The sequence below is a fragment of the Lemur catta genome, chromosome 7 (genome assembly GCF_020740605.2).
Source record: "Lemur catta isolate mLemCat1 chromosome 7, mLemCat1.pri, whole genome shotgun sequence".
Lineage (NCBI taxonomy): Eukaryota > Metazoa > Chordata > Mammalia > Primates > Lemuridae > Lemur > Lemur catta.
This window is the reverse complement of record NC_059134.1, coordinates 11,243,613-11,385,002: the sequence shown is the minus strand read 5'-3', so window position 1 is coordinate 11,385,002 and position 141,390 is coordinate 11,243,613. Positions and strand designations below refer to the sequence as shown.

General features: G+C 47.9%; 3 protein-coding genes across 7 annotated transcripts; 2 read left to right on the top strand and 1 right to left on the bottom strand.

The window, feature by feature from the left end:
* The first annotated feature begins 25,232 nt into the window (after window positions 1-25,232).
* Window positions 25,233-54,084, top strand: GLB1L3 (galactosidase beta 1 like 3). 3 transcript variants are annotated; one of them, XM_045556549.1, is made up of 19 exons: window positions 25,233-25,981; window positions 26,159-26,371; window positions 29,566-29,634; window positions 30,225-30,320; window positions 31,642-31,750; window positions 35,096-35,188; window positions 37,661-37,742; window positions 38,682-38,746; window positions 42,572-42,656; window positions 44,405-44,542; window positions 45,082-45,162; window positions 45,859-45,965; window positions 46,791-46,931; window positions 47,269-47,340; window positions 47,861-47,939; window positions 48,394-48,481; window positions 48,802-48,913; window positions 53,504-53,620; window positions 53,739-54,084. In XM_045556549.1, exons 1-19 carry the CDS (start codon window positions 25,518-25,520, stop codon window positions 53,790-53,792), a joined length of 2,265 nt encoding a protein of 754 aa, XP_045412505.1. In that variant the 5' UTR covers window positions 25,233-25,517; the 3' UTR covers window positions 53,793-54,084. The 3 variants fall into 3 exon arrangements, with proteins under 3 accessions (XP_045412505.1, XP_045412506.1, XP_045412507.1); XM_045556550.1 differs by lacking the exons at window positions 53,504-53,620; window positions 53,739-54,084 and adding an exon at window positions 52,166-52,295; XM_045556551.1 differs by lacking the exon at window positions 26,159-26,371 and having other exon boundaries at window positions 25,234-25,981.
* A 9,485-nt stretch (window positions 54,085-63,569) lies between these two features.
* Window positions 63,570-110,353, top strand: GLB1L2 (galactosidase beta 1 like 2). 3 transcript variants are annotated; one of them, XM_045555618.1, is made up of 19 exons: window positions 63,570-63,810; window positions 74,393-74,590; window positions 75,971-76,039; window positions 76,645-76,740; window positions 78,381-78,489; window positions 86,412-86,504; window positions 89,834-89,915; window positions 94,272-94,342; window positions 97,345-97,429; window positions 98,593-98,730; window positions 99,292-99,372; window positions 99,789-99,895; window positions 100,421-100,561; window positions 100,829-100,900; window positions 101,172-101,250; window positions 102,928-103,015; window positions 103,277-103,388; window positions 103,791-103,907; window positions 104,183-105,289. In XM_045555618.1, exons 1-19 carry the CDS (start codon window positions 63,725-63,727, stop codon window positions 104,267-104,269), a joined length of 1,911 nt encoding a protein of 636 aa, XP_045411574.1. In that variant the 5' UTR covers window positions 63,570-63,724; the 3' UTR covers window positions 104,270-105,289. The 3 variants fall into 3 exon arrangements, with proteins under 3 accessions (XP_045411574.1, XP_045411573.1, XP_045411575.1); XM_045555617.1 differs by lacking the exons at window positions 102,928-103,015; window positions 103,277-103,388; window positions 103,791-103,907; window positions 104,183-105,289 and adding an exon at window positions 101,892-102,919; XM_045555619.1 differs by lacking the exons at window positions 102,928-103,015; window positions 103,277-103,388; window positions 103,791-103,907; window positions 104,183-105,289 and adding an exon at window positions 110,270-110,353 and having other exon boundaries at window positions 63,658-63,810.
* B3GAT1 (beta-1,3-glucuronyltransferase 1) lies at window positions 107,355-136,026 on the bottom strand. The gene is made up of 7 exons (XM_045555620.1): window positions 135,580-136,026; window positions 116,596-116,690; window positions 116,298-116,444; window positions 112,469-112,977; window positions 111,474-111,770; window positions 110,849-110,949; window positions 107,355-109,613 (listed from the first exon to the last, which is right to left on the bottom strand). Exons 2-6 carry the CDS (start codon window positions 116,597-116,599, stop codon window positions 110,863-110,865), a joined length of 1,044 nt encoding a protein of 347 aa, XP_045411576.1. The 5' UTR covers window positions 116,600-116,690; window positions 135,580-136,026; the 3' UTR covers window positions 107,355-109,613; window positions 110,849-110,862.
* Between the last annotated feature and the right edge of the window lie 5,364 nt (window positions 136,027-141,390).

Here is a 141,390-nt window from a genome sequence, read left to right as displayed (position 1 = left end):
TCTGTTCCATTGGTCTGTGTCCCTGTTCTTGTGCCAATACTACACTGTTTTAATAACCACAGCCTTGTAATATAGTTTGAAGTCTGGTAAATTAATACGTCCCATTTTGTTCTTATTGCCTAAAATTGCTTTTGCTAAACGGGGTCTTCTCTGGTTCCATACAAAGCGTAAAATTATTTTTTCTATATCTGTGAAAAATGATGTTGGTAATTTAATAGGGATTGCGTTGAATCTGTAGATCACTTTGGGTAGTATAGACATTTTAACAATGTTGATTCTTCCGATCCACAAGCATGGTATGGTTTTCCACCTGTTTACGTGCTCTGCGATTTCCTTCCTCAGTGTTTCATAGTTCTTCCTGTAGAGATCTTTTACCTCCTTAGTTAAATATATTCCTAGGTATTTTGTTTTCTTTGTTGCTATTGTGAAGGGTATTGAGTCCTTAATTTGTTTCTCTGTTTGACTGTTATTGGCATATATGAATGCCTTTGATTTGTGTGTATTGATTTTGTATCTTGAGACTTTACTGAATTCACTGATCAATTCCAGAAGTCTCTTGGTTGAATCCTTGGGGTTTTCTGGATATAATATCATATTATCAACAAAAAGTGAGAATTTGATCTCTTCTGTCCCTATTTGGACACGCTTGATTCTGTTGTCTTACCTGATTGCTCTCGCAAGGACTTCTAGCACTATGTTGAAAAGTAATGGGGACAGTGGGCAACCTTGTCTGGTTCCAGTTCTAAGTGGGAATTCTTTCCATTTTTCCCCATTCAGTATGATGTTGGCTGTGGCTGTGGGTTTGTCATATATGGATTGTATCATTTTTAGATAGGCCTCATCTATGCCTATTTTGTTAAGTGTTCTTATCATAAAAGGGTGTTGAATTTTGTCAAATGCTTTTTCTGCATCTATTGAGAGGATAATATGGTCTTTGTTTTTGCTTCTATTTATGAACAAACCTGTTTTCTCTAGTTAAAAGCAATCCTTTTGAAGATTTTTGCCAGATCTTATTTGTTGCTGCTTCCTCATTGTCTCGCAAGAAGAATAGGCTATGAAAAAAATGACAAAATACGACTAAATTTAACCATGAGTTAAAGTAATGCATTTAGACAGTGGAGGATCTGGGGTTAGAATTCTGGTCTTGGGATTCATGGGGAAGTACTTTTTCTTCTCTTTGCAAATATCCTTTCTGCAGTTACCTGCTCTCTGCTGACCATTTGATGTGATTTCTCCTCTGTCACCTATAAGTTTATTCAGTTCTTTACTTGTTCTCATGTAGTATTTTAGTTTTTAAGGGAACTTCTTTTCTTTCCTTTTAGTCAACCCAAATTACTCTCAGAGCAAGTTGCTTGCTGGGTTTGTTTTCTATAGTTGTTTCATCAGGGAGCTTTGACAGAATCTCTGTAATTGTTCAGTAATTAAATAAAGCAGCCACAGTTATCTAGCAGCAGCAACACAGAATCTTCTATTTCTCTATAATTTCTCTAATTAATTCTCTCCAGAGTCTGATTTCTGTATCGTCAGTACTGCTGTATGGGTTGAAGGGGTGTCTGTGAAGAAAATAGCAGGGAATTTAAGTCTCTTTTTCAGCTTTCTCTGGATATATTTAAACCAGGGTGGGAGGAGTTAAGGGCTGGCTGGGAGAAGTCTCACCCTTCCCCACCTCTGCCTTTCTGTGGGCCAGGAACCTGTGCCTGGCTCTCTTTGTCACAATCCCATGGACATTTCCTCCTCCTCCCTCCCTCCCCATCTTACCCCTACTTGGTTCCAGTGTTTTGCTGGTTTGTGACCTGTTGGTCTGTTGGCCTGTCTCCCTCATCTGGTCCCACCTCCATCATCTTCCCTCCTGGCTGAATCATATGCCTTTTTTTTTTTTTTTTTTTTTTAGCCAAAAGGGACTTTCTGGACCCTAATCCTGGTACTGATCCACTTGAAAGGCCCTTAGAAGACTGCTCTTTTTCATTATAGTGCCTTAGGTTCTACTGTTCAGATCCTTCCCTTAACTGATTTGTCTCACATTTGGACAGTATCTCATTTTGCCATAGATTCTCCAAGACCCATTCTCAGATTGGTTTAACAGGAAACTCCTTAACTGAGGAGAGCTATCAGATGTATGATCTTATCTCTGGATATCCCCTTCTAGTGTTCAAGGAATCCTTACAAAGTACACACCCCTGTCTTCAGTGACAGCATCTGTTTCTAAAACTCCTTCTCACTGTGGCCATGAACTTTTTGATGGGTTTCCTTGGGCTACAAGCCCTCTGATAAAACAGTTCTCATCCCCACTTGTGGGAGAGCCTCGCAGGTGCAAATTGGCTCTCACTGAGTTAAGTTTGAATTTTAGAGTGCACTAACTTCAGATCACAGAATTAGTACAGAGACCTTTGAGCTTATAGTTCTTCATTTAATAGATATTAATTTCAGCCTCCATAGTAAGATTAGAGTGTGCATTATACTCAAGACCAAAGCATCAATGTGGGAAGATTGTTCAAAACCAAGAATACCTTTGACAACTCAATTCAAATAATATGCCTGCTAAATCATGCACATTCTTTCTTAGCCTAGGATAGTTGGCATAGTTTGACTAAACTAGTTTCACAAAGATCAATAACTTGCTTTCTTTTTATCTCAAGGGATGAGATAAAAAGTCCTGTCCTCTCTGCGTTTTTTGGCCAAAACTCTTTTCTCAAGACTCCGAGGCCGCCCTCATCTGAGCCATGTGTTTCGCATCTTGGGTTGCTCTTGCATGAGGAGAACTCAGCCCTCTTCCTACAGCTCCCTAAATCATTTGCATAGCCAACAAGCACACACCAAGGGCCCTTGATACGTCAGGTAGGGTTAGGATCCAGTAGTGAGCTAGATATTCACATCATTCCCTGCTCTCACAGAGCATAGACTTGGGGGAATTGAATATCATAACGTCCAAATACTTTGGCTCAGTCTTGTTCAAGAAGAGCAGTTGGAATCAAGCTCACAACTCACAATGGCATTTTAGAGAAAAGATGGTGGTTGACCTAGGTGCCCTCAGAATGCAAAGCGCTGTACTAGTGTTTCCCTTTGTTATAAAGATAAAGGAGACAGTGCTGGGGAAGGTTACGGTCAGTTCTCATATGGGCACATACAGAGCATTAGCCATGTGAAGTGGTGGGACTGCTTCAGTTAATTATGCCATTAGCTATATCTGGTCACCATAAAACACCTAAGTGTCACTGTGCACGTCAGCTCTATGAAGTTAATTGTGTCCTAATCCATGAATGGGTGATTCACTTGTTAGTCATAAAGAAACAGGTCCTTTGTTTTGACTTTCTGCTCATGACGTTGATCACGAAGAAATAATTTTGTGATTTTAACAAATTAATTTCTCAATGCCATGAGGGGCTTGTTTATCTACCAATTATAGTGAGGAACAGACCAAAACAATAAAACAAGAAGTGAGCAGAAAGTAAAGCAATTAAACACCTGGTAAGAGCCATAAAGGAGGTAAACAGGAGATGGGTTATGAAAGAAAATGTAGTCAGCCTCCATTTCTCTCAGTTCCGCATCTGTGGATTCGACCAACCTCAGATCGAAAATATTTGGAAAATAAAAAGGATGGTTGTGCCTGCACAGACCCATACAGACTTATTTTTCTTGTCATTATTCCCTAAACAATAGCGTATAACAAGTATTTACATAGTATTTACATCGAATTAGGAATTATAAGTAATCTAGATTTGACTTCAAGTATACAGGAGGATGTATGCAGGTTATATGCAAATAGTATGTCATTTTGTATAAAGGACTTGCGCATCTGTGGATTTGGGTATCCATGGGGGTCCTGGAACCAATCGCCCATGGATACCAAGGGAGGACCGTAATCAAATGGGTCACGGTCCTATTTAGATTTAGCTTAGTCAGAGAAGGCCACCCTGAGGAAGTGACATTGAATGTGTTACTTAAAGGATGAAAGGAGTCAGCTGTACAAGGGGGATGATCATTTCAACACTAGAAGCAGCACGTGCGATGCCTCTGGGACAGGAGGGACGTGCGTAGCTTCAGGAAGGGAACAGAGGCCAGAGAGGCTGGGGGGTGATGCCCACCTCTGCAGCGTCTCCTAGATGGCCCAACCTTATGTGCCACGGGAGACACTTCGAGTTTCTTTTCAGTGGTGTGGGCAGTCACTCACTGGGGACTTACATGACGTGGTCTTTGTTTTAAGACAACCACTCCTGCTCCTCTGTGGAGGAATGATGGGAAAGGAGTGGGAAAGGAGAGAAGAGTTAGGGGTCATTGCAGAGGCTGGACAGGAAGATGGTGGAAGAACTAGACAGATTGAAAATTTATTTGGGAGGTAGAATTGACACAGTTTGCTGATGTTAGCCTTTGCTGTGTAACAAATTGCCCTCAAAATTTCATGACATAAGATAATACACATTTATTACCTTACAGTTTCTGTGAGTCAGGAATCTGGACACAGCTTGGCTGGGTCCTTTGTGGCAGGGCCTCTCAGGAGGCTATAACCAAGATGTCAGGGTCACGTCTTATCTCAGTGTTCACCTGGGGAAGGATCCACTTCTGAGTTCACTCTGTGGTTTGTGGTGGACTCAGTTCCTCCCCGCATGTTGGTCCGAGGCCGCCCTCAGTCCTTGCCAGGTAGCCGTCTCCAGCAGAGCAAGCGTGAGAGGAGCCAGAGAATAACAATGAAATGGAAGCCAGTGTCTTGCACAGCCTCATCTTAGATGTGACATCTCATCATTTCTACTGTGTGCTGTTCATCAGAAGCAAGTGTTAGGCCCAGTCCACATTCCAGAAGAAGGGATTATACGAGGATGTGAGCCAGGAGGTGGCCGAGAGGGGCCATGTCAGAGGATGCCACCTGGGCTGCATATTGGAGGGCGAGAAGGGAGGAGTAAAGGAAGAACTTCAGAGCAACTGGGCAATCGGTGGCATGAGAACTGAAATATAAAAGAATGGGAGAGAGAAATGTGTGCAGGGGAACTTCCCATGGGATGTCCAAGTCAATATTTTTAGTGACAGACATCTGTTCACGTGGAGTAAGAGGGCTTTCCCGGCTCTTTCCTGGTTGACACGCCATCAGGCAGTTGGATGTATCACTGATTAGGAATAAAAGGAAGACACCTTGTCAAAACCCAGCACTCTCGCTCTCAGGGCTTTTCCTGTGTAAAGAATGACAGTGAGGTAGGCACTTGTTTCTTAGAGATTGACTTTCTCTCTTTATCTTTTTAGGAAACCTCCCCTCCTGGAAAATCGTATTTTAAGTAGCAAAAACTTGGTCTGGTTGTTCTTTTCCATCAGGTTGGGCCCTTGCCAGTGCTCTTACAATAGTGGATACTGCCGCTCAGGGTTAGGAGCACAGGCTTCCAAGCCAAATATCCTAGTTTCAAATCCCTGATCTGTCACCAACTGGTTGTGAGATTTGCGTAATTTACTTAACAGCTATGTGCCTCAGTTTCTTCATCTATAAATTAGGGTAACTGCCTCATAAGAGTTGTTATTCTGTTTAAATGAGTTAATTCACACAAGGCACTTGGGACAGTGCTTGGTGCAGAATAATCACTGAGGAATGTTAGTCATTATGTTATATTTATGTACTCACTCAACAAATATTTATTGAACAACTACTCTAGCATAGTACTAGGGACTGTGCGTGCGTGAGCGTGTGTGTGTGTGTGTGTGTGTGTGTGTGTGTGTGTGTGTATTAATTCCTGCAGTCTTGGAACTTACATTAGTAATGAAGGGGAAACAGAAAACAAACAAACACGTAAAATAATGTGGAATGTTTCAAAATAGTCAATTAGAGGCTAGTTTATCTGTGCAGCATGCCAGTGTCTTAAAATGTAGGTTTTATTATTATCCAGGTATGGTGAGGCCAACAGATCAGGAGATGCTGCCATCGAAAGGACAGTTTGTTCCTCCCAGCTCCCAAGAGGAAGGGGCATTCCATGCCATGCAGGGCCACACGGGGAGCCCCAGGGCAGAGGGAGCTGGAGGAAAATGTGGGCGAGAAACTTTATTGTGGTTCCCGTGGGAAGGAACGAGTGCAGCAGGGTAAACAGGTTTGGGACTGGCTACTTTGAATAATTTCATGGGCTCTGGCATGTACGGGCTTTCCCGGGTTGTTTGGTACCTGGCCCTGGAGTGATCGGGGCAGGGGAATAGTGGCCCTGAGGGTGAGATCCCGATAGAGGAGGTGGGGTGGTAGGTGGGCTCCGTACTGGTTGGCGTGAATATGGAAGATGCTGACAGGGCAGCCGTTTAATCTCTAGGAACTGGCTGGCCCTGGGAGGGGCAGTCTCCCATGATCAGTAAGGCCCCAGATATCAAAGCATTACAACACAAAGGCATCCTTAATGCAGCCAGTTTTTGGAGTTTTGGATCCATTATTGGGGTTATTTTCAGAAGTTCTCATACCCACAGACCCCCCAAATTAAAAATATTTGTTAAAGATATTCACAAATGTTAATCCTCATTTTCTGTGTTGCTCTGCGTTATAATGAGAAGCTATGCCGAGCTGCCTGTCCTGCAGCCATGGCACCTCGCTTGGTCTGTCTTGCGCTCCAGTTTGCTACTTCACTGTTTTGCATGCCCTGCTTCTTGTACCATGATATGGGGTCATTGATGCCTTTTGGCTTCAAAGAACGTTTGGGTTTGCATTTTTTGCTCTCATTTCCTTATTGATTTGGGGTGATTTCTAAGAGGATGAGAGGGAAATCACAATCTTTACCCCATCATTTAAACAAGGGAAGCCTCCCTAATTGCTTGTTTCTTTTGGCATGTAGATTCAATTAAACATTTGGCAAATTCTTGGGAAAGACAAGGGGAAACCTCTTTCTGAACAATTTCACTCGTAAAAAATGAGCTGCTTTTTATTATTACCAGAAAGCAACATATAGATACCAAAATTTACTTTTTAACTGTAGTAAGTTTTATTTGTTAAATGAATTCTGCATTGGAGGAACTCAGATTCTGGAAGGGGGCAGGATAAAAGGCTGGTTTGAAACATACTATCTGCCTCTAGAAGGTTCACAGGGGAGTTATAGCTACAACGTTAGATTGTGATATATTCCTATTAGAGGGAGAAAATATTTCCAGCTGGAGGGATTTGAAAAGAAAGGATTCAGAAGGAGGTATAGATTTGAGTTAAATCTTTACAAAAAGGTGCAATGTCTGAAGTGAAAGAAGATAATCCCAACCAGGCAAGGGCGGGAGGAGAGGCCCAGAGTGTGCAGGGGGTGGAGGGCTGCTTATTTTTAAGCTTATGGTGGTCTGGGTGAGCATGGGGAAGAAAACTAAATCAGGTTGGAAAGGTAAGTTGAGTGTGAATTTAGAAGGCTATACATGCTAGACTAAGAAGTTTGAATATTATTTGGTAAGCAAAATATACAATTATTTTTTGCATCAGGAGATATGCAGAGAATAAAACATTTGAAAGAGAATTTGAAGAATGATAGGAAGAGGCATGAATGATAGATATCATTCATATCTATAAGACACCCAATCAGATGATGCTAGTCTAGGTGTATAGTAAACTGATCTTGAAGTTGACCTGGGGCAAGAAGGGGTGGCTGTGAGGGAGGAGGAGGAGGCCGGCGCTCAGCATGTCCTGCAGTGGGGTTGCCTCTTGCGACTTGCATGTGGAGAGGTCCTTCCATGATCTTACACAGGAGTAAGGGCTCTCTGAATTCATATTCACCTCGTGCATTTTCCACCCACTTAAGTTCACTTGACCAAACTGTAGCATTATTATATTTCTCATGAACACCCTCAATTTTGTTTTCAGAGAAAGTTCCCTAACAGAATCAACAGCTGGGAAAGAATTTGTTGCCTGTGGCAGAAGGTCAGAACACTTTGAGCTATTTTCTGGCATTATTCAGTTAGATATATCAAAATAATACACATGAAACAATACACATAAAAAAAAATAAAATGCTAGTCAACAAACTTTTATTAAAGAACATCTTCTGTGTGCCAGGAGCCATTCTAGGTCCTGAGAACACATAGATGACCCGAAGACAATCCTTACCCTTTGAGGGGCTCAGTGTTCTAGGAGGGTGGAAACACACCACCCCAATACAGAATGGCGATACAAAGACAGATGTGCACAGGGGTTTGGGCATCACAAGGAGCCTTTCGGTAACCAACCACATAATGAGCTGGATTTTTAAAAACTGCTGTAATTATCAACTTTTCAAATTATTCTATTTTAGTGTTACTAGACTGAGGAAAGAAAAGTCAGATTGCTTTAATAATAAGAAAAACAGGAGAATTTTCAAACCTTCTAATCATCTAATACACTTTTCCACGTCAACAGAATTTATTTTATAGACCTGGTGGTTTAGAAGCATTTTACTTTCCCTTGTGCTAGTCACATGGTTATACTTTCATTTTAAATGTATTTGCATGCCTTTCCTTAAGCACTTTCCCCTGGGTCATCTCACTTGGTTTGAACAAGAGCAGTACTTTGCACGTGACTGCCAGTGCAGGTCCATAGGTACCTGCTGAGCAGAGTCCAGCCAAGCCGTATTAAGTCGTGAGCCCCTGTGCAATGAGACTGAATCTATCACAGGGCATTCAGTCCCAGCTCCGTCACCAGCCTGCTGTGTGGCAGTGCACAAGTCACTGAAACTCTCTGCGTCCTGACTTCCTTATTGATAAAGGAGGGATAATGATGGTACCTGCTTTATGGGGCTATTAAGAGTTAAGAGACAATAAATGCTAACACTTAGAACAGTACCTAGCACACGAGTGCTCGGTAAATGTTAGCTATTAATAACAGAGGAAAGGGCTGGGCACGGTGGCTCACGCCTGTAATCCTAGCACTCTGGGAGCCCGAGGCAGGTGGATTGCTTGAGCTCAGGAATTTGAGACCAGCCTGAGCAAGAGCGAGACCCTGTCTCTACTAAAAACAGAAAGAAATTATCTGGCCAACTAAAATATACATATAGAAAAAAATTAGCCGGGCATGGTGGCACATGCCTGTAGCCCAGCTACTCGGAAGGCTGAGGCAGGAGGATCACTTAAGCCCAGGAGTTTGAGGCTGCTGTGAGCTAGGCTGACGCCACGGCACTCACTCTAGCCCGGGCAACAAAGCGAGACTCTGTCTCCAAAAAAAAAAAAAATACAGAGGAAAAAACCCAATGACAACAAATGACTTTGGGACAAAGCTTTTAATATTCTTACAGACGATCCCCATCCAACTCTTAGCTCAGTGGATCAGCTTATCTGCAAGGACAGCAGTCTGCTTAATGGATGCCCCACAGGGAGACAGTAATTCTCCCTTCTCTCTTACACCGGTTCAAGGGTTGGCACTTTTCCATCATCACACCTGCACTGGCACAGAAAGAAATCTTTCCACCTCAACTTGATCACACTGATTAACTTCAATTCAGAGGAGAAAATGCTCTTGATAACACATTTTAACCTTAGATTCTCACCTAGAGTTTTGCATGATTTTTCATGTCCTTAATTAATGAATACATCTAGCAGATTGAATACCAAAAAAAAAAAAAAAGACACTTTTGAGTGATACCAAAGCAGAGCTAGGTGGCTGAGCTGGGCTCCTGCCACTGAGCACGTCATTTAGAGATTCATGCCTCTGAGTGGTGTCATGCTGAGGGACAGCGTGGGAGCTGTCTGCTTCATTTCCCTTTGCGGGAAGCTGCCCTGTGTGATATGCCGCGTATCCATTTCTGTTGTATCTGAATCTGTTGGAGGCAATTATTAATTTACTTAAAGTTTGAATGTCTATAAGGAGAAAATTTAAAACTAGGGATTAGAAGATTTCTAACAGTAAGGTATCTGTCATGTACCTATCCCTCCATCTGTCTCAATCTGTCAAATATATTTCATCATTAAAGTAATTACTGGGAGACCATTGAGTCCATTTTATAGCTCAAATGAGCATTTTCTATTTTCTTTAATAAATATTTTATGATTTAATTAAACCAGTAGTTTTCTATAACAAGGATAGGTTACAATTAAAGTGGCTGCATTTTATTTAATAATAAACCTTTCTAGGTTTAGTAAATCTAGGACGATATAATTAGACAACATAATTTGCATACTTTAATATTAAAATATTTCTGCCTCAACTGGCTATTTGTTCACAGTTCTGTGATCACTGGACTACTAATAATTGATCATCTTTCCCTTTAATTTTTCACTGAAAATATCAAATTTTAACCCAGAATTTTTTGCTTTCCCAAGGTTACTAATTATACAATTGCCACGTACATTTCCTTAAGAAGTTCAACCTAAGAAAAAATAAAAAATTGGTTTTTTTGGCTCATACACTAATTCCTGTAGGGTCATTCACTAAGGCAACAGAATATCTTGCTCTCTTTTTCTGGAAGCTGCTGTTCTTACAACAGAGTAATTTAGGAGTAGGAATTGTGCCTAAAACATCAAAGTGCTGGCAAGGAAAGTTTGCACAGTCAGTTCTGGAAGCCCTTTCACATCCTCTGCCAGCTTTGGGAGGTTAACTCTTTGCTGCATCATCAGTTATTTGGATGGCAACTGAAGGGGATAATATTGATTTTTTTTTTTTTTTTAACAAAGTGTATCAGGATCTGGGATTTCAGCTCCAGTGGCTGGTCTTTCCTGTATTTGGGATGTTGCATGTTGGGCGTTTGTTTTGTAGACTTCTTCGACCTCAAGACATAAACTGACAGCTTTGTCTGATCAAAAATTTTACTTTACCTTGCATGTTTTCAAAATGTCTATAGGTTTAGTGGACATGAAAATCTGGGAAACTTTCAAACTCTTTTCAGGGCTCATTTGTAGAGGTTCTCAAATACACCATCAGCAGGTGGGAGCCAAAGATGGCAAAAGAACACAGGATCAGTCCTTTTTAAAATGAACCAACAACTCAGTCTCTGATTCTTCCACCTTTGTTAAAATTCCTGCATCAGACTCCATAGAAAATCATGATTCCTGTTACATAATTTATTTCCATGAGGCACATCAGCATTGCTGGTAACTGTAGACCCAGCTATCAAGTGAATAACTATGGTACTAAATATTCAGGGTATGTAGAAACCAATCTTTTTAAGAAATCCAACACTGTTTATTAGAAATACAGTATAATTCACAAATGTAATTTAAAATTTTCTAGTAATGACATTTAAAAAACATTTTAAATTAATTAATAAATAATTAACTTGGTGGCTTAAACCTGCTGGATATTTATTTCTTCTTAACGTAGTACAGTCCAGAAATTTTTTTTTTTTTTTTTTTTTTGAGACAGAGTCTCACTCTGTTGCCCGGGCTAGAGTGAGTGCCGTGGCGTCAGCCTAGCTCACAGCAACCTCAAACTCCTGGGCTCAAGCGATCCTTCTGCCTCAGCCTCCCGAGTAGCTGGGACTACAGACATGCGCCACCATGCCCGGCTAATTTTTTGTATATATATTTTTAGTTGGCCAGATAATTTCTTTCTACTTTTAGTAGAGACGAGGTCTCACTCTTGCTCAGGCTGGTCTCGAACTCCTGACCTCGAGCGATCCACCCGCTTCGGCCTCCCAGAGTGCTAGGATTACAGGCGTGAGCCACCGCGCCCGGCCTAGTCCAGAAATTGACATCCAGGGTTTGTAACTCAGTCATCAGGGACTCAGGCTTCTTCTATGTTTTTGCTCCATAATTTTTTTGGATAGATTCTATCCTTAGAGTCACTTCTTGGCCCAAAATGGCTGCAAGAACTCTAGACATCACATCTAAGTTCTAGGTAGTACAGGGCTCCTCACCAGCCAACTCAGCCGCCTTTAAGTAGCCTCCCGGAAAGTCCCACATAACACTTATGCTTTGGTGTAGTGGGACATACTCAGCTTCAAAGGAGAAATTCAGGAACAGCCAAATGGAAGAAATGCATAGGGCAAGGGTGGGGAACAATTTCATGCTGGAAGGTGGCTGCATGCAAATTTAGCTGTAATCAAATAGGGGCACATTCAAGAAATTTCAATTAGGTATACTTAAAAATGTACATTATTTTGTAAAAATCTAACTATGTACTTAATAATTTCAAAAAATGAAAACTATTCTTTAATTTTAAAGTTAACTAAGCTTTTAATGACTTTGTTATATCTGCTTTTTGTTGAAAAGCATTTGCATATTTGTTTGCAGCATGGAGGTCTGCAGTCTCCATGGATCCCCTTGATGGGTATCAGTCATTTGTGGCCTTAAGGGCATCTTGATTTGGGTTAGGTAGGAGAATGTAGATTCTCAGCAATAAGTGGTTGAAAAGTAAGAAAGCATTTTTGGGGCATGTTGCCAAAGGTATGGCTGTTCATTCTACTGCATTTTTCCGTATTTCAATTGGATCTTTCTTAGCATCAAACAATGACTTTAAAATGCCATCTACTGAGAGCTCAATCAATTCCATCTGTAATTCTTTAGGTGCCTTGGTGATATCAACCTGGTGAGGCTGAAATGCTAATTTGAGTGTGATGTCATGATTCTTAAAGTCAGTGAACCTTTCGTTGTATTCTCCAATTAATAGTTCTATAACAGCTGTGTATTCTTCAAATGATTCGCCTGTATCATCCCGCTCTTCAGTGATCTTTGCTAACTGAGGGAAATGTTCACCCAAAATTTCCTTTTGAAGAAGTGTTTTGAAAAAAGATGGCATTTTTCAAAATGCTTGGATTTTTTTTTGGTCATGTATCATATATAGACTTAGTTTTATCTTTCAAAGAAATATTTGTTTTGATTTGACATGATATCACACAGAAATGCTGCATTCCTATAGAAATTTTCTTTCAATAACTCACATTGCTGATTCTGTTCTTCATAAAATTTAACTATTGTTCTTGCAGAGATAAAATTTTGGCTAACACCTTTCTGTGCAATAACCAATGCACTCTAGAATAATACAGCAAATCCACACTGAATACCTCATATTATGAAACTGACAATGCTGTGTTGCATTTGCATGAATATGGTTAACAATGCTTATAACTTGTTGCAAAGTGTCACTTAAAATAGTAGCTTTAACTCAGAGATCTTGCTAATGTGAGATACGATGAAAAGAAATGAGAGCTCTGGATCTGTTAATACTTTTTTTGTCTGTGCAATAAACCCTTCATGTTTTCCTGTCACAGAAGGTGTACCGTCTGTACATACACTCACTAAATTTACCAAATTCAGTCCAACTTCACAACATTCATCTTGAAAGTTGTTGAAGATACCTGTTCCCCGTATTCTGTTCACAAGAGTGCCCAAAGCGAGTAACTCTTCATAGCAAAGAAAATCTTCTATTATTACCTAAATCAAGTATAAAACCAGTGCTGAGTCAGTAGTATCCATTGATTCATCCAAAATGATTGAATAATATGTATTTTCCTTTTGAAGTATTACATGAAGTTGTTCTGTTAAGTTGAAGGCTAATTCATGCTGCTGATCAGTTATGGTTCTCCTTGAAAGAGGTAGTTATTCGTACTTTGACACATTATTGGGGTCTAAGCATCTTACAACTTCAGCAATGCATTCTTTCACAATTTCTACATCACTGTATGGCTTTCCTTTTTTCACAAGTATATAAGCTACTTTATAAGTTGTTCAGGGCTTTTGGTGTGCCCATTACCAGAATAGTGTTCATTGTATCCATGAACACCATCCCCCCTCCTACACTCCCCCTTTCTTGGTTTCTCATGTCCTAAATTATATCACTTTATGCCCATGTGTACCCACTGTTTAGCTTCCACTTATTAATGAGAACATATGGTGTTTGGTTTTCCATTCCTAAAATACTTCACTTAGAATAATGGTCTCCACTTTCATCTAAGTTGCTGCAAATGACATTATTTCATTACATTTTATGGCTGAGTAGTACCCCATGGTATATATATACCACATTTTCTTTTGCATTCATGAACTGATAGGCCCTTAGATTGATTCCACATCTTTGTAATTGTGAATTTTGCTGTGATAAACTTTTCCATGCAGGTGTCTTTTTGATAGAATGACTTTATTTTCTTTGGGTAGATACCCAGAAGCAGGATTACTTGATTGAATAGTGGGTCTCCATTTATTCCTTTGAAGAATCTCCACGCTGTTTTCCGTAGAAGTTGTACTAATTTGCAGTCCAACCAACAGTGTATAAGCATTCCTTTCTCCCTGCATCCATGCCAGTGTCTATTGTTCTTTTACTTTTCAGTAAAGGCCATTCTGATAGGGGTAAGGTGGTATCTCATTGTAGTTTAAATTTGCATTTCCCTGAAGATTAGTGATCTTGAGCATTTTTCATATGTATGGTGGTCATTTGTCTATCTTCTTTTGAAAAACTTCTGTTCATGTCTTTTGCCCACTTTTTTGATGGGATAGTTTGTTTTTATCTTGATTATTTGTTTGAGTTCTTTGTAGATTCTGGATATTAGACCTTTGTCAGATGTGTAGTTTGCAAATATTTTCTCCCATTCTGTAGGTTGTTTATTCATTCTATTGATTATTTCCTTTCCTGTGCAGAAGCTTTTTAATTTAAGTAAGCCCTATTTATTTATTTATTTATTTATTTTTGTTGCTGTATTGGCCTTTGGGCTCTTAGTCATAAATTCTTTGCCTAGGCTGATGTCTAGAAAAGTTTTTTTCTATGTTTTCTTCTAGAATTTTCAGGGTTTCATGTTTTACATTTAAGTCTTTCAGCCATATTGAATTAATTTTTGCATGTGGTCCTGTTTCATTCTTCTGCATGTGGCCTTCTAATTTTCCCAGCACCATTTATTGAATAGAGCTTCCTTTCCCCAGTATATATTGTTTTCTGCTTTGTTGAAGATCAATTGGTTGTAGGTAGATGATTTTATTTCTGGATTCTCTATTCTGTTCCACTGGTCTATGTCTCTACTTTTATACCAGTACCATGCTGTTTTGATTATGATAGCCTTGTAGTATAATTTGAAGTAAGGTAATGTGAGGCCTCCAGATTTGTTCTTTATGCTTAATATTGCTTTGGCTATTTGGGCTCTTTTTTGGTTCCAAATGAAGCTTAGGATTATTTTTTCTGTATCTGTGAAAAATGACATTGCCATTTTGATGGGGATTGCACTGAATCTGTAAATCACTTTGGGCAGTATGGATATTTTAACAAGGCTGATTTTACCAGTCCATGAGCAAGGAATGTTTTTCCATTTGTTTGTGTCAGCTGCGATTTCTTTCATCAGTGTTTTGTAGTTGTCTTTGTAGAGATCTTTCACCTCCTTGATTAACACATTGACTGCCACACAAAAAAAATCAGAAACTTTTCCTTGGGGCCACAGTGTTTTATTACAAAAATAGAATAAAAACTTGGAGTGGAATTTAAAGGTCAACATAAATAGAAAAATGAAATTTATTGGCTTCTATTCATTTAATCCATGTTTTTAGAATTAAACTGTCAATATTAATTGTAACGATAAGAACATCAACAAGTAAGATTTTACATATGCTTCGTGTGGCCCCAGGATCAAAACTAGAGTGGGTTAAATACAACTTTCACGGCAGTTAGTGTGTTAAGTATATTCCTAGGTATTTTATTTTATTTTTTTGTAGCTATTGTGAATACTATTGCTTCCTTTACTTGACTCTCAGGTTGACTATTATTAGTATATAGAAATGCTACTGATTTGTGTACATTGTAACATTTGTATGGCATTCATGATGGTTAAGGCTATCTGTCGTCTTGACTGGATTAAGGGATACCAAGATAGCTACTAAAGCATTATTTCTGAGTATGTCTGTGATGGTATTTCTGGAAGAGACTGCATTTGTATCAGTGGCCTGAGTGAGGAAGATCTGCTCTCATCCAGTGTGGGCAGACACCATCAGTTGAAGGTTCAACAGAACAAAAAGACAGAGAAAAGGCAAATTCTCTCCCTCTCTCTTCTGGGGCTGGGACATTCTCCTGCCCTTGGACATCAGAACTCCAGGTTTTCTGGTCTTTGGACTTGGTCTGAGCCATGCTACCAACTTCCCTGGTTCTCCAGCTTGCAGACAGCATATTATGGGATTTCTCAGCCTCCTTAATCACATGAGCCAGTACCCACAGTAAATCCCCTCTCATCCATCCATCCATCCATCCTACTGGTTCTGTCTCTCTGGAGGACCCTGACTAGTACAGCAGTTTACTATATGCATGTTCTTAATCACTGCCATACCAAGGACCATTTCAGCCATCTCCGAAGTTGTATTACAATAAACAATCTTTAATGATCATCGTTGGATATGGATGTTTTTTCACCTTTTTGTGATTAACATTTTAAAGTAAATTTCTAAAATATGATGAATCAGCAGGTGCATGAGAATGACAATTTACTAATATCCTCATAAAACTGTTTTTGTCAGTGCACCAAAGCCTTTCCACATAGGCTGGGCATGATGGCTCATGCTTGTAATCACAGCACTTTCAGAGACAGAGGCAGGAGGATTACTTGAGGCCAGAAGTTCATGACCAGCCTGGGTAATGTAGTGAGACCCCCATCTCTACAAAAACCAAAACCAAAAAACTTTTCTATATAAATGATATTCCATTTATATTTAGTTCATTATTGTTGATGCTAAACCTTTATTCACATATTTTGAACACTTGTATTTCCTTTCTGTGAATTTATTATTTACACATCTTTCAATTTTTGTTTTTTTCCCCTGTACTATTTCTACTGTTTCATTTTTTACATGTTAATCTTTGGAAAGTGTGAACTTTATGATGTTGTAAGGAACAAGGTAAGGATCAAGTCTTGCCATTATTTCTTGAATAATTCATCTTTTCACCACATTTTTCATAATGGGGAAAGTAAATTTTAATTTTTAAGAACCTGGATTTTGTGGTTAGATACACCAGGGTTTGAGTCCCAAGTTCAGCCCCTTCCAGGCTGTGTGACTTAGGATAAGTTACCTACCCTTTCTATCTTTCATTTTATTCTTGAAAAGTGGGGATAATATTAATAGCCACCTCATATAGTTGTGACGTTAAAATAAGAAAATTTATATGGAGTGCTCATCAAAATGTCTACTATTAAATGATGAATAAGTGGTAGTTATTATTAACAGCTATTATTAACATTAATGTCTTATTATTATTATTTTCGGTATATGTTAAATTCTCAAGTATAGTCAGGTCTTTAATGTTGTGATTAAAAGCATGGGCTCTGGAATCAGACTACCTGCGTTCAAAAATCTGTCTCCGGTGTGAACCTGGGCAAGGGCCAGGGAAGTGTAGAACAGGAGAGACAGTATCTGAGCAGCAACCCCCCAGAAACCCTGGGAGACCCATCAGATTGCTGGGCTTGGACGAGGGTCAAGACCTGGATAGCTGCACTTCTCGGAGTGTCCCCACCTAATGCTTCTACGGCCATCACAGCAGACAGAAAGCAGGTGCCGGAACACATTCGCACTCAGCTACAATTCCTTTTCTTCTGGGTGTGGAATTTACTGATTTGCTTTCTGTTACTATAGTTTTGCATTTTCTAGAACTTATATACATGGACTTATCAGTATGGGCTCTTTTGGGTCTGGGTTCTTTTCATTTAGCATAATGCTTTGAGAACTATCCATGACGTTGTGTGTGTTGATAATTTCTTTATTTTTATTGCTACATAGTATTCCATTATATAGAACTACCACAATTTTTTTAACCCGTTCACTGGCTGATAGGTGTTTGGTTTGTTTCCAGTTTTTGGCTATTATTTGTAAAACTGCTATGAATATTTGAGTACAAATCTTTATCACTGGTTTTATGCAATTTGATCCTTATGTGATTTTTCCTTATGATTATACTGTTTAGGGATTATTAAACACCTTGGATCTGAGGTAAACATCTTTACATCCAATTTGAAAAATTTGGGCTGTTATTTCTTCAAATATTTTTTCTGCCCTGCTTCCATTTGGGACTCAAATTACACAAATGCAGGACCCCTTGATGTTGTCCCAAAGGACGCTAGTGCTCTGTTCATCGTTTTTCTCTCTGTCCTTCATTTTGGAAAATTATCCATTGTATTTTTTGTTTAAGATATTGTATTTTTGGTCACTGGAAGTTCCATTTGAATATTTTCAAAATCTTCAATTTTTTTTTTCTTTATTGTGCTCATGTTTTCCTCAACTTTCTTGACCATGTAGAACTTAACTATAATAGCTATTTTAACATCTTTTTCTTCTAGATCTTTCATTTTTGTCACAACCCATATGTTTCTATTGATTGAGTTTTCTCCTTGCTACGCATCACTTTCCTGCTTCTTGCTTTACTGGTTGTTTTTGCTTGAATGGTACACATTGTGAATTGAATGTTGTTTGCTAGATTTGTTGTAATTTTTCAAATAACTTTGAGTGTTGTTCTGACATGCTGCTAAGTAACTTGTAATTAGCATGATCCTTTCAAGGATTATTTATAAGCTTTGTTGGGGTGAGAATAGATGAACACCCTTACTAGGACTCTGTTGGACTCCCCTAGCATGGGAATGTGAACTATTCCCAGCCCTGTGCAAGCCCTGATATTTTTCTGCCTACTCCTTTTTAATGGTCTTTCCCTGGCTTTGGTAGTTTCTTCACATGCATGCACAGTTCAAACTCAGCCAAAGACTCAAGGAGACCTCTCTGTAGATCTCTGGAACCATTTGTGCAGATTTCTCTTCTTTGGTACTTTGTTCCACAAAGTAGCTGCCTTGGTCCTTCTTTACTATGTTCTCTGTCTCCTCAACCTAGCAAGAATTCTGGGCTCTATTTGGATTCCCCTCCCTCTACTGCCCCTGAAAACTGCTTGCAGGCAGGAAGCTCATGCAATTACAGGGCTTGTTTTGTTGGCTTCCCTTCTCTCAGGGATCACAGTCCTGTGCTGCCTGCTATCCAATGTTGGAAAATTATTGTTTCAAATATTCTTATCTGGTCTGGTTTTCTAACTATTTAAGGCAAGAGGGTACCTCTTTTCCATGACAAAGGGTAAAATCAATACCATTACCCTTCATTGTATTGAAAGTTTTTACTTGATGGTCACTAGAAGCATAGCGGGTAAACTATACCCTAGACCTAGTATTTTCTCACTAACAAAAAGACATTGGGCGTATATTTTTATTACAGATTATTTCCATTTCTCACTTTTTTATTTTTTTATTTCAGCATATTATGGGGGTACAAATGTTTAGGTTACATATATTGCCTTTGCCCCACCCAGGTCAGAGCTTCAAGTGTGTCCATCTCCCAGACAGTGCACACTGCACCCATTAGGTGTGAATATGCCCATCTCCTCCTCCCCTTTCCATCTGCCCGACACCTGATGAATGTTATTACTATATGTGCACTTAAGTGTTGATTAATTTGATGGTAAGTACATGTGGTGCTTGTTTTTCCATTCTTGTGATACTTCACTTAGTAGAATGGGTTCCAGCTCTATCCAGGATAATACAAGAGGTGCTAGACCACCGCTGTTTTGTGTGGCTCCTTGGTATACATATACCACATTTTATTAATCCACTCATGTATTGATGGGCATTTAAGTTGTTTCCACATCTTTGCAATTGTGAATTGTGCTTCTGTAAATATTCCAGTGCAGATGTCTTTTTTATAGAATGTCTTTTGTTCTTTTGGGTAGATGCCCAGTAATGGGATTGCCAGATCAAATGGTAGTTCTACTTGCAGCTCTTTGAGGTACCTCCATATTACTTTCCACAGAAGCTGTAATAGTTTGCAGTCCCACCAACAGTGTATGAGTGTCCTTATTTCTCCACATCCATGCCAACATTTATTGTTTTGGGACTTTTTGATAAAGGCCATTCTCACTGGAGATAAGTGATATCTCATTGTGGTTTTGGTTTGCATTTCCCTGATGATTAGAGATGTTGAGCATTTTTTCATGTTTCTTGGCCATTAGTCTATCTTCTTTTGAAAAGTTTCTGTTCATGTCTTTTTCCCTAACCCTAACCCAACCCTAACCCTAACCCTAACCTGCAGAAGCTTTTTAATTTGATCAGTTCCCTTTATTTATTTTTGTTGTTGCTGTGATTGTCTTTGGGTCTTCTTCATAAATTCTTTGCCTAGGCCAATGCCTATAAGAGTTTTTCCAACATTTTCTTCTAGAATTCTTATAGTTTCATGCCTTAGGTTCAAGTTTATCATCCACTGTGAGTTGACTTTTGTGAGAGGTGAAAGGTGAGGATCCTGTTTCAGTCTTCTACATGTCACTATACAATTTTCTCAGCACCATTTATCTGAATAAGGATCCTTTTCCCCAGTGTTATGTTTTTGTCTGCTTTGTCAAAGATTAGATGGCTATATGAGGATGGTTGTATATCTGGGTTCTCAGTTCTGTTCCATTGTTCTATGTCTCTGTTCTTGTGCCAGTGCCATGCTGTTTTAATTACTATAGCCTTGTAGTATAGCTTGAAGTCTGGTAAATTGATGTCTCCCAATTTGGTCTTTTTGTTTAAGATTGCTTTTGCTATATGGGGTCTTCTCTGGTTCCATACAAAGCGTAGAATTATTTTTTCTAGACCTGTGAAAAATGATGTGGTATTTTAATAGGGATTGGATTGAATCTGTAGATCACTTTGGGTAGTATAGACATTTTAACAATGTTGATTCTGCTGACCCATGAGCATGGTATGGTTTTTCACCTGTTTACGTCCTCTGTTATTTCCTTCCTCAGTGTTTCATAGTTCTCCTGGTAGAGAGAGGTCTTTTACCTCCTTAGTTAAATATATTCCTAGGTATTTTATTTTCTTTGTTGTATTATGAAGGGTATTGAGTCTTTGATTTGGTTCTCAGTTTGACTGTTGTTGGCATATGGGAATGCTACTGATTCCTGTACGTTGATTTTGTAACCTGAAACTTTGCTGAATTTGTTTGTCAATTCCAGTAGTCTCATGGCAGAATCTTTGGGGTTTTCTAGATATAAGATCATATCATCAGCAAAGAGTGATAGTTTGACCTCTTCTGCCCACATTTGGATGCCCTTGATTTCCTTCTCTTGCCTGATTGCTCCAGCTTTCCAGCATTATGTTGAATAGTAGCAGTGATAGAGGGCAACCTTGTCTGGTTCCAGTTCTTCGTGGGAATGATTTCAGTTTTTCCCCATTCAGTATGATGTTGGCTGTGGGATTGCTATTTATGGCTTGTATCATTTTTAGGTTAAGTCCTGTCTATACCTATTTTGTTAAGAGTTCTTATCATAAAAGGGTGCTGAATTTTGTCAAATGCTTTTTCTGTGCTTATTGAGAGGATCATATGGTCTTTGTTTTTGCTTCTGTTTATGTGGTGAATCACATTTATAGATTTGCATATGTCGAACCATCCCTGTATCTCTGGGATGAAGGAAATTCTCAAGAAAATCCTAGCAAACCAAATTCAGGTGCTTATCAAAAAAATAATCCACCATTTCTCACTTCTTAAGATCACATAAGATTTTATTCCTTTAATCCAATAACTTTTCCTCCTAAGTACATTCAGAAGATGCTAAAAATCTACTTTTTCCCTCCTGCAACCAAACATCCAAATTTCTAGAGTTTTGAGACATCACCAGATGTTATAACTTTTTATAAAAGTTATAATTTTAAAAATTTTATTATCCTTGCTCATATCTTAGTGCAATTACTTTTTAATTTCTATATGCACGACAGTTCTTCCAAAATTGAAAGTGTGGCAGATTGCGTGCACATTTCTTTTAGGTTTCAATTTGATTACTAATACTACAAATAAAATACTGAGTTGTTATTAAGAATATGGATACTACTTCCCCTTGCAGTGACACCAAGACAGGTGTCACTTGCTGTTGCTGCTTGCCACAACAGCAAGTGGCCTGCTTGTATAAGCCTCTATCCTTGCAGACCTGAGACTCTCCTCCTCTCCCAGTGACACTGGGGTGAGCAGGGACCCAGTCACAGCATGCAACTCAGAGGGGGAAGAGGAAAGAATATGTGAACCTGAGGAAAGAATAATAGAATTCACCAAATCTGAAAATGCAGAGTAAATAGACTAAACAAACAAAAATGTAGATGTTCAGGAATCTATGGGAAAATAAAAGATCCAACATTTACATCATTGGAGTCACAGAAAGACAAGAGAAAGAAAATGGCTTGCAAGTGTATTTAAAAAAATAATGGCTATCCACTTCTAGGAGTATGCCCAAGAGAATTGCAAGAATGTGTTCCCACAAAAATTTGTACACAAATGTTCACAGCAGCATTATTTATGATAGGCAAAAAGTGGAAACAACCCAAATGTCTGAGGAATGGATAAACAGCATTCCATACAGTGGAATGTTACTCAGCCATAAAAAGGACTGAAGTGCTAATACATGCTACAGTATGAATGAACCTTGAAAATATTGTGTTCAGTAAAAGAAGCCAGTCACAAAAGATCACATATTATATGATTCCATTTTAATGAAATGTCCCACATCTACACATCTACAGAACCAGAAAATAGATTCATGGTTACCAGAGGCTGGAGGGAGGGAGAAACGGGGATTGATCACTAATGGCTATGGGGATTCTTCTTGGAGTGATGAAAATTCCCTGGACCTAATGATGACGGTTGCACAACCTTGAGAATACACCAAAAGCCACTGAATTGTATACTTTAAAATGGAAACTTTTTATGGTTGTGAATTATATCCCAGTTTTAAAAAATGGATTAAAAATCCCTAAATTTGACAAAATGCCCAAACCTTAAATCCAAGAAATTAAACCCAAACAGGATAAACTAAAAAAATACACAGTAAGATACATCATATTTAAATTGAAAACTAGAAATAAAGAAAAAATCTTGAAAGCAGCCAGAGAGAAATAATGCATTACCTTTAGGGGAACCCCACTTGGCATTAAAGCCAATTATGAGACATGGAAGATAACTCTATGAAGACCAGAAGGAAGAGGCACAGTATTTTTGAAGTGCTTAAAGAAAAGAACTGCCAACTGAAAATTGTATATCGGGTGAAAGTATCTTTCAGGAATAAAACTAGGATAGTTATGTTACAGAAAATAAGGAAAAAGATCATTCAAACACTTGACGAAATACAACACCCATTCATAATAAAAACTATCAGAAAATTAGGAATAGAATGGAACTACTTCAACTTGATAGAGATATGTACATGGAACCTATAGCTAACATCATACTTAATGGTGAAAAACTGAATGTTTTCCACCTGACAATGGGAACAAGGTAAGGATATTAGCTCTTGCCACCCTTGCCACAGACATTTTAGCCATTGTAATAAGACATGACAAAGAAATAAACAGCTGTACAGACTGGAAAGGTAGAAATAAAACTGTTCATATTTGCAGATGACATGATTGTCTATATAGAAAACACCAAATAATCTACAATCTCTTAGGATTAACAGGTGAGTTTTCCAAGGTAACAGGGTACAAGATCAACATGAGAAACATAGGCACATTTTGATATGCTAACAGCAAACATGTCAAAACTAAAATACAGTACCATTTAAAATTGCTCAAAAGAAAATGAAATGCTAAAGTATAAACCTAACAAAACATGCATGGGATCTGCGTGTTGAAAAATCACAAAATTCTGATGAAAAAAGTGAAAGAAGACCAACCTAATTAAACGCAAAGATATACCATGTTCATGGGTTGGAAGACTTAACACAGTTAGGATACCAATTCTCCTCAGTTTGATCATAGGTCTAATGCAATTCCTATCAAAATTCCAGCATAGCTTCTTACAGAAATAGATAAGCTTATTCTAAATTCTGGATATCAGCCCTAGAATAATTTAATCTTGACAAAAAAAAAATAAAGTTATGTGACTGTAAAACCCAGCTGTAAAAAGTCATAATAGTCCATTGCTTACAACCTAAGAATGAGGAAAAGAGGGAAAAATCTACAAAATTTTCAGGGAGCTGAGGTTTCAAAGAGGAAAGTATACCTGTAATGAATGAGATGAGATAGAAAAAACCCACAATATTCTCTGAGAACTAGTACATATTTCTGATTTCAACCTGATGTCATAGGCTTTGTTCTTTCAAACGGGAGAGGAGATGCAGAGGCTTCAAACGGAGATCAGATTTCTCTCTCAAGTCTCTTCACAGGAACTTCAAATTTAGCACTTCTGGAACTGAGTTCCTCACTCTTCTCTATTGAAACCTTTAATGACTTCCTGTGCTTCTGATCTCAATGAATGACAACACCAAGTGCCTCGAGCCTGGAATGTGGTGGTCATCCCAGACTCCTCTCTGTGTCACTCACCTCACGCAATGATCAGGAGCTACCAATTTACACATATCTTCCTGAATCCATCTCCTCCTCTTGCTCAGTGTCACCACCATGAGAACAACTCCAGCCTTCATCCCCGGGTCACCAGGTCTGTTGGGATGACTTGTCTGTTTCCCATCTGGCTGCCACCTTGCAGGCAAGTAATCTCCATCAAGCTACAGTCTGAGTTTCTGCTTGGAATCTTAATAATGCCCCCCATTGTTCTCTAGAAAGAGGCCGAGCTTCTTGGTACCCCCGGACCTGCCCCTTGCTGGTCTCCCGCTGCTTTATGACCCAAGAATTCCAAACCATAGTTCCTGCGCCTGGTATGTGGATACCTCCTGCTACTCCCGCTGATGGGGGCAGCGTTCCCGCTTCTCTTCGCTCTGACAATTCTCACTCATTTACCAAGACGGTCTGGGAAAACTGTAATTCTCTGGGTACCCTGTGTGCCTCGCCTGGACTTCCATCGCACCCCGTGGAATCTTTATTTTAGCATTTACGTCGTATTTAATTGTGCGTGTTTAGTTTGAAGCCCTGTGTGGACCCACGCGGGCCCGCGGTGACGGGGCTGAACCAGCGGTACGTGGCGGCTGAGTTCGCCCGCTCCCTTCCTCCCACTCCTCTCGCCTTTTGGTGCCAGCTGGCTGTCGACACACAGTTTAGGAAACCCAAGGTCGCGGCGATAACCCAACGATCCTCCCGCTTTACTTCCAAGGGCTGAAAAGCATCTGCGCCAAGACTGGCGGTCGGGGCACCCCGAGGCGGGTGCGGAGCTCTGCGGTCCCCGCCACCCAGAGCCGGACGGCGTCTCCTCGGCTCTGCCCGGGCTCCCGACCCCGGTCCCGGGCGCGGTGGCTGCCGGCAGCGGCTGGCAGGGTGACAGGCTCCCGGACCCGGAGCGCAGACCTGAGCCCCGCCCCGCGGTCGCGGAGTCCCGGCCAGAGCGCAGCGTCGGGGCGTGGAGAGGGGCGCGAGCGGCGCGGGACCTCGGCTCCCGGCCTCGCCAGGATGGGCTCCCCGGCCTTGCTCAGGTGACACCCGCCTTCCAGGCGCCGCGGTCCTCACGCCCCTCCTGGGCTCCCCGTCACAGGGCGCGCCCTAGGCGTACCTGGGAGGACCCTAGGCTTTCCCCTGGGTTCTATCGGTCAGCCAGACATCAACAGGTATTTATTGTCTCCAGGGCCTGGGGACATTACATGCATTGGGACACCCTCCTGGGCCCACAAATCTGCTGAGGCTCTTCTCATCAACAAGCCTCTCCCCCAGGCTCTTTCTCCTGAAGATGCCTTCGTTCCCCCGCCCTGCTGAGGGTCTGGCCATTGAACCAGGCGGAAGAAATCCGGGTTGTGGATGCAGACAAGGCGCCCCAGATGGACGCTGCGTCCTTCCGGAGCCTGGTGGTTGCAGCGCTCCCACCTGTCACTGGGCCTCTTCTCCTTCTTCTCCTTTCTGGGGACCCCTTCCCCTGGTGCTCAGCCCTGTCCTGCTGCTATCTGTCCCCAGCCTCCAGTTCTGACTGAGGAGGATTGCAGGACAGCCCTGGCGGTGGCCTTAGGCTGGTCTAGAAGGAGACCCACCTGTGACGTGGGCTCCTCTGTGGCTCTCGGCTCTGGAAGACATTCCTGGCCCTTGAGGCCTGCTGAGGCCAATGCCTTCCCCTTCTCACTGCCTCCCCTTTCTCCTTTCAGCCAGTGTCTCTCCTGGAAGAGAATCGTCGGCATCTTTTTCCTGCCATTTGTTTTATCTGGTTTTGCTCCGCGGCTTAAACATAAACAGGACGTTGTACCTGGAAGATCACATCAGCTCCAGTCCAGGTTTGCTTGAGTGGGGAAGGGAGGAGCTTTCTCTTTTTCCTTGGGGAAAATAATATAGCAAGTGTACACAGAACATGTCCTGCTAACAAGAACTTCTTTTTCTGCTAAGGTTTCAGCTGTCTCTCCACTCTCTCTCTCTCTCTCTCTCTCTTCCCCCCTCTCTCCCTCTCTCTCCAGGTTTGATTGGTCTCATTTGACCCCTCTGGAACTGAAGGAAAGATCTGTGGGACTTCAAACTAAAAGCACAAGTGGGGGCAGGCCACACTTCACCCTGGAGGGGCACAAGTTCCTGATCTTTGGGGGCTCCATCCACTATTTCCGGGTGCCCAGGGAGTACTGGGGGGACCGCTTGCTGAAGCTGAAGGCCTGTGGCTTCAACACTGTCACCACGTGAGTGCTGGTTCCTCACCCTCCATGACCTTGGTACCCTACAGGGGCTCCTACCATCGGCTTCTTGGCTCAGAACCTGAGCTCTGGTGTGGGGGCCCAGCATGAGGACTTATCTTCTAAATAGTTGTTTTTAGCACATGCCTTTTATGCTTAAGTGTCCAGCTGTCACTTATGCCTCATACTTAGTTTGCTCTCTCATCAAAGCCTTGGATAGGGGTTAGGGGGAGAAGTATAAAGGCAGTAGGCGATTTCCTCTGGAGTCTCCCTGTCCAATGGGGAGCACTGGGGGCCCTTAAGGGCACTCAGTTCAATGGCATAAACCCAAGTCATACTTAGTGATAAATGCATACTTACAGAGGCATGCATGTTTTAAAACAATCCTTATTTATGTATATGGAGGTGAACATGTAGAGGGATAATAGCAGTATCAAAAAATGAACTTATAATGAAATACCAATATCACTAAAATGAAGTTTAGTGGCATAAAGAAAGTGAACACTGTGGGTTGATGAGTAAGACCATAGGGATTTAGTGTCAGGTAGATCTGGCCTTCAGTCCTGGCTTTGCCTCTAACCATCACATCAAGGCCCTGGGGTCCTCATCCGTAAATGGGCAGAATGAGAATTGCCTCAAGCCGGGCACGGTGGCACATGCCTGTAGTCCCAGCTACTTGAGAGACTAAAGCAGGAGGATCCCTTGAGACTAGGAGTTTGAGATCAGCCTGGACAACATAGCGAGACCCTGTCTCTTAAAAAAAAAAATAGCCTCATAAGGTTGTGTTGATTAAAGGAAATAAAACCTTTATCTTATTTATATGAAAAATGCCTGTCACAATACCTGGCACACATATGTACTCAATGATGGTGGCAAAAAGAAACACAAATCCAGTTTAGTCTATCAGAAGAATTGAAATAAAAACGCGCATGAATTTAACACGATTATGTATACAAGGTAATGTGTATTTAGGATGTACTTTCAAAGTGTAGGCACTTTCTAAGCCTTTTCACAAAGCCCTCAATCCTCACGGCGGTCCTGTGAGATGGATAGCATAATTCGCACTGTGCGGGGGAGAAACTGGGCAGAGGGGTAACCGCCTGCTCCGGAGGACGTGGGATGTCTGACTGCAACACAGTGCAGGTAGCAGCTGCGGAGCCCACACCCTGCACTGTGGTAGTTGCCTTCCTGGTGTGACCTCTGCCAGGCATGGCATGCAGACATGGGCCCAGAGATGACTGATGTCACACATGAACAAAGGCCCCAGTCAAGTAAAAATCATGCCCTAAGCCAAAATCATATTTGAATCAGGAACAGTGGAGTTCCCTTCCTAACAGATCTATTCCAGAAAAATCTTGAAATTTGAAAAACTGGGAGTCATATACACTTGAAAGTTATGTATCATATTGTATACTTGGGCCATTTTTCCTTTTTTCTTAATCTTATCTATTTTTTAAACCTTGTCAAATAACTAAATTGTAGCTTTGTTAATCTCTATCTTTTGGTTTATATTCCAAAATTTCTGAGTTATGTATAATTTCCTTTCTTCTACTTTATTTAATTTAGTACCTTCTCATCCTCATCCTCTTCCTCTTCCCTCTTCTTCTTCTTGTTTCCTGAGTTGAACATTTAGCTTGTGTTCTTTCCAGTCTTCGGTGTTTTCTAACGTATTCATTCAGAGCTATGACTGTTCCTGTAAGTATTGCTTTGGTTACATATCCCACAGCTTTTGCTATACGGTGCTTTAAATATCATTTAGTTTCAAATATTTACTAAGTTTTGTTGTAGTTTCCTCTTTGACCCATAAACTATTTGGGAATATGCTTTCTAATTTATTTACTTATTTATTTTAGTTTTTGCAACTTTTAACTGTCATTTTCTCATTTAGTTTCATTTGTCTTGGGATCATGGACTACTTGATACAGATTTTGGGAATTTGTTGAGATTTACTTTGTGACATAATACATATAAGTATTTTATAAGTGTTCCATGCATTTTTAAAAATAATATAAATGCTCCATCTGTTGGCTGCTGGGTTCTCTATGTATTTATTAGATCCAGCCTTCCTAATTGTGCTGTTCAAATTCATATCCTTGCAAGATTTTTTGCTGCTTATTATCTTTGTTTCTTATATCAGTATTTTCAGTACTCTCACTATGACTGTGAAATTGGTTTATCCCTTTTCTTTCTAACTCAGTCAGCTTCTCCTTGAAGCTATGCTGTTAAGAGCATAGGAGGTAATGGTTAGTATATCTTCTTGAAGCATCATTGCTTTTATTTTTTACTCGATGCCACTCCTATTACCTATTTGCAAGTTTTGCTGTAAAATCCATTTGCCTGTTATTAGTATTGCTGGAATCATTTTGATTCATCTAATCTTTTCCCATCTTTTTTCCCAACTTTTTCCAGCCATTTTCCTTAAAGTTAGTTGTAAGTAACATTTAGCAAATTTTTTTTTGTTCTATTCTCTCAATGTATAGCAGTAAACTTTGCTGTGCATATTTAGTCTTCAGCAAAATGATTATTCATTCCTCCCCACAACAAAAGATCTTAAAATACAATGCATTCTGCTATAATGCAATGCATATATTGTCAAAAATCTCTGCACTGCACAAAATTGTGTAATAAAACCATGATGTTAGGGGTAGAACACTCAAAAATCTCATCAGTGACACGCAAAAAAGATAGTCACCTCATAAGAATAGCATCTAATAAAAATTTTACACATGTCTTTTTGACTTTCTGGACTCATACCCTGTGGGGGAGGCCCTGGCAGGGGCCCTCCTTGCTACATGCTAAAGGTAGTGCCCTTCTCTATTGTCACCATTGTCTATTATTTTGATTAATTCATAGCAATAATTTATTGGGCAGATATAGTCTTTTTTAATTGTTTTTCCTTTTCTTTACATTTTTAATGAGTGTTACAAAAAAGAAGGTGGTGAATGGGAGAATTTATATATAAATACAAGAAATCTAGACTCATAGCAAGGTTGGTAGTTTGGACCACAATTGGGTAATAGGGCAAGGAACTATTGAAGATGACCATCATTAGCATAATGGAAGTTTGATTTCCATTGGAAAGTCCAATTTATTCCAAAACAGAGCTACCCCAGGTTTTGGCTTGGGTTTGGGCCCGACCTAGCAATTTGGAAGAAAGAAATAAGAAGATGGTTATCACACTTCCCTCTTCCCTCTTCCAGCTATGTTCCGTGGAACCTGCACGAGCCGGAGAGAGGCAGATTTGACTTCTCCGGGAACCTGGACCTGGAGTACGTGGCGTTGCTGCCTCTGCGACCTGGCGCGGGGCGGGGGCAGAGAGGTGGCTGCTCGGGTGGATTAGGACCTACAGAGAACCAGAGAGGGACCTGCGTCTGGAGCTTGTTCTCAGGACGCTGTGAGAGGCCCTGTGCCCAGGACCCAGATGCTTCCCAGCTGTGACCTGTCACCCCGCGGGGCTGGGCCTGCAGCCTCTGGGCCCCACTCTCCACGGCAGCCCAGAGGGGCCGAAGACCCTGGGTGCTGCCCGACTCCCTAGGAGGGTCCAGCACCTGTGCTAGGACAGGGGCTGCGTCTCTGGGGGAGCAGGGCCATTGGGGTCAGGTTCACTGTTAAGCCCCCCGGTGTCCCGTCTGACGCCTTCCTCCTGGGGCCCCAGATGGGGCTGTGCGGATGGTCTGAGGCTGGGAGCAGCTCTGGCCTCAGCCTGGTGGGGGATTCCTGCTGTGCGGGGTGGGCGGAGCCTTGGCTTCCCGCAGGCTGTCTGCCTGGTTGAGAGGGGGGCGAGGAGAGGAGCTGGGCTCCCCCCACCAGCCTGTGCCCTGGGCCTTCATGGCAGGTGCTGACTCGTTTACCTCCCCAGGGCCTTTGTCCTGCTGGCCGCGGAGCTCGGGCTGTGGGTGATCCTGCGTCCAGGCCCCTACATCTGCAGCGAGATCGACCTCGGGGGCTTGCCCAGGTGTGTGGGGCTCCGAGTCCAGTTGGGATTGTAGTGAAGTATTTTGCTTTACAAAAAGTGAAATTTCAATCTAATAATGGTGACCTTTGTTTACAAAAATAACCTTTATTTATTGAGCCCGTGTTGTGTGTCTTGCACTACCCTATGCATTTTACCTTCGTTGTCTCATGTGACACCTTCAGTAATGTGGTGAGGTGTGGGTATCACTGTTGTCCCCATTTCACAGATGGGGAACTCAAGGCGTTGGGCCTGGTGCTTTGGGCCTATGGCCAAGAGCGAGTGCGAGGGCAGAAGCAGCCACAGATGTTCGTACTCCTTTCCCCACAGAGGAGGGGCTGTGGCCAGCTCTGTTGTTCCCATGCTCTGGGAACAAAGGAGATGGAAGCTCCAGCGCGTGCAAGGGAAGGTTCTGACACTCCTGATCTTTCTCTTATTTTGTTGAGGGAAGGCCACCGTCTCCACGTACTGAGACCCTCAGCTCCCCTCCCTTCCTCTCGCTCTTCTTCGCTCATTTCTTCCTCTGTGTTGCTGGCCCTCAGCCCAGACTACTGAGGTTCAGGCTGAGAATCCAGGAGTCTTCTCCCACTATCCCTGCATGCTGACAGGCCTCCCCGGCCAGAGCTGTGGCTCTGTACCCAAAGGAGCACTTTTACCCCCAGAGTCAGGAGAAGACTTTGCTTTTCTCCATGCTGGGCTCCTTCTCCCATCCAGCTTGGAAGCAGAAAAAGCCTGAGCTTAGGAGAAGTGGGCGTTTCAGGGAAGCGATTGCTCCCTGTGCAGGAGGAGATCTGGCCGGGCGCCTCGCCAGTGACCTGTGCGGGGGCAGGAGGTGTCACGGGCTTTTAGGCTCATGTCCTGCACCTGAAGTCTTAGGTCTTAGTGGAAATGTGACCCTGTGCCTAAGGAACAGATGCTGTCCTCAAGAAAAGTGTTTCTAATAAACTCGAAAAGAATGGAGGAGAGTATTCAATAAACAGCAAAAGAAAAAGCTCATTCAGATACAGGTGTGAGAGCCTTGACGGCTCAGTCCCTCGGTCTGCGGGACGGGCTGAAGGCCCTGCTGAGGCTGTGATGTGCATGGAGGTGGGGACGGGTGTTTCCCTCTTAACCTCAGGAGTCTGTGAGAGTCTGAAAAGCTCACACATCTTGAGCATGCATCTTTCCGGAGCCTTGAGTGCCCCAGGACCAAGGGCGTGGGACCTGTGGACAGACGTGAGCTGAGTGGAGGCAGCTCTGGGTAGGGCTGGTCACGGGCTCCGGCCACCTCCTCCTCCTCCTGCCTTCCTGTCGCAGACACTGAGCCTGCCTCTGTCACCCCCAGCTGGCTCCTGCGAGACCCCCAGCTGAAACTGAGGACAACCAGCAAGGGCTTCACTGAAGCAGTTGATGAGTATTTTGATCATCTGATTCCCAAAGTGACTCCTCTCCAGGTACAGCCACATTTCCTTTTCCTTCTTGCTCATGTGCGTTTTAGGGAAATGGTTTGTTCTGGCTCCATCACCGAATAGGCCATGTGCAGTCTCTATGAGAAATGAAGCTGACTTCCTCATAACTGAATTCTCTACCCTCATCTTAAGGACAGAAGCTCTTTCTTGTCCTGTTTTTGTACTTTTTCCCCAGGGCTTCTGGAAAGACTCTTATCCCACAAGACAGGGACTGCATGAATGGGTGTCAAGGTTGTGACATGCACTTGATATTCACAAAGCTCTGCTTGCTTATTTCAGCTCTTAACTTGGCAAAAAAAAAAAAAAAGGCTCAAAAAGTACAACAGAGTTTATGGTCAAATAAAAGTCTCCCCTCCCACCCTCTCCCAAAGCTATTTAGTTGCCTTTTCAGGAGACAACCAATTTTCACCAGATTTTTGTGTATCTTTCCAGAGATTTTCTATACATGTAGAAGCAAATAATATAAACACACATATGTGTATATATTGTTTTTTGTATAAAAATATACAGTTTCCATGGGGCATTTTTCTTTTGTAATCTGAAAATATATTTTTGAAACCTGCCATTCTTTTTAATGGCTGCATAGTATTCCATAGTATGGATATATCATAATTTATTTAATTAGTGCCCTAGTCATGGACATTTGGGTTTTCCAAGTTTATGGAAATAACTTGGAAAGTTATTAAATAACCTGGCTCACATGTCATTTTGTGTCTGTGTGAATGTACTTACTACTGCCTGTATTCCAGTTTCATTTAGTCCCAAGAATGGGAAGAACACAGATGCCCTGCATTTCCTTCCTCATGGAGTTCCCAGACCTATGCACTAGATAAAAAATTCCTTCATTTTCATAATGGCAACATATAGCACACCAGGCAGGTCTGCGACTAAAAAAATGAACATTATACCCTGAAGTCTACAAGACAGCAATTGTTTGATCATTGTGATATTCTTTTGTTTAATTTAAAAAATATGAATCTCTCTTCTAAACAAGAGGATGCACACTGTTACTATTTAAGTAAAAATAAATCTTAGTTTAAAAACACATTGCTTAATGTAGCTTGAGATGGGATAAGAACCTGGATTATTAGGTAGTATAAGCTTATTGTTTTAGACTCTTCTGTTTGGGGGGAAATACGACAGGCATACAGAGCCAGCTCTGTATAACTAACCCTGAATTGTGAACTGCGAGTTATTCCTGTTAGGATAATTATAAAGAGAAGAATCGGGGTTTAGAAAGGAAAGTGAAGGATGGTTTAGGAACAATATTCCTGAAATATGGCTTTAGAAAGATGGGCACTGCAGAGATGAAGAGAACCCCGTCTTTGGGATTAAACTCTGGGTCTGTTAGGTGGACTCAAGGTACATCTTTTGTACCAAGGGCTTAAGCCACATGTTTCTGGTTGCATTTCTGCAATCTAGATGGGACATAGTGGCAGGAGTGAGCCTTAAAACTAGAAAGACTTTAAATATTTGGATGGAAAGTCAAGCACAAGTACAAATGTCACTTAGCAGTCATACGTATGCAACAAGCAAGGCAAATGTATAAACATCCCATTGAAATCATGAGGGTGATAGATCCTAGAAAATTTTTAAGATGCAAGGAATTATATGTAAGTGAAATGTATAGAGCTCATTATTGATAAATTATTAGTACTTTAAGGTCTTATTTAATTGATGTCTTCATTGTTTTAATTATGTAAAAATAATTTTTAAGTGCATTTACTGGTTTACTTGGGTCTTTTATTCTTCTAATCCTGTTTATTTAACGAAGTCAACTGTGAATTCTCCTACAACGAGGTTTTTAGGAATGTCACCCTTTAGGTTGGAGAGAGGATACTGTTCAATAGTGAAAACAATTGTTCTCCATTCATTAGTTGAGAATATTTACGTCCATACAGTAAGTCATTATTGAGCGCTGGGCACTGTGCCGTTATTACCGAGTATTTCAGGCACTGTGCCATGGCGAAGCTTCCTGTCCTGAGAAGGACAGGCGTGGTGTTCGCCCGTGGAGCTTGCAGTCCAACATGGCGACAAACAGCACTGCAGTGAGATCATGATGGCTACCATGCAGGAGGTGCAGGAGCCCCCTAGCGGGCAGTAACAAGCTCTTGCTGAAAAAGGGAGGTTCAGGGAATGTTTTCCAGAGAAAGTGACTTTTAGACAGTGACTTGAAGAGTGGGCAGGCGTCAGCTAGGCAGGGGAAGTGCTCATGAGTCCCCAGCATGGGTGAAGCAAAGATGGCGGGAGACAGAATGAGGAGTTTGAAGAACTGCGGGAAGTTCCGCGTGCCTGGGCAGAGAGCGTGAGGTGGGAGAGAGGCAGAAGGCGGATCTGCAAATGAAAACCTGCCAGTCACGCTCCTTCTCCTTCGTGCCCACTCGGGAGCCAGTGTCCCTTTGCCCCAAAACGAATGCCACACTCCGAGGTTGGCATTACTCTGTGGGCAGTAGGAACCACGGGATTGCGTTATGTTGGGACAGTGAAGACCAGACCTTTGCTTTCGAGAGCTCACTCTGCCTTCCGTGTGGAGAGGCTCTAAGAAGAAAGAAACACACTTGAGTGTGGAAGGACGTTGGAAGATTAAATTAGGCTCTGAAAAGTGCTTTAATTTTAGCACAGCTAGGTCAGTGTTGATGGTTTATGTGGTGTGAGGGGCTGGAAGCTGTACTAAGGTGGCTTGAGGGGTGAGTTAAAAGTGAGAAAGCAGAGCATGTGAGCATAGATGACCGGTAACTTCCAGAAAGTGTGGCTCCTAGAGAGGAGAGAGCAGGAGGACTTTGGAGCCCTCTCCCCCATGTCCCTCCGATGTGAAGGTCCCAAATACGTTCCCATGACAATGGAAGTCAGTCAGTTTGGAAGGAAAGGTGGATGGCACCAGTGGAAGAGGGACTGTGCCAAGAGCTGAGCTCCTGAACAGGTGGTGGAGGGCAATGGGACGGGCACACAAGCCACTTACCCTAGGCATTACCCTAGGATGGGGGGGAGGGGGGCGTCTCTTTGATTCCTCAGGTTTGAAAGTGGATAGGATGGGCCTGGAAGCAGGTGAGTTTGTAGGTTTGAGAGATCAAATTTAAGTAGCTAATCAGTATGAGAAATAAAGGGGAAGCTGTGACAGCCACTTGTCTGCAACGTCCTAGGGAGGTAGGACTCCTGCAGCAAAGTGTCTGAGAGGACTTTGACCCCAGGGCGGGGAGGAGAGAGCAGAAGACCGTAAGGAGCCTTGCACCAGAGCACACCACACCAGCTGTGTGTCTCTAGCAGCAACCCAGTGACTGCAGGCTTATGGCCCCAGGGGCGTCTCTCTTGTCTGCTCTGCTTGTCTCTCAGTACTGCCGGGGAGGCCCTGTCATCGCAGTGCAGGTGGAGAATGAATACGGTTCGTTTAATAAGGATAGAAACTACATGCCCTATCTTCACAAGGTAAGAAACGCTTGGTTCATCTCCACGTTTACATGTCTCCATCCTTAATCTCTTTTCCAGCACACGTTTCTGATTCCCTGCTGCGAGGGTGACTGTGCTGGGCACTGTGCATTCTGAGAACATGCAGCTGACCCTTGAACAATGTGGCTTAGGGGTGCCAAGCCCTGGCACAGTCGAAAATCTCAGTATAACTTTTGACTCACCCAGAACTTAACTAATAGCCTACTGTTGGTTGGAAACCTTACTGGTAACGTAAACAGTCAATTAACCCATATTTTGTATGTTATAGTACGTACTCTGTTCTTACAATAAAGCAAGCTAGAGAGAAGAAAATGTTATTAAGAAAATCATAAGGAAGAGAAAATATTTTTACTATTTATTAAGTGGAAGTGGATCATCAGAAAGGTCTTCATCTTCATCATCTTCACATTGAATAGGCTGAGAGGAGGAGGAAGAGGGGGGTTGGGCTTGCTGTCTCGGAGGGAAGCAGGAGAGTTACACTTGATGTAACTTTCATTGAAAAAATCTTCGCATGAGTGCAGTTCAAATCCATGCAGAAGATCAAGTTCAATTTCTCTGTGAATTTACAGTATTGTCAGGACAATAAAGATGTACTTTAACAACTTTATTATGATACAAACATGGTATTAAAGATTATTCCTTTCTATTTGCTATTTTTATGATCCACAATTCTCATGAAAGCTGGGGGTTGGTGAATCCATACTTATAGTAAATAACCCTTTAAGAACTTAATGACGATAGCTAGCAGCTTGCAGCTTTCTGGCCTGTAGTATTAACATCCTCTCTTCTGCTCCCTTTGCTTCTTCACAGAAGGACATCTCAGGCCAGGGAATAACTGCAGTCCTGCCTGCTGTCCTTTCTGGGCTCAGCCCCTCCAGGTCCCTGACTTCCCACATTCAGGAAGTTGATAAGGGCCCAGTCTCAGTGGGGTCCCCTCCTCAGGGCATTAAGCAGGTTGCTGGGGCCACATGGTCTGGCCTGACCCTCCCAACTCTGCCCTTGCTGACCTAGCTCTGTTCACAAAGAGGCCTCTGGCTGAATGGCGTGGAGGGGAGAGGTCACCAGCTGGGCAAAGAAGGGGTCAGGAGGGCAGGGCTGGGCTCCACCCACGTGCTGGCTCCTGCCCTGCAGCTGTGGCTTCTGGAGTTGAACAAGGTCTGTGAGTAATTCCCCTCCTGATCTTTACTCCGGGGCTGGCATGACGTCCCCAAATCAGTCTGATTCAGTTAGCATTATTTTTTCTTTATTTTAAAATGTACCACTCAGCTCTACCCCCAGGCCCAGATCTGGCTTGATGAACAGAGGAGACACACAGACGGGGTCCCCTGATCCCCGGCCTAGGAAATATAATTTTTCCAACTAGACCTCCTCTCCTGCCCACAGCCAGTTCCCGTGACAGTGTCTAGGTGGGACCCAAGCTTTGCAAAGTTGATCTCTGCTCTTTCTCAGACCCGCAGCCTCAGCCTCACCCCTCCCAGCACAAAGTCTTTCCCAACTTGTCTTTCTCTCCCTTTCTGTGGTGTACATCCTCCTCAGGGTGTTTCCTGATAAACTCAGCTCTTTTTTCCCTGAAGGCTTTGACCATCAGCTGATTTTAAGGTCATTCCCCCCAAAAAAACACCAGGCTGAGACAGACATGGTGACTTTTCCCAATCACTGAGATGCAGATGGTCAGGCTCCAAATTCAAGCCCGTCTCCAGCTCACACCTGCCACCTGAACCCTGCTGTGATTATTTCCCAGTTTCCTTATGCACTCATCCCTTGGTGTTCACTGGACCCCCGCAGATACCAAAATCTTTAGGTGTTCAAGTCCCTAACTTAAATGGTGTAGCATTTGCACATAACCTACGCACATCCTCCCCATACTTAACATTATCTCCAGATTACTTATAATACCTGACATAATGTAAATGTTATGTAAATAGTTGTTATACTGTACTGTTTAAGGAATAGTGATAAGAAAAAAAAGTTTGTACATGTTTAATACAGATGCAATGTCATTTTATTTATTTATTTATTTATAGAGACAGGATCTCACTCTGTCACCTGGGCTGGAGTGCAGTGATATGATTATAGCTCATTATAGCCTTGAACTCCTGGGCTCAAGTGATCCTCCTGCCTCAGCCTCCTGAGCAGCTGGAATTACAGGCACACACCACCACGCCCAGCTATTTTTAAAATTTTTTGTAGAGATGGGATCTTATTGTGTTGCCAGGCTAGTCTCAAACTTCTGGCCACAAGTGATCCTCCTGCCTTGGCCTCCCAAAGTGCTGGGATTACAGGCGTGAGCCACCACACCCGGCCTTAAGATGCAATCTAAAACAAAATATTTTTGACCGGCAGTTGGTTGAATCCATGGATGCAGAACCTACAGATACATAGGGCCAACTGTATTTCCTTCTTCCCCTGGGACCTGGGAAGTGGGTTCATTCCGTTCAGTTTTTTCAACAGACCCTGCTGCAAAGAGGGATTGTGGAGCTGCTCTTGACCTCGGACAGTGAGACAGATGTGCTGAAAGGCCACATCAAAGGAGGTACAAAGTTAGTTATTTCAAAGGGGAATGGAGGCTCTTAGCCAGCTGGTTTAAATCCTGAACAAGCTTCAGAGAGAACCGAGTGTACCTCTGACACCTCTCTTTCCCATGTCCATTGGCATGGATCCCAGAGATTTGATATTACAGTAGATGAGGACTCAAGGTCAAAGCTCAGAGTTCACTTGCCAACTCTATCGCTCGTCCTTGCTCCTGTTGTCTAAAACAGCAGTAACGGAGTGAGCTCTCCCCAGTACGCCTTTTTATCTTTCATAATTTTCTGTAGCTGGGGCATGTGTTGGTGCTGGGTATGGCTTAGGATCAGGGCTACCTCCACCAACATGGAGAGCCACATGGGAACCAGAAGATGGCAGAGTCCCATTCTTGGGATCCTACAGCTTCCGGCTCAGTGTAGACCCTTAGCAGACCCTAGGGAATAAAGTAGCAGGGCAATTCAGGACAGAATCATAAGATAACAGAAGTGAGGCAAATGACCAAGGTGTGAGCAGGCTGATGGGTGCAGAGGAGGATCTGTCAGGTGATCTTTAGCTGGAGACCAGCTGCTGCCCCAGACTGCTGTGCTTTCCTTTGCAGCGGCTCTTCCCCACATTATTATGGTGCCCTGGAAAGGAGGCTGAGCTGGGGGCCCGGCAACCTGTGTTCACCTCCTAGGTCCGATCAAGTCAGATGGTCTTGGCCTGCTTCACTTCTCTGCACAAAGTGTGGTTAACTTTAACTGCCCTTCTCAGTACAAATCATTGTCCTTGCAAGTGTCCAGTGATGTGGTGAAGGCTATGGCGGCACTTTGCACGTTGCAAGGTGGGATGCACGCAGTATCTTGTCATCCTCACCATGCAGCACGCCTTCCCTCCTACGTGCAGGGTGGGCCTCCATCCCCTCCCTGATGACACTTGTCACAGTGCCTCTCCCTTCTCTCTACAGTGTTGGCCACTGTCAATTTGAAAAGACTTCACAAGGATGCTTTCAATCAGCTTTCTAAAGTCCAGGTAAGACACCCCAGAGATGAAGAGTTTTGTCTGTCCTCCTGCCATGACCCCCCTTGTCTATGCAACTGGTGTTCACTGGAAACAAAAGGTTTGACAAGAAGTCTGCAACTTTTCACCCTGGGGCTCCAGCATGTTCCAAAGCCATTCAAGAGTATGCTGACTTTTGGCGTGGGGAATGAGGAGGAACCCTGCTTGTGTCACCCCCGTCCGTGGGTCACATCATGGAGAGGCCTGTGGGAAGGGTGAGGGGGTTATGTGACCTAAAACCTCACTATGGAATCAGAAGAAGTGATATTATTTTCCTCTGTGAGGACAGAGCTCAGAAATGGGCTGTGTGTATTGCTGACAGAGAACTCACTCGTGGTTTTGGTGGGGTTAGCCTTTTCCAGCCACGCTGTGTTGAGTTATGGGAACAACTGAGTATTACACGTGCATTTACTCCACAAATGTGCATTGAGCAGCCCCCCTTTCCTTTCCTTTCAGTGGGTGACCTCCTGTGACAGTTACAAAGATGGACACTCTGTAGTCCATACCTGCAGGAGGTACATAGTTCCTTTTCCCACAGAATAGCAGTGTGCTCTTTAAGCCCAAATGCAATCACAGTCTCTGCTTAACACCCTTCCTTTGTGTCCAGGGCCCAGGATGGCATCCAAAGCCCTGACACGGCCTGCTAGGACTGGTGTGACACCCCTACTTCCATTCCTGGCCCCACCCATGCTGCTCCTCCCCTTGGCATGAGGCCTTCCCTGAAGTCTGCATCTTGCAGGGCTCCCACCGGGCCAAAGATGCCCACAGCACCAGTGCTCTCTCCTCAGTCTTACTTGCCCTCAAGTTACATATTAAGAACTAATTAATCTTATTCCTTTTCTCATCAATTTCTACACAATTTCCTACCAGGTAAAAGGAAGGGGCTCTGCCAGAGTGGAGCCGTGGATATCCCTGGTTTTCAATGCCTGTATTAAGTCGTCTTCTTTTTCTTCTTCCTTCTTTTTCTTCTTCTTTATTTAAGAGATGGGGTTTCCAAATGTTTATAGCAGCACAATTGACAATTGCAAAGATGTAAAAACAACCCAAGTGTGCATCAGTACATGAGTGGATTAACAAAATGTGGTGTATGTATACTTCCAAACTTATTTTATGCGGCCAACATTATTCTAATTCCAAAATCAAACAAAAACATTTCAAGAAAAGAAAACCAAGGACCAATATCCTTCATGAACATGGAAGCAAAAATTTTTAACAAAATATGAACAAATTGATATATAAAATGATAATACATCACAATTAAGTGAGATGAAAGAATGGGTCATTAATTTTGGAGAATTCTCAGCCATCACTTTTTCAAAGGTTTTCTCTGTGTGCTCTCTCCTTCTGCAATTCCAATTACATGTACAGTAGACCATTTAATGTGGTCTCACAACTCTTGGATTCTATTTTCTTCCCCATTCTTTTTACACTTTGTTTTTCAGTTTGGTTAGTTTCTACTGACTTATTTTTAAGTTCACTGATTCAATTCCTCATCCCTGTTGAGTTACTGATGAGCCCATTGAAGGAATTCTTCATTTCTGTTACTGTGCTTTTCATTTCTAGTAATTCCATTTGATTATTTCTCATAGTTTTCATCTCCCAGCTAAAATTGCCCATATGATATTGCATGTTGTCTACCTTTTCCATTATAGCCTTAAATATATTAATCACAGTTATTTTAAATTCCTGTCTGATAGTTACAACATCTGTGTCATATCTGAGTCTGTTTCTGATGATTACTTTATGTTTTCCAAGTGTGATTTTTTTCTTGCCTCTTTGTATGGCTCATCTGAATATCTTTTTTTTTTTACTGAAAACTGATCATCTTGTATAGGACACAGATACTGTCTTGGAGATCAGCCTGACTTTCCTTCTGCGAGGCCTTTGATGTGGGATTTTGTGTTTGTCTAGTCAGGAGTTGGGTGGGATTTGAGGTTTGTTGTTACTGAGTTATCCTCCGTGCATCACAGACTTTACATTTCTCTAGTGATACCGTGTTTCTGGGTAGGTGCTGGTTTGGCAGAGTTTATTTCCTCTATGTCTGTACTCCCCTCTGGGTCTTGCCTTTGCAACGTGCCCCATAGAGGATCTGTCTCTTCCAGCTCTCTCAGACATATTCTGTGTTACTTTTACTCCCCTTGGTTAGCCTGATGGTGAGAGAGGAAGGTGTTCCTCCTGGTGTTCAGATGAAAGCTCATTCTCAGGCAGGTGCTGTTGCTGGGTCTGAGGAGAGTGGCCTTTGCAGGAGCTCCTGTTCCTCTTCTAGCAGCAATTCTAATCCTGGCCTGTGCTCTTGCTCTCCTCCCAAGGGTAGTGCTTTTTCCCCTGTTCCCTTTCCTCAGATGCAGTGGGATCCTACCAGCGCCCTAAGGACACAGATTTTATGCTCTTCTCTGCAGATTACGGGTTTTGTTCCTTAGGGGAGATAAGACTGTGAGAAGATTTGGCAGTGGCCGCTGTTCCCTTTCCTCAGTGAGTACCAGGAAGAAAGCGGCATTACTTTGCTAGGGCTGCCTTGACAGAGGACCACAGGCCCGTTGCTTAAACAGCAGAAATGTTCTTTCTCACAATTCTGAGGAGAGACATCTGAGGCCAAGGAGCTGGCAGGGTTGGTTAGATGTTAGATGGCTGTCTGCTCCTCCCGGTGTCCTCACGTGCTCTTTCCTCTGTGTGTGTCTGTGTCCAACATGGTTTCTTGTCCTCAGTGAGATGGCTGGTCCAAATAGCATGCAGCATCATTATTGGAAATTATAAGTCTTCTATTATATCTTTAAATATGTTTAAAACATGTTTGTATTTTCTTTGCAGACGTGAGTTAAGAGTAATGTAAAATGTCTTCTGTCTTCCTTTTACATCTTTCTTGTCCATTTCTCTCTAATCCTTTCTTCTTTATGTTAATTTTTATTTGTGTTCACTTTTTATTACCTTTCTTTTCTATTTCTCACATTGTTTATTTTCCTTTTAGCTGCTTCTAGTCTTTTTTTTTTTATTTCAGCCTATTATGGGGGTACAAAAGCTCAGGTTATATATATTGCCCATGTCCCACCCATCCCCCTGAGTCAGAGCCTCAAGCGTGTCCATTCTCCAGACAGTGCGCCTGGCACTCACCATGTAGTCATACCTCCATCCCCTCCCCCCCCACCGAGTCAGCACCTTCAAACATGACCATTCCCCATACGGTGCGCAACGCACTCATCATGTAGGCATTGTTCACTTTCTCTGTGTCTTTACAACCTGGCAGAGTTTTTTTTTCAAGAAGGCAAATAAAATAGAAACTATTATTAGTCTTGACTTAATATTTCCTATTTTATTTGCCTTCTTGAAAAAAACTCTGCCAGGTTGTAAAGACACAGAGAAAGTGAACAATATATTTGACAGACAGTAAGACTCAGTGCTGATAGCTGGACTCAGGTCTGGATTTCAGCTGTGATCTGTCCTTGCCAGCAGTGTCTTCTCAGTCTCCGTTTCTGCATAAGGAATTGCAGCCAGGTCCTTGTGTGTCCAAAACTGGTTCTTTCAACACCGGCCTCAGCTAAGACAAGATTGCACCTGCTGGTGTTGCTTTCCAGGTGTAGCAGGGAGGCACACAAAGCTACTAGTCTGGAGACCACAGGTGTTCAGGAGTGGAGAAGCCAGAGCCATGGATGATGGCGAAGGTGTAGTGGGCTGGGGGAGGCATATAGAATTTTGGATAAAAAACATGAGTTTCTCAAGTTCTCATATGTTGTATTTAGTTTTTCTGATTTTTCTTTTTTGTTTTTTTTGTCAGACTTAGTATTTGATTTGGTTTGTTTCTAGAGGGACAAGCCACTTCTGATCATGGAATACTGGGTTGGCTGGTTCGACAAGTGGGGAGATACACACAATGTTAAAGATGCGAACAGTAAGTGTTCTGCAGTGAGTCGTGGATCATTCTCACAGTTCTCTGCTAATTAATTCGCTCATTCAGGCCCAAAGCTCAACTCCTGTTAGGTACAAGTACTCAGCAGGACTTGAGGACATGCTGAAGCATAAAAATTATGTGGTTCCACCTGCCCCTGACCAGCTTATAATTTAGTGGAGTTGACAGATCATTGAAAAGAAAAATAATCAATATATAGTCCCACGTTTGGCACCTTGCAAACAAGGTGCAATGATAGGAAAGACAAGGGACAGACCTGCCCAGGAAAGGTAAGGTGGCACAGAAGTTTCTCTGAAAAGATGACTTCTTTGAAGAAGGTGGTGCAAAAGTCTTAATCATATCTGGAAAACACAAAGTCCCTTTCCATGGAGTTGTCAACTATGTGGGAATCATGATCAGGAGACAACAGGTTGAGAGCAGGGATCCTGGAGCCGAAGAGGTCAGTGTTTTCATCCCTGCTCTGCAACACTAGGTGTGTGACCAGAGACAGGCTGCTGTCACTGCTGAGTCTCAGTGTCCTCATCTAAGAGACGGGCTGATCCTGAAACCTACCTCTTAGAGTGGTTAAGAGGATTAAATGCAGCCACTTAGAACAATGCCTGGCAGTTGTTGTTTACTTAATAAAACTGTGTTGCTACTAGATATATTTTGCTGTAGCTATTATGAAAACAAGCTCACTTGTATATGAAGGAAAACCATTGAAAAATACTTGGTGACTGAAAAAATAGAAAAAAAAAAGAAAACACTACTACCACCACAAATACCACCATCACCAAAATACCACTACACCACCAGCAGCAGCAATACAACTACAGTAACATCACCAGCAACACCAATAACACCACAAAATAACACCACCAATAACTACAATAACACTACCACCAACTATAGTAACACCACCAGCAACACCAATAACACCACCACAAAATAACACCACCAACACCAATAACAATAACACCACCACCAACTACAATAATACTACCACCACCACTGCCGCCACCACCAAACAACAGTTTTCTGATCTCTTGTATGTCAGGCACTATGCCATATTTCTTACATATATTATCTCATCAATGAATTTTCTCATCAGTCCCATGATATAGTAGGAATTAATACCTTCATTTAACAGGTAAGGAAGCAGAGGTTCTGAGAAAGACAATAGGCTGCCCAAGTTCGTACAAAGAGTAAAGAGTGTGGCCAGAATCGAATCTCGTGTCTAACTGACTTTGAACCTTCTTGCTTCTTATTGTGGTCTGTGGAAAGATGATTGTGTGTGTTAAAACAAGGTGGCCAAAAGAAAGCTTCTGTGGCTAAAGATTGAAAACAGCCATTTGACTATTGCAGTGGTTCTAGCCAGTGTCCCGAGAGGCATTGCACTAAAATGTAGTAATGAGGGTATACTAATTATTTTCACAATTTCAGAAACTTTAACGAAAATCAGATATTTAAGTGACATAAGAGTTCTTAGGCTTTAAGCAAAATGATATATAACAAAATCAATGTTTTTCCTCATTAATGTTATAATGAAACATAGAAGGAACATCGTCATACAAGGACCTGCTATATGTCGTTTTGCTTAGAGTCAGTTTCCAAGAACCTGTGGCTGATGCTACGTGAGGACTCACTGTAATTGATTGTGGGCTGGGGAGCTGGAAGTAATATTTCACCAGAGACTTCCGCCTCTCCCTAATTTCTAATTTTCTCTATGTTCTCTTCTTCCCCTTCTACAGATGTTGAACACACTGTGTCTGAATTCATCAAATATGAGATCTCCTTCAATGTTTATATGTTCCATGGTGGAACCAACTTCGGGTTCATGAATGGGGCCTCGTATGTCAGGAAGCACATAGGTGTTGTCACTAGCTATGGCAAGTGTCTGCTGGTGTGGCTGCTGGGGATTCATAGGGGAGGGTCTGGACGCATGTCCTGGCATTGTCCTGGCCTCTGCTGAGCACTGAGGACTTCTGGATTTATTTTCCTTTCTTCTGTGATGTTCATACTGCCCCGGCAGGCGTTCATGGCAGCAGATGGCTTCCCAGGCCTTAGAGCTCCACATCATGCTCACATCCACTGACCCCTTGATTGAACCTTCTGAGAGGGACAGGAAACACATGGTGGCTGCTGTCAGGCATGGGCAGGCAGGGCTGGGCAATCCAGACAGAGGAGAGAAAGAGGATCCACTAGAAAGGGAATGGAGGGAGGAGCCCAGTGCCCACAGAAAGGGCTGTGGGGAATGTTCCTAAATGGGCCTGACATATGCACAACCCAGCCTGGGATGGAATGGAGGTGGGGACATGTGTCTCCTTCCATCTCACTGCCAGTGGCCCTGGCCCACCTTGTGCCAGCGGTGCTGAAACAGGGCTGCTTTGGGGGACCAGGTGGCCCCTGATAGGCTGGTGTCTTGCAGACTATGACGCTGTGCTGACAGAGGCTGGGGATTACACAGAAAAGTACTTCAAGCTTCGAAAACTCCTCGGAAGTGTCTCAGGTACTCAGAAAGTACTTAAAGAGAGGGCTAGCCCTCCTTGTGGGGCATCTGTGTGCTGTGAAGAGTGAGGAAGGCAAAGATGTCCCCTATGGCAGCAGCTTAATGAAGCTCTTGAGGACAATGGCAACCTTAGGTTCAAATTCTGGGTTTCCCACTTCAAATATGTGTGGTTTTCTTTTTTTAAGTGTCTCTAAGCCCTTTAAGCTTCAGTTTCTTCACTGAAACATGAAGGTAAAGATCCTGGTCTCCTGTGATGATTGTGAAGACTAAGTAAATCGCTATCTGTAAAGCTCTTAGTATGGCATAGTAAGCCCAAACAGAAAAGCAAAATGATCCTGTTTAGTTGTATTTATTTAAATGAAGTTAGTTAAGCAACTACTAAGAGCTAGAAACTAGTGAGCACTGGCAATGCCTAAAGGTGTACGGCAAAATCCTTGCTCCCTAAGAGCTCTGAACTACAAGGCCATCAACCCTCAGAGGGCTCTGTGTCTATCAGGTGTGTGTGGCTACAAAAGCGTTCTAACTTAGTTATTGCATGTTTAGCATCACCCTTGCAGAAGCACACCCATGTCCCAAAGTAGGACCCATTTCTCTTGTTGGCTCTGGGATGCAAGAGGTAGGGATGGGGATGGGAGGCTGAGGGAAGGCAGTGGTCATTTCAGGCACTTCTCACCCTGTGACCCATTTTCATTGCAGTAATTCCCCTGCCCAGCTTACCGAAACTTACTCCCAAGGCTGTGTATCCTCCTGTGACACCGTCACTCTACTTGCCACTGTGGGATGTCCTGCAGTACTTAAATGAGGTGAGTACTGCTTGAGAAGAGGAATAGGAGTGGCCACTGAAGAGATGGGACAGAGATTCCTTCAAGGAACTTTTCACTGGGAAGTGTGATAATTAATCCTCTGCATTTTGTCCAAATTTAGAACCACCAGCTCCTTCCAGGTGGACTGTGAGGGGGTTTGAACTTGAAGAATCAATGTGTGTAGGAAAGGGTAGTGGGATATTAGAGGATCCTGTCCCCAGCTCAGATGGAGCCATCTGGTGAAAGCTGTTTGGAACTGCATGAGCCACGTGGGACCCACATGGGGCCCACGTGGGAAAAGCTGCCGGGCTAGGAACCCATGAGACCGAGCGCCTCTCTTCCCTTCACCATCAACTAGGACACGTCACTGAACCTCTGTGGGTCTCTGCTCCCCCTTTAAAATGAGACTGTCTGTCCTATTTTGAAGGAAATGTGAAAGCTGTTTGAAACTGGTACTCTTGATTTGGTTTCACTTCTGCTATCACTATTTTAAATATAAAATAATGACTGGCCCATTGTAGATGCTAAAAATGTTTGCTTAGTGCATGATTCACCACTCAACTTCAGCTATTTTAGAACACACTTCACTCACTCTGATAATCAATTCTTAATGATTATAGCCATTGCTCCCCCCATCCCCTGAGCTGCTGGCGGTGGAGATCTGAACCACGAGAGCATCCTCACATAGCATCTGTTTTATTATGTCCCCTTCAAAGAACCGGGGGGACCATTAGGCAGGACCACACAAAGTGACAAGGATCTTAGGACGAAGGATCCTGACTTCTCACCACTTTGGCTTCTGTTCCTGCCATGTCTTTCTCGTAGCCAGTCAAGTTGAATCAGCCAGTCAACATGGAGAATCTTCCTATAAACAATGGAAGTGGCCAGTCCTATGGGTTTATCCTTTACGAGACCCCTCTCTGCTCCGGAGGTCACCTCCATGCTCTTGTTCACGACACGGCACAGGTAGGTGTCAGCAGGCTGTCTGGGGTGACGTGCAAAACGTTTAGCCTAACTGCTGTTGGGGAAGGCAGTTCGTCACCAGCCCATGTTCGTATTTGACAGTATTCTGAAGCACTTATTACGTGGGAGGCATTGGGAATAAAAAGTCAGGTCAAACAGATGCTCTTTCTGCTTTATCCCAACTTACACTCTGCTGGGGCCCCCTAGCCAGCTTCTAGCCGTCTGTGAGCACCGTGGCTAGTCCCTGCCTTCGTACTGACCTCCTCTGCCCCAGCCACAGCCTCTTGTCTCCCTTTCTTAAGGTGGGCCCAGCAGTCTGACGCCTGCTTTTCTTTTGCAGGTATTTTTGAATGAGACAATTGTAGGAATTTTGAATGAAGATATTCGGGCTCTGCAAATTCCTCAATTCAGGGTATGTAATTCAAGAGTCCAGGTGACGCCCTGAACCTTCCGCTCAAATGCAAACACAGCCCGTCCTGAGACAGACCACCTCCTTTCTCCACCACAGCCCTCTGCTGCTGCTCCTCACTTAGGGCTGCGACAGGGAGAGTGCAGGGCTGCAGGCGTGACTGCGTCTCCCAGGCCCTGGTGCGCGGGGAGCCACAGCCCATGCACGCTCTAGTGGGAGTGCAATTCCCTGCTAAGACCTGAGTCAGTTGTCGGCCCCTGTTTGGGTTTCTGATTAAAGACACAACTGAGTTTCTCTGCCTTTCCTGATGGGATCAGCAGAGGAGAAAGGGAAGACTTTCTCCTCTGAGTGTGGACTAGGAACGCAAAGGGGTCCTTGTGAGACAGGGAGGCCTGCTGGGCTTGGGAGCCTCCTTTTCTCCCATTTGCTCATCCTTCTGTCTGGGACTCAGAGAAAACATGGGTTCTAGAGCAAGAGCCCCGCATGGTCATGTAGTCTCTGTGAACTGGTCTGTCCTGAGCAGGGCTGTCAACTTCTGAGGATCCTGGTGGAGAATCAAGGACGACTCAATTTTTCCTGGAAAATACAAAATGAGCAGAAAGGTGGGCTCGGGGCCTGAAAAGTGGGCTGTAACTCCTCTTCAGTGACTTGGGATCTAAGACTGTGGCTATGTTGGGGTTGGGAGGAAAAATGGGCCCCTCAGCAGTGGGAGTACCTGGGTTCTAGGACCAAAGATGCAAATGCCTTCCCCGTCCATATCCTGCCTTCTCTGGTTCTCCAGGGCAGGAAAGCAGAACAGCTGTGTTGGGTGCTGGCTTTTCCCGGAGCAGGGCCCAGACTCCTTTTGGGAATTTCAGGGAAGTTCCAATGCTAAGGGGGGAACTTTCTTGGTAGTATGGGAACACAGCAAGAAACCTTCAGCCATGGCAGCTCAGAAGAATGTGTGCCGTCCTGGCTGAGCCCTTGCTGTAGGCACACGCGTGTCTGCACTTTGCCCTGGACGCTGGAGAACATCCCACCCTTGTTCAGATTCTCTTTCCTGCCTCCCATCTGCAGGATTAACTGGGTCTGTCACCATCAATAACACTCCTCTGGAAAACTTCACTGTCTATTCTCTGGAGATGAAAATGAGCTTCTTCGAGAGGTATGCTCGCACCTGCCCCCACGGACACGCTGAGCGTCAGGGAACTCTGAGATTTGAAACCCTTCACTTTGCAGATGAACAGCCCAAGATTCAGAGAACTGCAATGATTTACTCAAGGTTATCAGGTGCTTTGGAGTCAGGACTAGAGCCCTGCCTAGAACAAGTCTCCTGATTTCAATGTAATGTTAATACTCCCAGTCTAATATAATACAATTCCCTGAAACAGAGTCCTAGGTCCGGCTAGGGAAACCGGGCGTCGGCACTGGGACTGGAGCTGGGAGGGGTTTTCCTTCTCCCTCATGGCTTGGCCCTTCTTCCAGGCTCCGCTCTGCCACCTGGAGGCCTGTCCCAGGTAGCCACCTGGGCCCTGCCTTCTACCGCGGTACCTTGAGGGCCGGCTCTTCTCCCAAGGACACCTTCCTGAGGCTGCTGGTAAGTGAGGCGCCCTCTGCCGCTCTCGTGTTCCAAACACCTATTTTATTTTTAAAGAGTCTGGAAGCAAAGCCATAGTGTTCCTGGCAGGAATACTTCCCTTTCTTCCTTTCCTCTTCTTCCTCACCTCCAACCAAGACTTCCAACATTTCTCAGTCTTCCTAACTTATTATTGTCTAGAAAACAGCACATCAAAACACAATCAAAAAATTCAATCACAAGATGTAGAGAGCAGAAGGTAAAAGTTCTCCTTCAGATCCACCCCATTCCAATTCCTCTGCTTCTCAGGGCTAACTGCTGCCAGCAGTTTGTGTGCATTCATATATAACTTTACCTAAACGCACACAGTCAGTTTTTTTTTACACTAATGGGATTATACAATAAATTATATCCTGCAACTTGCTTTTCTTTTGGGGGGGGTGGCAGGTTAGTTTTTACCTAGACCATTTTTATGCATAAACACACAAAAATGACATAAATGCACAAAATATGAATGTACAAATCAACAAACTATCACTAAGTGAACATCATCTAATTATCATTGAGATTAAAAAGTATTGTTAGCACCCATCACAGTTACTGACTCCCTTCTCCCCAAAGGTAGCTGCTATCTTGACTTCTAACACTTTGGGCCAGTGTTTCCTATTTTGACTTTATATAATTGAGTCATATGGCATGTATTCTTTTTTAATATGGCTTCTTTAATTCAACATTGTTTGTGAGATTCAGCCATTTGTTGATGTTGCAGTGATTTGTTCATTTTCACTGTTGTATATATGTATTCATCTTTAATAAATATTCCATAAGTTATTTAATGATGGGCATTTGGATTACTTCCAGTGTTTGTCTATGATAAATAATTAAGTGAAGGTTTCTTTTGTGTTTATGTTCATGACTGAGATATCTTTGTCAGGTTTTGGTACCAAGGTTTAGGGCCTTCACAAATGACTTGGGAAATGAAGTTTGTGCAAAACTAGTGTTTCTTAAACATTTGATCAGTTTCATTAGCGAAGGCTTCTAGAGTTGGCATTTTCTTTGTGGGAAAGTTTATAAGTGTGGATTCAATTCTTTCAAGATTAAAGTATTATTCAGATTTTCTGGTTCTTTTAAAGTTAGTTTTGATAAAATATATTTTCTAGGAATATTCCCATTTCATATAAATTTTCAAATAGCTTTAAATTTTCTGTTTTTGATGTCTAGATCATCTACAGTAGCATTTTCTTTTTAATTTCTGGTATAGGTTATTGGTGTATTCTCTTTTTTTTCCTTGATAAATCTCACCAGAACATTATCGATTTTATTAATCTTTCAAAAGCAGTGCTTGGCTGTGACTCTTACTATATTATGTATCTCTTTTCTGTTTTTTAAATTTCTGTCATTATCTTAATTATTTTGTTTATTTTTTGGTTTAAGAGTAATTTGTTTAACTTTGGGTTTTTTTTTTTTGGTGCCAAAATCCGGGAATGAACCTGCTTGATTTTTAATAATTTCTTGAACTAGATACTTAGATAATTGATTTTTAGTCTTTATTCTTTTTTAATATATGAATTTTGGCCATTAATTATCATTTAAGCATGGATTTGGTTGAATTCTGTAACTTGTTACAAGATTTTTTATTGAGGTGAAATTCACATAACATTAACGCTTTTAAAGTGAACAATTCAGTGGCACTTAGTACATTTACAGTGTTGTGTAACCACTACCTCTAGCTCCAAAACATTTTCATCACCCCAAAAGGAAAGGCTATACCCATTAAGCAGTCACTTCCCCATTTTCCCCCTCCTCTCACCACCTGGCAACACCAATCTTCTCATTATCTTTATATTTGCCTATTTGGATATGAGCCTTATGACATAGAATAAAAATAAATTTAATATGTTTCATTTTTATAATTTAGGAATTGCATTCTTCCAAGCAAGAATTCAGAATGTGCATTATCATAAGCCATGTTTCATATCAGTGCATTAGTAATTTTGATACTATATTTTATATTATGCAGGTAGTGTTTCATATGGAAGTATAAAAAAAGTTATAGTAAGAAAAATGATGTTTACATTGAAAGAGATGAATCATTTTAGGGTCTTGTTAATTGGATAGTTGTTGCCTTTGGGTTACCATGTTAGCCCAACAGTTTTATCATAGGTACAAATTCTATTTAAAAAAAATATTTAATAAGAAACAGCTGATACTAAACATAAGCACTTCACACGTAGCTGTGTGTGAGTATAGTTAGCAAGTTGACTTCAGTATTGGCAATTTAGAACATCTGATTTGGTAAGGAACTGGCAGGCAAATTAAACTCAATCAAGAAGGAGAAGGCCTGTAAGTTATCCTGCAGATTATGGCCAATCTTCTTAAGACTGCTGGAATTACAGAATACCCGTTCTTGCTCTTTTACTTCTGAACTTTAAGTTTGAACTTCACTTTCCCATCATATGGCTGTGGGGATTGTCGAAGATCATGTGATCTACAAGGATTTGCACATGATGACAACTGCCATGTTCTTGGGGACATTAAGGAGCTTCCCTGGGACCAGAAGGTTTCTATGGTGGGGCTGTGCTTCTTTCCTGTAGTAAGGGAAGTGGTGTAGACTGAAGGTGCCATTTGGCAGTAGTACTCAGCCTGCAGGGGCTGGATGTCCTCATGCTGTTGTCAAGAAAGGTGCAGTCTACTCTGAGGGCTGTGCTCTTGTTGGGGAGCAACTTGATGATTTTTTTACCAATGAGTTTATACTTTTGTATGCTTCTCTGGTGCTGTTTAAGGTCCTTTCTTTTCAAGTTGAAGGACTCTCATTAGCATTTTTTGTATGTCAGGTCTAAGGTGATGAGCTGTCTCAGTTTTCACTTGGCTAGAAAAGTATTTATGTCTCCTTCATTTTCAAAAAAAATTTCAAAGTATGATGGGAGTACAAATGTTTTTGGTTACATGGATTGTTTTTGTAAGAATGCTGAAGTCAGAGTTAAAAGTGTGCCCGTCACCTAGATAGTGTTCATTGTATCTATTAGGTAGGTTTTCACCCCTCCCCTCTGCCCCCTCCCCCTGCTTGATTTCCTTTGAGATTTACTTCCCTCTGTGCACATGTGTGCTCATCAGATAGTTCCAGTTTAATAGTGAGTACATGTGGTGTTTTTTCCCCATTCTTTAGATACTTCACTTAGGATAATGTCTTCATTTTTGAAGGACAGTTTTGCTGGGTATGGTATTCTTGGTTGACAGTTTTTTTTTTTTTTTTTTTTTTTTTTTTTCTTTTAGCATTTTGAACATATCAGTCCACTCCCTTCTGGTCTGCAAAGTTTCTGCTGAAAATTCTTCTGATAGTCTTATACCCCACAAATATTTTTGTATTTTATTTTCATCATCACTGAATTCAAATATTTTCTAACTCTCCTTGTGGTTTCTTTTTTGACCTGTGTATTTCTTAGAAGTATTTTTCTTAATTTCCCAGTATTTGAATATTTTATAGTTATCTTTCTGCTATCAATTTCTTGTTTAATTACATTGTAGTCTGAGAATTGTAAAATATGTGAGGACTTGTTTAGTTCAACATGGGATCAAACTTGTAAATATTCTGATGTACATGTGAAAGAATATGTGTATACTATAGATGTTAGATCAATATTCTATATATGTCAATTAGTTCAATTTTGTTGATTGTCTTGTTTCAAATATTTTATATCTTTATTGATTTTTGTTTGCTTTGTCTATCAGTTATTGAAAGGTTATATGGAAATTTCCCACTACAGTTGTGAATTTGTTTATGTTTCCTTATTATTCTGTCAATTTTGCTTACATATTTTGCATTTGTATTTTTAGCTTCCCTGTATATGACATGTACATTCATGGTAAATTAAGGATTTTATTATCATGATATGTTCCTTTTCATCTCTAATAATTCTTTTTACCTTAAAGTCTTATTTTGCTGACATTAACAGAGCTATAATAACTTTCTTTTGGTTAGAGTTTACATGTTTCATCTTTTTCCACTGTTATTATTTTATTTTTTTCAATGTCTTCATGTCTTTGATGATTCTCTTATACATAGCACATAACTGTTTTATTTAAAATCCAATTTAGCAATCTTTGTCTTTTAATTTAGAGCATTTCAGAGATGCTAATTTTATGTTTTACATTTTGCTTTAACCCTGCATAAGCAGAGGCCTCTAGTGGACAAACTGCCTGGTTGTCTCCTTGTTTCTCCATTTTCTTTTCCTAGCTCTTGGTCCTATAATTCTTCATTATATTGCAAGCATATTTTTAAAAATTGAGTATCTTTGATAGCTCTTGTCAACAGTAGTGTTCATCTCTATTACCTTGTATTTATTTCTGGAAGTAGAAGACCTGCTTTTTAAAAAATGTAACATTATATATCACAGGACAGGAACAACAGTAGTATTACTATTAAAGGGTTGGTTCCATTCATGTTTTTCTCTTTCATTCCTAGACAGCAGGATAGAAGTTCTAGAACATATCCCATTCTAAACTCACTTCCATGTTGAGTGCCATAATCATGTCAGTCTTGCTCTCACTCCCCAAGTGCCTTAGATTTTACCTTGCCAGTGTTCCTATGTCTTAAGTCACCATCCCTTCCAGAACTGGAATTATGGCTTTGTGTTCATCAATGGACGAAACCTTGGGCGATATTGGAATATTGGGCCTCAGGAATCACTTTACCTTCCTGGCACCTGGCTTCATCCAGAAGACAATGAGGTGTGTAATTCCAACTTCTACCTTGAAATCTCATAAAATTTCAAAGATCAAAATGCAAATTGCATTTTGTACTGAATAGGCTTCACCTTCTTACTTTTAGCCTCTCTTTTCTTCCCAGATCATCCTGTTTGAGAAGATGAAGAGTGGCTCAGACATCCAATCTATAGACTAGCCCAAGCTGCAAAACTGTCTTCTAACACATTTCCTGGATTGTTGCAGTTCATTTATAAGTTGATTTTGAGGAAGAAGATTTATGTGAAGACCATCAAACACAGTATTGCTTAGAATAGCAAAAATGTGAAAATCTAAACAATCAACAGATGAATTGTTACATATGTTGTAGTATTTCTACATGATGCCTATTGTTAGGTTTTAAAAAGTCTTCAAAATATTTAATGACTTATTTATCTAGTTAAATGCTTAATCCTTAGCAGGTTCTTATTCTCTAATTAAATGTACCTTTAGCCAGATATGAATAAAATAAAAATAAACTTTACTTATGCTTCCCATAATCAATTGAAAGGAAGGGAGAGGTCCCTAACCTGGGGAAGAGTAAGGATACTGCTCTTGCCATGCCAGAGAGTATTGCATATGCTGACTGGCAAACTTATGATATCTCTCTCTCTCTGTGCATGTGTGTGTGCATAGGAGCATGGGAGAGCAAAGGGCAATGAACAATGTCTTTAGGCATGTCCCTGCAGCTGTGTATGTGTCTTCAAGGTGAACAGGGGAGTCCAATCATAGAAGGAACCTCAATTTGGTTGTTTGCTTCTGGCATATTTGACAACAAAGCCTGGCATGGAGTCCTCTGTGTCTTCTTACAGTCCTTGGCTATCTGGGTATAGTCAAGGCTACCACTGATTAGTGAACAGGTGGAAACCAATCACATTCTTATAAACAAAACATAGCACTTGGCCTAAATTCACACCAGTGCAATATAACAAAACCTTCTCACCTTATTAAATATAGTACCTAGGGGGTTCAAGTAATTTAGCAAAAAATATGGTGTCCAAAGGGAAGAAGAGCCTTCCTGTTTGGAATGAAGACAAAGGCGTCAGATTATCTTCTCTCCCACTAATCTGAATGGCTGTCTCACTGAAGAAGAGTTCTGTCATGCGCCTCCACAATTCCTACATAAAACTTTATTCACTGGGACTCCAGGCTCAGACTTATGAACTCTGTGGAAACTGTAGAATAAGGGAGGAAAACAGAACTAATAATCATAAAGACCATGAGTTTATATTTCAGATGTAACATATACAACACCTAAACTTACAACAACCATGCAACATATCCATTTTACAGGAGGGAAAACCAAGGTTCGAAGAGGTGTTTGAATACATGTCTCTCTGATTCGCACCTCCTCTTTCACTATTTTGCCTGAGCTCCACACCTATGTATTCTTTTCCAAATATGAATGCCAGAATGCTATCCAGAAGATATAATGCTTTCAGTGTACTTAGAGAAAAAAGCTTGCAGCTTAGAATTCTTTACCCAGCAAAACTGTCTTTCAAGAAAAGTGAACATAAGAAACCAAAATACAGAAATTTTATTAATAGATAAACAAAGCCAAGAAAGTTTATCATGAAAAGATCCACACCAAAGGATGTTCTGAAGCAGCCTTTCTCAATGTTCCATAAGAGAATTAAACCCTGCAGAAAGTGTTTTCAGTAATTAGTTTCTTATTGTATCATTTGGATGTATATTAGAGAAGATAACTCATTACATACCATGGCTGCTTTAGGGCATTAGAGCTTCACGCTCTCAGGGAACCCCAGTTGAGAAGAGATATTCTAAAGAACATACTGAAAGCAGAAAGAAAATGATTGCGAATGGAAAGTCTAACATTCAAGAAAGAATGTGGAGCCAAGGAAGGATGCTGACAAATATGAGAGTGAATATAACCAAATGTTAACTCAATACAAGTAATCCCAATGTCTAATTTGAGCTAACATCAGCATAGAACTCTAAGACAGGGCAAAAATATCATCCCAGCTGAGAGGAATGTGATGGCAAAAAAGTGATCTAAAGTTTCTATAATTCTCAGATATTAACTTTAGACTTTTTTGAATATGCATATTAATAAACTTAGCTGAATTGTTAAAAAATACATCCAGCTCTTAACTTTCAAAAAAATTAAGGGGATAAATAGAATGAGAAAAAACAATAAGAACTCTAAACAATAAAAAGCAAAAAAGAAGATGAAGTGAAAAAATTGGTACAAGTAGAAGCACATACTAAAATAGTAGAATACATACATATATATCAGCAACCAAAGTAAATTTTATAAATGAATTAAACCCTCTAATTGAAAGGCAGGAGTTGTCAGACATGATTTTAAAAAAACTAAATATTTGAGTTTTATAAGAGATACACCTCTAACATAAAGATGCAAATTGATTGAAAGTCCAAGGATAAAAAAATATACCATGCAAATTCTAACCAAAGAAGTTGGAGTAACCATATTAACCTCATGCAAACAGATGTAAAGATAAAAGGCGTTACTAGGTATGGAGGGTTACTAATAGTGATGAAAATTCAATTCATGAAAAAGATATAATCATTTTAGACTTGTCTGTTCCTAAAAATTTATAAAGCAAATATTTCCAGATCTACATATGAAAATAGATAAATAGAAGCACTTTGTACTGGAGGAAATTTTGTTCTACTTTTTAAAATTGAGATATGATTTGTACACCATAAAATCTTTTCATTCAAAGTAATTCAGTAGCTTTTAGGATAGTATGTCACAAGGTTGTGCAACCATCACCAGAACATTTTCACTACTCCAAAAAGAAACGCTTCACTCATTAGCAGTCAGTCCTCATTCCTGCTTTCCCCCAGCCCCTGGCAACCACAAATGCACTTTTTTCTCTATGGATTTGCCTATTCTGAACATTTTATGTACATGAGATCATACAATATGTGGTGGCCCTTTGTATCTGGCTTCTTTCACTTAGCATGTTTTTAAGCTTCATCAGTGTTGTAGCATGTATCAATACTTCATTTCTTTTTATGGCTGAATAATATTCCACTGTACAGATATACAATTATTGTTATCCATTCATCAGTTGATGGATATTTGAGTTGGATTTTACTTTTTGGCTATTATGAATAATGCTACTATGAACATTCGTGCACAGGTTTTTGTGTAGACATATGTTTTAAATTCTCTTGGTTATATACCTAGAAGAGGAATTGCTGGATCATGTGGCAATTCTATGTTTAATTTTTTGATGAACGATCAAACTGTCTCCAATGTGGCTGCACTGATTTACATTCTCACCAACAAGGTATGAGGGCTCCAAGTTCTCCACATCCTCACTAACATTTGTTTTTAATCTCTTTTTTGATTTTAGCCACCCTAGTGGGTGTGAAATGCTATCTCACTGTGGTTTTGATTTGCATTTTCCTAACCGTTTGTTCTCTTAAACAGTGAATCTAAAAAACGTAGCAACGGAGTAATGTAACTGGATTTTAAGATAACAAAAATCATCTTTGAAATTTCATGTGCATCTCCACTTTCATTTCCAGGAAAGATGGCAGTGACTTTCAGCAGGTGTCATGGAAGGGTAATTTTTCTTCTCAAGGCATATCAATGTATTTACTTCTTCAGCAAGTTCTAGCAAATAAACCATTAGTTGTTCGTAAGGCTTCCTATGTTGCTGTTATTTTCTGCAAAATATTGTATTAAGACTTTCTTTTGCTAAAGCTTTTTTTTTTTTTTTTTTAGAAAAAAGGGTTAGTTGCTATTCAACCTTTCTAAACATCTTGCATAAAGCAAAGAGACAAGAGAGTTTTAAAATACCTTGTATGTCATTTGGTTGAAGAGTCCTTACCTTAATACTGTGCTGAAATTTCTTTCTAAACACAGAGCTGGGGGTGGTGAATGAAGCATTTGTAATTCCTAAGCCATTTACGGCCTTAGCCATGTTTGTTCTTTCTTTGCCAGTGACAATTGCATTGCACCTTTATTTCCTAATTTTTCATTTTATAAGTATCTCTTAGTTTTCTGTGCTTGATACAGAAATCACGGCAAAAAATAAAGAACATTGTTAAATTCATCATTTAATCTATCATATTGTCACTTAAAGAAAACTTTGATTTGTTTCTGCATGCCCAAATATCTGATATACAAGATAGGGATATTCAATAATATCACTAACTGGTACACAGTAAAATATAATTTAGGGAAAAAGATTTTAGTATGTTTTGTGGAAGGAACTTTGCTCCTGGGATTCATAACTTGGGCAGATTTCTAAAATTCTTCAGCAGCCCCAAACTACTGAAAATGGCGTGATTTAGCAATTATTCTGAGAAACTTCTTATAATATTTAGCCTCGATAGACTCAAGGCTATAAGAAATTGTCTTCTTAAAGTATTATTATTGATAAGGAAGACTCCCATCTATTACTTGGCACAGCAGCCGCCTGAGACCCCCACCCCCCACGGAGGACCCACATTAGCATATCACTGACCTAACACCTGGTACATTAACATATCACTAACCTAACATTTGGCACATCAGCATAACACTAATCCTATTGCCTAGTGCAGACACTAAACTTATTACCTGGCGGGCATTGTCACCTGAGACCCCCCCTCCGCTTAGATCACCCCAACTTAATAAAAATGGGAAAAATTAGGTAGACGGGGATCAGAATTTGGTGGCGAGACCCCTCTGAGCCCGCTGGTGAATAAACGTTGATTCTCCGACTCTCCGTGTGCCGCTTGGTTTGTCCTCGGGACCACTCGCTGTAACACCTGCCTTAACATTGTAAGTCTATCCTTTGAAGTTTGATTAGTGAGAACAAAATGTGCCTAATTTTTGTCTAACACTATCATTTTTCTTCATGTTATCTATTCTATCTGAATAAAAAATAATTTACCATAGATGTAGCTGCCCATAATTTGGGTAATTTTCCTCCTCATGAAATTTTGAGGTGGCAAGAATTCCCAAAGAAGCCTTTTTCTTCAAAGACTCATGGCCTGAATGAAATCAAATAATAAAATTAAATTTGGTTTGTAAAATGTATGTTGTTTAACATCATAAATGGCATTCATCAAACAGTCCTAAAATTATAAAAATTGTGATATAACATAATCTTTATATGCCTTTTTATATATTTAAATTTATGTTAATATTTAAATATTGTATAATATGTATTTTATATATAAAAATTATATATTTTATATACATATGTTGGCTTAAAAAGGATATCATATTCATCCTAAAGTTATAAAACTAATGTACTCTATTAATATTCATATGAACTATTCAATCTATTTCCCAGTGTGCTTAAATATTTGAAAATTCTTAATTGTTTTTGGACATTAAATTAATAGTTTTCATAATAATCATTAATCATTGCTTTATTTTACTTTAACCTATTGATAAAATTTTAATGTTTCGCTTCATGTCACACCTCAAATGTATACCTGCGTTTGAAAGTGAATACAGTTGTCCCTCCGTATCCATGGGGGATTGATTTCAGTACCTCTTGAGGACACCAAAATCCACAGATGCACAAGTCCCTTACATAAAATGGCGTAGTATTTGCGTATAACCTATGCACATCCTCCTGGATGCATCGAATCATCTCTAGATTACTTATAATGCCCAATACAATGTGAATGCTATGTAAGTAGTTGTTATGCTGTACTGTTTAGAGAATGACAAGGAAAAAAAAGTCTGCATAAGATGCGATTTTCTTTCAGAAAATATTTTTGATCCGAGGTTGGCTGTATCCACAGATGCAGAACCCATGGGCACGGAGGGCTGACTGTATTCAGATACTAACAACAAATTCCAACAACATGCCTAGTGCTCATTTCTGGTAGTGTTACACTGTGGGTTTGAAATTAACCTCAGTGATCACTCTATTGCTGAGATCGCAGATGCCTAAACTATCTCACTTGGTCACCAGGTCCCCTCCACTTCACCTACTCAAGGGTTTCACGCCAGAAATTCTCCACGGTCTATTTCACCTCACTAGTTTTTACTCTTTACCGATCAAGATCACTATCAGCATACAAGCATGCTGTGGTTCCTCCAGTCTAAACAGAAATGAGAACGCAATGCTGCTCTGGACTCAGTTCCCTCTTCTGCCCCCAGATACCATCCCATTTATTAGTTCCCCTTTCTAGCACAGATCCTTGACTGAGTTATCTCTGTTCCCTGCCTTAGCTTCCTCTTCACCCTTCCTTCCTCAACCCATTCCAGTGGGCTTCCCAAACCCCATGACCCCAATTCCACCCAGACTACTCGTGTCCAGTTCACCTATGTCTGCCGCATACTAAGTCTGTTGGTCAAATCTCAGCCTTTCTTTAACTTGGCCTGGCAGCAGCATTTAACACAGTCGATCCCTGCTTCCTTCCCAGTAGCTTTTGTCTCCTAGCATTCGGTATACCGCATTATTGTCTTGAGTTTTCTTCCTCCCTCTGTGCAGCTCCTCCTCCTTTCTCGGCGTCATGTGCTCCAGGGCTTATCCTTGGTCCTCTTCTCTGTCCACACTCTGTTCATTGACGATCTCATCAAACTCTGTCAACTCCTAAATTTGTATCTCCATCCCAGGCCTTTTTCCTAACTGTCAGGCTTGTACATTCAACAGCCTACGTGGAATCCCCACTGGGACGTCTCCTGGACACCTCTAACTCAGCAAGCCCAGGCTGAGCTCCTGACGCCCCTGTAAACTCATTTCCCCTGCAGCCTGCCCCATCTCAGGCCACAGCGAGGTGTTGGAGTCATTCCTGAGCCTTCTTTATTTCTCCCACCCCACAAGCAATCCATGAATTGCAACAATCCTCTTGCCTCTGCTTTCCAAATATTTCCAGAAATCCAACACTTCTCACCACCCCCATCACTGTCCCCTTGTCTGATCCAGCATCACCTCTCACACAGACACTGCAGTCGCCTCCTCACTGGCCTCCTCTCATCCACTCGTGCCTACTCCTGAAGATTCTCAGCACAGCAGCCAGAGTGATGCTTCTAAGGCATAATCAATGTCATGTCCATAGCCTGTGGTGGCTCCCATTTCATTCAGTCAAATCCCTACTCTTGCAGGGCTATGTGACCAAGCCCCTCTGTTTCTCTGACCTCATCTCCTGCAATCCTGCCCTTCACCTCCCACGCTGACCTCCTTGCCTTTCCTTGAACACAGGGTCATGCTTCTTGCTAAGGGCCTTTGTACTAGCTGTTCTCTGTTCTCTCTGCTTGGGCAGTGCTTCCTCCAGCTAGCAGCTTGCGTGGCTAACTTCCACCTCTTTCAGATCTTATCTCAGTCAACATCTTCCCAGTGAGAGCTCCTCTCTGCACACCCCTCTACATACTCCTAACCCTCCTTCCTTTATCTACTTTTTATTTTTGCAATGGAGTTTATTACCTTTGAACATACTCTACTTATTCATTGTGTTAATTTTTGTTGTCTTTCTTCCCCAGCTAGAATATAAGTTTCAAAGGGAAGCGATCTTTTGTTTGGTACACTGATTGCCCTCATTTTTTCTCAGGAATTCCCCCATACTCTTAATTTTTTTGCTCAAGATCCCCGATAACTGGACTTTGCTCCTCCTGAGTGGAAGGTGGGTGGGAAGGGTTGGCCAGAGGGGTCTGTCTGTAAGGAGGAGGTGAGGAGCAGGGAGTGTACTATTATAGTGAATGTACTATCGTAGCAGACACACTGTGCGTCTTACCCTCATAACTTTAAGAGAGATTTTGCCAAATGTTCAGATTTGTCAAAATTCAGATTATAGCATTTAAAGCATTAGCACAGTGCCCTCAAAAATAAGTTATGTGAATGACTGCATCACTGATCTATAAACATAGTACCTATTAAAAATAAAAAGTGTAATGCCAAATGAGATTAGTTTGATAGGACTATTTTTCTTGCATGACTCCATGGTACTGATCTGGAACGACTGCAGCTTTTAGTCCCCTGTGTGCATCTTTGTGTATGCCATTGACTACGTGGAACAAATGAATTCTCAAGGAAGGGACTGTGCTTTCTGGGTCAGTTGGAGCTCCACCTTAGAGTGGTGGTTCAGGATAACAACAAGACTTCATTTTTGTTTTTTTAAAGCATTTCTTTTATTTTCTAAACCCTTGACACCAGAAAGATGGCCTGGGAAGATGATCATTCTTGTGTGTCAGGGGTTCATTACCAGGGCAAGCAGCTTGCCAGAGCACTTTGTTTACATCATTCTCATGCCAGTTCATTGCAACTGCATCTTCTGTTTGGGATTTGAGTATTTTCATTATCTGCTTTGGGTTAAGATCACTAAATATCTTGGAAAGGAGAAACGGAAGGAGTATCTTGCTAATATTTTAAAAAACAAAAGTCAGCCTCTTAGCAAAACACATCTGGGGTTAGTGCATCTTTGTACCACTCTGTGGTATCATTAAGCTCAGATAAAGTAAAAATTTTCTTAAATCTTGGGTAGGGTGTGTCCATAGTTCTGGAATTTCCAGAAGGCTAAGGGGTTTTTTAGCACTAAAATATGTATACTTTTCTCACAGAAATAAAAACAAGGGACATAAGGGAGGGCTAAGGAGTTTGGGATTTTTATAGCCCATGCTTTTACTAACATCTGAGAAGAAACAGAGATGTTGTTAATGGTTTACACAACTGGAGAATAAGCTGATACTGAAGAGATTCTGCTACTGCTCAGCAGCAGAAATAAGGGGTGAATGTGGGGTGTGTCTTTGGGATCGTCCTCTACAGGCAAAAGGGCTACACTGTGACACTTTCTCCATACATCTTAGGGGCTAGCTTTTATCCCAATTAAATCAGAGTTTTTTCATCAGAGACTTAACAACCATCAAGCAATCATATATGCCTTAGAAAAATGGAGAGAAAGATATGATTTTGGCCAGCGTGTTCAAGAGAGCTACTGCTCCCCCAGCATGCCTGGGAATGCTTAAGGCACTGCTATCAGAACTGTACTGCGCAAAACCTCAACTTATGCTTTCTAATTCTGGCAGGTTGTTTTTTTTTTTCTCATGTTTATTTGTTTTTGCCTCTTCGTGGTTTAACTTTTGCTACTTGACTAAATATTTGCTTAATTCTCAGTGAGGGACACTTCACATTAAACTCTGTGAGTCTTTGTTCCAACAACTAAAATTTCATTTTGTTCCTGTCAGCTTTAAAAATTCAAAACTATGTACCCATATAAGAAATGGATTTCAAACATGCGATGAGGGGAACAGTCTAGAAACTCTGAATTTCTGAAAAAACATTTGCGTTCCTAGAGTTTCCTTCAGTAAAATCTGAGTTTTGTCACCGAGAGGAGTTGGTTTTGTGACTGCTACAGAGTTTCAGTTTCACCCAAATATTGCATAATGTCCTTTGGGACACAATTCTGTGTAAGAATAAGATTTGTATTTGTCCTTTACTAAAATACGAGGGTTTTATCTGTACCTTTTTAAAATAAAAAATTGAAAGTGCTTGGAGTCAGGGCCAGAATAGGCCTGTGGAAACCAAAGACAGAAAATATTCTGATTTCCCCTCCACCCCCATTTAGACATAAACCACACTAAAATATGTACAAAGAAAATTCTCCAAAATCCTGGCTTTTTACATGATGAGTTACCTCAAATTTTTTTTTCTTCAAAACTTGAATTCTTTTAAAACATTTTGTTGCTTGCCCCGCTTTGCAGGTGCCTTTTCTACATGCTTCCTGATGTGGCGCTGTCGGGGGTAACTTTACCCCGGCGTCCAAGGAGCATGCAAGGACTGGGCAACACATGCCCAGTATTTGTGCACCTGCAGGATCACGTGCAGGAAAACAGCTTCCGAAACGTAGAGCTCAGAGCCTCTGCGACCCGGCGTGAGACCGGCCGCATCCACCGGGCCAACCCCCCAGCCACCCGGGCCCCGTGAGGCCCGCCCCGCCCCTACCCTGAGGCCCCGCCCTGTCCCGTGAGGCCCCGCCCCTGCCCGCGAGAGACCTAGAAGCGGGGGCGGGGCCGCGAGCCACAGCCAATGAGAGCTGGCGGGCCGGTTGCCTGGGCGACCGGGGCGCGACCCCGCCCCCCGCGCCGAGGCGCCGGAGCGCCGCTGAGTGCCGGCTGGAGTGGGAACCCGGGTCCCCGCGCACCGCGAACGCGCGATGACCACGTGTAGCCTGGGGCGGAGGCCGGGCCGCACACTCGGACTCCTGCTGCTGGTCATCTTGAGCTTCCTGGTGCTCCGCAGGTGAGAGAGCGCTTCGCCGGCACCTGCCGGACTGCGCGCACCCCGGCCCTCCACTCCTCGGGTTTTCGCCTCCGCGAGCCGCGAATCCTGAGTTCCCGCGGGAAGAGCTCCAGCCTCTTCCTCCTTGGAGCTCCCCACGCCCGTGTGCCCCCGCGCCTCCAGGCGCTTTGCTCTGCCCGGAGACCCAGGCCGCCGGGTGACACCAGGCGCTGCCCTCAGAGACTCCGGACGTCCGTGCCCTGACCTCCCCTCTCCTGCGCGCCTGTGGTGCCCGCTCTGCTGCTCCTGGACGCTGCCTCACTCTGGGCGGGTGGGCAGAACCGGCCTTCACACCCCTCTCAAACGCCCCCGTCGCTGCCCTGGCCCCAGCTCTCCGCGGGGAGCCCCCTTCTGCTCTTCTCCTAGGCCCCCCCATTTCCTCCCAAGCCTGCTGGGAGGCTCCTTATTCCGGAGGCCAGCGCTCCCGCCTCAGGGCGATGGTGGTTTAGCTCGCCCCACACGGTCATAAGAACACTTGCCCCACAGGCCTCCAGGGTCCTCCGCCACGTTTGCACAGTTCTAAAACTGGTATGTTGCGTCTCTCCACTTTCCCACCATTCACCGGTTACCAGCTCACTCCTCCCCCAGTTACAAAATGCTGGTCATGGCAAGTGGTTGGGTTCAGTGGTAGAAGGATTTACCCACAGCCTGTGTAAAAGTTTTCTGGGTGCCCTAGCCTAGAATTTTTCTAAACTGTATCTATTTATAGGGTCCTGCAGCCCTGCTCATATCTTGCAGGCCAATGCCTGGCACTTTCCATGTTCAAAACCTCCAGTGGAAGCAGACCAGCAGTATGGGATGGTTGGCGCTGGCAGTTGTTGAGGAGCTGAAGGCAGAGCCACTGGAGCAGGTGGCAGGCACACTGCTGCCCAGCTTTGTCATTTGCTTCTTCTCTGTCCCTCTTAGTTTCCCCAAACTTCCCCTGGGAGATAGGGAAGTTTTTGATGGAGATAAAGATCTGAACATTTTTTCCTGCCACAAGAACACATTGGAAACGCTTTACATTTATATGTTTTTTTTTTTTTTTTAAAAATAGGTTTATACTTGCATTTTTTTCTAAGGTAGTGAAGATGTCATAATATTGTTTGGAGAAGGAAATGGTTCTCTTTTCATTTTGAGGCCCAGAAAACCTAAGAGGCATTTCCCCAGTTGTACCCAAGACTTTTCCCATCCTGTCTATGATCCCTAACCCATTCCTCTTTGAAGATTGGTCCCTGCTCTTGTAGGATGTTCAGCTTTCCTCCCTGTGCAAGGCTGATGCAAACCCCAGAAGAATTACCCAAAGCCTTCTGCACACAGCAGGTGTCAAGGAGCCTGAGCTCCAGAGGGAAGGGCTGGATGTGTGCAGGCAGCGTGCTCTTGTCTGTTGTTGATCAGGGATATAGCAGTCTGCAGGGGACCCAGACAGGTCACTGCAAGGGGCAGCACCGAGGGGCTTGAGGTGGGCCAGGTGGCACACCCAAATAGTCCCCAGGAAAAGGTGTGGGAAGGAGACTGGGTGTTTGCTGTTGTCTGGCAGGACAGAGATGAGGTGTCAGCAGCTGACCTAGCTCTGAAGAAGCCCGAGCTTCTCTCAGGTGAGTTAACTGTGCCCCCACCCAGGGGGAGTGGCTACAGCAGGGTGACGTGGAAATGGCAGCAGAGAATCAGAGCTGGACCCATGCCCATGGAAATAGTTTGACATGCTTGGGAAAGTCATTGTTTTTTCTGTCACCCCTTCTTTCTCAGCAGGTAGGACAAAGGCCAGAGAAGCTCTGAACCAAGTTTAGGACCATCTCTTAGGATCCTGTGGAATATGTGTCTTTTTGGTATCTTTTTTATTTTATCACCCTCAGGGTCGCTTTTTGCTCAATTCCTTCTATCCAACTTGGGGTGGACACCAATGATTAGGTGTTACACTAATATCTCGGGAGGCCAGAGGAGAACTTAGTCTTTGTCTCTGCCTCTTCTTGCCTTGCTCCAGCTGTGACTGGGTCATTAACTGAGTGGGAGGTGGGGGCCTCTCCCAGCTGTTGTTGGGGAATGTTGATGTGGCCAGTGGAATATAGGTCACATGGAAACTGGCTACTCAGCTCACAGCATTGTGGAGCCACGCTGTCAGGATCAGTCCTTTCCTCTACCCCAGAAGGCAGGTATTTGGACTGCAGTGGGTATGGGGTAGGGGGTAGGGGGTGTTTGGCTATAGCTTTCCTTTTTCCCATAATTGTTTCCTCAGGCAGGTTTGTGGGCCATCATAGCTGTTGGATTTCATCATATCTAAGAACTAGGAGGACAAGGTTGACTTTTGGGGAGGATTTCAACCTTAGGTGTTTTTTTTGTTTTTTGTTTTTTTTTTAGCTTGAACATGGTCTTTCTTAAAAATTACCTTTATTGAAGTATAATTGTCATGCAACAAACTGCACATACTCAACATGTACAGTTTGATAAGCTTTGACATATGTAGCCACCTGTGGTACTGCCATCACAAGACAGCGAAAATGTCCATCAGCCCTAGAAATTTCTCCTGTCATCTCTCCTTCTGAGCCTCCCTGCTCCCTAGCCTCAAGCAACCACTGACCTGTTGCTTCCTGCCACCATATACTGGTTTGCATTTTATAGACGTTTATGGAAATAATGTGCTAGAGTGTGTGCTCTTTTCTGTTTGGCTTCTTTCACTCAGCATGTTATTTTGAGATCTACGATGTGTGTATCAATGTGAATTGTGCCTTTGAGCTAGTTGCCTTTCATTTTCTTTCCTCTTCTCACTCTGTGAGCACAAGAATGCCTGCTTGATGCTATCAAAAGGCATGGTTCTCATAAGTGTTTTTCCTTAATGCAAATGCATCACTGAGCAAAAATTCAATCAGGTCTATATCTCTCATACCTGAAATTTTAGCTGGCAAAAGTTGGGAGAGAGGAAAGCCAGAATGATGCTCCTAAAAGATAAGTCCATCTCTTTTCTCAGCTCTTTCTCACTCACTGTGTGTGCCCTGCCATTATCTGGATTCCAGACCTCAAACTCTTCCTGTAAGAAAGAGAAGGAAGAGAAGTTATCCAACCCCTTCTCCTGAGTAAAGGTGGATAATAGCAATGTAGGTCATGTTCTTTAATCCAAATCATGGCCAGTCCTGTCTTCCAAGGGTGTGAGGACAAATCGCGCCTCTCTGCCTGTGCTTCTGGGAGGTAATTGCTTTTATGAGCTTTGCTTATTCTAGGAGGCCTGCTTGAGGCCTGCATCATATTCCCTGGAATGTTCAAACTCTTTAAAGGGTATCCCTTTCATCTGTTACAGTGAAGTTTTCAGCATCTGGGAAGTGTCTCTTATAGCAGGTAATCACCTGTCTAATACAGGTGGTGAGGCAAGGCTACCTGGGCAGTGGCTTGTAGTCAGGAAGAGGTGGGATGTCTGAGCCACCCTGTGCTAATAAGATAGAGTTGGCACCGGGATTCTTAGAGTATTATTCTAGCCAACAAGCAAAGAAGACCAGAGTTGTCTTGGAGCATTAACAGTATTGATGTGGTTGTGAGTTAAAGGATTAGGATAACCAGAATTGAGGACAAAGAGCCATGGGAGCAGAAATATCAGAAACTTGGCCAAAGGGTTCTTGCCACCTTCAGTCAAGAAACTGGCAAGTGAGATAGAAGCACTTAGTCTTTGATGAAATGACATAGAGTTCCATTAGGTCACGTCTCATGGTCTTCTGTAGAAGAATTCAGGAGATGTTGGAGCTTGGGGAGAAAGAGGTTTTAGAACGTTGGGTACCTGGAAAGGACGCTGGAGCCCAGTGCTGCCCTCTTCCCTTCCTCCCTGCCATCGTCTGGCAGAGGCAGGGTTCTTTTGGTGTGGGGATATTTGCTGCTTCCTCTCCACTAAGTTTTAACTTTTGCTTAAATCTATTGCTTTGGATATTCAAGACCATACCGAAAAAGGATTCTCATTGTGTGGGACTATTCCTGGCAAGGGGGGCTTTCTAGAGGTTCATGGTAATGAAACAGGTATTTCTTGACAGGTGTCCGCCTGTTAGAGACTCTTGGTTGATACTCACTGGTTCTGCACTCTGACACTCAGTGACACAGTTAGTGGGGTTGTTCCTTTCAAGAACAAATTGTGTTTTTATTTAAAAATTTATTTTGTTGGGAGAGGGTGGGGGGATGGGTATATTCACACCTAATGGGTGCGGTGTGTACTGTCTGGGGGATTGACACGCTTAAGCTCTGACTTGGGTGGGGCAAAAGCAATACATGTAACCTAAACATTTGTAACTCCGTAAATTGCTGAAATAAAAAGAAAATAAATAAATAGATAAAAAATACAAAAATTTGTGTGTAGGTATATATATGAGCATGATGAAATATTCAGAGTATAAAGGAGAATATAGTGAAAAAAACTCCTACTTCTGGCTCTGTGCACCCCGACCCCAAGAGGTGATTACTGATAATGGTTTCTTTTGAGGTATTCTGTACATATACAGGAAGATAGCTATTCATTTTACCCATTTGCCCATCAGATACATAATTTATTTAAACAGTCCTCTATTGACAGGCATTGATTGTTTGCCATCTTTTAGCTACTGTAAACAAAGTTGCAATGAATAGCTGTTGGATATATCTCTGTAGATAGAATTGCCGACCATAAGAGATACTCATTTTAAATCTTGATAGACGTTTCTAAAATAGCACATTCTATTTCTGTTGGATCAGTGTAAAGGAGATTCTGAGCTCTCCTCTATAGGGGCAGTATAGATTCTTTGCATCTTGTAAGAACTAGCTTATCGCTTGTGTATCTTTGTAGCTAAGTTCCATGGGATGGGTAGATTTAAAAAAATATTTAACATAATTATGGTGTTCTCTGTTTCATGAGATCATTTCATTTAGGCTCTACAAGCACATCCAAGACCAGAGGCTTGTTACCAAGAGTAGAGCCCTTTTGAGCTATCTAACAAAGTTTTCACTTCTCTCTAGGTTGAGATATAGTAATTTTGCTACTTATGATGCTATCAGTGGAAAAGTTTCCCAAAGTAGTATAAAAGTACAGCATCGCATAACATCAGGACACTTTTTGTTATTGTTACTGTTGTAATGTGGTTGATTACTAATGAGGGCTTTCGTTGTTTCACTATTGGCTCTCAAGGTTTTTGTCTAGTAAACTCTCTTCAGGTACTCACTTCCTGCAATATTTAGACAATGTGTCCCTGGATCAGAGCCTGGGTGCTAGGCCAGGGTTCCTGGCTTACCTGGGAGCAGTTTTGGAGGGAAGGGCAGAGGTGCTACAACTGCAGGAGGGCTGTGGACCTCTTGCTGGGGGCCTCGCATCTCTGCAAAATGTGTGAGCTTGCTTTGAGAGTGGAAGCCGCAAGCTGTTTGGGCATATTTAATGCCTCTCACAGTGAAACAGGAGCCCACAGCATTGGGCCCAGATCCAGGAAGCTGGGCCAAACACAGGGACTGAGTTCCATTTCCCTGGGACCGAAGTTCCTGGGGCTCAAGGATTGGTCCAAGAGGCAATATTTTGGAGCAGAGTGTTAAGGGCACCAGCTTGGGCCCAAAAGTTCCTTCCTTAGGCCCTCAAAGTCCCTTGTTGAGGGCAGAAATAACAGGGCTACTGGCTGGTGGGACTGAAATATCTTCGAACAGACAGTTTAGGGGACCAGGATGTCCAAGGACGTTGGAATCTTGAGAAGGCAAATAGAATTTTGCATTTTAGACTCGAGTGAGGAAATTTCTATGTATGATGGTGTCTTGTGGGCAGTTTAACATGTCTGTCATCTAAATAATGGTCTCTGGCATGTCCACTTGGATGAATGTAGAGGTGAGTGTTTTCTTTGTCAGCATCTTAATATGATGCCCTGGACGTGGATTCAGTTGAAGCTCTGCTTAGGGAGGCCCTAATAGGGTCACAGTGTACCTGGAAATTGAATTTGTGAGCTGTCATGTAAGATAAGCAAGTACATGTTACATATAGTGCCACAATAACCAACCCTCGGGGCCAGCAAGGACTTACGTTCTGGGAACTGAACAGCTGTCATTGCAGCTCCTACCTCAGGTCCCTGCTGGCCCATACCCTTGGCCAGCCTCAGAGTGCCTGAGTGTTGCCTGGTCTCAGCTGGGGGTCATCGTACTCCAGATGTTCACAGTGCTGTCCCTGCTGTGCCTGGGTGTGTGGATCCTGGCCCAGCCGCATCTGGTCATAGTCTGCATGGTAGAACAGACTACTGAAGGAGGGGACTGTGCGCCATTGAGGCCTCCCAGCCCCACCGATCACTGATCGGTGTTTGCAGGATCTGCAGGTGAGGCAAGTGTGCCTGCTGGAGTGGCAGGAGGCATTTCAAGACCATGCTGATTAGCACACCTCACTCAAGGAGATCCTTCCAGGAAGTGACTGGGTGTGGCTCTCCTCCCACCCATCTGCCCTGCAGGACCCTCTCTGAAACTTGACAATCAATCTGTGGGCCCGTTCTGAGTGGAAGAGGTGGTGACCTTGCACCTCGCATCTGCCCTTTTCCATCCACACATATCCACTAGCACTTTTTATCATACCCGGGGGCATCCTGCCCACTGGAGCCTGCCCTGTACTCTCTGTCCTCACCCTCCACCTCAGTGATCAAAAATAAAGTACCATAGGAGGCGTCATCCTCTGCCCTTCTTCCTCACCAGGCACAGCTGGATGAGAATTCCTCACCACAAATGCAGTGGAAGTCAAGACCTGTGTCCTCTGCTTAATGTTTCCATCACAACCCACTTTTTTGTGTCTGTAGCTTGCACAGCCTGCAGCATGAACAGTGTGTGCCGTTTCCACTTGCCAAAAGGAAATTGGTGGGCACAGGTGTAGAGGGCTTGTTATACTGTGTGAAGCCCATCAGAAGTCCTGACACACATGCCTTCTTGCAGGAACGTCACCGCAGAGCGTGACTGTGGCTGCCCTCCTCACCGGGTGGAGGAGCAGAACAAGTCAGGTCAGTGGCCTGGGCCTGCTGTCCAGTGTATTGGAGGCCTGAGAAGTCACCCTAAAGTGAAGCCAAGATACAAAGGCAACAGAAATGCCAGAAGATGTTAATATAAGCCCCAGCTGGAAAGAAGGCAGGTGTCCCTGGTTTCATTGAAGAAAGATTCACCATGAATGAACTCACTAGGGAAAGTGACAGCAACACTGGATTTCCTTAGGATTGGGTTAGCTTCTTGGTATCAAGCCGAATTTAGGAGTAAAATCTCTCTGACCTTTAAACCAACCAAATGTAACCACACAGTTGATACTTCTTTTATTTTATTATCACTGAGTTGCTCAGGAAATTATGGGGGTATTCTTAATATTATGATCATTAGTATTAATGATCACTATTAGTGTTAATAACCATTTGCACGGTGCTTTGTTGTTTATGAAGCTCTCACTTGTATCATCTCATTTTCTCACAGTGAATTCCTTGGAGAAACCCAACATTTATCATCCTCATTTTCTTAGTGAATTTATCCCTTTTATTAAGGGATTGACAACTTGTCTAGTAGCCTACCAGAAAATTTCCAGGAAGGAAACAGTTGAATTCTCCAGAATTTGGAATTTGATAACAGCTAGATTTTTTCATTTGCAATGTTTACTCCATGCCTCTTGTTTAACGCTGAGAAGAAATATGTTTTCAAAAATCCAGAAAATGGTAGGATATAAAGACACTATCAAAGAGAAGCTCTACCCAGGGTGAGGCAGTATGTACATATATCAAAGGAGAAGATATAGATTGGTGTTTCTCACGCTTCAACCTTGGGCTCTGGTTAAAATGCAGATTTTGATTCAGTAGGTCTCAAGTAAGGCCCGAGTTTCTACATTTCTAATAAGCTGCAGATGAAGATGCTCTGCTGTTTGCAGACCACACCTGGAGGAGCCTACAGGGAGGTCTCGTGATGATTAGTCATCGACAAGGGGACAGATTAAGGGTGCCTGTTACTAGCAGGGACTGTATTGGAATGAGGGTCCCCGAGAGGCACCTGCACCCCGGCCTGCAGCTCTGCACTGAGCAGGCTGGGGAGGGGAGGCTTTCACACCCCTGAACAGAAATTGGGATCAGTGATGTGTGCTTTGGTAATTAGAGATTGTGCTGATGAAGTTCTGGCCATAAAACAAGAATTGCTGCCTGGTGGAGTGATTGCTAAATTGTATTAACACTGTCTTTAAAAACAATGTGATTGTGTGTGTGTGTGTGTGTGTGTGTGTGTGTGTGTGTTTTCACCACCAAACTGTCAAAATGACCCTATCTTTAAGAAAAGAATCTGTCCATCTGGTTTTTACTCATACTAGCCTAGAGTGAGCCCAGCAAGTACCTTGGAGGAAGCTCAGGAGCGGTGGGCAGGGAGGGCTGGGCAGGAGGCAGAGCGTTCTTTGGAGCAGGTGTGGTCAAAACCAAAGGAGGCACAAACTCTCCTGTGTCTGAGCTGTGGGGAACTTCAGACAAAGCCAGAACAGTCAGGAGCTTTTAGCTAAAGGAAAGAGCCTGGTGAGAAGGCAGGAGGTATCAAAGGAAGGCCCAGACTGTGGCCCAGAGGGGACCCTGAGCCCTCATCTTGGCAGCCCAGGGCTTCACCTGTGAGAGTGGGGAGAGTGGGGGTGAATGTTTCGGTTTTGCAGGCTGCACAGTCTCTAGCACAACCTGAGTCAATGCATGGCTGCAGCAGCGTGCCAATAAAACTGTGAACTGAAATGTGAAGTTCACATAATTTTTTGTGTCCCCAAATATTATTCTTTTGGGTTTTTTTTCCAACTGCTTAAAAATGTGTAAACCATTTTCGGCTTGCAGGCTGCACAAAGACAGAAGGCAGACTGGATTTGGCCGGCAGCTGGAGTTGGCCACCCCCAGCGGAGGGGCTGGGTTGGTCTGATAGGATTCCAGTGTACGGATTCTTTCATCGTAAATTTTTAGAAATTGTAATAAGATGGGTTGGCACAAAATTTAGCACATAAAATATATATTAAAATGGGGAAAATGGAAGGGTTGGGATTATTCCATATTTGAGACGTAAAACCCACTGAGGCTATTCTCTCTAATATGCAAAAGCATGCTAAAATAAATTTATTTTGAATAATGGTAAGACTCTTGCACTGTACGTCATGGAGTGTCTCGTTTGTACCTGGCCCTCACAGCAGCCTTTCTGAGCAGTTGGGACAGGCTTTGGCCCTCCTGTCCTCAGAGCTGGTGTCACTACCCCCAGGTGACAGTGCTACCAAGAGCGGGCCAGGACTCACATCCAGATCTTCCTCTTCCAGATTTTGTTTTTGTTTTACTCCCCCACATAGCTTGTCCTTTCGAAAAACGGTGTCCTAAAATGTTATTTGCAAGTCACACATGGAACATGGACCTTTTTACTTTAGAGAAAAACAGCATGCTGATGAGGATCCGCAGATGGCCATTCCGTCTGTAAAGCAGCAGAACTGTAGTCCCGTAGACTCAGTGTGGGCTCTGAAGCCTGGGGGCTGTGAGGAGCAAGGAGTAGGTGAAAAATAATTTTGTTTGCCCGTGAGTGGCCCTAGACAAAAGTCCCAAGTGGTCAGTGACGTCTGTGCCACCTGCCCTGTTGGATTCCTGCTCCCCCATCTCGGGCCATCTGGGCCCTCAAATGTGCCCCAGTCCCTCCTGTAAAGCTCGGCTTAGGGAGCTTTTGCCCTCTAGTGCAGGAGCTGTAGTGAGGACTGGGTGAGGAAAAAGCCACCAGCTAACATCTGCTTTTGCCCCAGACTCACTCACTCTCTTGTTCTGTCTCCAACTTTCCTAAACTTCCTGGCTGGAAATTGCCACCTCCCCAACTTCTTCACGGCCTTCAGGAGTCTAGGCAGACAAGAGGGAGGGATTCTGTGGGCACTGAGTTGCTGGGATCAATGTGAGGGGCTCCCGTCAGCCACTGCAAGATGCCAAGAGGTACTTTGTCACGGGCTGAAACTTTCCAGCAGCCTTCCCGGATGGCACTGTGCCATGCCGGGTTATCTCTTGGCAGATGCTTGATCTTCAGAAAATAGTTAAGACCTGGAAGTCTGGTTGATGAATAAATGATGATGTTGTTTAACCCAGATGCCTCTTTCCAGGTATCTGCACCTCGAGTCGGGCAGCTGTGACCGTGAGGGGGCTCGGAGGTACTGTGTGCAGTAGTTGCTGCTTTTGTGTTTAGAGCAATGGCCCGGAAGAGCTGGCCATGGTAGCTTGTGTGCAGCGCCTGCTCCTGGGTCACAACGAGACAGCAGCCTCTCAGCTCCCCGAGAACACCCTCCTGCCCAGTGCGACTGCCTCATCCTCTCTCCTCTTAGCACACCAGTCTTCATGTTGAGTGCTGTGTTTGCTTTGTCCCTGGCTGCGGCATCGGCTTGTCCTTCCCCTGCAGCTGGGCCCAGCCGAGTGAATGGTGCTGAAGGAAGACCCTTTCCAAGGTTGGGCCGAGTCGGAGGGTGGGCACGTCTCCTGGCTACCCTGGAAGCAGGGCTTCCTTAGAAAGAATTGCTGAGGGCCTGTGCAGGAAGCCGATCTCCTCTCTGTGCCCCAGCCCCTGCTGCCGGGGAGCTCCGAGGCTCCAGGAATGCCTTGTCTCTTTTCAGGTGGGACTGGAGTACCCTGATCCCTCCGTGGCTGCCACAGCGGGAGTACGGGCTGCAGGCAAAAGGCCAGAACTTTATGCTGGAGGACTCCACCTTCTGGATCTTCGGGGGCTCCATCCACTATTTCCGGGTGCCCAAGGAATACTGGAGGGACCGCCTGCTGAAGATGAGAGCCTGTGGCCTGAACACCCTCACCACGTGCGTGCCCTGCCCCACCCCTGGCCAGCAAGCCTGGTTACCAAGTAGGGCACCTGGTGTGTGCGTGTGGAAAGATTTAAGAGGAGGAGGCAGCCCCAGCCCTCTGCTTAGTGCTGAAGGGTCAGGGTGCCCCTTCCTCCTCACCCCCACAAGCTCCCAAGTGATAGGCATGAAGGGATGTGCATATGAGGTCTAGAGGAACCAAAGAAGCAAGGTATGAAGGAATATAGTGAAGGAGGTGAGTGTAGATGTAGGAGGTGATTCAATGATAGTGAACAATTTTTTTTTTCACAAGCAATCTCCATACCCCCAGTTTATACAGCAAGTGAGTGTGGTCTTCTTCAGAATAGCTGCCTGAGCAGCTCTCCATGGGTAACTCTCAGCACTCTTCTTGTGGAATAACCCTGACAAAGCTATGGTTATCGTCCCAGCACCTCGCGTGACGACTGGCACGTGGCAGGCACTCCGTGAAATGTTGAGTGTGTGAATCATTTACAAAATATTCTCAGGTGTGAATAATCATGGTATTTTCGTGGATTTTCCTTTTTTTTCTAAATTGCCGACAGATACTTGATTCTCAGTCTGTAAATTAAAAATGGGTGACCAGGCTGGAATGGTTCCATTCTCAGGCAAAAATATGTGATTATAAATCAAGGACATGGATTTTCTTGGGTGGTTTGTGAACTGATTTTGAAGACAGTTCCTAGAAGAGTGACTGGAATGTTCTGAGCCATGACTCAGAAAGGACTCCTGAAGGCCGTAGGAACAGTGCAGGGTGTCCATTGCAGGGGGCCTTGGGAAGCAGGGCAGTCTGGGTTTGCTGAGACAGAACTCCAGCGTCCGAATTGGAAGCTGGACTGCCTCCCCCGCCTCACCTGGGCTATTTCTTGCTGTTGGAGGGGCTTTAGCAGAAGCCAGCAGTGGGGGGGGGGTCTGGGAGAAGAGCAGCTGTTGTCCCTCCAGCCTCTGGAGTTGGGCCTCTTCAAGAGTCTACTTCATCTCCTTACCTTCTTAGAGTTAGAACCTTCATTCTGTTGCAAATTGTTGAATTCTGGCTGCTTCAGTAAGTGACAGGACTGATAACTAAGGTTTCCTCTTCCAATAAAGTTACTTCTTCTTCTCTGATGAGGAGTGGGGATGGCAGGCTGACCTGGGGTCACAGAGCTGACCCCGAACCTTGTTGACCTTCTCCCCTTCTGCTAAGAGACATTAGTCCTGCCGGGCTGGCCTGGATTCTGTTCAGTCGGTTCTTGGTTCCAGTCCTAAAGTCATAAGAAACACACCTGCAGCCATCGTACTTTTAAGAATAAAGAAGGTAATCTGGGAGGTGAAGTGGAAAGAATGACAAGCTCCTGCCTGTAATTATCTCTTTTGTTACAGCTACGTCCCGTGGAACCTGCACGAGCCGGAGAGAGGCAGATTTGACTTCTCCGGGAACCTGGACCTGGAGTACGTGGCGTTGCTGCCTCTGCGACCTGGCCCGGGGAGGGGGCAGAGAGGTGGCTGCTCAGGGTGGATTAGGACCTACAGAGAACCAGAGAGGGACCTGCATCTGGAGCTTGTTCTCAGGACACTGTGAGAGGCCCTGTGCCCAGGACCCAGATGCTTCCCAGCTGTGACCTGTCACCCCGCGGGGCTGGGCCTGCAGCCTCTGGGCCCCACTCTCCACGGCAGCCCAGAGGGGCCGAAGACCCTGGGTGCTGCCCGACTCCCTAGGAGGGTCCAGCACCTGTGCTAGGACAGGGGCTGCGTCTCTAGGGGAGCAGGGCCATTGGGGTCAGGTTCACTGTTAAGCCCCGGCCCCCCCCCCCCCCCGTGTCCCATCTGACGCCTTCCTCCTCGGGGCCCAGATGGGGCTGTGTGGATGGTCTGAGGCTGGGAGCAGCTCTGGCCTCAGCCTGGTGGGGGATTCCTGCTGTGTGGGGTGGGCGGAGCCTTGGCTTCCCGCAGGCTGTCTGCCTGGTTGAGAGGGGGGCGAGGAGAGGAGCTGGGCTCCCCCCACCAGCCTCTGTCGTGGGCCGTCATGGCAGGTGCTGACTCGTTTACCTCCCCAGGGCCTTTGTCCTGCTGGCTGCGGAGCTCGGGCTGTGGGTGATCCTGCGTCCAGGCCCCTACATCTGCAGCGAGATCGACCTCGGGGGCTTGCCCAGGTGTGTGGGGCTGTGGGGGGCTCCTGTGTGCTGGTGTAAAATGTTCGCACACATAGGTCTAGTTTTGCTTTTTAATTACAGTTTTCATTCTGTACTGAGCTTCCTTTTCAGAATAAGTGGCACCCCAAGGGGGTCATTTTGGATGATGTTGCAGTTACTGCCCTGGTAAAGTCATGTGGATTTCTTTGTCTAGGGCGGGTCATGTATGCTCCGGACCTCACTGTCCCTGTCTTCAAAAGGGGACAACCAGCCCTGCTCTGTGTATTTCTTAGGGATGTTATTAAGCATGCTTTGAAGAGTCCAAGTATTTTGATAAAGTATAAGAGAAACGAATTGACATCCGAGGCCCTAGCTAACACTCTTGTAGGGTGTAGCTTTGGCTGATGTTGGTACAGTATTCTGCGGCTGGATGGGAAGTCTGGTCAGGAATGAGTTGGGACCACACTCATTCCTTGCCCTCATCATTACTGCCATGAAGGTTTCCTTGTTAATAGGCATCATCTTTCCCTCCTCTCTGTTAGACCGGGCTCCCCACCCCACGCTGCCCCAAGGGGGAGAGGGCTGATGCTATTCCCTGTGCGCTCCTGTTTTCCTCCTTGTTTCCAGCGCGACCTGCCCTCCGGGGCACAGCCTCTGCCTCCAGGTCCTCCACACCCGGGCTAGTTCCTAGCTGGCAGTCGTGCCCGGACAAGGCTGTGAACACAGCAGAACGCCGTGCCCTCCCCTCCCCCCGGATTAGGAATCTTTGTGCCGCAGTCAGCGATTTCCTGGGGCTCAGCTGGAGCCGGGCACAGGAGGACGACAGGGTTTAAGGGTCTTAGCCAGAAGCAGGGGGGAGCTCTGGCACTCAGACCCCCCACCCCCCGCCGTGGCACCTGCTCGTTTGAGAGGGGGCATGTGGGGCACACTCTGGGAGAAACCGGCCCCCTTTGATGCGAAACAATGTGGAGGCGTCAGTCTGGAGGAAACTGCTCTCTCCTCATCCGCTGTTTTACCAACACAAACTGGATAATTCCCCGACCCTGTTCAGGACTCCCAGATCAGGGCCAGAGTGTCCCAGAATCTTCCGTTAGAAAATGTGAGCGTTGTCTCGGAACTTCAAGTGAGAAGAAGTACCCTGACTCCAGCTGGTGAACCGCTCCATAGTGTTGTGTTCCCCCGGGGAGTCTGGGATCACAACAGACAGGTGGAGAGAGCCCCGCGCAGTGGATAGGGCCAGTGCCAGGAGTCAGCCTGCAGCCTCCCCATCAGGCCTGTGTTTGTGGGCGAGGCTGGAAGGTTGTGTCCATGTCCTTCTCCAGCCCCAGTGATGTCTAACCCTTTTACCTTCCCCACTTTGCACTGGGATCATAGAATAAATGCTGGAAGACTGGGCCTGTGAAAAGCTGTCTCACTGCCTGGCAGCCAGCACCTGTACCCGTGAAGCTGGAAATGAGCTTCCCTGAGGGCTGTGTCTTTGGGACGGAAGGCCTCAGGAGTGCGGGTGGTGGCTGCACACGTCAGCTTGTACGGTCTCCCAGATCCAGGCTGAGTGAGGTGGGGGTGGGAACGGGTCATTCCTGAGCACTCCGCCACCAGCTGGCCACAGCAGACCCACGGCCGTGACACTAATATCCTCTTCCCTCCCTTTTCACTCCCAGCTGGCTACTCCAAGACCCTGGCATGAGGCTGAGAACAACCTACAAGGGCTTCACCGAAGCAGTGGACCTTTATTTCGATCACCTGATGTCCAGGGTGGTGCCACTCCAGGTACAAGCAAAGCGACTCTTCTTTGATCCTCACCTGTCTTCCCACTAGGGCTCACCCTTCTTTTCAGTACAGGAACACACTCTTCCCCCTGGACTGAGATCACAGTCAGTTGGAGGGGCTTGCAGTAGTTGTCTTTGAAAGATCTGTGTGTTTCAGTGTTGTCTCAGGTGGGTGCAGTGGTGAAAGGACAGACAGGTGTAAGGGACCACATGGCTCCATGCAGTGCTGGAGCTGCACTGGCGATGGGTAGAGAGGGATGTCTTGATAACCGAGAATACTCGTCTATCAGCGTCCCAGTAGCACAGTGGCTCAGTTCTGCACAGAGAGGAGCACGTGTGGATCAGCCCTTGCATACAAGACAGCAGGACTTTCTGTAAATTCTTCTTGTAAATTATAAAATTCCAGTTGATGACTTCTCAAGGTACTTCTCTCTGCTACCAAAAGGGTGCTGCATGGTATACATTTGCTATTGAAAACATATGTGTTAAAATAAATTTTAGGGGGAAACTATTTTAACATGTTATGTAATAATTGGAAACAATAAAAAAGCAGGAATGGGAAAAATAAATCCAGTTGCTTTATAAAAGCATGAAGAGTGACTCTGAGAAATTAGTACGTCAATAAAAAATTAGTACATCAGTAAAAATTGCTCTTAAGTCAATAGTTTAGAATATTCACAGCACACATAAAGGGAACTGCCAGATAAAACACAGGATACCCAGTTAAGTTTGAATTTCAGATAAGCAAGGATTAATTTTTTTGGTATAAATATATCCCTAGCATCATATGGGCCATGCTCACACTAAAAAAATTATCCATTGTGAATTTAAATTTAACTGGGTGTCCTGTGTTTTTATTTATTAAATCTGGCAGCCCTAATCATGAAAGAATCAAGAAGCCGGGAAGTTATTAGCCCGGGTTGTGCAGGAAAGATGGGGTTGCAGACACGATTCAGCAGGTTATAGCAGCAGGCGGCCAGTGCCCCAGGTGGGTGGGGGACAGTGGGGAAGGCCACCCTGGGACTGTGGCTTTGAGGCACTCATAGACATGGAAATGGAATACCAAAGCTCTCCCGCCCCCGGTATGACATATTATTTTATTTTATTTATTTTTTATTATAGTAAAGAATATATAGGATAAAACTTGCCATTTTAACCATTTTTTAAGTGTGTAGTTCAGTGGCATTAAGTACATTCACATTGTTGTGCAGCTATCACCACAATCTTGGTTCAGGCTACTATAACAAAGTACCACAGACTGGGCAGCTTACAAACAACAGACATTTATTTCTCACAGTTTCGGAGGCTGGAAGTACAAGATCAAGGCACTGGCAGATTTGGTGTCTGGTGAAGGCTCTTTCCAGGGTACAGATGGCTGTCTTCCTGTCTTCTTGCTGTATCTTCACATGGCAGCGAGAGAGCTCTCTGGGGTCTCCTTTATAAGGGCACTAATTCCATTCATGGGGGCTCCACCCTCATGACCTAATCACCTCCCAGAGGTCCCACTTCTTAACACTGTCACATTGGGGTTAGGATTTTGACATATGAATTTTAGGGAACACAGACATTCAGTCCATTGTAACCACTATTCATCTCCAGACCTTTTTCATCTTCCTGGGTTGAAACTCTGTACCCATCCCCATTCTTCCCTTTCTGTAGATTCTGGCAACCACCATTCTGCTGTCTGTCTCTCTGGATTTGACTCTTCTAGCTACTTTATATAAATGGAATCATAGTATTATGACTGGCTTATTGCACTTAGCATAATGTTCTCAGGGTTTATCCTGGTTGTAGCATGTGTCAGAATTTCCTTCCTTTTGGATGTTGAATAATATTCCACTGTATGTATACACCACATTTTGTTTATCCATTTCACCCATCAATGGACACTTGGGCTGATTCCGTGTTTTGGCTACTATGAAGAATGCTTCTGTGAACATGGATGTACAAATATCTTTCTGAGTATTTGCTTTCATTCTTTTGCAAATATATCTAGAAGTGAAATTGCTGGATCAAATTGTAGTTCTATGTTTAATTTTTTGAGCAACTGCCATACTGTTTTCCACGAAGTCGTACCACAGTACATTCCCACCAGCAATGCACAAGCATTCCAATTCCACCACATCCTTACCAACACTTGTTATTTTCTGTGTATTTGGTGAGAGCCATCCTGATAGGTGTGAAGTAGTATCTCATTGTGGTTTTGATTTGCATTTCCCTAATGACTAGTGATGTTGAGCATCTTTTCATGTGCATATTGGCCATTTGTATATCTTTGGAGAAAAATTTATTCAAATCCTTTTCCCATTTTTGAACCTCGTCTTTTTTTGTTGAGTTATAGGAATTCTTTATATATTCTGAATATCAATTCCTTATCTATGATTTGCAAATATCTTCTGTCATTCCATGGGTTGCCTTCTCCTTTGATAGGATCCTTTTATGCACAAAAGTTTTTAATTTTGGTTAAGTCTAACATACTTATTTTTTCTTTTGTTGTCTTTGCTATTGGTGCCATATCCAAGAAATCGTTGCCAAATCCAAGGTCATGAAACTTTTGTCTTATGTTTTCTTCTCAGAGTTTTGTACTTTTTTTAGCTCTTGTGCTCAGGTCTTTGATCCATTTTGAGTTAATTTTTATATACGGTGCAAGGTAAGAATCCAATTTTATTTTCTTTGCATGTGAATATTTAGTTTTCCCAACTTTTCCCCACTGAATGGCTTTGACACCCTTGTCAAAAGTCATTTGACCAGAGCTGGGTGTGGTGGCCCATGCTTGTGATCCCAGTGACTCAGAAGTCTGAGGTGGGAGGATCACTTGAAGCCAGGAGTTCAAGACCAGACGAGGCAACATATTGAGACCCTATCTCAAAAAAAATGGAAAAATTAGCTGAGGATGGTGTTGTGTGCCTGTAGTCCTAGCTGCTAGGGAGGCTAAGGCAGGAGGATTAGAAGTTCAAGGTTACAGTGAACTATGATCATGCCACTGCACTCTAGTCTGGGCAACAGAGTGAGACCTCTTCTCTAAAAGAAAAAAGAAAAAACAACATTTCACCATATGTCTGTCTTTATGCCATTATCACACTGTTTTGATTAGTGTAGCTTTGTGGTAAATTTTGAAATCAGAAAGTGTGAGACCTCTAACTTTGTTCTTTTTCAGCATTGTTTTGGGCTATTCATTATCCCTTGAGAGGCCCTATGAATTTTAGGATGGCTTTTTCTATTTCAGCAAAAACATTTTTGAGATTTTGATAGTGATTGCATTGAGTCTATAGATCACTCTGGGTAGAATAGACATCTTAACAATATGAAGTCTTCCAGTCTATGAACACAGGATATCTTTCCTTTTATTGGTGTCTTCTTTATAGTCTTTTAGCATCATTTTATAGTACCTTATTGGTTATGTTTACTTGTAAGTATTTTATTATTTTTAATGCTATTGTAAGTGTAAATGTTCATTGATATTTTATACAAAAAATTGATTTCTGTGTATTAATTTTATGTCCTGCAAGTTTGCTGGATTCATTAGCTATATAATTTTTGTGTATGTATGTGTAATCTTTATAATTTTCTACATTTAAGATAATGTTGTTTTCAAACAGAGATCAGTGTACTTTTTTCTTAACAATTTGGATGGCTTTTATTTTTCTTGCCTAATTGCTTTGGCTAGGACTTCCAGTACTATGTTGCATAGAAGTGGCAAAAGCAGGAATCCTTGTCTTGTTCCTGATCTTAGGAGGAAAAGCTTTCAGTCTTTCACCATTGAGTATGATGCTGGCTATGGCTTTTCATAAATGGCCTGTTTATGTTGAGGTAATTTCCTTCTATTCCTAGTTTGTTGAGTATTTTTATCATGAAAGAGTGCTGAATTTTGTAAAATGCTTTTTCTGCAACAATTGAGATCATTATGTTTTTTTTCTTAATTTGTTAATGTGATTACATTGACTGATTTTTGTATGTCAAATCAATCTTGCATTCCAGGAATAAATCCCACTTGTTTATGGTGTTAATAATCCTTTTAATATGCTGCTGAATTTATTTTGCTATTACTTTGTTGAGGATTTTTGCATCAATATTTATAAGGAATATTAGTCTTTAGTTTTCCTATAGTGTCTTTGTCTGGTTTGGTAATTCTGGCCTCATAGAATAAGGAATGTTTTTTCCCCTTCAATTTTTGAGAAGAGTTTGAGAAGGACGGGTGTTAATTCTTCTTTATGTGTTTGGTAGAATCTAACAGTGAAGCCATCTGGTCCTGGGCTTTTCTTTGTTTGAGGTTTTTGGTTACCCATTCAATCTCCTTACTAGTTATAGTTCTATTCAGATTTTTTATTTCTTCATGATTTAGTCTTGGCACTTTGTATGTTTCTAGGAATTTGTTTCATCTAGGGTGTTCAATTTGTTGGTGTTCAATTGTACATATTCCTCTCTTTTTATTGCTATAAAATCAGCAATAATATCCCCTATTTTGTTTTTGATTTTAGTTGAGTCTTTTCTCTTTTTTTCTTAGTTTAGCTGAAAGTTTGTCAATTTTGTTGATCTTTTCAAAACACCAAATCTTGGTTTTGTTATTTTTTTTATTATTTTTGTATTCTTTCTTTTATTCTCTGTTCTAATCTTTGTTATTTCCTTTCTTCTGCCACCTTTGAATTTAGTTTGTTTCCCTTTTTCTGTTTTTTTAAGGTATAAAGTTAGGTTATTGATGTGAGACCTTTCATCCTTTAAATGTATTCACAGCTATAAATTTATCTCTTAGCACTTTCACTGCATCCCGTAAATTTGTTGTATTTTTGTTTTCATTTGTCTCAAGATGTTTTCTAGTTTCTCTTACAATTTCCTCTTTGAGCCATTGGTTATTTAAGAGTGTGTTAATTTCCACATATTTGCATTTTTTGGTTTTCCTTTTGTTATTGATTTCTAGTGTCATTCCATTGTGATTGGAAAAGAAACTGTATCAATTCAATCTTTTAAATTTATTAAGGCTTGTTTTGTGGCCTAACATATACTCTATCTTGGAGAGTGTTCTATGTGCCTGTGAGAAAAATACGTATTGTGCTATTTTAGAATGGAGTATTGTATATATATATCTGTTAGTCCATAGTGTTGTTCATGTCCTCTGTGTTGTTACTGATTTTCCGTATAGTTGTTCTATTCATTTTTGATAGTGGGATGTTTAGTCAACTACACTACTATTACTGTTGAGCCATCTTGTATTTCTCCCTACAATTCTGTCAGTTTGGTTCATATACTTTGGAGCCCTGGTGTTTGGTGCATATATGTTTATAATTGTTATATATTCTTGGTGAATTGACCCTTTTATCATTATATATATTATATAATGTCTTTCTGTTTTCTCTTGTAACAGTTTTTGGTATAAATTCTATTTTGTTTGATATTATTAAAGCCATCCCTGCTCTCTTTTGGTTACTGTTATCATAAAATAACTTTTTCCATTCTTTCACTTTCAACCTTTGTGTATGCTTAGATCTAAAGTGAGCATCTTATAGACAGCATATGGTTGGATATTATTTTTTATCCATTCTGCCAATGTATCTCTTTTGATTGGGGAGTTTAATCCATTTATATTTAAAATAATTACTGATAGAGAAACACTTACTTTGCCATTTTGTTGTTTTCTGTATGTCTTACAACTTTTTTGTCCCTCATTTCCTCCATTAATGTCTTCCTTTGTGTCTAGTTGTTTTTTTTATAGTGACACTTTCTTATAGTGATTCCCTTTTAATTTTTTTTCTTCTATATTTTATAGATTTTTTTGTGTGTTTACCATGGGATTACATACAATATTCTAAGGTTGTGACATTCTGTCCTAAATTGATGCCAACTTAACTTCAATTGCATACAAAAACTCTACTCCTTTACAGTTCTGCTCTTCCACTTGATGTTACAAATTACGTCTTTATATATGACACACCCATTAGCATACATTGATAATTATTTTTATGCATTTGTCATTTAAATCTCGTAGAATGTAAGTCGCATTGTAAACTAAAATTATAATAATGTTTTACATATTTTTCATGTATTTGCCTTTACTAGAGAACTTTATATTTTCATACAGCTTCAAGTTACTGTATAGCATCCTTTCATTTCAACTTGAGGCATTTTTTTGTAAGGCAGATCTAGTGGTAATGAACTCCCTCAGCTTTTCTTTGTCTAGGAGTATCTTAATTTCTTCCTCAGTTTTGAAGGACAGTTTTCCTGGATATAGAATTTCCAGCTGACACATTTTTTTTCTTTCAGCATTTTGATTATATCATCCCACTGCCTTCTGACCAGCAAAATTTCTGCTGAGATATCCTTTATAGTCTTATTGAGGATCCCTTGTATGTGACAAATCACTTTTCTCTTGCTGCATTCAAGAATCTCTCTTTGTTTTTGTCTTTCAGCAGTTCTATTATAATGTGTCACTGTGTGGCTCTCTGGGTTATCCTCCTTGGAGTTTATCAAGCTTCTCAGAGTCACGTAGTCATGGCTTTCCTCAAATTTGAGAGGTTTTAAGCCATCATTTCTTTCTTCAAATAATTTCTCTTTCCCTTTTCCTCCTAGGATCACCAGAATGAGTGTATTGGTCTGCTTAATGGTGTTACATAAGTCCTTAGGCTCTGGTCACTTTTCTTCTTTTTTCTTTTTGCTCTTCAGACTCAATGATTTCAAATGACCTATCCTCAACTTCACTTAGTGTTTCTCCTGCCTGTTTGAGTCTGCAGTTGTACTCTAGTGAATCTTTAAATTTAGATACTATAATTTTCAGTGCCAGATTTTCTATTTGGTTCTTTTTTTATGATTTCTGTTTCTTTGTTGATATTCTCATGTTGTTCATATATCATTTTTATGTTTCCTTTAGTTCTTTGTTCGTTTTTTTCTTTAGCTCTTTGAGCATATTTACAAAAGTTGTTATAAAGTCTTTTTCTACAAAGTCTAGTATGTGTGTTTCCTCAGAGACTGTTTTTGGAGATTTATTTTGTTCATTTGAATGAGTCATATTTCCCTGTTTCTTTGTACCTGTTGATTTTTGTTGTTGTTGAATGTTGGGCATTTGAAAAAGAAAAAAACAGCTCTTCCAGTCTTTGCAGACTGGCAGGGAAGACTTTCATTAATTAGTGGGCCCCTGAGCCTGGAGATCATCCCAGGGTGAAGACTTAAGATCTCAGATCTTTTTATGGGTGTGTGTCCTGTCTACACCTGTGTATATGCTTTTTTTTTTTTTTTTTTAACCCCCTGGCTGCTTTAAAATGTCTCATCTCAGCTTCTTGGGTCCTTAGATGTTCTATCATATTCTTCTGCCCATAATTCCTTGCCCCCAGCCATTCACAAGTTTGTAGACTCCCAGCAGTTTTTTCACATGTTGTGGTACCTGCCTCTGCTTCTGCAGCTTCCAGCCTGAGGTCCAAATTATGCTGACATTTCCTGTCTGAGCTCCACATCAGACAAGACAGAAACCAGTCCACTGGGCAGTGCGTAGACAAGCCAGAACATTGTAAACAAGTCCTATTTTGTGCTTTTCATCCTGAGCGGGGAGCTGGGAATTAGGACGCTTCCTCCTGACCACCTGTGCTATACTGAGGAGGGGTGGGGCAAGGGCAAGTAAAAACATCATAAAATTTCCCACCATTTTGCATGTGGCTTTTTTTGATTGGGCATTCACCTGTTTGGTTAGATCTTAGAGTAGTTTCCAGAGCTCCTATAAAGTTATTTTAGTCCATCTGTAGTTGTTTCTTTGATGTTTCCATAGGAGAATGAGGGCCTGGTGCTTCCTACTATACTGTATTACTGACGTCACTCTCAATTATATACCAAACCTTTTGAGACTTTTGTTTTCAAATGGGATATTTTGTAGTAATTGGTGAATTTAGATCATCCAGTTTCCACTAGAAACTCAGCTTCTGATCGTTCATCTCTTCTCCCCAGTACAAGCATGGGGGACCCATCATTGCTGTGCAAGTGGAGAATGAATATGGTTCCTACAACAAAGACCCTGCATATATGCCTTACATCAAGAAGGTAAGAGTCAGCCTGGATCCTTTGTTTATATTCCTTCCTCTGGAGTGTATTATGGGTTATATTGTGACATGTGAGTCTAATATTTTTCTCATTAATAGCTCATCTCCCAACACCATTTATTATTCAGTGAATTTTTCTCCATTGTCTTATTTCAGTAGGGTTATCAGTTATTTACCTTTTATTGACTGAGTTTAATTTGGGATTGTAGTACACATCTGGTGTTTCAGGGGCTGAAACTAAAGGAATTGGCTTGATTGAGTAGTGATGATTAGGGAAGGCTTTTTGGAGAGGCTGTCCTCATTCCAGCATCTAAAGCAGTGCTTCTCCCTTGACCGTACATTGGCTTTACAGGGGAGCTTAAAAAACATCCCTGTGCTGAGGCCATGTACCACACCAATTAAATAAAAATCTCTGGGGTGGTCTCAGACGTCCGATTCCAATGTGTGGGGGAAGTTGAGAACCATGGATTTAATATACAGCAAATCAGGGAAGGGCAGAGTAACACTTAAGAAAACAGGCTAATAGATCTGGTTTTTGTCACTTAGTAGCTGAGACCTTGAACAAATGCCTTGATTTTTCTAAACCTCTTTTTTTCTCTTCTATAAAGTGGGGCTAATGAGAGTATTTGCCTCTCTGAATTGTGAGTATTACGTGGGATCATGCAGCTGAGTACTGTTGTAGGTACACAGTAAGTTGTCAATACACAAGCCCTTGATAGAGTCCATGGCGTTACTTCAGCATGCTTTGGAGGTCCGGCTGTGGTGTGAGTTGAGGACATGTTGAGTAGCCTCAGTGAATCCACCTGACTGAAGGCTGAACGGCTTTGTCCCTTGATGCCCTGGGCAGCATCTCTTCTGCTGTCATGTGCAGATTCATTTTCCATTTGGAAATTATTTCAGTTCTTACAGATGATACTGAGGCTCCAACACTCCAGCTTGCAGGTTCTTATCCTTCTTCCCACCTGCAGAAAGCCCTGTTAGTAGGGAGCAAGGCTGTGTCCAGAAAGGTGGCATTCCTCAAGCTGGGAAGGAGCAAGTTCAGTCCTGATGGCCAAGCCCAACCGGAGTCGGAATTAGGGCACACCTCCGGCTTCCTCTTGTCTTTGAATTAGCTAGGAAGATTCTGTCCCAGGCACAGGAGTTGAGAGCTTCTCCGGCGACACCTGGTTCCCTCCGACTATCTCTCGGCCTCTGGGGCTTCTCCAGTAGTTGTTCCTGAATTACTCAGCTGCAGAGGAGGCGAGCTCCGCTCAGCAGACAGAGAGGAGCGGTGGCCCCTTCAGTGGCCTGGCCTGTTCAGTCATGCTTCCCTGGTATCGGGGCAGAGGTACCCATGTGACTCAGGTGGACAAAGAGAAGCAGCAGTGCCAGTATTGAATGACCTTGGGCGAGTCTCGTCACCTTTATGGGTCTTAGTTTCATCATGTGTGCGAGGGAGACAAGAATGCACTTCTCTAAGGTGGCGTGAGGACAGTGTGAGATAACAGGCACAAAGCCCTGGCGGCACTTGGCAGGCTGCTGGTGTTTGGGAAATGGTATTTATCCCTTACGGGGTGAGGTCAGTACTACGAGTGCCCAGGAAAAGGTAAGTGTTTGCATACATAGTAGGAAGCTATGTGAGTGCTCGTTAAGTATCAGGGAATGATTAGTGTAGGGACCAAGGCCCTTTGCCCCTGAAAACTTTGCTGAAAAATCAGTGACATAAGGCAGATTGATTAATAGGAGAAAAGTCATACAAATTTATTTAACATGTGTACAAGGGAGCCTTTAGAATGAAGACCCAAAGATACAGGGAAAATTGTCCATTTTTATGCTTAGATTCAACAGAATGTGGACAGCCATGTGGAAATATGATTGGACAGAAGGGGTATGAGCTAATGCTAACAGACTGAGTGGGAAACCCAGCAAGGCCTGTCTGTCTGGATTCTTCCTGGCCTCTCTGGGCAGCATTCCTTCCTCTGGGTGTGGGGCAGGGCCCTCTCTGGACTGGGGGTCTTAGGACCTATAGTCCTAAGGTAGGTCAGATAGTTTCTTTACGGCCAGTTTTTACACAGAATAATTTTAGGTTTTATGGCTGGATTTTGAGAAAAGGGGTTCTGGTTTCTATGGCCCACCTTGGGGAAGAGGGACTCTAGTTCCTACGGCTAACCTCAGGGAAGAGTGGGACCGGGACACAGGAGGACAGGAGAAGGTCAGAGAAAAACTTTTGTTTCTGAGGCTGCTTCTGAGGCCTTCATCCTGGGGTACTGTGTTCTGAGCCCCAACACTAGTTAGATAGTTATAAGGCAGTAGATCTAGGGCTTTTGATAACAATCTCCCCTGGCCTTGTGGACTAAATTCTCAGTTTCATGCCTGAGAAATTCAGCCCCTCTGCTGGCTCCTTACATCCTGTGGGGTTAGACGTGGGCTTTGTTCACCTACTGGATTATCTCTCTGCCTCCCCAGTTTCCAAAAGAATGCAGTTGAAATAAGCAGTTTTGTCATCTGTCTGGAGAGGAAATTATAGGGAGATCCATCCCCTTTGCTGAGGTTTCTGATGCAAAGGAGCCCAGAGCCCCAGCGCAGAGTCTTTGAAAGAGGATGGGCTCTGGGTTCAGGCCCATGCTCTCCAGTAGCTCTGCGACCTGTGACACCCGAGTCAGCCTCGCTGAGCCTCCTCTGCTCTTATTAAGATATTAATCATGAAGATCGAATAGGGCAGTGTGTAAAGTGCTCAGCAGAAGGCCTAAATGGTAGTAAATGCTCCATAAATGTTAGTGGTTATTCTGAGCAAAGTAGTAGTCACTGCTGCTCGAGCACAGTGTGTTTCTTGCACTTCCTCACCCTCTGAAGTGCAGCCTCCAGGAGTGCTTCCTGCTCTGCTGGGCTTGGGCAGCGCACCCGGGCACATGACTGGGCAGGGCTGTCGCCCAAGCCCCTGCTGGCTCGGCATGGGGCAGGGACAGGCTGCCTGCTCATGGTGTGGGTGAAGAGAGGGTGTGGATGTTGTCCCAGAGGCCTGAGCCTCTCGCTGGGGCCCAGCGTGTGTCTCTGGGCGATGGCATAGCAGCGGGCTCCCCTGAGGAACAGCAAACCAGCCAGACCCGCACCTTGCCGGATCGGGACAATCAAGGGCTCCTCTCCCCTGATGTGGCTGGAATTAAGCTGTTTGGGGCTCTGCTGAGTACGGCAGGCACAGATGGGGGCTTTCTGTTTTCCACAGAGAAATAAATGCTTTATTTAGAATCTCTCCCTCTTACTCTTCAGGCTACCCAGTCCCCAGCTGTGTGACACTGCAGAAGCTCTGAGGAATGAGGGCAGACGATGACTTATCTTATTTCCCCCCCACAGGCCTTGGAGGACCGCGGCATTGTGGAGCTGCTGTTGACGTCAGACAACAAGGATGGTCTGAGCAAGGGACTCGTGCACGGAGGTACTTGCGGGCAGGCAGCTGCCCCGCTGGGCCGGGGGCTCCCCCAGGCGGGGTTGAGCCACGAGCAGGACTTTCCCTGGCGCCCTGGGCTGCAGAGGGTTGGAGGGCTGTGCCAGAGACGGAGGTGCCCTGGTCAGCCCTGCAGCTGTGCTCCCACCCTGCCGAGCTCTCGGGGCACCGACCGCACTCTGCAGACTGCTGCCCTGCTTGTGGGCTTCCTTCTGCCAGAAGATGGCCGGTTTTCCCCGACTGCACAGGCCCCAAACCTTGTAGTTCCCCTCAGCCCTCTGCGCCGTGTGCCCTGCACACCCACTGTCATCACATCCTTTTCATCTTGAGCTTTCACCTCCCAGTACATCCGGAATCCAAACACGTCTCACTGCCTCACCTGAGGCACCATTCCTCGCTCGCGTTGCTGCAGTAGCATTTGGGCTGACCTCCCTTTTATTCAAGGACTCCTCTACAGCTTTTTCCCAACACAGCAGCCTGTGTGCGCGCCTTTGAAAATGTCACCCGGATTATCTTACTCCCCGCTGGAACTCCAGGTGTCCCCAGCTCAGAGTGAAGCGCAAGTTCTGAGAATGACCCAGAAGGGCATCCCCACCAGCCTCCCGGCCAGCTGAGCTCACCTACTTTTCCCCTTCGCCCACTCTGTTCCACCCTCCCGGCCTCCCTGCTGTTCCTGGCATACACTGGAGCCCAGCCCTGGGTACTGTACGCTCCTTGCAGAGAGCGGCACGGCTGCTGAGGTCTCCGTGTTCACAGTGAGGCTTTCTCTGGCGCCCCATTTGGAACGGCACTTCTTCCTGGGGCTCCCTAGCCTTCTCCCCTGCTTGCATTTTGCCCTCTAACATTCGGGGTAGTTTATTCATTGTTTCGCCAAAGCAGTAAGCCCTGCGGGGCTGGGCTTTGCGTGTCTTGTCAGGCTGTGCTCTCCCCACAGACCTGGTTTGTGGACTGAAAAGATGAGGCCCCTCCTGCGGGCTGTGGCGGGCCCTCCTGCGGACTCCCGCACTGCCCCACGGCATGTCCTACGCTTCGCTCTGCTCTTTTGCATTTCCCTCCATAGCCGGAGCTGCTTGCAGATAGAGACGTCTGTCTCTATATCCCCGCAGCAGTGCCTGGCATGTGGCGCAGGGAATGACTGTTGGATGAATGGGGAGGAGAAGGCTCTTGTCCCCAGGCAGAGCAAGTTGGTCAAGGACCCAGACCTGCATCTCAGGGCAGGACAAGCAGCAATTCCCACTGTGTCCACGCGGTGGCACTGCCTCCCCGTGGCTGCTTCCGTGCCCTGGCGCAGGCTGGAGGGGCTGTGGCCACACAGGGGAGAGGGCTTTGATGCCGCTGCACATTTTCAGCACTTGGCCGTCCCCTGATGACAGGCCCTGCGAGGGGGAGGGTGCTGGGGTCTCTCAGAGCTGGCTGCCTTCTCTGTGTCCCCCTCCCCACTGCAGGCACTGCCCTCGTGCCCGTGGTGCCCCCTGCTGCCTGGAAATTTTTTTTCATTGTTTTAAGTAATTAAAAGATTAGTTAAAATAATGCATCCACATGGACTAAAAATAAATGATAGAAAATGCTTACAGAGAAACACAGTGTTGCCTGCTTCCTCATCCCATTCATCAGAAGTGACCGTTTTCAGCTCTTCTGACTTGTTCTTCGGGTATTTTCCTTCATATTTCTCAACAACATGCACGTAGAACTCTGCATTCGTTGCTTTCAGTTCTGCCTGTTGGGGTCTTGTTCCAGTGATGACTTGGCTTTCTCTGCTGCCCTCACCCCTTTCCTGCCAGCGTGGCCGTTCACAGTCCTGATCGCACGGGCATCACGGACACGTGTGGATCCCTCCCTGCAGCTGCTGCTGCCCGTGGTCACCTCCTGCGTGGTGTTTGTGAATTCTCAGGTGCCCGCCGACACCTTGCTTTTCAGTGTGCTTAGTTTTCACTTGCAGCGTAATTGTCCCATTTGTTTTTCTTTTCATTTCAACTCTTCTTTTTTCCCTTTCTCCCTCACCCCCTCCCAACCATGTTCTCATTTAAACAAATACTTTACCAGAGACCTTCTTAACACCTATCACAGGTATTTTTCAGATGCCTGTAGGCATCAGCCTTTATCGCAGGTCTGCTCTGGCTGCCGGGAGACCTGGCCCTGCTGTTTCTGGTCTGCCTGGTGGCCTGCTACGGGGCTTTATCCTGAGACCAAACTCTCGCGTGGGGTCCTCTTCCCCGGCACCTTGCAGGCCCTGCCCCTTTCTGTCCTGCTCCCGCTGTGGCTGTGCGGCACACTGCCGGCCTCGTCCCTGACCCCTCTAGGTGTCCTGTCCTCCCCCTCCCCCACTGTGTCTAGAACATTTTAGAATTTTCTTTTTATCCTTGGTATTCTGGCCCTTCACAGTGACATTGTGTGTGTGAGGCTTTCTTCACCTTCACGGGGCTCCCGTGGGTCGTGGGCATCGGCGCGTCTCCGTCCACCCGTGGCGGCCACCTCACCGTCGCGTTTGTTCGACAAAGCTCCGCCATCTGTTCCTCTGCCCTTCCCGTCATGCCTGCTGCTTGTGTGCTGGACTTTCATACCCATCCCCCAAGGCTCTTACCTTTCCTACTTTTTCTCTGTTCTTTAGTTCTACTTTCTGGGTGACTTCCTCAATTCCTATCTTCTAGTCCTTCTGTTATCTCCTGAATATATTTCTCGTCTCATAGCATACGTTTTTCACTAAGTGCATACTATCCTTCTTACCTCTCTCTGAGGATATTTTACTTTTTAAAAAAACAGTGTGTGCTCCTTTCGTCGGTTCTGCGTGCTCTGTTTTCCGCTGCCTGTTGTGCTGAGTTTCCCGCTCGGGGCTGTTCTCGGCCATCGGCTCCTCCTGAGCAGTGTGAGGAGGAGGCAGTCATCGCTGCTTAGGGGCTTGCGTGCGGGGCAGGCTGCTCATGGGAGCTCTTCCCCACGGGGGACTGGGCTGCGGTGGTTTCAAGGAGGAAACTCAAATGTCGGTGTTTGGAGGTGTTATCTTTGGCACTACTGAGTGTCTCTGGAGAAGCAGCTGTTGCTATCGGGACAGCCCTTGTCCGGACTGCCTGCCTTTCTCGCTTCACCTCCCACCTCACCCTCTCACCCCCAGGCCTGGAGCTGTGCAGGTCCCTGAGGAGGGGACAGGCACGGTGGGAAGGAGGCCTGAGGCTGGGGACAGGGCTGGGGGCTGGGAGTGGGGTGAGGCCTGGGGCTGCAGTGGGAGGTGGCTGTCACTTCACTCACTCTGCTGGGCTACCTGCAGTCCTGACGTCCTTTTCCAGTTTCCTGGGATTTCTTAACGTCTCCTCTCCCTTCCTGTTCCTTGTGACTGTCTACTTGTCCATCCTCTGGTGTTTTCGTGAGGTGTCGGGAAGGGTAGGAAAGAGACTCTTGTGTTCAGGTAGCCGTGTGAATCCTTGAACTTTGGGATTTCTGCCTGGTCAGTTTCAGGCAGCCCCAGTCTTCTAGGGGCTTCTAACTGAGGTGAGGGGGGTCTGAGTGCAGGGTCTCATCAAGTGGGTGGCTGGAGGACAGGGACGGCACCAGGCGATGGGTCATGTCAGGTGGGCCGTGTTTGTAGTTCTGCTCTGCCGTTCACTGACTCTGTGACCGTGAGGCAAGTTATTGCCCCTCTTGGAGCCCAAGCTATGTCTGTCTTTCCTCACTGGTATTCGGGAGCTCACGTCCCACAGGAGAGCCTCAGGGTGGCTGGGCTTGCCGGGCCGGCTCCGTCTCTGTCCTGCCTCCCTAGGCCCACGGAGCCCTAGCCCGGCCTGCACCGTGAGCCCCGCTGTTCAGGTGGGCAAGCTCTGCAGCTGGGTGGGCTGAGGGGTCTTTGGCCATTGAACAAACTTAGCGCATCTTTCTTGAGCATGTATTTCACTGATGGAAAACCACTGAAAATAGCACTTTAAATTTTAAAAGGAACACATTACAGAGTAGAATGGAAGATTAGCCCTTATCAAGAAATAAGACAGAAGTCTTTGTTTAGGCCACTGCCCTACAGGATGCTTGGGGTGCCAAGTACAGATCAGGCTCTGGTTCCTACAGAAGAATAATTAACAGAAGTGCACGCTCTGCTTGTAAAAATCACAGTTAATCAGGGGCAGATGTCTAAACGAGTGGCTGCTGCATCAGCTCCGTGCTGCGTGGTGGCATCTCCAAGATGAACCAGACACGTCTGTCTCCTGCCGTCAGAGGCACACGGACCTCTAGTCGGAGACAGAACAGAACGGTGTCCAGACCGGTTACTGTGTTGTGCTGGTGTACTGAGGGGCCTGGGGTGATATAGACAGTCCGTGGCTTTCGGACAGTACTTTGTCTCTTTCTCCTCCTTTTCCTGGGCAGTGCTGGCCACCATCAACTTGCAGTCGCCACAGGAGCTGCCGCTGCTGACCAGCCTTCTCTTAAGCGTCCAGGTAAGTCTGGCCCAGGGGAAGCCGCCGGCCCTGCTCAGCGCGCGTGCAGGGATTCGAATGCCTGTGGCTGCGCTCAGGTTCCACAGAGCAGGGAGGAGGACTCTGGGCCGTCCCAGCCTGTCAGCTCCTGGCCCGTGTTGCCTTGTGCCTGCAGGGACGCGCTCAGAAGCTGCTCCGGGGGGTGTTGCTGTGCAGCCTGACGCAGTGTACGTGAGATTCGCTGCCCTTGACAGAGGGGCCCTTTCAGTGCGCCGGGGAGGGCTCTTGACTAGGCTTTTATGGACTCCACTATGAACAGAAACGCTTCCCTGTCCTGTGCCACGTGGGTGTCTGACCTTAACCTAGAGGGCCCCTCCAGTCCCAGAGAGATCATTGTCATCAGCAAGACAGGAAGCCTGGTCCACTTGAGGTCAGAAGGAGAGAAGAGTGTCTGGGTGTATGTCAACATCCGTCAGATTGACGGGCATTCACAGAGCCCTCCTGTTCTGAGTGACCTCTCTCGGGTTCGTGTTTCTGTCCTAAGGAGACGGATGTGATCGGGCCAAGCTGCAGCCCCCCTGCCACCTGGCTCACTGAAGGGTGTGAATGCCCCCAGACCTCCCCACCTGTTGCATGTCCACACTGGTCCCCAGACTGAGAGCAGAGCTGCTGGAGTGTTTGTATTGACCGAGCGTCTGGGCTGTTTTTCCATCCCAGCTGATGGCCTTTAGAGCCAGGGTCGCGTCTTCAGGCGCATCCACGTGGAGTGTGAGGCCACGTGGGATGAGGGCCACATGTGTTTCATGTAACTACTACTGCAGTGTAGATGACAGACGGCAGCCAGAATGGGCGGAGAAGGCTCCCACGAGGAGGTGGGACGGGGTAGGACCTGCTCCCAAGCGGACTTCTGTGTGACAGACCAAGCCACAGTTTGTGGATCCAGGAGGGTCCAGATCGAGTCCCGTCCTCTTTCCTTCCTTCTTCCAGCACTTCCTGAGTGCCCGCCCGTGTCTGGAGTGGTGGCACTTCATCACTGAGACGATGGGGTCTCTGTCCTCTTGGGGCATATAACCTACTTGGGGACATACGAAATATGCAATTTCCCCATAACTAAGTAGAATCGAGGCTGAGTGCTGCCACAGAGAAGTACGGGATGCCGTGAGCTGCCCCTGCAGCCACCTGGCCACACTGCAGCGTGTGACCCGGGGGAGTTACTTAAGCTCTCTGTGCATCTCTTCCGCTAGCGGGATGATGAGAGTCATCTGCTCATAGTGCCCACTCACAGGGTTGCTTAGGCTTCAAGGAGGTGATACCTGGAAAGTGCCCAGTTCAGCAGCGGATGCAGCTGGAAGCCTCAGGTTGGTTCCCTCACGGTCATCCTTGGAGCAGTAGCCACACCTGTGTCTTCCCAGCCTGGTTTTCCTGTTAATAGAACGGCACCGCTGAAGGGATTTCTGTGTGCAGTCCAAAGATGTCTATTTTTTGTGAGGAAGGGGACTTGGGTGCTTCTTTGTTCAAATCTCTAATGCACAACACAGGCCCAGGTCTGCTTGACTTTGGGCTGTCCAGTAGCACCTGGCCAGTCCTGAATGTCCGTGCCCAGTGGTGAAGGGAATGATGCTGGTGTTTCTTGAGCACTTCCTATCTGCAAGCACTGTGTGCTGAGGGCTTATGTGCACTGTCTCATCTGGCTGTCCCCTCACCATGTGGGCTAGCTACCATTATTACTACTGGACACTGAAGGAGATGGACAGGGCACCCAGGAAGCAGAGATTAGGGATTCCAGCGCCATCTGATTGTGGAGCTCCAGCTCTTAATGCCGTTGTGTGGTGCTGTGACCTGGGGCACAGGGGACACCCACTTCCCTTGGCCCTGGCACGCCTAAGCCAAGGAGCCCACTCCAGGTACTGGAGACTCCTGAGATGTGGGACTTAGAATCTGCTTGTCCCTTTTTAGTGACTTAAATGTTAAATGTGGCACAGTATGCACCTCCCTTCTTGGGAGGTAGACTTATAAAGAAAGACTTCTTGGCTTATAAAGAAAACCAAGCCACAGTATTGCTAAGAAATTATTGGGACTACTTTGGCTTTTACTCAGGTATGGCTGGTGCCTTCTACTCAGTGGACCACAGGGGTCCCATCACTCTAGGTCAGATTAGGTTGCTGTGTATACAGTTGCCTTCTAAATGTAAGGCCATTGCTGACAGAGAGCGGACCTGATAAGAGTTACTGAGTGAATGAGAAAGGCTTTCCAGTGCAGAGCCTGAAATACCAGCATGTTAGTCCTTACACCTCGCCCAGGTGCTCTGGGGCTTTTGCAAACACGGTGGAGTAGAGCATGGTCCCAGGAATGACCTCTGCCCCCTTGGGGCCATGCTGCGGCAAAGTCAGTATTCTGGAACAACACTTGTTGAGTGTCCCAGCCAAGGTGTGAGTCCAAATTGTGGCTACAGAACCTGCATTTGTAGCTGTGCTATAAGGGCCTGATTTTGGGGTTCAGAAAATTGTTGCAAACTGCTGTTTAAGCTAGACCTTGGGGAGGGCCCCCTCTGTAGCCTCTGACTCTTCTGGCTAGGGGAAGCAGCACCCGGGGGGTGCTGTGTCCCCGGTGTGCCTCTCAGCATCTCTGAGAGTTATCCTTGGAGTTATCCTGGATAGAACATTTTCCTTCTCTGGAAGGAGACAGGCAAAGCTTGGCTTGATCTGGAAAGCACACCAGTATCTTCTTGCTACCACGTATACGACATTAAAACCACATCAAGCTATTAAGGTCTATTGCACTGACTTTTGTGGCCGCTTCTGCTCTGCACCTGCAGGTGTGGAAGCTGTATAAGGTGGGCGAGCCAGTGCAGGGGCATTCAGCCCTCCTCTGTGCTCTGCTTCCAAAGGCCTCTATGTCAAGGGGTCCTGGGTGGGTTTTGTTAATTGAACGCCATTTCAGTGAATATCCTTGAACACCTGTTTTTGTACACCTGGCATCTTTGGGCCAGCCTGCCCTTCTGACTGTCACTTTGTGGTGCCCAGGGGATTCAGCCCAGGATGGTGATGGAGTACTGGACCGGGTGGTTTGACTCGTGGGGAGGCCCTCACAATATCCTGGATTCTTCTGGTGAGTGTTTGGCGGCACCAACACCTAGCACGTGTGTCAGCCTAAGAAGTAAGAGTCAGTTTCAAATAACCTGCCAGTGGATGTGACTCAGCTGTAGGGTGTCGTAGTCAGCTCTTGATACTCCAGAGTCATTTGTCTTGACACTTAAAGTGAACAGTAGGGGTTAACATTGCTTTTTGAATGTTTTTGTAATTAGTAACGCATGCCCTATTGCAAACATTCAGAAAATGTACAAAAAGATATAAAGAAGAAATACAAATCTCGGAGCCCAGAGAGAGCATTTTGCTGTGTGCCATGAAGGCAGTTCTCTGTACCTCTCTACCTGCACACACAGATGTAGCCAGGTGCGGCCACGCTGTGCTGTGTGCCCCCTGCGTGTGCCAGTTAATGACACCTACGGCCAGCTTTCTCCACTACTAAATACAGACTTATATCACTGTTTAAAGAATGTGAAGAACCCCATTCTAAACCGCAGTTCATTGACCCAGTCTCTTAGGTTGTTTCTAGTGGTTTTGTTAATTGAATGCCATTTCATTGAACATCCTTGAACATGTGTTTTTGCATACTTGGCATGTTACGTGTTTTTGCACACCTGGAGTATTCCCTATGATAAGCAAAAGAATTGCTATGTTAGTGCGATTCTGCCATGTATGTTTACCAAACTGCCCTCCAGAAACATTGTAGCCATTTTTACCATTATGAAATGAGAGTACCCATGTCCCACATACTCATCGAGTATTAAGATAACTTTTAATATTTGCCTGTTTGAGACGTCATTGTTTAGTTTGCATTTCTTTGATTTATATTTGTAAGGCATGTCCTTAGTAGCCATTTATTTTTCTCCTTTGATATTATCTTTTCATATCCTGGTTCATTTCCTAGTAAAGGTAGGGTCAGGCAGATGTTCAGGATTAGATCTCTACCGATGAGCCCATCTCGGCACGTTCTACAGAGCGAGGTGTGGGGGAGCCGTGCGCTGGCTGGAGGGCCCAGTCCCTTCCTCCTCCCCTGATCTTCTGTGATTGGGGTTTTAGTGAGTGCTGGGGGATAGGGCGAGGATGCTGGCCTTGGGGGGGAAGTTTGGGAGGACGAGAGCAGCCAAGGGACCTGTGGCTCGCTCAGACGCTGACTCGCTCTGCATGTCCCTCTGTCCCCTTCTGTAGAGGTTTTAAAGACAGTGTCCACCATCATCGATGCCGGCTCCTCCATCAACCTCTACATGTTCCATGGAGGCACCAATTTCGGCTTCATCAATGGAGCCATGCACTTCCATGAATACAAGTCAGATGTCACCAGCTACGGCAAGTACCCCTCGGCGCTGCCCTCCCCGGCCCTCCCCAGCATGTGTGTGGAGAGGACTTTAGGGACAACTCTGGCACCCTTAATGCCGCTGGCTATAAAATGTGTGGGAAGGTAGGGGCTTTGCCCGCATGGCCTCTTCAGACTTCCAGAGCAGTGGGAGGCACAGGCGGTCGGTGCACCGTGAGGCAGCTGCTCGGCCCAGAGGCCTCTTGGAGGTGAGAGGAGGTCCCCTAGGGTGACAGGAGGGATGCAGCCTCCCCTCCCTACCTGGGCTCTTGAGGGTGTGTGGCCCTGCCCCCGCTTAAGGTTTAGAGTCCCCAGAGAGTAGAAATTCCATCTGCAGCGAGAAATTTAGAGTCATGCTGTGATCATGGGCAGTTTTTATAGTGTTTTATGGTATTTAGTATTTAGAGTGTTTCGACTGAATGGCCCAGTGTTTTGCCTCCCAAACTGCTGAGCTGAGGACCCTGCTGCCCTACCCTGGCTTCTCCCTTTCTGTGTGCTGCCGTTTGCACGTCCTGGGGACGGGAATGACCTCAGCAGGCTCTGGTGTCTTACAGACTATGACGCTGTGCTGACAGAGGCCGGAGATTACACAGCCAAGTACATCAAGCTTCGAGACTTCTTTGGCTCCCTCTCAGGTACCCAGCAAACTGCAGATGTCACCTCTGACTCAGGCCCTTGCCTCTGCTCTGAGACCCTGAATGAGTTCTCTCCTTGCTGTCCCCCCATCCCCGCCAATCTGTGTGCAAGAGCATCCCAGACAAGGACGGGGGAGTCGGAGACACTCACTGTGTCCATCGTAGTTCGCACCTTGCCAGCGTCACCTCCGTATTTGTAGTTTCGAGGCTCCTTCTCTCACGTGGATATGAGACCCCACTGCCCCCGAGGCATTGCCCTCTAACAGTGGTCTAGGTGTGGGCTGACACCTGCCCTGTTCCTGTTGGCGCGAGGAGACGGGCACACCAGCCAGTGGGTAGGAGCTGGGTGGGGGGCGGAGGAGGCACTGGCAATCTGGGTCGTTTGGGGACAGCCCTGCTGTGTGTCTGTGTGGCAGGTGCCCCTCTCCCTCCCCCACCTGACCTTCTTCCCAAGACTACGTATGAGCCGATGACGCCAGTTTTCTACCTGTCCCTGTGGGACGCCCTCAAGTATCTGGGGGAGGTGAGTGCTGCGGGCAGTCATGGGGGTGCTGGGGGAGGGAAGCCCACTGTGGATGGCGTGGAGTCCTCTCTCCAACTTAGAACTCAGAATGAAGAGGGGCAACTCATGCTAGAGTATGAAGTGGAAGGAACAAGGGAACTGGGAGAAGAATGGGGGCCCCATGGGCCTTCCTTTCTCCAGCCTCAGAGAGGAGGGAGTGGGGCAGAGGAATGGCCTCCTCCCCTGTGAGGGGGGCACCTGCCGCAGCTGTTTTAGAGGGTGCTATGTGCAAAAACGACCACGGTTCCAGAGGTAAAAGTCCACTCGATTGCAGGGCTCTACCTTCCTATTACCCCTGTGTCCCATCCCTCATCCCTGTGACCCCGGAGAGCCACGGGTTGAGTGTGATGAGACGTCAGAGCCCCTGCCTCTCGCTCTGCGTGCCAGCTCCCTGGCAGGGCCTGTCTGCTACCCCACACCCTCGAAGATGCGGCTGCCACTCCCCTCCTGAGCCTGGCCCTGGGCTCCTGTCTCTTCTGTACGTAGCCAATCAAGTCTGAGAAGCCCATCAACATGGAGAACCTGCCAGTCAATGAGGGGAATGGCCAGTCCTTTGGGTACATTCTGTATGAGACCACCATCACCTCGTCCGGCATCCTCAGCGGTCTTGTGCGAGATCGGGGGCAGGTAGGAGCACCTCTTTAATTCCTGTGACCTCCTAGTGACCAGCTCTGCAATGTACGCCTGACTCTGCTGTCAGCGTGTAAAAATTGTCTGTGCCTGGTGGCTCTTGATCTTTCCCAGCCAAGCCGGCGGGCATTCATTTGTACCCTTCCTGGCTGACCCCCACCTTGACCCACATGACACTGTGCTGCCACCTTCTTGGCTTGGCAGACGTCCCTCTTGCCTTGCCTCCTGGTGACCCTTGATGCTTTCCTCTGTTCCCTCTGGCAGGTGTTTATGAACACGGTATCCATAGGATTCTTGGACTATAAGACAACGAGGATCGTAATCCCGTTGGTCCAGGTTTGTTATCCTGGGAGTGGGGGACGGCTGGCCCCAGCTACTTTTGAGGGAGTTTGGTGGGAGTCACAGAGAAAGAGCTAGAAGACAGGCAGCTCCTTAACCACGAACTGCAGGTGGAGAGGGGCAAGCATGGCCGTCTGACCAGCTGGGGCCGACTGCCACCCTCAGAGTGGAGGGAAGGACTGGGCTCCACACACAAGTCCCGAGGTGCGGCTGTGACTGTCTGGCCAGGTATTCTGGCAGTCATCATCGGCCACTGTGTTCCTGGCAGGGTCACACGGTGCTGAGGATCTTGGTGGAGAATCGTGGGCGAGTCAACTATGGGGATAATATTGATGACCAGCGCAAAGGTGGGTCCCGGCACACGCTGAGAAAAGAGCAGCCCGTGCGTGTGCAGCACATGTGGGCTGTTCCATGTCCGTGCCACACGCCAGCAGGCTGTGAGGCCCGGGGCAGAGGTGGGGGCTGGTTGTCCTACATGTGAGGCCAGGTCTGAGTGGGCCAGAGAAGCCCGCGGGGTTCTGGCCTCCTTCCCTTCAGCACTGCACGCCTGTGGTGTCCGTGTGCTCACAGTGAGCGCACGTGAGCTGAGCTGGCCTCCGGTCTCCTGGCTGCAGTGGGCTCTAGCAGGGGATGTCTGCCGGGACGGTGCTGAGCAGCCGGGAACGGGATTCCCGGGAATCCGAAGCGGGGCCCAGGGCCTGCCTTCTTGGGCCTCCACACTGGATGTCTTTTCTCCATCCGTCTTGGGGAGCCACAGATTGTCTCAGGTGTGGTGGGGGCAGGAAGCAAGACATACAGTCAGCAAAACCCCTTGACAACATGCCCCTCTGGGAATATCCCACCAGTTCACTGTATTTTTTCTGGTCGACTAAATCTTTTATGCGTTAATTTAACCGTTCCCTTTAAAAAAAATCTATCAGTCTAAATGTGGGTGGTTTCAGGTAAGTTATTGAAAACAAAAACTCAGACAAAATAAATCCTACTACAGCGAACAGAATTGGCGACCTCCCAGTGCTCTCAGGGGTGTTTGTGTCTGTAACGGAGGAAACTCGCAAAGCTCTTCCTTGGTCAGAATTTCAGCCGAGAGCCTTCTGGTGGCCAGCCGGAGAAGCGATGTGGCCAGACTGGGGCCTCCTGGATCCTGGGGGTCAGGACCTCTCCAAGTGGCTCGTGGCACTCTCTCAGCTCCCTTCCTCCCCTGGACAGTTGCCGAGGTTCCTCTCCCTGCCCCAGCGCCCTGGGTCCATCCTCATGTCCTTCCTTTGTTCTCTTGGGTTAGAAGGAACTGCCGGCCTCACCCTTGCTTCAGCCTTTGTGTCCCCAGAACCCTCATCACAGGTGTCCTGGCCCCTCCCTGCGGAGCCCTGTCCTCTGACTGTAGTGCACTGGTGTAAGTCACAGACCTCCCCCCAGGCCCTGTGACGCCTCTGCACAGTCCCCAGTCTCCGAGTTCCACTCTGGCGACTCAGCAGCGCCGTGGGCGGGAGGACCATGGGAGCCACTCTGGGACCTCTGTGGCTAGCCCAGTCCCCAGGGCACTAATCCGTCCGTCGCTATTCAAGTGTGCGCAGTTCCTCAGCATTGGATACCCAAGTGATAGTGCCCTCTGCTCACAGTTTAAATACTTTAAAATATGTCTTTAATCCTCGGTGGTGTAGAGGATTTCTGGCTGCGTTATTAGGTCCATTTACTCTGGACCCCACTGAGACTGACCCAGCAGCTCAGTCAGAACCCCTGTGACCTCTTGTCATCTGGAGCATCCCTCAGGAGAGGCTGGAGGTTGTTCTTGCCCTGTGACACCTCTGCTCTGTCACTGACCTCAGATGTGTCCTTCTTCCCTGAAAACCTTAGGCTCTTCCTCATTCTTGTCCTCCTTGGGCCTTCTAGGGAGGTTTTGTTCTAAGTGAAGAGCTGCTTGGGCAGCCTACGCTATACTTCAGCACCTCAACTTCCCAAGAACTTGCCTCCGGTGGCCCTGGCCTGGCCTTAGGGCCTGCTCGTGTCTCCTTGCCTCCCTCCCGCAGGTTTAATTGGAAATCTCTATCTGGATGATTCTCCCCTGAAAAAATTCAGAATCTACAGCTTGGATATGAAACAGAGCTTCTTTCAGAGGTGGGGCCCTGCCCTGTGCAGCGTGTGAGCTCACAGTGTGCGGCGGACAACGCTCTTCCTCACCGCACCGCCCTGGGCCCAGACCCGGAGGCCGCAGCAGCGTGCCCAAGGGGAGGGTGGCACCACGGGAGCAGACCCTGAGCAGGACGGGGGTGCCTTGGGGGCCTTGGATGGGGAAGAAACGTGCTTGGGAATTAGGTGCAGCCCTGCAAGCAGATCTGAGAAAGTGCCTCCCCCTCCTGCCCCGTGTTCTGCCCTCAGGCTCCGCATTGACAAATGGAGTTCTCTCCCAGAAGCACCTACGCTTCCTGCTTTCTTCCTGGGCGGCTTGTCAGTTGGCCCCTCCCCTTCTGACACCTTTCTGAAGCTGGAGGTCTGTAGGCCCCCTTCCCTGCCAGGGTCTCCCCTCTCCCTCTCAGAGGGCCCTGAGCCCAAAGCCACGAGTGCTTGGCCTGCCGGATCCCTCTGCCGCCTGCGCCCAGAGGGTCTCCCTGTCCGAAGGCTCGGGGCGCAGGCTCGAAGCAGAAGCGCCACCTGGTGTTTCTTCGGGCCCAGCTTCCTACGTCAGTCTGAGCTTGGGTGCCCTGCGGGGATGCTTAGAGCTAGTGGGACAGGAGACAGACACCCACCCTTAACCCTTGCGGTTGTTCAAACCGTGGCTCACTGTGGTCTCTGAGAAAAGAATGCACAGTGTGTGTTTGTTTCTGCCTCCCTGTGTGCCTGTATATTTGGTGGCTTTCGTGGTAGACTAATACCCTTCCTACTCTGTTGGAAGGGCTGGGAGAAGGGGGTCGTATTCGTCAATGGCCAAAACCTTGGACGCTATTGGAACATTGGACCCCAAAAGACCCTCTACCTGCCTGGTCCCTGGCTGTACACAGGAACGAACCAGGTGGGAACAAACATGTCCGGCCTCCTTCCCTTTCCCCAGAGACACCTGGCCCGTCCCTGCCCTCCCTGGCATCAGAGTGTTTCCCTGGGAGCCTTTGGTGAGGGCAGAAGTTTCAGTCAGCCTCTTCCTCCCTCTTCCTTGGTGCCGATGAGGGTCCCTGTTCCTTCCAGCCTGGTTCCCACACCCTTCCCTTCCCACCCTGCCGCCTCACAGTGCCCTTGTCCGGCTCGGGGACCAAGCTCAGCGGCTCTCACACCCAGCCCTTGTCTCCCCAGGTGATCATTTTCGAGGAGACGATGGCAGGCCCGATGATACAGTCCACTGAAACCCCCCACCTAGGCAGGAACCAGTACCTTAAGTGAGCAGCACCGCCCAGTACCTCCTGCTGGGGGCGCAGGCGAGCGCCACGTCCTCCAGTCGGCACCCTCCCCTGCAGGAGCGTCCTTAAGTAGCAACCTCAGGGACCAAGGGGCTCCTGTCTGCCCCCGCCTCGGTTCAGAACCCGCAACTGAAGAGAGACGTGGGATGGCGCGGAGGGCCCCTCACGCCCGGGTGGCGTCTCCGCCGGCTTTGTGGAAGGCGCCTTTCCTGCTTCCCTGCTCCTCGGGGAGAAGCGGAGGGGTGTCTCTGTGCGGGTGGCGGCGTTTAATCAGACCCCCAAGTGCTGCACCCCCGGGGCCCCCAGAACAGGGGCTGAAACGAGGTGGGCCTCCCCACTGCGTCGCCAGTCCCGCCCGCGGCAGTCTGCTCCTTGAATGCGCTTGGTGGGGACACGTCCCTCCCGGGCCCTTGGTGTTCCTGCAATCGTGGGTCTGTCACCATCTGTAGAGGACAGGGAAGGGGGTGTCTCACCTGCATTGACTGTGTTCTTCCTTCCAACCTTCCCCGAGCCTTCTCTGGGATTCGCGAAGAAAGTCCACTTGAGAAACACGTGAGTTCCCCTTTCCAGTCTCGCTGCATCTGACGGGTGACAAGCTGAGCTTGAGAAACAGAAATACTCAGCCGCTGCTTTTCCTAAATTAGCGAGTATTTCCAGTTTTACCCAGTGAAGACATGCATCCGTTGAGGAGTAAAGGTGGATCCCACAGAAACCCCAGCCCGTCTCTGGGCGTCTGCGGAGGGAGAGGACGGAGGCCCAGCTCAGTGGTGTTGGGCAGGTGGCCCCAGGAAGGTTCGGGTGGCCACAGGCCACAGGCCTTGCCTCCAGCTCGGTCACCCACCCCTCTACCCGCCCCCCCCCCCCGACAAGCAGCAGGGAGGAGAGGCCACCCTCCTTCACAGCTGGGTCCATGTCCAAATTTGAGACTTGTTCGAGGGATCAAGTGCAATGGTTTGGCTCAGGCTCACCATCCTGAATTGCAATAAAGCGAAGTTGAATCAGACCCTCCTGGGTGATGTCTCTGGTCTCAACTGTGCCACCCTAAGCCAGCAGAGAGGCAGGGTGGGGTCAGGCTCACATTCAGCCCAGCTGGTCCTTGAGGGTGCAGATGCTGACCGTCCCCAGTGGTGGATGGTCCACACCCCTGGCTTCCCGCCACCCCTCCTGACCTCGATTCCCCTTGAAATGTCGCTGGATTGGAAGTGCCCTGGAGAGGAGAGGTCAAATACAAACCCACTCTTGTGGGCGGGGGTAAAAATCTGCCGGAGAGCCAAGAGTGCGACATACAAGTTAGCTGGGTGGGCGGCGGGGAGTGGGGGTGTGAGTTTTTCTTCACAAACTACATCTGGCATCTACTGCTCATAACGAGTTATCTTCAATCACAGCCAAGGTCAAACAGCACACGCCTCCCCGGCACAGTGCACATACTGGGAGCCCAGCAGAGACAGGCGGCAGTGCTGGCTGTGGGGCTCACGCAGCCAGCAGGCTTGCTTCCTGTGCGCCGCGTGCCGGGGGACATCTGCGGTGTGCAGCCCCAGGGCCCAGGGCTGGGCAGGTCAAGGGCAGATGGTCAGGGGCTAGGGCCCACATGCCCCACTTCGGGCAGAGAGATGGAGCTTGTCAGAGCAGAGCTTGTGGACAGAGTGGCGAGGGAGCAAAATGGGGGCAGAGTCCCTAATTTTGCCCAAACTTACCAGAGCTTCCAGATCTGGCTCGGAACAGCAAGCATCAGGCTAAGATGTGGATGAGACCAGGGCTACTTGGGTGTGGCCCGAGCCAGGGCGCAAGGAGAGTGTGTTTCTGCAAAGCTGTGAGTGAGCTGGATTCTGTTGGAAGATGTGACAGGGAGCTGGAATTTAAGGGAATCTTACTGTGAATCCTTTTGTAGAATGAAGAATCCCCTTGAATTACACTTTTATGCAAACCTGAACAGGAGTTTTGTTTCTTAAGGTGAGGTCTTCCCGCACCAGCTTCTTATTCTTGTCCTTCTCTGCCAGTTAACCCCGCGGCTTCTCTGTCGAAGCGCGTTTTGGCAGAGCTTACTCTCCAGAGGTGAGTAAACATTGCCCAGCACTTCTGCACTGCACGGCCTCATCCTAGTCTCTTTGGAAGACCCCTCCTCATGCCCCAGCCTCTGCATGCTGGGGGCCTCCATCCACACTCACTGCATGGGGTCTCACCTGTGACACCGTGGGTCTGTGAACAGCCTCGACACTAATGCCCCCCAGTGCTGGTCTGCTCTGAGCTCCATCCAGGTGCCTGGGCACTCCCCTGGCCTGCTCTCCGGCACGTTCCAGCAGGCATCTGGAACAGAGCTCTGATTTCCTCCGTGTTGCCCATCCTGTGCCCTGTCCCTATGGCAGTTGGGTGTCTCAGACTGTCCTTATCTCCCACCTCCAACCCACTTGCAAATCCTCCTGGTTCTACCCCCTAAACACATCCAGAATTCGGCCACTTCTCTCTGCCCCAAGCTCACGCCCTTGCCCAGCTGCCGCTACCTCCCCACCTGCCTGTGCTCCACATGTCAACAGAGGAAGCAGGGTGGCTCTCTGAAAGGCGGTAGACCCTATCGGTCCTCTGTGCTGAACCCTCCATGGCCTCCTCACTGCACTCGGAGTTGAAGCCGAGTTCCTGGGTGACCATATTCTGGCCTTCCTCCTCCCATGCCCACCTGGCCTACCCCCAGCACTCCCCACCCCCTGCCGGTCACAGCCACATGGGCCCCTGTGCCCATCTGTGAGCCTGCTCAGCCCTCTCCCGCCTGGGGCAGCCCTGGGAGCTGCGTGTCGGGTGGTGCTCAGCTGTCACCTCCTCGGGCAGGCCTTTCTGACCTCCCTCTCCACTGCCAGCCGGCTCCGTCCTCCTCACAGCAGGCCACATCTGAAATGCTAGACACCTGTGACTGTCCACCTCCTCTCCTTAGAAAGTGGGTTCCGTGAGGATGAGGGCTTTGTTTTCTCACTGCTGCGCGCCGGCTCCTAGAGTAAAGTCTATTCATAATAGGCACCTGATAAATATTTGTTGGATGGTTAAATTAATAAATGAGAATAAGGCAGGGCTGAAGAGGATTAGGACTGTTAAAAACAATATTTGACTTTTAATTTCGAAAGCAAATTAAATACAGTTAAATTAAAACAGACCAGATGCAGCTGCCCGGGCGCCACCTCACCCCAGCCTCTGTCCTCAGGACTCCTGTCTGTCCCCCGCCTCTCGCTCCTGCGTGTGGGGCTCGCCATTGAGGGGGCAGGGAACAGACTGGGCTTGGAAAACAACTGTTTCGTGGACCCAGTTCTGATTTATAACAAACTCATTCCCAACAAAGACGAAGGCTGCAGTCCACCAGGGTTATACTTATAAATAAATATACATGCAGCTAAAAGGGGATATTAGGTGAAAATAACTGACCTAGCATTTGCCAAAAAAGGTCCCCATTTTGTTGTTCATTATCAATTTCCTGAAAACAAGCCCTGGGTTTTTGGCTGAGAGGGTGGCCTCAGACCAGCCAAGCTGGCCTTGGCATTCAGGGCTGGGTTCGGTGAGTGAGGCACAGAGTGCCCAGACGTGACTTCACTCATCTGATGGACGCCCTGTGCCCACCTCCTCCCTTCTCTCCCTGCCACCCACTTCATTCCAAGGGGCCGATTTCCAAAGCGACATCCGAAGTGTAAGAGGTTGGGGAAAACGTCCTGCAAGGTGGCTCAGGGATCTGATTCCATCAGATGGTTTCACGAATACTGTGGGAGGTTAAATCCGCTTGAAAATAGGCAACCAATGCTATATTCTGAATGTTAGGTCTCTGGACTGAGTCCCACCCTCCCACCCTGGAGTGGGTTCTGAATGGTCCTCAGACCTGTCCTGTGAGTTTAATGGAGGGGGGGCTGTTAGCAGTTAAAAATAAACACCTTTGCAGTAGGCTCAGGCCCTTTCCTTTTCCTCCATTGGGAGAAAAATTGTGCTTCCAGCTTGCAGGAGCGTGAGCGAGATCACCACCAGAGGGCCCATCCTGGCCAGAGAGCCCGGGACCTCCCCAGTGGCCAGGGAGACCCGGGGCGGGGACACTTTTCCCTGGGGGGAGGGCAGCAGCTCGTGGCACACTGTTCTTTCTCTGGGCTGGGAAGGGGGCAGGTGGACATGAGGCCACTTGCTCTGCATGCTCCCAACTTAGGGAGAAGTGAGATTTTCTTTCTCTTTTTTTGTGTGTTTAAAATAGAATGATTTCCAAAGCAGCGTGTGCTCAGGTCTCCTTTCCCCTCAGTGTCGAGCTGATCCCTGCCGCTCTCCCTCAGTCCCTCTGCTAATCCAAGGCCCAGTCCTCCTTAGCCCAGGGACAGAAAGGAGGTGGGGAATTGCCCTGGCCTCCCTCCCCTCTCCAGGCTGGAGGAGAACTCCGCTTCCCCTGCCACGAGCCCCGTCCAGCCCTGAGGTCTGTGGTTCGCAAAAGCTGCAGGAGGAGGGCGTCTCTCCTTCCGGGTCCAGTCCAGGCGAGGGGCCTGCAGCCCAGCTGGGCGGTGAGGAGGCAGTGTGTGGACAGTGGGGTCACATGGTCCTTAGTCCAGGTCAGGCAGTGACCTGTGCTGGCTCTAGGGCCCACCTCCTTGCCAGTGCTGGAGGAGAAGGTGTGGGGGAAGTGGGGCCAGAGAAAGGGACTCCACTCCCGCCACAGCCTGAGGTATAGGGGAAGCCTGTTGGCAGGCCCAGGCCCCCCAATGCAGGGCTGGGTGCCTGCTGGGATCAAAGACAGCCTTATGCTCTGTAAACATGAACCAGAGGAGAGCCACAGAGGTATGTCTGATTTGGGAGCAGCTCTTGGGAGGAGCAGGTGCTGAGGGGGGAGTGGGGCATTCGTGATGCCCGGGGGCTTCTCTCTGGTCTTCAGCATTCCCTGGGTGGGTGTCCTTCGTGGCCCAGCTGGCCCCGGGAGCAGAGAGCTGGGGAGAGCCACGCTCCACTTGACTGCGGGTCTTCTCGCCCCCCTCCCTCCAGCCCCGCGTCACTCCAGGCAGGCAAGGGTGCCGCGGCGACTGCTCCTGCAGCCCTGTCGGTGCAGGAAGCTTCCGGGGAGGCGCACGGGGGCACCGGCTTTGCCGGCAGCTGCACCCCCACCAGCCCTCGCGTCTCTCGGGCCCTGGTCATGTTGGATGGAGAGAACAGGTCTGGGATTTCTGTGCTTAAATTCTCTGTCCTTTGTCTTGGCAACAGGCTGGGCTCTCTTGCAAGCCCCCAGAATAGAAAGGAGGGTGATGGTGATTCCTTAGTGTCTGCCTTGGATGGACCATCGCCATGGGGAGAGGATGGAAGGCCGAGAACAGGGTCGGAGGAGGAGGCTCCTGTGAGGGAGAGGAGGATGAGTGAGGGTGGGGCCGGGGAGGGAGCCGCCAGCCTGGCCAAGCCACTCTATCCTGAGTCCCTAAGAGGCGACCAGGTGCTCTGCAGAGCCTGAGCCCCAGAGTCCTCTGTTTAGACCTTTCTGAGGCAGGTGGGGGAAGGTTCTTCCAGTGACTCAGTGGGAGCAGAAGGCGGGGAATGGAACAAGGCTCCGTCCTGATGCATTCTAAGTGGCATGGCCAAGGAGATCTTTAAGTTAGGAGAAACAAATAGGGAGAGTGACACCCTGTGGTCTCCTGGGGTTGCCAGTGTGATACAGAAGCGTTGCTGAGCTCCAGGGCCAGAGGACAGAGGTCTGTCCCACTGTCTGAGCTCCCACCTGTGTCTGGCATAACCTAGAGCAGGGAGTCACGAGTAAGAGATGCTTTTAAGAGGCAGGATAAGATCACAGAAAAGCCCCTCAAAAATCCTGGCTTTGCCAATCACCCAGCACAATTCACTTGTGCCAATGTGTCACCTTGGAAAAGTCCTTTAGCTTTTCTGAACATCGTTTCTTTGTCTCTGAAGCATAGACAGATCCTGGGGCCTACTTCACAGAGAGATTTAAGGAAGCAAGTAAAAGTAGCAACACTTATATGGGACTTTTTATGTGCCATAGATTGTTCCTGGTGCCCTCAGTGACCCACTTTACAGCTGAAGAAACTGAGGCACAGAGAAGTAAAGCACGAACAATGAGAGGTGGCAGGCCTGGGAGCTGAAGGCTCCCGGCCCGTGTTCTCGCTGTGAGCTGTGTGCACTGCGGAGGGCCATGCTCGCTGGCGTGGAGCCGTGAGCTGGGTGTCCTCGTCCTGGCCAGCAACGAAGAAGGCCACAGGGGAAGTGGCAACTCAGGAGGCTCGACCCGGGCGCGTGGGCCTAAATAGCAGCCCCCTGCTACAGTACGGGTGTCACGGCCAGCACGTCAGTAATACTGATATGGGGTGAGGAGGTGTCAGGACAGCAATGCCTTCTGAAGTGGCTGGTGGCAGAGGACCCAGCTGTGGGGGTGAAAGTGGCACCTGCGGACTTTCAGCTGGCACACAGGAAGGGGACTTTGGCTACACTTCTTCTCCTTTTGCCCACATTTGCCCTGTCCTCCCACAATGGAAGACCAGGAGGAAACGCCTCCAGGGATTTATGCTGCGGCCACGCGCGGTATCGCCCTGCCCAGTTCACAGCCCCCGGCCGGCCCCTGTACCTGCATCCCGAGGCTCAGATCTCCACCGAGGGGTCAGTGAAGCCCTTCTTCCCCTCATTCACCAGCACCGGCTTCTCTGTCCGTGTGTGCCACACCAGGATCTGTGTGTCCAGGGACACAAAACAAAGTGGGGCAGGTCCCTGACCTCTCCCTGCCTCCTCCCTGCTCCCTCCCACACCCTGCAAGTATTTCTCCTGTCCCTCCCTCTCTGCCCGTGTTCCGCCAGGAGTTTGTTAATTGTTCTTTATTTCTACCCACTCCTTGGTTCCTGCTGTTTGTACACGTGATGGATTCAAAATACCTGTTGGGAACAGGAAGTCTAGAGTGACAGAAAATAGACAAGTCTCAGGAGTTCCCAAGTGTGCGTGCGTATGTACGTGTGCGCCCACGTGTGGGGTGTGCGTGTGTGTGAGTGTATGTCCAGCAGGGGGGCCCGGAGCTCCGCTCGTCTGAAGGAGGCTGTGACTCCCTGACAGCTCTCTCGCTGCACCCCGTGCCTTCCAGGAGGGGGTTTCGGGAAGGCGGGGCTATCGAGAGGTCTCTGTTTTTCCCTTGATCTGTCGGGAGGGTCTGGCTTGACACAGAAACACTGCACCACTGTCATCAGTTCTGTGGAGGGTCTTACCTTGGTGCAGTTGGCTGCCTTGGGCTCCAGGTCATTGAGGGTGACAAGTTCTCGAAGGAGGCTGCTTTCCTGGTAGCCTCCCTTCACGCCCCGCAGCTTGAAGTAGGCCTGGCTTCGCTGCAGAATGAGCCGCAGGTTGACTGCGAATCCAGCCATGTCTATTGCAAATGGCCGGTGGGGGTCGAACACTGTCTTCCAGCCGACCACCTTCCCTGCCGCATTCACCCGTGGGGCTTCGTACCGCAGGCCACCGACAAAGGCCACCGGCCACACGGATACTCTTCTGGTGCTGCGCATCTGCAAGTGGGGGGTCTAGAGTCAGGACGCCCAGGCCTGCTGAGAGGGAACGACGCCCATGCCCATGGGAGGTGAAAGCGGTCCATGAACTGCATGGGGATGGGCCTTCTGAAGCCATCCAGGGCGATCCCGCCCAGCCCTGCCCCCAGGCATCGACCCGTGAGGGGCAGGCACCTGCAGAAGAGCCTGCTCTAGGCAAGACCAGACCTCTCCGACTGGCAGATCTTCACCTTCTCAACAGACCCTGCTGCTGTTTTCTACCTTGCAAAAACCTGTCTTCCCAGTGAGAGTCTGCAACGACTCCTCCCTCGGCCTCAGACTAACGGCCCATAAACCCCAGGGAATCTCTAGCTGTTTCACCAGTGAGGTTTCCGGTAGCCGCATGGAATGCCAACCCCCCTTCCCCTGCAAAGCCCTCATTCAGACAGTGCCTCTAAGGCCAGGAGCACAGCTCAGGAGTGCCAAACACCACGGGTCTCGTCCTTACTGGTGGGGGACGCTGAAACCTGCAGTGACGTCTCTGCTCCCTTTCCCTGGTGCTCTGCGGTCTGCCCCGCTCCCAGCCTGGCAAGTCCCTTCCCGGGTTTCTTCCCGCATGTGTGTCCCTGCCGAGAGGCCCTCCCAGGGAAGCCGCGCCCGCCTCTACTCCAGGCGACCGAGGCCCCCCAGAGGCCCCGCATCCACTTCCCCTCCCGCACCTCCTCGAAGAGCTCCAGACTGTAGGTGTTGTCGTCGTCGGCGAAGTACACCACGCCGGGCTGGCTAGAGTTGCGCGGGAAGGTCTCGCGCAGCCAGCGCAGGGCCAGGTTGCGCTGCATGGTGCCGCGCGGGATGCGCGGGTCGCGGGCGTCGCCGCGCAGCTTGTAGTTGCGGGGCGTCTCCACGTGCAGGTGCGTGTAGTTGAGGCCGGTGTCGCGCAGCAGGCGCGCGGTCAGCGGCGTGCGGCGCGGCGCGTCCTCCACTACCAGCCAGTGCAAGTTGGGCACGTGCAGCAGCGTGTTGGCCATGCGCGTCAGCTCGGCCTTCTGCACCGGGCGGCTGTAGGTGGGCGTCACCACGTGGATGGTGGGCAGAGTGTCCGACCACGGCGGGGGCCGCGTGTAGACGTACTCGGTGCGCACCACCTCCACGATGTCGCGGTCGGACATGCAGTACTCCCTAGGGTCCGCGCCCAGCGGTGCGTCGCGCCGGGGGTCACTGCCTTCATCTGCAGAGTTGGGAGATGGGCGTGTGGGGACCGGAGCGCCCACCTGGCTCTGGCCCCGTATGCAGGGCTCAGGCCACCCACCCTGTCAAGATCATCTCCTGGCCCCTTTGCGGGAAGAGTTTCAGGCCCCTGCCCTGTTAGAGCTAAGGTTGAAATCTGCATCCCTGGAATTCTCATAGGGATTTGCCTTGTTCTGATGAAGAAATACCTCTAACTTTTCATACAGAAAAATAACACTTGCAGCCCTGTAGTTATTTGAGTGCGGCTGGCCATATTCCAAGATTGCACCCTCAGTTCCTGAATGTACGGTGTTTCATATGGCAAAGTATCTGCACAATCCGCAGCACCCTAGGGCCCTCCTCATCTGGCCAGAGCTGACCACACCACTCCCCACAGGGCTGGGCCAGCACAGCACAGCAGCACTGCCACGCTGCGGTGCAGATGTCACAATGCCCGAGGGCAGTGTTAGTGCTGTGGTGGCCGCAGCACACTGTGGACTTCGAAGGAGCCTCGGAGGCTGGCTTGCCCTAGATTTTCACAAGCCCTTTAGTCAAGTGGGGCCTCTCCCTCCTGGCCTTATGTAATCAAGTCTTTGAATCTCGGTGCAGAACTTCATATTTATTCCAGTGGGTTTTGCCCATAGCTGTTAAGAAACGTGCAGATCTAGCAGTCCCATCAAGAGGAGAAGTCAAGGCCATTGGTATTCTTGCTTTCAGTGAGTTCCTCCTCTCCTGTCTGTCTGAAGGACTCATACACCAATGATGGTCTGGCTCCCACTGCCCTACCTCGGTGGAGGCTGGCAATGGTCAGAGGACAGACCTAGACATTTACATGCTTAGGCTCAGACCCTGCCCAGTTCTGCTGTTGCTAACTATATACCTTAAGCCAGTTACGTAGCTTCCGGTGCTTTGATTTCAGCGACTGTAGAGCCAATAGTAGCATCTACCTTAGCGAGTTATTATGTGGATTAATGAGTCGATACCCATCAAGGGTCAGAGCACTGCTAGGCACAGTTATGCTCATTTCATCATGTGTGGAAGAGCAGTGACCAGCCCCATGGCTTCTGGCAGTTACAAAAGGATGAAATGAGCAAGTCACATGAAAGAGTAGGAGCATGGTCCTGGGGAGGATGCACCAGCCACTCTGCTACCTCCCTCTGTCCCGGTACTGTCATTTGCAGCATGAGGGTGTGTGGGGTGCTTGTGTGAGGCACCTGCAGGTGAACCCAGAAGGAGACAAAGCTAATGGCACAGCATGACATGTGGCAATAGCTGGGAGCTGGTGATCCAGGCCCCAGACAGGATGCTGGGACAGGGAGGGGACAGCACAATCAGCACAAATGCAGCTGATTAAAGGGGACTATTTGAAGGAGTTTTGACTCCAAGTGTGTGAAGAGAGCCGGGCTGAGGAAAGAGGGGTGGGTGTCCAGGATTCTGACTTGGATGTAAGGATGAATTTATCCTGTAGTCAGTAAGGCTTTGGAAACCCAGGCCTGGGGAGTCATTTTGCCCAAGCTCTCTTCCACCCAAATCATCCCAAGCACGTGGAAGACCTGTGCCCTGGGAATGTTCCCCACGTAATAGGACTCAGCCCCGGGCTGTGCTCTGCCCTTCCCACAGGCCTCAGGGCTTCTGCAACTTTGAGTCATAACGGCCTCCTGGTGACCCTAACTTCACTTAATGACAGCTTTCATTTGGTCCCTCTTGGCATGCTCTGGGGAGACAGAATGCCAAGTCCCTATTTCTTAGGCATTACCATCAATGCTTAGCAAAACAGCCTGATGTCTTCAAACCTAGAACTCTGCCAAGAATGCAATCGACACGCTATTATGCCACTTCATATATAGTAGTTGTAACCCCTCTAGAATGATGTGGGAAAACAATGATTCTAAACCTGTGTCAAAGAGAGTCATTGGAGCTGGAAGGATGATGTCAGGAGGAGAGGCCCCAAGTGCCCAGCATTTGGCAGTGGGGATGCAGCCATCTTGAGCTTGGCCCTTCTTCATGGAAGCTTCTGGAACTGCTGGGGGTTTGCAAGACCTGACATTTGACTGTGTGGAGAAGCACAGCTGCAGGGTGTGATCTTTGGACACTGCCTGCATCTTGGGGTTACAGGCCACTCTGTATTCCCAGGTGCCACCCCACCTCCCTCGCTGGATGGGTCTGGGAGCCTTCCTGTGCTGTCACTCTCCCTATGGTATGTGTGATATCAGGCACAGTGGGAGAAAGTGCCTGCTCGAAAGTGTTGAATCTGCACATGTGTGGGGTAGGGGCAGGGGCAGAAGACAGCATGAGACCAAGGCCAAAGACTGAGTGGCAGCCAGCTGTGGGGCACGTGGAAGGCTTGGGGTATAGGGAGCTTGGAGTGAGAGGGACAGCGACCTCAGGACTCAGAGCCAGGGGAAGGTGGCTCTATCCCCAATTTTACTAGTTTTTTTGGGACTCTCTTTTCAGCCCTATTTCCACCAGGTAGGACTAGACCAAGGTTTCCTAAGCAGGAAAAGAGGAGCAAACAATACGCTGTCCTGGAAAGGCTTTAAAATGCAGTACAGGTCAAAAATCCTACCCCACTCCCAACCAACGCTGAGTGGTTGCATGTCTTGCACATCATGAGATTGGATGCAAAGTTGTGCATATGTGTCTCTATATGTGTGTACACATATATGTTTGTTTTTAAATTTTTTTTCTGTATTTTATGATGCTATAACATCTTGGGGCTTTGCAGACCTGGGGAGGGACTGCCCCTCCTAGAGCTGGCTAATTCCTAAAGGTAGTGAACAACTTGCCTGCAAACATACCTTTCACACGCAAACTAACCAACCCCGAGCCCACACCCCACCACCTCCTTTGTGGACCTCTCACACCCTAGCCAATAAATTACCCTGCCCTAAATCACCCTGTGCCAGGTACCACACAGAAACCACCCGTGTACCCTAGATCACACCAAAATTATTCAAACTAACTAATTTTGAGCCTGCTCAGCTGCTTACTGTGCCTTACTGTTTCCTTCCTGCAAACACCACCCCCACGGCTTTGCCCATGCCTGCCTCCCACTCCTTCCACCTCCTGACTGACCCAGTCTTCCCTCCGTGGCCCCACGTGGCATGGCGTGCCCCCTCCTCCTGGGCATCTCTTTAACAGTGCACGTGGCAGCTTTGGCAGACTCCCAAAGGGGCCCGAGACCCCACAAAGGGTAAGATCATGGCCTTGGCGACCCTATGGTTCCTCCCTGCTGCTTAGTGAGCAAGAACAAGAACCCCCGCGTGTTAGCTGTGGCCACTCTCTTACTGAAGCCCGGCCGGGGGTGGGTGGGCGGCTCACCCTTGTGTACAGCGAGCAGGGGTGCGAGGGTGCTCTGGTGCCACACGGTGATGAGCAGCGTCCAGGGCAGCACGATGAGGACAATCGCAAGGATGTCCCGTCTCTTCGGCATCTCCAAGGCTGGCTGCGCCCACGGCTCCTCATTACCTGAGTGGCGGTAAGGTCAGGAGAGGGGTGGCCACAGGGGCGGTGGCAGCACAGGGGAGAAAAGAACAGGCGTGGGCCGGGCTGGCCAGGCATGGAGACAACAGAGAAGCCGAATGTTGGCTAGCAGGTCTTACCAGCGCTCACAACCCACCCATTGCGGAAGCAGGTTTGGAGAGTCCGGCCCGAGTGGAGTCTGAGAAGGGGTGGCTGTCCCGGATGGGGTCAGGAAGCCTGGGGGGTGGATACCTGCAAGAGAGAACAGAAGAGGATAGCCAGAGACCTGGGCATGGGTCGGACGCCCAGCAGGCCGGCCCTGCTCTGGGACATGCAGCGTTGGGGGCTCACAATGGAGCCTCGACTGTCCGTCCCTGAGGCCCTCTTCTGCCTGCCTCCTGGGTGGAATGGATCTGTCCTTCTCATGGGCACAGGGACGTGGCACGGCTCCATATAAAAGGTCAGTAGGGTGCAGGGGTCAAAGGTGCAGACCTTGGCGACAACTGGCTTCAACTCTGCCACCCACAGGCTCCTAGGCTGCTCTCTAAATTAAATGAGGTAATGCCCACAAAGCCCTCAAACGTTAGCTACTATGCTGTCCAAATATTTGGACCCACATGGTTTTCTTCAAAGCCTGGATAAAGGGGTGAGAATTCAGGGCAGTTTTCTGAGGACAGAGGGCAGATGTGTGAAGGGTGGGCCTGGGGAAGAAACGTCGTGAACACCTTCCTTCCCCAGCGTCAACAGGAAATCCTCCTGCGGCACCGCTCTGTGCAGGACGGAGAGCCAGGGGCTGGGCCAGGCACCCGCAAGCAGGAGATATGGTCCCGTAGGGGCTGCCACATCCTGGGGAGATGGTCCTCAAAAATGCAAGCAGGGTCCCTAGCTGAGAAGGAGCCCAACGTGAGTTTTCTCTCAGTCCTGCAGAGGATCCACTGGCAGTGTCCCCTTGGGGACCTGTTCTTTAATGTGACAAGGACAAACAGTGCAGAGACCTCGAGAACACCTTGGAAACTGTCCCATCTTCTCCTTCCTTTTTGCCTCTGTGCTGAGTGCTGTGCAAGATGCAGCTGGGGGTGGAGGGGAGGAGGACAGCTCTGGCTAGCCCTTGGTGAGCCCACAGCCCCCAGGGCCCAGCACTGTTCAGGGACATGTCCTCAGAGGCCCTGCTCGCTGCCTGCTCCAGCCCCAGCTAGCCGGTGCTGGCCATCTCTGGCGGAGTCCAGAGCCATGGCGGGGGAGGACTTTTGGCCCCCCGGTTTTAGAAATAGCGTGCTTTCCTCTCCTTGTCAGGTCATCTCTCCAGGTGGTTCTGATGCCCTGAGGAGGCCCATTGAGGAGCACTGTGGTCTCCTGGGATGCCCAGCATCCCCAGCTGGGTCTTGTGTGAGAAGTGGAATGACCCCATGCCACATGCCCTAGATCTAGCCCCTGTCCCCCCATGCCCAGGCCACCCACGGAGCTGCACAGGGCTCTGTATCAAGGCTGAGTTTTGGCTGGCTTGATCTGAGGGAGGCTAGGCCTGGCCAGGGCTGCAGAAATGCCTGGGAAGAGTTCCGTGTTCTCAGAGACCCCTGAAGGAGCTTTCTGAGATCCCTGGCTTTGGTGAAGGTTCTAATTCTAGGAAGGAGAAAGCCCCGGAGAGAAGGCGAGCGCCATGCCAGCTCAGTCCACCGAGGCAAGCCCACGTGCTGAGCTCGTTCCTGCTCTCGCTCCTTTTCCTCCGGGCAGCCTCTTTGTCCTGCCCCACCCTGGGCACCTGCCCCATCTCCCACGTGTCCGCGTGGGCTGTAGTTAACAGTGAACTGTCCTGCAACGCTCGCGATGCAAAGATGGTGCTGGCCACGTCACACGCCCGCCCCAGGCAGGGCTCACAACACCTGTGTGGCAGGCGCTACTGTGATCCCTGTTTTACAGCTGGACTCACTGAGGCCACAGAGGGTGAGGAATTTGCCTGAGGAGCCAGAATGAAATGGAAGCCATACACACTGTCATCAGCAGTGTGGGATGAGAGGTCCCGGGCCCCCAAGTCCCCAGAACCTGGACCTGCAGGTGGCCAGGGGACACATGCAGGCCAAATGCTTTCTCTGTCCTGGACTAGTGCCACTTCACCGCCACTCTCCTCTGTGACAGCTGCCTCCACTGTGGGGTCCCAGCACCTGCCCAGGGGCTGCAGCAGGAAGCAGGGGCGGGAAGGAAAACGGGAAGGATGGAGGCGTGGGAGCAAGGGCACCATAAGGAGGGTTCGGATCCCATCCAGTCTTTCTGGTCAAAACATCCATGAGAGGAAAGGGAGGGGGAAAGAGGGAGAAAAGCTCTAAAAATAAACTTAGCAATAAACCCAGTTGTGCATTAATTACTCTGGAAGCCATTATGGCTTGAAAACCCCATAACTTTAATGGAGGCTATTATAAGCATAGTAGCAAAATCGAGGAGCTAATTACCAGGCGGTTATTAAACAGAACTCAGAGCACCCCCAGCCCTGGGGGCAGCCAGCTGGCCAGCAGGGGGTGGGGCATGGGAAATGGTGCCTGGCCTGGGGGGCCTGGGGGCAGGGGGTGGGGGGCTGCACACACACCGATCTGCAGCCGAGTCTGAGATGGGCTGCAAGGGTGACCAGCCTCGGTGTCTCTCCAGAGCCTGCGTCTGCCTCGGGGAGGGGCGTGGCCACACCTTGGAGAGCCCAGGAGCCAAGAACCCAGGGGGCAAGGGTGGGGGAGAACGGGGTGCAGGAGGAGGACGAGGTGGGTGGGAAGGGCGCTTCTCAGTGAGACAGGAAGCGGTGTGTGCAGCTATGAAGGAGCCGGGCCGGGGACTGCTGTGGTCACGACTGCCACCCTGACACTTGGCACTTGGGTCTGTGACTGACCCCCGTCACTGGCATCTCTCCCTCAGCAATGTGGACATAAGGAGGCCCCCCCACCCCCCCGTGCTCTCAGAGCCTCTGGTGGGCAGAGACAGGCTGCACTGCGGGCGGGATGCGCACGGCCCCATGGAGGGTGTTCACTGCACGGGCCGCAGAAGCTGGGTCAGCGCGTGGAGGCAGAGGGCGGAGGCAGAGGGCGGCAGCCCGGCCCTGTCATGGGCCTCATCTTTGAAGTGTGGAGGTCAGGCTGGAAGAGCACTAATGAATTTTCAGTTCTGCTACTTTAGCAGCTTGAGGTTAAGACAGTCAGGGCTCCATGAGGATGAAGAAATGTCCGACTGAAATTAGTGGGGCTCAGGTGACATCGAAGGCCAGAGGGAAGGCAAGAGGGCCAGCACCACACTGACCGTGGGATGGAGCTGTGACTAGGGGTCAAGAAGCCCGTGGAGATTGGCCTTGTCTCCAGGAACAGGAGGAGACGGGAATTCCTGTCTGCAGGAATTTGTCTGAGGGTTTTTGGGTGTCACGGGCTGTGAATGAGACCAGGTGCCTGGGATCGGAGGGAAGGCTCTGACCAGCCCAGGCTTGGCGGAGCGCGGCTGGAGTGGCCGGGCCTGGGGAAGCCAGGCATGTGCGAGGTTCGTTCAAGGCTGGCTGATTCCAAATGCACAGAAAGGCTTTCTGCTGAGCCTGTGGGTGTTCAAACGAAAGCCTCGTCAGTGCCTGAGTCCCCGAAGAGGGGGGCTCATTTAATTTCAGTCCACAAATATTAATTGAGCATTTGTGGCGGACAAGGCACTGCGTTAGGTTCCCAGCAATGCGGGAGAGGAGGCTCTCCCAGCCTGGAGGGAGGAGAGGCTTACCCAGCCCCTCCAGGCAGGTGATGTGTGCTGAGCACAAAACATGCCTGAGATCGTGTGTGCACGTGTACGGAAACTGGTTGCAAACAAGCTCAGGAACCATCCAACCACTCCTCTCTGGAGGATAATAAAAGCCTTTTTACCCAGTAAGACTGGGAACAGTAGTTAATTGATTAGTCAAAAACGTCCATTAAGGTAAAGAATCTTTCAAAATGATACATACACGTGACACACGTTTCAACTTAAGTAACTTCTGAAGAGCCAGTTGTTCAATAGATGATGTGTACCCCCGATTGCACAGCACACGGTAATTTTCCAAAATCCGGCTCCTCACTGCTGGCTGGCTCCTGCACCTCCCAGTTATGGACGCAGGGCCAGGCAGGTCTGCGCTGACCTTCTGACGTCAGCCCCACTGCAGCACACCGCCTGCGAGCTCCAGGTTGATTTCTTCAGAGTGGCTCGAGAACCGAAGGGCATCTGGTGAGCAAGCTGATGGGTGCAGTGCCCTTTAGAATTCTTACGACTTTTCCCCACCAATCCGCACCTAATCCAGAGAACTTTTTTCCAGACTCATCTTATGAAATGTTCAAAGAAACACCTATTTCAACACACCGTTTCAGCAGTCTGCGTACGAGTCCACAACGACATCAGTAAGCAAGACCGTCCCAAGCAGGCGGCAGCAGCCTCCACCGACTCTGGGGGAGCAGGGCCCAGCGGTGCAGGCAGACGGGCGCCCGGCATCACACAGGCCCTGGTCAGGGCTCCCGCCCCGATGGAGAACATCAGGCCATCTGCTGAGGGGACCGAGGACAGGCTGGGTAAGAAAGCTTCCGCCGTTCACACCCAGGAGCCTGAATGCCCCAAAGACAGGGAGGCACAGACTTTGACCCACGGATCCACAGGAGCCCCTAATGGGATCAAGGGATTAGTATTGATTCTGCAGGCGCTGCTCAAAGCCCAGTGCCAGAGCTCATCAGCCGGGTCAATCCATACCTCATTAACTCAGCCCTGGCCCTCCAGCCCGGCACTGCTGCCTCCCGGGCCCACCACAGCCTTGCTAGGGGGCAGGACACAGGCATGGACCTTGTGCACACACTGACACCCGGAACACACGGGCTGTCCAGGGAGCCGCTCTGCTCTGGCCTCCTAATCCTCTTCCTCTGCCCTTGCCCCTGCTCCCTAACAAGGAGGGGGCCCCTATAGCAGATTCCACTCTGAATCTTACATCGAACCAGTTAAGATGCCATTTCCTATATAGCCCAGTCCTCTGATCTCCACAGCAGCCCCATGAGGCAGGCAGGGAGGTCTCATCTCCATTTTGCATGTGAGGACACGGAGGCTCAGACAGGCTGTGTGATCGGCCCAAGGTCACATTAGATGCCGGCAGAGCTGCTCAAACTCAGGCCTTGGACCCTGGATCCAACGTGCCTCCCATGCCCACCCTGCTGCCCCCTGCATACCCAGTGCTTGCCTCCCAGCCATCCTGGCCCACCCTAGGGCTCACCCACTGGGCATTTCTGCCCCAGGGCCAGAGCTCCCTGGCCTTCCTGGGTCCCCCCTGCACTGCCCACCCTGTGGTCAGGCTGTGTGACCCCAGGAAGAGGTGCCTGTACCCTGCTGTCATGGTGCAGCATGGAGCAGGAGAGGAAGGCGAGGCCCAGCCTGTGTAGATCCTGCCTCAAGCCCACTGCTGGCTCACCTTGTGGGTACTTCTGATAGGAGGGGTGGTGTGGATTCCAGATCTTGTACCAACTTGTTCCTTTCTAATTGGGAAAATCAAGCCAAAGACTCAGGCAGAAGTCATATTAATTCAGTTCACACTTGGTATAAGGAATACTTAAATGCTGCAGTCCCCAGCCCCTGGGCTGCAGACCAGTAGGGGTCCGTGGCCTGTTAGGAACTGGGCCGCACAGCAGGAGGTGAGCGGCGAGTGAGTGAAGCTTCATTTGTATTTACAGCCGCTCCCCATCGCTGGCATCACAGCCTGAGCTCCGCCTCCTGGCAGATCAGCTGCAGCATTAGATTCTCATAGGAGCGCGAACCCTACTGTAAACTGTGCATGCGAGGGATCTAGGTTATGCTCCTTATGAGAATCTAATGCCTGGTGATCTGAGGTGGAGCTGAGGCGGTGATGCTAGTGCTGGGGAGTGGCTGCAAATACAGATCATCATTAGCAGAGAGGTTTGACTGCACAATAAACGCAATGAGCTTGAATCATCCAGAAACTATCCCCCCAGCCCCTCCCTGGTCCATGGAAAAATTGTCTTCCATGAAACTGGTCCCTGGTGCCAAAGAGGTTGGTGACCTCTGCTTTAACACTTTGGTTTGCCTTCAGCATCGGAAATGGAATTCATCAATTTTTTTTTTTTTTTAGGTAATTCCTTTGTTTTTCAGAAATAGCCTGTGATTTAGTTTAGTACTCTGTAAGCGACAGTCCATTCTGGTTCCCTGCAGGAATTTGAACAGAATAGGATATTGGCCCCAGCTGGTTTCATGGATGCTCTCTGAATCATGCAGCTGGTGGTCTCCAGGCAGAAGTTCATCTGCCCACCCATGAGCCCCCATGCAGGGGACCCTGAGAGAGAGAATCAGGTGGTTCACGGTGGTGACACCACGTGTTGCTGCCGTCTGCTGGGGCAGGCTCAGGTGGGGCACAAGTGCACACGAGACCCACTGTGTGGCTCTTCAGGAGCAAGGACAGCTGGGAGGGAGTGGCAGCCAGGCAGGTGGCTAGTTGGAGACACAGACCTGAGGGTGCACTGTGGGCAGTTGGACAATGGCTGGCCAGGCTTGTGGGGGACCCCAAGGGAGAAGCCACCCTCAGCAGGTCATGATGGGTGCTGGTCCCATGGCTGGGCAGAGGAAGGTGCTAAGCAGGACTGTGCTGGCCACTGAAAGGACAGTGGTGGAACAGCCATGTCCACTTGGCCCCTTTCTAAATGGTGGGGACCTACTGAGGGTCATGCCTGTCTGTGGGGCTTGTGAGACTGGGGAGCAGTCCCTGCAAAGAGCCCTGCAGCCCAGCCTGGGGCCAGGGGAGAGGTTTGTTCTTGGAAGTTGCTGGCTCCCCTACCTCCTCTGCCCTCCTTCCTTGCTATCTTTCCATCCATGCCTAGGCCCATTCCAAACACCAGGCCAGCTTTCAGAAATGAACATCGCTACTCCCAGGACAAGTGTGTTCATTTTCTATTGCTTTCTCACAAACTGCCACATACTTAGCAGCTTAGAACAGCAGTCGTTTGCCCCCTGCAGTTCCTGTGGGGCAAGAGTCCAGGGTCTTTCGAGGCTGCACAGAATTGGCTGGGCTGTGTTCTCATCTGGGGGGTAGACTGGAGAGGACTTTGCGTCCAAGCTCACTCGGCTGCTGGCAGAATCTGTTTCCCTGCAGGGCTGAGGGCCGCGGCTTCTTGCTGCCTGTTGGTTGGGGGTTGCCTCAGCTCCTGGGGCTGCTTGCAGAGCCTTGCCACATGGCTTTCTCTAGCAGGCCCACTTGCTTCATCAAGCCAGCAAGGAGGGATCTAGAGCCAGTCTGCTAACAGACAGAGTCTTACATAACACAGCGTAATTGTGGGAGTGATGGCCCATGGCTTTTGCCACGTTCTATTGGTTGGAAGTTAGTCATGGTGCCATACACACCCCAGGGCAGTTTACACAAAGGCATGAACACCAGGTGTCAGGGACTGTGGGGGCACCTGAGAGTCTGTCGCTCACACCAAGGCAGATGGGCCACATCTGGCCCTCAGCTCCTCCGCCCCTGCCTAGCTCCAGGATCCTGAGGGTGACAGTGGGGCCCAGCCAAAGTCACAGCCTCCTGCCACCTCCCTCCTGCCCCTTTACTCTTCCCTGTCCTGGAAGAGCATGCTGGGCCCTGGGGTCTGACAACTTCGCACACTCTGCTAGCCTCTCCTCTCCTGCTGTGTGACTTTGGCAAGGTGATCTCTCTGGGCCTTGGCTTTTCCGTCTGTAAAATGGGAATAAAAATAGTGCTTTCCACCACTAGCTTGTTAGGATAATTAGGAAAAAATCCCATCTAGGGGATGGACATGCTTGAAGCTCTGATTCGGGGGAGGGGGGCAAGGGCAATATGTAACCTAAACTTTTGTACCTGCATAATATGCTGAAATAAAAAAAATTAGGAAAAAAATCAGTGTAAACTCTCTGGCACAGGTGCCAATAAACAGAAGCTGCTGTAATTGTCAGTCTCACAGCCTGGGGGCCTGGGGTGGGTCTGCTTGGCCTTGCTTCCCCTGACTGCTTCCAGCTGAACCCCCGGCTGCTGCAAGCCACAGCCCCTGACAGCCCCACATCACCTTGAAAGCAGAGGCCGTGAGGAAGAGAGGGCTGGGATCATCAGAGGGACAGCTCCTCCCTTTGATTTTTCTTGGCCTCAGTTTTCCCATCACTAGTGTGCAGCTGCTATTTCCCTTTTGTTGCCTGGCATGTCCCATCATGACCTTAAAGATAACACATCTAAGAGCCAATCAGCATCTTCCTTCCCAGAGCAGTCTCCACTCAAGCCTCCTTTCTGTCATTGTCTCAGCTGCCAATGTGGACCTCGGGCTCCCCCTGCTCCCTTCTCCCTGCATCAGCTGGGCTTCGGCTCCTTCGGTGGCTGCCCCAGGCCTGGGCTCCATCCTGAGACACTGGTCCAGGTCAGATCTCTGCCTGCAGTGGTTCCTCGTGTGATCTCTCTGGCGCCTGCCTTTCCTCCTCAATTCAGAATCCACTACTGCACGGCCGCCACACTGACTTGCTCAAGCTCAGAATCCTGTTCCTCTGCTGACTGCGACTCAGCCTGGCATTCAGGGCTCGCTGCCCTCTGCCACACCCCCTCCTGCATCCCCTCCTGTTTCCTCGTCACCCTCTGCCTGCCACAGTCTCCGCCCTTTACGTTCCAGCATGGCTCCCTTGTCTTCACTTTGCAGAGAGGGGCCTGCCACGGCCCGGCCCGTGCCAGAGAGTAACGCCTCATTCCCACCCAGAGCCAGGGGTGGGGTGAGACCAGGGAGAGAGGATTTTAAGTTGAGTCAAGGCCTGGCCCATGCAGACAGGCCTCCACGTCATTTCCTTCCAGCTGTCAACCTGCTTCCTCGCTGTGGGTTCTGAGCGCCCCTGCTCCTCCGTGCCAGGCCTCGGCCAAGCCCTGGCATGTGTGGGAGCATGTACCCGGCCTGAGTGGCTGTCACGGGGCTTCATCTGTGGAAGTCAGAGCATCACTTTGGTCACCGTGCCCCGCTCTGTCTCATCACCACCCTTTTGAAGCTGGTGGTTTGGAGGATGTCCGTCTGGCAAAGGAGATGCAGGCACCCGTTCCCCAGCTTCCTGGATGTGCTGTTTCCTGGCAAACCCCAGAGCGCCCCCCCACCTGGTGGGCGACTTCACAGGGAAGCTGGCTCGCTTCCGGACACACGTGTGCATGCACGTGTGCTCAAGGCCCGCACCCCATCTGAAGGAGCACACGTGTGTTCGTGGGTGCGGGTATGCATGCCCTCGACTGGCTTTGGGTTATGCTCCTGAGCCCTGTGGGCAAATCCCGTGATTGGGTCCTGTTCAAATAAAAGATTATCTCATGTGCCCTTGGCACCCAGCAGCCTCCAGTCCTGGAATATCGATGGGATGACGCAAGAGGCCACCGCACTGTCTCTGCAGAGGGGGGCAGCCGCTCCTCAAAACTCCTGGGAACACACTGGCTCACACTCAGTGATGTGTGCCTTCCAAAATGATTTCACACTGGCTATCTCATCAATGATTAAACCCTTGTTCTTGTGTTACAGATGAGGAAACTGAGGCATGAGGGGGTTGAGTGAGTGTCCCAGGTGTCCTTGGTCCACTTAGAAAGCAGCACAGCCATACCCCCGTGCTCCTCTGGGCAGCGGGGGCCACACAGGGGCCCTGGCAGTGCTCAAGGCCCACCTCTCTGGGCTGCTGTCCCCCTCCTGGGGCACTCTCCTGCCTGCAGGCTTTTGCTAGCGGGGTGAGGCCAGTGGGGCAGGAGAGGGCTCAGCAAATTCTGCTACCAGACCAGCAGCAGGGGCGGGTGGCGCAAGACACAGAAGCTGCCGTTGTCAACTAAACAGCGTGGCAAGTGTGGCCTGACTCCTCCCTCTGCCAGGCTGCTCAGCAGTGGCAGAGAACAGTCTAGAACCCAGAAAGACTCTGATACCCCTAGAATCATGGACTCTGGAAGCTGGGAGGAGCGTGGCCCTCGCCTCACCTGACCCTGTCTACAGAGGAGGCCCAGTGAGGCTGAGCGACAGCCCAGGGCTGTGCTGCCCGGGGTGCTAAGCCCTGGTAATGAGGGTGTCCATGGTCGGCTGGGTGGGGGTGCCCATCCGCAGCGTGGAACCTGGCATGGGTCCTGGTGACTGAATCGGCACCCGCGGGCAAGGCCTGGGGACCAGAACCAAGCTGGCCAGGTAACCAGGTGGGTCTGGCCCTGAAACTGAGCGTCCGAGGCATGGATGGGCCGAGAGCTCTGCGGGGCCTCTCACACTGTGGGCAAGGCTGGAATGCCTCGGAGGGAGGGCGTGAACAGACAGTGACAGTCTGTCCCTGAAGCACTATCCCTCCCACTGTCACATTTTTCCAGGTTGCTCTCTGCCTCAGTTTCCCTCGGTGCTGACATCCATGTGGTTCTGGTGAGTTGAGCTTTGTGCCTCTTGGCATTCCCTCTCCCCACTCTGAGGGCTTCCCTGCCTCACCCCTGCCCAGGCCTGAGCATTCAAGGTGCCCACACCGCGAGATGTCCCGCCCTGAAACCCGCCGTGTGCTCGCGGGGTTTCCCATGTGACCCCCAGCCCTGGGACATGCGCTCCTTCGGGAGGCAGCAGGCCTCACTCACTTCTGCATTCCCACCCCAGGGCCCAGAGCCTACCACAAAGCAGAAGCTTGGCCAATATCTCTGTGACTCAGTTTCCTCACCTGTAACTCCTATGGGGGTATTTGCGGGTCAAACGAGGGAATCTGTGGAAAACATCTAGCACACGGCCTGGCACGGAGTCAGCACTATGAATGTTAGATCGTATACAATAGAGTGATTACAACCACCACCACCAACACGTTTTAAAATTCAGTTGAATCCAAGTGTCTGGGAGAGAAGGGGCAGAGGAAGGGGTTGCTTTGGCTCCTTCCTGGGGGGTCAGCACCCACGGCATCGCGTAGCTTTTCTAGCAGATCCCTCCCTGCCCAGGACGAAGCGGTGCGGGGGCCTGCACTCCCTGGAAAGCAGGCACGCCGGCATGCCTGACATGCATGACAGGCAGGGTGGCCCGGGGAGGGCAGACAGACCGCATGTGGGGAGTCTAGCACCCTGCCCCTCGCAGGCCTGGCACAGTCTACAAAGCTCTGGCACCTGCACTTCCCTGCTGCAGCCTCAGGGCAGCTCCCTTAGGTGGGCACTGCTTCTGTCGCCCTGGGAAACTGAGGCTCGGGACTGAAAGGCCGTGCTACAGCTGGACAGCGGGGCTGCCCTGGTGCTCTGACACTGACACTTGCTGCTTCCTGCCCCAACCCAGGCACAGGTTGGTCCTGTGTCCCTGCCAAGCACCTCAGGGAAGGATCGGGGATTCTAGAAGGTCACATGTCCTCGTTTCTCTTCTCCTGCCGCCAGAGCTGTCAGAGCAGCTAGGGTCCAGCTGTCGTCAGCTAGGGTCCAGGGCCGGCTTGCGCCAGGCACTGCCACTTCCTACCTCTTCTCCCCTGGATGCAGTCTCGGGCTCCTGGGAAACTTAACTCTCACCACCTCCCACCTCCGAGGCCCCCACCTCCCTCTGTTCTGCCTGCCCACCCCTAAGGTCCTTCCCCTGGGGCGCCAGCCAGCCAACCCCACCGCCTGGAGGGGAAACAGTTAACAGAAGGAGTTGGGGGGGCTTGGGTGGGAGAGCACAGCCTGAGAACGCCTGAGAGCCGGAGTGGGCAGCGTGTGTCCCCCAGCACCGCAGCTGTGGATGTGATGAATGGAGGGTCCCTAAATCTCAGTCCCTCCGACGGGAGATTATGCTGACACTATCTATATGTTTCCCGGGGCCGTTTATTAAGCAGTGAGCAGCAGGGTGGCTACGGATCACCGATCGATCGCCCAGATGGAGCCGGAACATCGCAAAGGCACATGCTTAACACACGCTTGCCACATACCTGGGGCCTCTCCCAGGTCTCCTGGACTCCTGCCCCCGGGCAGATTTCTCTCTCGGGGCCCCGGGAAGGCAGCGGGGCAGAGCTTGGGATGCAGCATCCCCTCCCAGGTCTGTATGGCTGCGTGGGAAGCGTGTGCTCTCCCTCAAGGTCCCTCCACCTGCTGCGGAGCAGGCCAGGGACTCTCATCCTGGGGCTTCACCCACGGGGCTGAGGATGCTCAGGCAGCCCCGGACAGAGGAAGGCGGCACCCAGAGGCCTGACCGGACGCCGTCTGAGGGGGGCTCCTTCCGTCTCTGCTCCTGCACCCACCGAGCTCAGACATGCTCCGAGTGGAAGGGCAGGGGGAGAACACTCAGCACGTTCTGCTCCACGGCCTGGCACCAAAGAACCTGTCGACCGGATGGAAGGGTAAAGAAAATGTGGCGCACACCTGCAGCGGAATCGTACGCAGCCTGACAGAGGGCCCACATTCAGCTGGATGAACCTGGAGGACACTATGCTAAGTGAGAGAGGCCACTCACAAAAGGGCAGACACGCAGGATCCCATCTACGCGAGGCATCTAGAACAGGCAAACTCGCAGAGGCAGGAAGCGGACGCCGGCTCGGGGCCGGGCTGAGGGCAGAGCGGGAGGCGTTTAAAGGGCGCAGGGTTCCGGCTGGCAAGATGACGACGTTCTGAGACCTGTCTCACGACAACGCGGACACCCTTACCACCTCTCAACTGTACGCTTAGAAACGGTCAAGACGGTACATTTTATATTACGTGTGTTTTGCCACAATAAAATAGAGCCTGCCGTTCACGGAGAGGGCGCTTAGGTGCTGGCAGTGAGACCCAGGGCGCCCGCTGGAGGACGGGGCGCAGCCGGCTTTCCCTGCTGTGTGCGGCTGGGCTGGCGCCCCTGGTCACAGGTGGCCGCCGCGTGCCCCTTCCGGGGGCTGTCATCTGGAGTGACAGCGACAGGGCGTGCTGGGGGAAGCCCCGCAGACGCTCCAGGGCTGCTGCTGGGAGGAGCGTGTGCCCCTCGCACGGCGGCCCGCGGCCATCGCCCCCGTCAGGCCCCGGGGCCGCGAGGCAGAGAGCGGCTGGGACACTTGTTCCGAGAGGGAGATTTATACATGGGAGAAGAAGTTAATATCGACAAGTGATGAGTTAGGAGAGTAATACTTCAGCTGAGGTTCAGGAACTCTGACGGAGAAAGAAAATAGCACGCCCAGAGGCCGTACGTCAAGCTAAGCAGGCTGAGGAGCCGGGGCCCTGCCGAGACGCTCAGTCACGGGGTGGGCGCCGGCTGGCGGGGCCCTTGGCCTCTGTGGGCTCGGCGCCCCCCACCCCCAGTGCAGCAGGGTCTGTGGATGAAAGGCAGGCAGGCCGGGGGAGGGGGGAGAGACGAGAACCGACGGGAGCAGGGCGAGGGGCGCAGGGAACTGAACATACCCCCACAGGCCTCGACACCGCTCCCGGGGCTGACTCCTTCCATTAACCGCGCAGGGGCACGGCCGTGACACCTCTGGGAATCGGGACTTATCTGCAAGGGTGTCAGGACAGTGGGGATCGGGACGGGGACGGGGATGTGGCTGAGGCGATCCCTGGATTTCCTCTGGCTTACGAACGCACCTCGGAGGGGACCCCCACCCAGCTGTGGGGACCCAGAGGGCTTCAGGTCTGGGCTAAGCAGCAGCCGGGCAGCCTCGGAACCCAGGTCTTAGGCCACTCAGGGCCCCTGACAGCTCACCCCGCCTAGCTCTTCCCAGGCCGACCTTATCCCTTTGGTCAGAGTGTGCATGGACACAGGATAGCAGGCTAATGATTCACTTTAATTAAAGTTTGTATGTATTTTTAATTCATCGCCTGTGGCCAGAGGATCTGACCTTCCCAAGGGCCCTGTCAGGGATAGTTTAGGTTGGTCGTCCTGGGCCCAGCTGTCGGGAGAGAAGAGAGAAGGCTTGTCCCCTCCTGGGTGAAGGCCCCTGCCCGGGGCAGGTGGCTCCTGCTGGCCCTGCACATCTCTGTCTGCCAAGAGGACAGGAGACCAGCCAGAGAGGGGCTCGGGGAGTTGGGTCATAGTCTAGGATGGGCACTAAATCGCTGTGCGGCCTCAGACGAGGGTGGGCTGCTCCGGACCTCTGTCGCCTCAACTAGGAAGAGGAGGGTGTGGCCCAGAGTCACAGCATCCTACTTCCGGGAGAAGCCTCGCAGGCCAGATAGTCTGGAGTGTCCGTCGCTAGTCTGTGGCTACTGATGGCAGATTCCTGCTCCTCAGACAGTCCCCTGCCCGCTTCCGCCCCCGGCAGCCTGGCAGGCCCCTTGCTTTCACGTCTCACTCCTGGGCGCTTTTCAGAGAGCTCCTAGAAGTAAGTGGTGTGATTTCCTCAGTGAGGTCCAGGCCCCTCCTGTCTTAGATGAGGAAACTGAGTCGCAGTGGAGTCTGTCACAGCTGCGCCTGGGTCTCCGCTGCTGGCCTCGGGGTCCTGCAGGCCCAGGGCCTCCTCCCCGGCTTCCCTCCGCTGGGCCCGGGCACAGCCTCCTGGCTTTCTGCCTCTAGACCAGGAAGGGCGAGCCCAGGCAAGGGGCCCTCAAATGCCTCCCGCCATCCTTTCTCTGCCCCAGGCTGGCCATGGCGGCCACAAGCCTCTTTTGCGGTTTTTACTTTGAACGCATGAGGGCTTAGCAGGTGCTTTTTGGTGAGAGTGGTCCCACTAAAACAGAATTTGTTACTCCCACCTCCAAAAACCGCCAACCCCTCCTCACCTGGCAGCATTAGTGCACAAACGAGGGCACATTCCTCATCTCATTCTATCTCACAGTTATTATCTGGCCACATTCCGTCACAGGTGAGGAAACTGAGGCTCAGGAAGGGTCAGAAAGGTAAGCAAGGTCATGAGCTATTCAATAAGTGTTAAAGAGAATTGTTAAATGAAGATTTTGATTTTCAAATAAAAAATAAAGAAGCACTTACTATTGCACGCTCTGAGTGATTAGCATGATTAACTGTAATGACTCATTTCCTCCTCACAAACATCCCATTATTACCCTCATTTTAGAAATGAGAAATCTGAGGCACAGAGAGGTTAAGAAATGTCCCAGAGCCACACAGCTAGTAAGCAGCAGAGCCAGGATCTGAGTCCAGCCAGTCTGGCTCCCAGGGCCACGCACTTAGCCACCCTGCCAAACTATCTGTGCAGAGCCAGGTCTCAACAGCTCTGTCCACTAGAACTTTCTGTGCTGCTGGGGATGTTCTGTGGCTGTGCTGTCCAAGATGGTAGCCACCAGCCACATGTGGCTGAGGAGCACTTGAGATGTGGCTGGTGTGACTGAGGAGTTGCTGAGGGTGGGGAGGAAAGCAGCCCCCCACACCCAGCATTGGGCTCTGGTTTCTGATCAATGGCCACATGAATAGCCAGAGTCCTGAGCGTAAAGAGAAACTCATGGCATCACAGGCCAGGCTGCTCACCTGCCTTAGGAAGAAGGAAGCAAGATGGGGAGAGGCGAAGGAGCAGCCCCTGCCCCGCAGAGCTAGCCAGGGAGGACAGGCGGAGCCAGGTCTCCCACTCACAATCCCCACGGGGCACCTTCATATCTCTGCTCTCTCTCCTGCTGCACCCCTGGCCCCTCTCCTGCGTGTGAGCAGGTGACTGCCTCACATTCCCCACATACAAGAAGAGAGAGATCCTGCCCACGGCTCTGAACACTGAGCCATGGAACCCATGGCCCCGTGGGCAAGGTTAGTCCTCAAATCCGGTCAATTCTTGATCCAGACTTACACTCTCCACTTTTGGGCTTATCGGTGGCAAAGCCTTAATCCCCGCCAGGCACTTGGCACGGAGGCTGCCTCCTGCCCTGCTGTCAGCTGGTGTGTGCGCAGGGAGCGCAGATTCATTTTAATATTGGCTGGAGCTAAACCTCATTAGAAAAGTAAATTTGCTGTAGCTGAAAAAAAAAAAAAAAAAAGCAACCCACACAACCCTTCCAAAGCTAAATAGAAAACACTAATTTTGGATTATTTGATTATTTGATGTTATTTGATGCTTTCTGCTCCGGGCACCTGGTGCAGGGCCTGGAACACGGTAGGTGCTCAGTTAGTGCTGGTGCCAGTGAGCTGAATTTCGAGTGAACCCTGACTACCCTGTCTCCTTTCAGCAAGGGTTAGAAGAGGTCACAGATATGAAGTTTTTGTAAATTTCACGAATTTTTTAAGACAATCAATTGCTGATAAATTGGAGCAATTACATTTAACAATAATTAGACATGAAAATATTGTTGTTTGGCAAGGACAATATCAGAAACACTGAGGGGATAAGGATAAGGAAGGGCTGGGCCCAGCCCAGGCCTGGAGGTGTGGTGAATCAGACAGGTGAGGGCAGGAGGTGGGACAGACTGCAGCGATCCAACGGGATTGGCTCCAGGGCTGGCCTGGCCAGAGAATTGCTACTCCAAATTCTAGAGCCATCCAGGTCCTGGAAGAAAGGGGGGAAGGGTGTATAAAATAAATAAATTAAAATTCATCTAGCATTTCCTCTAAAAATTGTCTGGTGAAATAAGGGTTCCCCAATTTATAGACCTTCAGGAAACCAGGGCTCAGAGGGCTCAGTTTTTCCCAAAGTTCACCAGACTGGCCATGGTTGGAGCCAAGATGGGACCCCAGACAGTCTGGCTGAGGGCCTGGCCATCTGCCCCACTTCCATGTCCCCTTGCTGGTCTTCTGTAGGGTCCCCAAAGGTCTTGTCTGGCAGCATGGGGAAGGGGTGTGTGAAGGAGTCTTCTCTTCTTCCTTTTTTCCTAAATGCCAGTTTTCCCCAGAACTCGCACCCTTCCCCACTGCTCTGCATTCCAGGCCCAGGAGGGGAGGGGCAAGGGCCAGAGATGGAGAGAGCCCTCAGCACTGGGAGATGGCTGAGGGCAAGGGGTTCCCTGAAGGTCCTGCACAGTCTCAATGCTCCTGACCTCACAGCCTGCCGCCCCTTGCCTTTGGGCCTCCCTCTGAACGCCCCCACATTCATCAGAGCCATGGGAGAGAGCCTTGCTCAGTAGAATGTCCACCTGTTCCACCGAGGGGCATCCCGCCGGGGCAGACGACTGCCTTAGTGGAAGTGCATGTTGGGGGTGGTTGGAAGTGGGGCCCCTGGCTGCCCCAACTCACTGGTCTGCAGGCCCTGACTACTGCCCGTGTGTCTCCTCCTGTCATCTGCCTTTGTCTCTTGTCTCACTCTGCCTCCTCCTCTGCTGTCCCAGGCTCTCTCAGATTCCTTCTCTCCCTGAGTCCCTGTCTCTCCTGCCCTCCAGTTCTCAGCAGAGAGGTGTGCTCAGGCATCTCTTCCAGCCACCATGGGCCACCATGCTCATCTCCCCAGAGCCTGGGCTCCTGGTCAGTGCATCTGCCTTCACACCGCACACTTGCAAAGCTCCCGGCCTGCCTCATCACCTTGTGTGCCACAACCAGGGAAAATACAGGTGACTGGGCCCCTCAGCCCCAAGAAACTACTGTGAGAAAACCCAGGTCTCTCCAGAAGCTCAAATGGGGAACTGGCCTAGCCCCATGGCATCTTCCTCTGAAGCCTTCCATCTCTGCCCTGGGCTCCAATCCTGTTTCTGAAGCTGCCCCCCACACCCATGGCCAGTTATCCACCTGCCCTATGCTTCAGGGGGAACAGTTAGTATGTGCCCACCCAGAAACATACGTGCACATATTCAACCCAACACATGTGAGCTCCTAGCATGCCTGAACCTGGAGTGATTCTCAAGCACCTAAGGATCAGGTACAGAAATAGGAAAAGCAGACACCGGCCCCAGTGCTGAATGGGGCACAAATACATTAACTCTCCCTGTTCCATTAGCCTTAGCAAGCATTTTTACTTCCATCAAAAGGGGCAGTGGGAAAATGTCATGCAGTTCCAGAATCTTTGGGGATGATGGGCACAGACTAGGCAGAGTGGGAAGTCTCTTTTTGAGGGACTCATGGGGAACGGTCCTCCTCCCATGGGCTTGAGACTTGGTCTAGTAAGGCCAATAATGGTAATCAACTAAGCAGGTTCTGAGAGGAAACGTCTCAGTCTCTGTAGTGGATATTGGCAGAGGTAGGGGGATAGAAGGCACAAAAGACAAGTCCTAGAAAACCCTAGAACAACCACCCTGTGCAGCTGCATGCCCCCACAACCCTAGTACCTTAGGAAGCTGTGTGCCTCCCACTGCCACACGAACACACAGCAGTTTCACAGTGCTATGCACTAGCACATCGCAGCCCATCATTTTCAACAGTGCATGGCCACCCAACCCAAGCTCAGGGTCCCACTGGGTACCCCACCCACACTGTTACCCATGCAGACAGAGCAACCCCCACCAGCACCGGGAGAGCAGCTGCCAGCAAAAGGCCCCCTTCAGAGTCTGCAATAGAAATGTCAGGAGTCCCTGAGCTCCAGCTTCTACAAGAAGCCATGTAGCCGGTGCATGCCTGAGACCAGGCCTGACCAGAGGACAGGGAGGGGAAAGGAGGATGTCAAGACCCCCTCTGTGTGTAAGGGAAGGGGAGGGTGTTGGTCTCAGCTGCTTGACAGGAGGCTTTCACCCCCTTTCCCTGGCACTGCAGGATCTGGTGGCTTCCTTCTTTCTTCTGGCTTCCTTCTTTCTTCGTTTCTGCCTCAACTCTCAGCTTCCTTTTTTAAAGTTGTATGTTCTGACTTCTGACTTCAGTGGGATCAGGACCTCAGGCCTGAGCCCAGGTGCAGCCTGGAGGGTGGTGAACTGGTCATGCCTCCTTCCTCCTTGCTACAATGAAGGTCCCACGGACCCTTTGCAACCCCTGCCACCTCTGGGCCCCTCTGTCTGCCCCACAGAGCCGGGGTTCCCTGAAGAGAGTTAACTTGGCAGTGCCCAGGTGCTGCAGGTCGGATGGCGATGACTGTCGGGGGACAGGGGGCGGCATACGGGTGCGGGGCACCGGGAACCACCTGCTGAGGTGGCCAGGGACCGCCGCCTAAAAGCCCAGGGCCAATTATTAGAAGCTGCTAAGAACCAGCTCTTCCCTTAACCCGGTCCGAGGAGGGCAGGCAGTCCCCAGGTTTTGTTCCGCAGCCCCAGGGAGGCAGCGCCCCCAGCCCGGCTGGGTTCTCGGCCCCCTTTCCAGCTGCCCCCACTGCGCGCACAGCGCACACACACACACACACACACACACACACACACCAGGCGCGCGCCCGGGAGGACATGGCGTGGGTACTGATGCGGACGCATAAAGGGGCTCTATGCGCGGCGCGGCGCCCGCGGGGGGCGCGGGGCGCGGGGAGCACTGACCTGCGGCAACGAGTCCGGATAGTCCCCGGCGCGGTCCATCGCGGGCGGTGGCCCCTACGCCCCGGCCCCGGCGCCCCCAGGCTGCAGCCCCGGGCCGCGCGCGCCTCCCTCCCCGGGTGCTCTTGGGCTCCGGGCCCCCGGGGGCCACTTCATAGCCGCGGGGTCCGCGCGCTCGCCCGCCCGCAGCCCCGCCCGGCCCCGCCGCCCGGCCCGGCTCCTTCTGGGCGCAGCGAGGCGGCGGCCGAAGCCTGGGAGCGCGCGGGAGGGCGCAGGCAGCGAGGCGCGGGGAGGGCGGGGAGCGGGAGGGGGAAGGGGGGGCGGAGGAGGGAGGTGCAGGGGCGGCGGGGGATGCGCGGGGCGGCCGGGGCGCGCGGCCGGAGCCGAGCCGACCGGGCCGGCGCGGAGTCCCCTCGGCAGCGGCTGGTGCGCCGATGCCGCCGCGGCTCTGACAGCGCTCCCGCCCCGCCCCCACCCCCGCTCCGCGCCCCCGCCCCCGCCCCCGAGCGAGCGCGAGCTGCCGGCGGGACCCGCACCGCTAATGGTCTGTACCAAGCTCGCCGGCTGCGGCGGGGGCGCGAGGAGGGAGGCGGGCGAGGAGACCCCCCACTCCCGGGATTGGCATCACCTCTAGCCCCCGACCTCCGACGCACACCCTCTCCAGGGGAGGAGGCTGCATCTTCAGGCGCTGGACCAGGGGCTGGGGGCGGGGGCCGAACGCACCAGGCCTTGGCTCTGTAGAGTTAAAGCTCGCCCGGCCCCTGCTGCACCCCCATTCCACCCCGCCTCCATCCTGGCTGTTCCTGGCGCCCAGCTTGGCAGCCTCTCTCAAAGGGTGATTGTTTCCGGGCTGGGCTGTTGGGGGGCGGTTCTCTGACCGAGAGGCAGAGCTGGGGATCTGGTGGTGGTGGGGGGGGGCGGATGTGGCTCCCTCCTTGGCTTCAGGCACCCAGAGTGGAAGGTGGCTGGTGGCACCTTGCCAGGATACAGGGGCGCTTGTGTAGGGGGCGGTGGGAGTCCTCAGGTTCCAGGCAATGGGGTGGCCCCACCTGGCTGCACTTCTTCACTGCTGCCTTGTGGAAGGGCACTTGGAGCTCCTGTCAGCCCTCTCTCCTCTGCCCCGCGGGCCCGCCCCAGGGCAGTGCACTGGGCATTCCAAAGGGAAGGCGGGGAAGCGGGGAGGCAGGGGCAGCTGGATCTCCAAGAATTCCGGGGTGCCCCTTGCCTGTGTCTGCCGGTGGGCTGGGGATGTGGCCGGCAGTGGGTGTGTGTATGTGTATGTACGCATGGATGTATGCCGGCACACACATGAGGCTGTGTGGAGCCATCTGCAGAGATATTTCCAAACGCTCTTCCGTCAACTTGCCAGAGACTTAGAAGCTATCCTTGTACTCATTTTAGAGCTTTGCATCCTCCCTGCTGGTCTTCCTGGACACCTGTAGTGAGGGCTGTGCCAGCTGTGTCCTCGTCACCGCCCCAGAAGGCAGGCCAGGGGCTGTCAGTGCTTTCTTCCAGGTGTGGGTCTGCCACCTTCTTCCCTGACCCAGTGACCAGCTTTAGACCACTGCTAGGCACTGCTGCATCAAAGTTGTGCCACTGTACTGTGAGCCGAGGCTGAGAATCACAGGCCTCCTCTGTTGCCTTTCCTGCCCGGTCAGGACCAAGCCAGGTCCTGCTCTTTCCACTGAGTATGTTGGGGGTGGCAGGGAGAGGCTACAGAATCAGCCACTTTGGTCACCTTGAGATGAGGAAGGGGCCCCACCATCCACATCACCCCACATTTGAAAATATGCTTAATTATTCTCTCTAGCGACAGCTGTCCCTCCTTCTTACTCCATCTTTTATTCCTGTGCTTAATAGTCCTCTTAGCTGGCAAGAAAGTTCCTCCAAATCCAACTTGAGTACCTTCTGCTGCAGTGCAGGCTCATTTCCTCCTTCTCTAAGTAAAGCATGAATTACAGAAAGCCCTGCGTTGCTTTTTCCTGCCCGTACTGGAATAACCCTTGCTTCTTTAGCCTCTCTAAAGGAACCTTTCCCAAGACCATGTTATCCTTCTGATATTTTCCTTGCCTCCACACTCTGCCCCCTCCCACTCCACACGAGCCTGAGGGGAAAGGCAGGTGTGGGAGTAGGACAGGGGGCCCCCAGAGAGCACAGAGGCGGGGCCAGAACATCCTGGAGGGCAAACTGCCTCTGTCCTCTGCTGAGCCAGCCAGTCCCAGTCGCAGGATCACTAAACAGTAAAGGGGAAATGACCCTGGAGACTGCCTGGTTTCAGCCTCCATTTGATGAATGGGGAAACTGAGACCCACAGAGGGGATCATCAGTGTGTAGGGGTCACACCCATTTCTAGGCTCTTCCCCCAGGACAGGGCCCAGCCCCCAAGTGGTGAGCTCAGGGAAGATGGCAATGAGGAGAGCTGGATTTCAGGCCAGTTTTGAAGGCACCGCTGAGTGAACGGGCCAAGGACCTCCCCTCCTGGCCAGTCTCCTCAGTAATAAGGCAGGGGTTGGACTGAGTGGTCTGGCCTGTCTGGTCCTGCCGGGCTATGGGCTACGGATGCTCCCGCAGGTCTTCTCGGGGTGCTGCCTCTCAGCTCATGGGAGCTCAACCAGATACAATAGGAAGAGTGACAAGCTTTACCTCATCGTTCTGTAAGAACAATAGTGGTAATAAAACCCCTTTCTAGGGATCTGTCTTGCAGTTTAGCCCTAGGCTCTGTTTACAGAATTTTTTAATATTAATTTTTAGAGCCAACTTAAAACAACAATGTGAGATTAAAATTAGCATGATAAGACTCAGTGAATACATAACAGCCTGCCACTAGTTTCGGTGGGAAGTTTTGGCAGCACCCCAAGTGGGTGAACATACACAAATGCACTAACATCTATGTAGACACAAAACATGTACTCGAGGCAGATATACATGCAAACACACCAGAATGAATGCACAGATATACTTTCATGTACCTCATGTGCATGTATAAATGCGTGCACATGTACATACCCACCCCCACCTGCACCCAGGCAGACTCGTATATACACACTCCAGTCCCCACTAGGTGGACTGAGCCATTACTGCCCATTCCTACCCTGTTCTTGGGCTTCTTGCTTGCCTCCTGCCGTTCTGTGCAAATCCTTCCCTTCCACATCTGGATTTAGTGCCTGTCCACAACTTGGCCCTTGCTCCAAACATCTGGAGCAGCCTCTAGGTCTCCCTGAATGATTGATCTTCCTCTCCTCCCTGCCTCTCCTCCATGCCTCTCCTCCCAGGAGTAAGCCCCTCTTCTCAGAGGCCCCCAAAGCCTATCACCAGAACATTTAATATGCAAAGCCTGGGTCGGTCCTCTGGGACAAGCCGTTATGTGTTTATTGTGTAGTTAAGCAAGACGGGAGCCCTGCCCTCCCCCCCCCACAACCCTGCTCTGCTACTGGCCCAGTTCCCATCATCAGAATCCCAGAAGAGTCCCACAAAACCATCATCTGCAATGCAAAACCTGCAAAACAACTGGGAGGGTCTTAGGTTTTCTCCAAATCACCCGTGCCCTAATTTAATATGAATAACAATTAGTTTACTCTTATCAGTTAATTGTTCCCCTCGTGGATTCTCTCTGCCTTGGCCTCTCTTTCAGCAGGAGCTTTGGTCTGCTACAGACTCCTAATGATGCTTCCTTTTCCGACCAGCCTTCCTTCTCAGCTGACCACCCCCGAGAGGTAATGCAGCCAAGCTGCTCACTGCCCTCGCTCTGCCCGTCTCTGCTGTCTGGTTGCTGGGGCCTCCATTTTTAGGGGGCCGTCCAAACTCCCCTCGCCCCCGGCAGGCATCTACAGCGGTGATTCTGCTGATGTGAGTGGAAAGGTCCAAGGAGGAATCCCACACCACACCATGCACATGCTCACCCGTCATTGCCCCGGCAAGGACGACAGCACATACACATGCGTGTGCACACACAGGCACCATCAGAGTGGAGGGAGCCAGAGGAGGAAAAGCTGCCCTCTGCCTCAGCAGCAGGGTGGCTCCCTGGGGACCCAGTCATGCCTTGCAGTGTCTGGCAGGCAGGTCTGAAATGCTCGTGCAGTGCTCCTGGCTGGACGTGTATGGATGTGTTGGTTCGGATGGTTGAGTTCATGGCTCAGACAGAGAAAGGGGAGGAGACCTTTAACTCTTCCCCTTCATCAGGAGGCTTCTGTTCCTCCTTTGGATCTTGAATGCTCTTGTTTCCCCACAGCAAATTGGAAAGGGTCATTTGGTCCCAAGGACCAAATGTCTCAGTTCCTCCCCTCTCTACCCCCTCCCCTCCACCCAGGCAGTGCAAGCATCCTTCCCCAGCTGCAGCCGGGGCTGACCCCTGCGCCCTCTCAGTTCTCTGCAGCCAGGGCAAGGGTGCAGGTACGTGGCGTTGAAACACTTAAGTCACTCAAAGTTCGTTTTGCTTTGTTTTTCCTGTGGCCAAGGGAGGTGTGAGAGGCAATGGGAGCAGAGCCCTGCCCCTTGGGGGAGCATCTGTCTGAGGCATACCTGGGACCGTTCTCTGTCCTTTTGGGGAAGTGAAAATGACCCACGTTGCCCCTTGACCTCCCCAGCTACCACCTAATGGCTCCCTGGACCCCTCCCAACCCACCCAACCCACCCGGGCTCCGCAGTGAGCTGCCTCCCACTGTAGCACTTTCTCCAGGCTCCTCCGTGGCGCTTACTCATGTGTACTCGCCTTCACTTGTTCCACTAGTATTGGTTGAGCTCCTTCTGTGCCAGGCACTGTCCTGGGCACCAGAGACAGAGCAGTGAACAACAGCCATCCGGAAAGTTAACTTTGATCAGGCCCTTTATGCATATCAGGTAATGTTCTAAGTCTTTATGTGCATTAACTGATCTCATGGCATGAGGTATTGTTTGTGAGGTACCGTGTATGAGAAGGTTTTATTACAGTTTCCACTTTATAGGTCAGGAATCTGGGGTATAGTATTTAGGTAATTTAATCAAGGTCACATGCTCAGTAAGTGACAAAGTTGGCATTTGATGCCGGCAGTCTAGTTTCAGGACTCACACTCCTCCTCACCAGGGCTTATGTGCCGGTGGGTCCATGGACAAACAGACGCAGAACACACACAGACATGGCCAGGTGCAGGAAGGAAACAAACAGGGTCAACAGCCGGAGAGAATCCTGGAAGAGCAGGAGCAGGGAAAGGAAGGCTCTTCAGAGAGGCCACGTTTGAGCTGAGCCTGCAGGAGGAGAGGGGCCAGCAGCGTGCAGGGCTAGGGGACCAGCGCTGGGCAAGGCTGGGTGGGTGTGGGGAGCCGCACACAGCGGGTGAGGCTGGACTGCGGTGAGTGAGGAGACGGCTGTGGGAAGGAGAAGCACAGTCTCTTTCTGAGTTTGAGGATCTGTGTGCATGACTGACCTGCGCCTGTGTCTTCCAGAGTAGCCGTTCAATAAATATGATGGATGTACTTGTTTAATTTCCTGCCTAAACTCCCCTCCGCAGCCAGGGTGATGGGCAAACATCCTAGACCTCTGGGTGTTAGAAGAGCTTCTGCAGAAGTGACTCCTCGCCCTTTGCTTTCTGGATTTGGCAGGCAGAAAAAGGTGCTTAGGAACCTTCCCTCACGGGTTCTTTGATTTCACTCATTCATTTCCAGAGAGCCTACTCTGTCCAGGAACTTTGCTGGGGGCTGAGAATACGGAAATGAAGGAGGAGCTCCTGCCTGCACTCTAGAGGGCTGTTAGGGGACAGCGGGAGACCCAGGCAGGTGCCAAAAACTGGATGGGGGGAGGGGCTAAGAGGCAGGCAGCAGCCTCCAATTCTTTTTGTTATC

What these genes read in the sequence shown, in the direction of transcription:
- GLB1L3 (XM_045556549.1), top strand. Translation starts at nt 25,518, where the DNA reads ATGCAGACAAGGCGCCCCAGATGGACGCTGCGTCCTTCCGGAGCCTGG. An exon ending in TTGTTCACGACACGGCACAG is followed by an intron (nt 46,932 to 47,268) that starts GTAGGTGTCAGC and finishes TTTCTTTTGCAG; the next exon opens with GTATTTTTGAATGAGACAAT. An exon ending in AATACAAAATGAGCAGAAAG is followed by an intron (nt 47,940 to 48,393) that starts GTGGGCTCGGGG and finishes TCCCATCTGCAG; the next exon opens with GATTAACTGGGTCTGTCACC.
- B3GAT1 (XM_045555620.1), bottom strand. An exon ending in CCTGCTCGCTGTACACAAGG is followed by an intron (nt 112,978 to 116,297) that starts GTGAGCCGCCCA and finishes CCAACTCTGCAG; the next exon opens with ATGAAGGCAGTGACCCCCGG. An exon ending in AGGCAGCCAACTGCACCAAG is followed by an intron (nt 110,950 to 111,473) that starts GTAAGACCCTCC and finishes CTGGACACACAG; the next exon opens with ATCCTGGTGTGGCACACACG.
- GLB1L2 (XM_045555617.1), top strand. Translation starts at nt 63,725, where the DNA reads ATGACCACGTGTAGCCTGGGGCGGAGGCCGGGCCGCACACTCGGACTC. An exon ending in GGCCTGAACACCCTCACCAC is followed by an intron (nt 74,591 to 75,970) that starts GTGCGTGCCCTG and finishes CTTTTGTTACAG; the next exon opens with CTACGTCCCGTGGAACCTGC. An exon ending in CAAGGGACTCGTGCACGGAG is followed by an intron (nt 89,916 to 94,271) that starts GTACTTGCGGGC and finishes TTTCCTGGGCAG; the next exon opens with TGCTGGCCACCATCAACTTG.